Source organism: Amblyomma americanum, chromosome 9 (assembly GCF_052857255.1).
Source record: "Amblyomma americanum isolate KBUSLIRL-KWMA chromosome 9, ASM5285725v1, whole genome shotgun sequence".
Lineage (NCBI taxonomy): Eukaryota > Metazoa > Arthropoda > Arachnida > Ixodida > Ixodidae > Amblyomma > Amblyomma americanum.
Genome location: NC_135505.1, coordinates 142,334,098 through 142,476,772, shown reverse-complemented (window position 1 = coordinate 142,476,772; position 142,675 = coordinate 142,334,098). Strand labels below are relative to the sequence as shown.

General features: G+C 47.1%; 4 protein-coding genes, 1 long non-coding RNA gene and 1 other non-coding gene across 7 annotated transcripts; 2 read left to right on the top strand and 4 right to left on the bottom strand.

Annotated features, from left to right (window-relative positions):
* Window positions 1-5,754: 5,754 nt before the first annotated feature.
* Window positions 5,755-14,062, bottom strand: LOC144104674 (uncharacterized). The gene is made up of 2 exons (XM_077637814.1): window positions 13,648-14,062; window positions 5,755-6,955 (listed from the first exon to the last, which is right to left on the bottom strand). The coding sequence occupies exons 1-2, from the start codon at window positions 13,933-13,935 to the stop codon at window positions 5,888-5,890; spliced, it is 1,356 nt and encodes a 451-aa protein (XP_077493940.1). The 5' UTR covers window positions 13,936-14,062; the 3' UTR covers window positions 5,755-5,887.
* Window positions 14,063-14,566: 504 nt separating this feature from the next.
* LOC144104673 (uncharacterized) lies at window positions 14,567-21,610 on the top strand. Its single transcript, XR_013308608.1, has 3 exons — window positions 14,567-14,851; window positions 15,444-15,723; window positions 18,687-21,610. It is a non-coding gene; the product is annotated as an uncharacterized LOC144104673 (long non-coding RNA).
* Window positions 21,611-25,785: 4,175 nt separating this feature from the next.
* On the bottom strand, window positions 25,786-37,045 carry LOC144104672 (serine/arginine-rich splicing factor 6-like). The gene is made up of 8 exons (XM_077637813.1): window positions 36,908-37,045; window positions 35,941-36,074; window positions 35,170-35,240; window positions 33,276-33,389; window positions 32,146-32,218; window positions 28,435-28,508; window positions 27,768-27,890; window positions 25,786-27,061 (listed from the first exon to the last, which is right to left on the bottom strand). The coding sequence occupies exons 2-8, from the start codon at window positions 36,061-36,063 to the stop codon at window positions 26,800-26,802; spliced, it is 840 nt and encodes a 279-aa protein (XP_077493939.1). The 5' UTR covers window positions 36,064-36,074; window positions 36,908-37,045; the 3' UTR covers window positions 25,786-26,799.
* A 3,127-nt stretch (window positions 37,046-40,172) lies between these two features.
* LOC144104671 (serine/arginine-rich splicing factor 5-like) lies at window positions 40,173-46,075 on the bottom strand. Its single transcript, XM_077637811.1, has 9 exons — window positions 45,858-46,075; window positions 45,101-45,225; window positions 44,574-44,644; window positions 44,308-44,394; window positions 43,436-43,505; window positions 41,486-41,559; window positions 41,284-41,397; window positions 41,018-41,197; window positions 40,173-40,691 (listed from the first exon to the last, which is right to left on the bottom strand). The coding sequence occupies exons 2-9, from the start codon at window positions 45,221-45,223 to the stop codon at window positions 40,376-40,378; spliced, it is 1,035 nt and encodes a 344-aa protein (XP_077493937.1). The 5' UTR covers window positions 45,224-45,225; window positions 45,858-46,075; the 3' UTR covers window positions 40,173-40,375.
* Window positions 46,076-46,591: 516 nt separating this feature from the next.
* Ino80 (chromatin-remodeling ATPase INO80) lies at window positions 46,592-122,388 on the top strand. Of its 2 annotated transcripts, none has more exons than XM_077637810.1 (34): window positions 46,592-46,766; window positions 52,404-52,894; window positions 53,819-53,945; window positions 57,499-57,554; window positions 58,133-58,351; window positions 59,620-59,673; window positions 60,343-60,591; window positions 62,902-63,046; window positions 66,335-66,402; window positions 67,687-67,756; window positions 67,938-68,038; window positions 68,543-68,656; window positions 68,738-68,833; window positions 68,962-69,164; window positions 70,770-70,854; window positions 71,560-71,763; window positions 72,974-73,141; window positions 76,123-76,222; window positions 76,896-76,982; window positions 77,087-77,183; window positions 78,194-78,292; window positions 79,509-79,902; window positions 81,263-81,391; window positions 82,862-83,081; window positions 83,406-83,533; window positions 87,692-87,786; window positions 88,983-89,055; window positions 90,505-90,663; window positions 91,829-91,931; window positions 92,284-92,372; window positions 93,152-93,313; window positions 95,243-95,354; window positions 95,705-95,923; window positions 120,427-122,388. In XM_077637810.1, the coding sequence occupies exons 2-34, from the start codon at window positions 52,412-52,414 to the stop codon at window positions 120,633-120,635; spliced, it is 4,917 nt and encodes a 1,638-aa protein (XP_077493936.1). In that variant the 5' UTR covers window positions 46,592-46,766; window positions 52,404-52,411; the 3' UTR covers window positions 120,636-122,388. The 2 variants fall into 2 exon arrangements, with proteins under 2 accessions (XP_077493936.1, XP_077493935.1); XM_077637809.1 differs by having other exon boundaries at window positions 81,260-81,391.
* A 3,888-nt stretch (window positions 122,389-126,276) lies between these two features.
* TRNAR-CCU (transfer RNA arginine (anticodon CCU)) lies at window positions 126,277-126,349 on the bottom strand. Its single transcript has one exon. It is a non-coding gene; the product is annotated as a tRNA-Arg (tRNA).
* Between the last annotated feature and the right edge of the window lie 16,326 nt (window positions 126,350-142,675).

Sequence of the window (142,675 nt, the reverse complement as noted above, 5' to 3'; positions counted from 1 at the left end):
TTTAAATAGACGCGAGCGCCATCTCTATGGTTTTGACAGTACCACGTTAGCTTTCTTAGTTTTCTCTTCGCCACCGCTGGCGCCACAGCAGCCGGAAAGGCGCGCGGATGTTTCGTTTTCCGACGAGCCCTTCCCGCAAAAAGCGGTGGCTGGCCCAGGTCAAGCGAGCTGAATGGTTGCCCGGTGCGTCGTCCTGCGTGTGCAGTGTGAGCATACCTCGGCAAAATCACATGTGCTCACTCACAAAACTTTGGTCAACCAACGAGCTCATTCAAACTCATACAGAGGCCTGGGCTCACTCGAACTCATGAACTCAAACTCATTTATGATCAAAACTCACTTGGGCTCACTCAGACTCATCACTCATCCGGGGTCAACTGCTCATAGCGACTCACGTCTCACTCAGACTCATGATTCATCTAGGCTCACTCACTCATTTCAACTCACAACTCTTTTGGGCTCACTCACTCATTTCGACTCACCTGGACTCACGACTCATCTGAGCTTACTCATTTCGACTCACGATCGACTCATCTGGGCTCACTCATTTCGACTCAGGACTTTTGTGGACTCACTCATTTCGACTCACGATCGACTCATCTGGGCTCATTCATTTCGTCTCACAACTCATCTTGATTCACGACTCATCGCGATGACTCATTCGGGTTCACTCGCCCATTTCAACTCGACTCAGCCAGTCTTTTCTTGACTTACGACTCCTATAAGCTCACTCATCGGACAGAGGAATCTGCCTTACGCCGAACGGCCCATGTTACGCGCCTTAAAGAACATTTACATGTGGCAACTATTGCACCTGTACTTTTTTATGGTTTTGTGCTCTAGAATTCACTGACGATTTTGGGCAACCTTTAGAACATAGATAAACACTGCTTTTGGTGTTTCAATATTTTTGCCTTTATTGTCTTTTTGTTTCTATGCTGTGCTACCCTTTCTCCAGAATTGAACCCATTATCAGGTCTTTGTGTCGCCGGACAAGTGAACAAAGACCCGAAGTGCTCTTCGTACCGCTAACCGCCGTATATTCGATCACCGGCCAGCGTGCCATCATCATTCACCGCTCGCGAGGAGCAACCGACTAGCCCAATCCGGCCATCCCTTCGGAAGGAGGGCAAGAAGTTTAACTATCGCTCTAACAAATGCCGCAGGCAAGGATGCCATTGATACTGAAGGTGCCGAGATATTTAACCGTGCGTTTGTATGTTTTCACAGACAAAGCTGCCTCACCATTGCCCACTCCGCCTACTGTAACACTGCCAGCAATGTCGCCCATCAAAATCACAACGCAGGGTGTCGCAAACTTTATCGACAGAATTAAACTTTCGTCAGCCGCTGGAGTGGACGAAATCAATTCAAAAGTACTGAAAAACACAAAACACATTTCTGCAATTTATCTCTCATTACTGTTTTTGCAATCGCTGTCAACAGGAACCTTACTGAACTGGAAGGTGGGGAAGGTCATCCCGGCCCAAAAATCAGGTAAAAACGACTCTCCACTAAATTATCGTTCCATCTCCTTAACCAGCATGCCTTGCAAAATCATGGAATGTGTGATCTATTCCCATATCATAAACTTACTAGATTCAAACAACTTCCTTAATCCGGCTCAACACAGATTTCGTAGGGGGCTCTCCTGCGAAACCCATCTGGCAATCTTCACTCACGTGCATGCTAACCTTGACCGTAACCTGCAGACCGATGAGTTTTTAGATTTCGCGAAGGCATTTGACAAGGTACCTCACCAGTGCCTAATACTAAAACTTTCCCTTTTAAATTTACACTCTAATATCCTGCAATGGATTAAAGAATTTCTAGCTAACCGTTCTCAGTTCGTTTCTATTAACAACCACCACTCAAGCGCTCTCCCTGTTCAATCTCCTATCCCTCAGGGATCTGTGTTCGGCCCACTCTTGTTTCCAATATATATTAAAGGGGCCATGAGAGCCTATTTTCACGCATACCCTGCTTATCGCATTTAATTCTCAACACGTTAAATTAAAATTCCCCCAAGTTTCAGTTGATTCTGTGTGGTAAATATTTCAAAAATGAGTGTTTTCCATTTCTTCTGCAAACTGCTTGCTGGTTTGGCAACCTCTGATCGCTGACGTCACAGGGGCATACCCGCCCTGCGTCGTCAGCTGCGCGCTGTTGAGGTGTTTGCATGCACACCGTAGACAGCGGTCACTCGAAAAGTCTTCTTTTTTAGCTTATCGAAATAAAATCCATTTTCCGTGTTTTCTTTTCGGAAGCCTTCAGCTTACTACGAGAGCTGAGTGATCCCTGGGAAAGCTGACTTGCTCGTGGCTCCCGTTTTGTGATTATTGAGGAAACAGAAATCGATGGACTCCTGCTTTATTATTTACGCTCAGAAACATGTTAGTTTTGTGTTATGAGTGTGGTCTCTTTTGCGCAGTCAAGTGCTCCCGTATGTGAAAAGCGGCACGTGCCGTGCATGCCTTCGCCGATGTGCACCGTGAAACCCGCGCCGTTCTGTAGCTGGCTACCAATTTCTTGTCCGCTATTCATCGGCTCAATAATTAAACTCAAATTATCACAAGGTGGCACTAGGGTAATCTTTAAGCACGAAAGGAGGAGGGATAAGTGCAGAATAAGACGACTTCCCCGCTGCATGTGTGCATTTGTAAGTCGAACATACATTCCCTTTGGCTCGTAGAACCCTTTTGCAGGAACCAAGCCGCTTGCGAAACCCTACGCGAGTCGGATGCTTTCACTGCCCGCACCGATGAATAGTCGCCATCATTGAAATGAGTGCTTGAAAATAATAGTACATCATTTAGCGTTTACTGTGCGTGCGCATTGTGGCCCTGGAATGCGACGATTACAACAACTGCAGCCCCGCGCTGGGGTTGTGTACATAGCTGTGCGCAAACAGTATACTGCTCGCTTGCGTGGTACAAAATGCAAGTGGGCTCTCTTTATCTTAAATATTACATAGTATTGCTCACAAATTGTAGTTTTACTATTTTACACACTATGATAACACTAATAATTAAGCGCCGCTGATGCTATATCGCCTGCATGAGAAACGCTTCGCGTAGGAGCGGCGCTTCCCGCTTAATTGTATCTGCTTCCTCTTATGTAACAATATTTGATTTTAAATCGGTTTAGTTAAAAATACGTTCGGACATTACTTGAGTTAATTAAAACAACCAGATTTGTTGCCCACAGCCGATGCCGCCAGCTGCCTTCAGCACATTCTGTGAAGACCGAGTCACATATCGATATATCGATGCTTCCCCATTATTGTACTTGCGCCCTGCAATGTAGGCAGTCGTCGTTTTGGGGGCACTGTAACCAAAACTACGCTCGACAGCCATTTTCAGCCGCTAAAACTTGCGAATTCGCTCTCCGCAATCGTCGAAATCGCACACACGAATCCTGCATAATCGCTAGGCCTTGTCACGAAAAGGGCCGGAGGTCCACCGTCGACCAAAATTCAAGAATCTGGAAAGAGTCCCCCCTGATTAGTAAGAAAGTGTGAAGATATGAAATGCACCTGCTCGTTTCGCTTTTTTCGAAACGGATAAGGTACACAAGTGCAGTTTTTCTGGCCGTCTATTCACCGGCCGTGAAGCTTTCGCTTGGCCGCACAAGCACAGGAGATGGCGATGAGTGGCACTGTCGTGCGGCGTTTTCTGCCCGTGTCGCCGACAGGCCCTATGCGCAGGAACCGAATGAAAGCACATCTTCACTGGTGCACGCACATCGCGCATGTCGCCGTGGCTAGCATGATCAGGTTCAATAAGTTTTAAAGCTCTTAAGTTTATGGAATGTCATACCAACAAGTCCCCCACCACACTCTGCCAGTTCCCACTAAATTCACTCTTTACACTACTGCGATACGGGGTCGTTGGTTGTGCTGGTGTCTTCGTCGGTCTAGCGCGACAGACCGGTGCGTCAGCAACGGCCTTTGCATAACAACCAGCCAACCGACCGCCAATCGCCGTCGCATCGGCCTCGTCGCATCGGTGACCAGGACCTACCTATACCGAAGAATAACTGCGCTACTGTTATTAATGCTTTTGCGGCACCAGTCACTCACATATGGGGGATGACTGCTACTTCAATCGCCCGCGAAAGTACAGGGGGGAATGGGACTTCGCTGTGCACATTGCAGCAACGAGAGCAGACGACGTTGCTCTGTGTAGGCCCTAGAGACGTCACGGGAGCATTCAATATGGCGGTCGCTGCCGGCGGGAGGAGTTCGCCGTTCTCAATTTTGATCGCATTTTTTTTAATATACAGCACGTTCAGAGCAGCCAAATTCCAGAAACTGAATCATAAGCCCTTGTATTAGTTACTGAAGCACAAAACTGCAATATGAAGAACGACCATGTCATGGCCCCTTTAACGATCTAGCTTCCCATGTGGCATGCAAAATTCGTATCTTCGCCGAAGACTGCGTAATCTATCGCACTGTCACTAACATCTCTGATCAAATGGCCTTTCAAAACGACCTTAACGACAACCATAAATAGTGCGGCCTCTGGGCAATGACGCTAGATGCTGACAAATGCAAACTCGTTTCCTTTCATCGTCAACACAACCCCCTTATTTTTTCCTATGCAGTTGCTAACTCATTTATAGAAAGCGCCCAATCGTTTAGGTATCTTGGTATCACCCTCTGCAGCGATCTTCTCACAATCATATCATCTGCTAATATGTCCCTAGGATTCATGAAACGTAATATTCGTCATGCGCCACCCCCCCCCCCCCTCCCCCCACACGTGAAGCTTATATTTATTTATACACAGTACCTACAGCGCCCTCATTGGGGCATTATTGTCGCATATGAAACCCTCATCAGGCCCAAACTTGAGTACGCCGGCCCCATCTGGAGCCCATTCGAATCAGTTCAAAACCACGCCATTCGTTTCGTTCACTCTGCATATTCATATACCACCAGCATTTCAGCTCTGCAGAAGAATTCCGGTCTGAAAGCCTCGCAGCTCACCGCTGCATCGCCAGCCTCTGTTTGCTCCACAAGTTTTTCCATAGCTCTCTGAATCAGCCACCCTAGATTACTCATCCCAACCACATATCTCATCACACTGCCCATCCGTTTCAGATTGCCTGTCTTGTGTCCCGTACTGCAACTTTTTCAGGCTCATCTTTTCCCCCGAACTGTTGTGGACTGGAACGTCCTCCCCACCGACGTTGCTGCCATCGCGCACCAATCTGTATTTTCGGATGCTGTAAGCAATTATATTTCAAGAAAATGACTTGTACTTGTTGATGAATATGTTAATCCACCCATGTAATACCCCGTGAAGGGGGTCTTTAAGGTGAATGAAGTGAAGTGAAGATGCTGGGTACGCTCAGCCCACTTCTGTTCACGCTTTGCAAATGGATAAATTTAAACACTTCTTGTGCCTAAAGTCTGTCTGGCATGCATCTCACCGAGTAGGCACTCTAACGACACCTTGGCTACGGCTTTCCAAACCCCAAAGAACCAGCCCAAGTCGCCTTGCACCACTTCATTAGGGACACCAGCATGGGAATTTCTTTGTAAACCTGTGCACCTAGGTGACCTAGGCTCGGCACTTGTCTCACTGCAGGAGTCATGGTTGCTGCATAAACATTGTGCATGTGCAGCGAGCGAGAGGTGGGACTCATTTTTACTGGACAGGGAAAATAGTTTTTTTCAAAACCTTTATTTATGGTTTCTCAGTCGGGGTTTCAAAACACAGTTACATAATCAAAAATGTACTCCATCATGAAATAATGCAAATGACAATGGCAGCCCAGTTTGCGCGAGTCACAACTCACAAGCCTAGCGACCAATGGCAATGGACAAGTTCTGCCACAGACACACAAATATTGGCCCCCATCTTCATTCACCTTCATCTCACAGCAGTTGGAACCTCACTCTAAGCTGATTGTCTTGCACGTAGCCTGCACTGATGAGATTTTCTAGTTGAAGCGATTTACAAAGAAGCCAGTAGTTTGAGCTTTTTGATTCTGCGGGCCTTTGGCAAGATTTAAAAGAGCGAGATGTTTTGCCTTTAATCGCACGTTTCACACTTTGTTCAGGGTGAATTACACTCAGCTTGATCGTGTGCTCGAATGGCCAAGGAACGTCGTCATCCATGTCACCCTTCAGCAGGCGGAACCTTGCGTGCAGTTTCGTTGTTTCACCATCCCATCGGAGTTCCACTCCAGGTGACAAGCAATAGCCCCTTATGTATACAGGCTTACTGCTATAGACAGCCCATCCTTTCTCAGTGGCAGTGTCCTGAAGCAATGTCACATTTTTTACAAAAAAGACACAGGATCTTACACCAAGTTTAGCATGCTGCAGAACTCTTTTGATAAGATCTAGTCCTTCTAGACTCTCTTCATTTGCTTCAGCATTTGCAGCTTCCATGGAAGCTGCAATCTTTGACAGACTGGCACGGGTCTCCTTCATCACACTCACCACTTCATCCTTAAACATACATTCCAATCTGTTTAAACCCCTGGAAAGAACCTGAAATGAGTCATCAAGCGTGCTTTTTTTCAACATGTCAAGATTTTCTGTTCTTTCATCTGCTAGCTTTTGCAACAAAGTTTGTTGAGAAGCATTCATGTAATGAGACATTTCGTTTAGCTTGTCAGCTTGCGTGGCAATGCCAGAAGCCATATGTCCCAAGAATGCCTCAATCTTACGGGCTTGCTCTTCAAATGCATCTCTGAAAGAGGTCACCAAAGCTGCTTCATCCTTGCAGCTGGAATGACTACCACATTTTGATTCTGGAGATGTTTCAGAGGTGTGGCAACTCCATCTGAGGTGTGAACACACGTCACTGCAGGAAACAGTGGTCGAGCAGTTGGGACAGCATACTGAGTGGTGTGCACATTCAAACCTGAAGTGCTGGGCGATTCTCGAAGCAGGTGTCACAGCCTTGCAGCCACTTTCTGCATTCCAGCATCTGACCTGTGCGAAAAAAAAAAAAAAAAATACGGGTAGCATCACCAACTGTGGCACCGCTCAGAAAGACATACTAAGGCTGACCCAACCGCTTACTGAACTCAAATTTTGTGGGGTGTTGGCTGGCTTGCTCGTTGCTGGTTTTAAAAATACACTGAGGACAACTCCATCCAATTTTATTTTGCAGTGCAAATGGACTGTTGGGATTTTTGCAACTCTCTCAGACTTTTGTTTGGCAGTAAATTTCTTTCCCATCACTCCCACCAATTCAAACAACTACGAACGATGAAGGGACTCCTCGATGACTGGTACAAGGAAGATGGTGATGTGTAGCATCAGAGATCTGCATTCAAGAAACGCACTGTCATCACTGCAGTTTACTAGTAAAACTGGCCAATGGTAGCGATATCTGTCATTTTTTTCTACACTTTCTTGCTTATAAAACTTTTTTTTTTTTCTGCAGGTAGCTTCGCTGTCACTAAAAAGCAGCAATCTGTCGATCCAGGCCTATTTCAATTTGTCCCATCTCCTTAAGCATGCCACTTCATTGTTTAAGTCTGGACTGATCAGATGTGTGGATTGTGTGCAGCGGAGCCAGTGCAAAAGAAGGCTTTCACTATGACTGATGCTACCATGCCATGTTTTGCTCATAGGGCAAAACTTCTTGCTCTTTGTGCAGCAACTCCTATGATGGGTTGTTCATCCCCGTATCAATAGATTGGGTGGTCCTAAAGATGGTGCAAAAAGGTGAAAGATTTGAACAATCTTTTTGAACAACTGGAAACAAGCAGAGAAAAAAAATTTATTTCAGTAAGCCAGCAGGATTCAATGAAATTTCAATCAGACTGATCAATGTGCTTGGGCCTTTGAAGTAAGGAAGTGTTGTTAAATACACTTGGAAAACTCATGATAGACAAAGAATTCCAGACAGCTGGCCACAAAATGGTCGGTTTATGGGCTTTAATGCCTCAAAGTGACTCAGGCTATGAAGGACGCTGTAGTGGAGGGCTCCGGATAATTTCGACCACCTGGGGTTCTGTAACGTGAGCTGACATCGCATATTACATGGGCCTCTAGCATTTCACCTCCATCTGAATGCGACTGCCGCAGCTGGGATTGAACTCTCATATTTCAGGTCAGCAGCCAAGCACCAAAACCACGGAGCCCCCACGGAGGCTGAAATATGTCGAGAGAAGTAACAAATCATGCCTGAGAACACTTGGCGGTGAACACTTCATAAGCACTGTCAGTGTGAAGAGACGATTGCACACCAACTCTGTCACTGCCCCCTCACTGCTCCCTCGATGCGGACCAAGTGATTCTCACGAAGAAACTCTAGGGAAAAATAGAACGTTCATTTGGGCGAGTTGGTATAGATGCATCTTTAGTAAAATGTGCTGAGCATGTCGAAAAGGGCACGGCACTCGCCTGTGGGACAGCATGGCTAAACGCCTTCTGCTGGTTTTGCAGGTCGTGTCGTGGTTTTCGGATGCGACAACGAACACTTCACATGGGCTACCATTGAACCTGCCGGATCATCTAGAAAGCAGCGTGACACAAGATGCAACTGCCTGCGTACTACCCGTGCACGCATTCCCGCTTGCTCATCTGGAAAACGTGACGGTGGAACTACGTTTTGCCGAGAAGAAACACCACCGGACAATTACGTCATCTACAGCGGATCTACAAAAGCGGCAGTCCTGCGCGGGCCTCTTCAGAGGGCACGGCACTCGCCTGTGGGACAGCATGGCTAAACGCCTTCTGCTGGTTTTGCAGGTTAGTTCCTGGCATAATGTTCATTCTAACAGAAATGACAATAGATTTGTAGTAGTCCTGCCGTGCCCTCGCAGGTGTCGCGCAATTTTGAGTGATTTCTGGACAGTGTTGTTGTTGCTGTTGACGTTGGGCGATATTGAGGAGAATCCGGGGCCTACAACAGAGGAATACTTGCAGATGATTGTAAAGAATCAGGCAGACACGGATCGCAAATTGAAAGCTATTCAAGACGAAATCGGTGAGCTGAATGCAAGGACGGAAGGGTTATCGGACTTTCTAGCGGCATTCAAGGAAATGAGCACAAGAATTGATAACCTTGAGTCTATCATCAAAGAGCAAGCTAAAAAGTTAGTGGAATTTGAAAGCCGCGGCCGGCGTAACAATCTTTTAGTTTTTGGGCTCCCTGAACAAGCCACTGAGTCAGAGTTAGATCTGAGAAAAGCGGTTGTAGACAATATTTTCCACAAGGATCTTGGTGTTCAGGTTACTTCAGTCGAAAGAATTCATCGTCTAGGAAGAAAGAAAACAGGAGCTACTAGACCAGTAATTATGAAATTCTATGATTCCAGGGAAAAAGACAGCGTTCTTAAAAACTGCCACAAACTTAAAGGCACCTCTGTTAGCGTCAGCAATGACTACGCAAAAGATATTGTACAAGTTCGGAAGAATTTGTGGCAGTCTGCTGCTGTCGAACGATCTAACGGACAAAAGGTATCGCTGGTTCACGATAAACTGAAGATAGATGACCGTCTGTACTCTTGGGACGACACTCGAAACGAGCGTTTGCTCTGCCGGACCCAACGTAAGGGTGCTCGAAACACCCACAACGAATCGGAGACAACAGATAACAGCCATAATGGATCACCTTCCAGAAGTGAAAGTAATTCATAGCTCAGGATAGTTCTGCTGAATGCTCGCAGCATTCTTAACAAGGTCACAGAATTGGAATTTTTATTGCTCTCAGAGGACCCGCATGTCGTTTGCATAACGGAAACATGGCTCAACAGTGATGTTTCTTCTGATTGCATTGTTCCTCCTGGCTACACAATGCTCAGATGGGATCGAGATTCCCGTGGGGGTGGTGTGGCCATTATTGTGAAGTCATCGCTCTCAGTTTCCACGATTACGAGCGAAATGCCGGAGTCCGTGTGGTGTGAAATTATGTTTTCTGGTGCTGCGTACGTCATAGGAGCAATTTACAGGCCACCGAATACTTCATTCGATTTTCTAGATAAGTTAAATGAGTTTCTTTTCAGTCATGTAACTAGGAGCACCCGCCTGGTAATGACTGGAGATTTCAACTTGCCACATATTGATTGGGGATTGACTACGCCTGGGCATACAGAAATTTCTAGCGCTGAAAAATTGCTGGATATTGCTTTCTTTTACAATTTGAGACAAGTAGTTGGACAACCTACACGGATATCGCCTCAGTCACAGTCATTACTAGACTTGGTGTTCCTCTCAAATAATGTAGGAGATATTGAAACAAATGTCACCGATGGAATATCTGATCACAAAATTATTTTCGTGACAGTGCTTACTTCTGCAAACGTTCCTGCGGAACCTATGGTTCGAGTAGAAATCAAAGAGTACGGGAAGGCCGATGATACATCTATCCTGGATTACCTGGAAACTTGTTTTGATGAATTTGAAAGTGCCTCTGAAAATGCATCAGTTGAATGTTTATGGCAGCGTCTTAAAGTTATCATCAGTACTTGTGTCGACCGGTACGTTCCAACTAGAGTTAAGAAAACAAAGCAGCGCAACCCATGGGTCACCAGGGATATCATTCACGCGAAACGGAAGTTGAAAAGATTGCGTAGAAAGAAGGCCGACTTCAACGACATACAGGTTTTACGTCAAAAAATAAAAATGTTGCTATCGGCTGCAAAAGAAAGATTGTTCAATCACACTCTTAGTGGTTTTCTGCGAAATTCTCCAGAGAAATTTTGGCGCTATCTTGATAAAAGAAAGGAAAGAGTAAAGCAGGTGACAGTGGGAGCCGAACTTATTGCAGATAAAACGAATATGGCCGACCACTTCAATAAATATTTCCAATCTGTATTCGCAAGAAACACGAGCCAAAGCGACGCACATGACGAAGCACATTCTCGTGAAACGTCTATCGATGCTATCAGCTTTACTCAGAGCGGCGTGTTTCAGCAGCTGATACAATTGGACGAAAAAAAAGCTATCGGCCCGGATGGAATACCTACATGCTTCTTGAGACGGTATGCTGAATGGATGTCCTTCTACTTGGTAATTATATTCCGAAAATCACTCGTAACTCATTATCTGCCACAAGACTGGCGCACTGCCATTGTTATACCCGTATTTAAAAGTGGCAATCGCACACTTATGAACAACTATCGGCCTGTGTCACTTACTTCAATCTGCTGTAAGGTAATGGAACATGTTATTGCGAAACATATTATCATTTTTTTGGAAACAAACGGACTACTTTCTGAATGTCAGCATGGCTTCCGTCGAGGGTTTTCAACGGTGACACAGTTAATTGAGACAATACATGACCTTTCTAAAGCTATAGATGACCGGGGACAGATTGATGTTATTTGTGTAGATTTTGAAAAAGCCTTTGATAAGGTTCCTCATGACAAATTACTCCTGAAAGTGCGAAGGGCTGGCATTAATGGAGACATCCTTAGATGGATAGAAGCGTACTTGGCGAAACGCAAACAGGTGGTACGTGTTGACAATTGTGAGTCTCGCTTTTTGGATGTGTATTCTGGTGTACCACAGGGTTCTGTGCTGGGGCCATTGCTATTTCTAGTTTATATCAATGACGTAGTATGTGCTGTTGGAAATTCTGTTAAACTGAAACTATTTGCGGATGATTGCCTCATTTATGCACCTGTCACATGTGAAGGAGATCAGATTAACATTAACCAAAACCTGCAGGCTTTTGCACTTTGGTGTGAGAAATGGGAAATGAAAATCAACTTCAATAAGACCACATTTACCCATATAACTAACAAACGAAATATAATTTCTTTTCAGTACAGTATTGCAGGTCATGATTTGGTTAATGTTAGTACATTCAAGTATCTGGGGGTGTCAATTTCTCACAACCTAAGTTGGCACAATCATGTCGAAAATGTTTGTGCGGTGGCACACAAAAAACTGTGTTTTCTAAGAGGAAAGTTGGGGAGAGCAACGAAAGATGTCAAACTTTTAGCATACAAATCTCTCATACGGCCTTCCCTTGAATATGCATCTGTAGTATGGTCTCCTCGGCAGAAGATTCTTTCAATGGAAATAGAAAAGATTCAAAGACGTGCAGCGAGATTCATTTGTTCAAAATACAGGACAACAGATTCGGTAACGGAGATGTTAGACTCATGTAGTCTAGAAACATTAGAAAAAAGACGTAAAAAGCAGAGATTAAAAATACTTTACCAAATAATTCACGGAGAAATTAACATCAACAAAGAAAAATATCTGCAGCCTCCAGGTAGACTAAGCTCCCGCCTTAACCACCACAAAGCGATTCGGCCATACTTGACACGAACTAACGTCTTTCGCTGCTCATTCTTTCCGGATGCTATTGAGCACTGGAATAAACTGCCCGCTCACGTTGCTGAGTCTACAGGTGTAGCGGCATTCTTGAATGCACTTGGGGATTCCGTCTAGGCATGGGATTCTTGTAGATGGGTGCGTAACTGATTGTCCAATATTACTTTTTGTATAGCAAGTGGTTCTACAGTGGTGTGAACTGTGTTGCGTTTCAATGCTCTCTTGTATTGTATGCTCAAAGAAGCTTGTTCATTCATGGTTATATATGCATTTTTTTTTTCTGTTCACTTTCCCTCCCTGTAATGACCCTCAAATGAGGGTTGACAGTATTCATAAATAAATAAAAAAAATAAAAAAAAGTTCTGTTGATAGCAACACTCCACCACTTCGACTCGCGTCCCCCCCATGAAGGACAAAATTCTGGGACTTTGCCCACAACCTTCATCTGCGTGGAAAGCTATTGGGCACTATTCAAATATTTAAGAAACACAAGATTGAACATCAGACTGTAGGCTCACTTTGGGCATCCTGTGTTGCTGCAGACTAATCGATCACATCAACACACGTAGACCCATGCTGTGAACTGCCCTGAACATTCCTCTTTCGCTCCCCCACTAAAAATTGCCAGCTTAACCTTTCCCTTTTTTCTGTCTCTCCTAACATTTGAACAAATTTATTTTGCTGCCCTCGTTTTTTTTTTTAATGAATAGAACACGTTTTCCATTTCTTCGATCACTGTACCTGCATGTCGGCACTTTGTTCGGCGATTCGCTCTCTCCTGTCCTCATTGCGCTGTTGAATATTAGGAAGTGAAGGCTGTACAGTACTGGATTATGTGCAGTAATGCAATTGGCTGTCATAGCATTGTGGTTGCCCCTTTGCTTTGCAGGCACCTTTTCCGCAACAAAGAACGCTGCCGGAAAGCATATCCAGAAGCGCTGCGCCTCACCTCCACGCAAGCGTGGAACCGGTTCTTCTAGTACACTCCTCGGGTGCTGGCTTGTTTGTTTTCATCCGGCACACTGACCTTACGCAAGGCGAATAAAGCTATCTTTAGCAGAACTTCTTGCAAAAAAATGCAAACAAAACTAGCGAAATACAAATACAAAGCCATTCTGAAGCACTAACATATTCCAGGCCACCAGCGCCAAGTATCAAGTGCGTGAACTGTCGTAGGGAGCGGACGTCCGAGGTATGTGACGACAGCTGAGAAGAGCTTCATGTTTAGGCGAGACGCGTCGGACGCAACCACTGCAGCTTTGCCACCGAGAAAGCAACCGTTATTGCTTGGCGGTCAAGGGCAATGACTGAAAAAAGCAAGCACTTTCATTTTGTACAGACGGAAAAAAAAAAGACGAATATGCTGCTCTTTCTCTGTAGCCTACCTCTCTTTTCAGCAGTTCGTCCGCAGGGAAGTCCTTCCAGTCGACGTCCTCATTCTGGCACTGGACGCCGTCCAGGGGGCAGACGAGCGAGCCGTCCTGCGCGCTCTGCTTGTAGCAGGAGTCGCACAGCACGTGCAGACACGGCAGCAATGCGGTATTTCTGCGCACGAGGCCGCAGGCGCCGCATATCTTGTTCTTTGGAATGGACTTCACGAAACGCAGTGGCTTCCAGTCAAGTTCAGCGGAGAAGCCGACCAATGTGTAGTTCTGCAGGCTTTGCAGTGGCATCGTTTGTAGCGTCCGGTTCACCGTTCAGCTTTGTCTGCTGGCAGTGAGCGCACTCGGAGCAGTGCAGACCAGTGACAACGCGCGCGCGGCGGGCAGACGAAATGGCGCGAAATCGCCATATCGCGCGCTTTTTCTGGCGGATGTGACGTCAAATAGTTGACCTTTTTTTGTTGCTTGTTCTGTTATGCGCTGCTCAGCGTGCTAACTCAGCATTTAAATTTCGCTGATGGACACTGAAAAACACTCCTGTCCGTCTGCATTTTAGTTTTTAAACGGGTATAAACAACTAAGCGAAGGTTAGTTGATTGGTGCCTAAAATCAAAACAAGAGTGAAATTTTACGTGGTATGGCTAGGTGGCGTGAGCCGCCACCCAATTTGAAGGATTCAGCGGTTCAGCCTTATCTATCATCCCCTCACTCATTCGTGCATCGTCTGCTATTTGTTGCTATGTCGGGGTGTTCCTGTGCAGTGCAGTGCCAATGCCCTTTATTTTAAACACTGTTAAAGAGCACATTATACAGAACATTACAATGTTTAACTTGCACAAGTTCCTACTACTATCTCTTTGGCACACTGGCAAGACTATCGCCACCCTCTTGTTGGGTTGCGTCCCTAGCAGAGCGATGAGTGAACATAGCCATACTGGAGCAGTGCTGAATGCACAGGTTGTGGTATCAAGGGAGAAGCCAGAGAAAACCACACGAAAAGACACGGAAAATACTTGCAGATGCATACTGTCCGAAGTGAGGCTCGCTGCTTTTGAAACGCGTTGCGGCTTTTTCGCCGAGCATGGGTCGAAAAAAAAAAAAAACAGCACTAGGTCGAAACACAGCGGCCCAGCTTCGGTGTCAGCTGAGGCGAAGGGGCGCGTCAATTTTCGGTGATGCACATCTAGCAAAGCGGGAAGCCAAAATGGTGAGAACGTTGCGCAGTGGCTGAAATGCCGTTTCTTCTGCCTTTACAACCGCGAACGCAGACTGTTAAGTCACTTGCGCGCAACCTGTGTGCTCATTGTTCATGCGGTCTATGTGTGAGGCAGGTTGCGGTTTATGTGAGTGACCGAAATGTGCGGCACTGGTGTCGGTGCTTGTCCGAGAGACTCCGCAGGTCTTGAAGAAGTGAGTTAGTATATCTACTGGGCCATGTCTCAGCCTACTGTATTGAGACATCGTGAGGCTCGGTCAACCAACGCTAACGTGTATCTTTGCATTCCAGCTAGCGTTTGTTGAAACTCGTTCAATATCTGTTTTCATTTAAGAGAGTTCATTATTTCTAGACTGTGCCCACGTCTTGTTATGCCAGCTTATAACTAGAAGCATTCCGTTAGCATAATTAAAACGCGCTACTGAAGCTTAATTATACAAATAGCATACAGTATTATGTCAGCCTAGTAGTTCCTTAACTTTCACTTGCCACTTCTTTTGTGTAAACGTGAATGTGTCAATTCACGAGTGTATCATTTAGAAGTGGTGGTGAGGGCCGTCCTCTGTTCTTGTTATGTGTCCAGGTGAAGCGGAAGCATCGATCTGCCTGCAAATGCATGAATATCATTCCACCTGACTCTTCTACTAAGTTGGTACAAACAGATACGGCTGCTCTTTGTAACACTACCATAGACGTGGCGGTTGGTCCCTCGAGTATTGCCGACACGGTCAGCCATTGGTCAGCCCATCATCAGTCTACGTCAACCCAGAATCTGACGGCAGTGCTGCATAGAGGGACCCAGACCTGTAATCCTACAGGTTTCGAGGATGATGAACCTCACTTACATCAGGAAAGGTTAAGAGGTGAACAACCGTGTTTTTCACTTACTTTAAATATGCGTTCCTGCAAGCCTAGGTCTCAATGCCGGTGGTGTCCTTAGGGCTTTATGCCTCTTTTGAAACTTGCTGCAAGAACTGCACAAGAGCCTTTCTTGTAGGGTGCTCGAATTGAACATTTATGAACTTTCCTAGCCGACGTGTCTACCACAAGTCGTCCAAACTTATATTTCCGTTTTGTTCCAACAGTAGTGCAGGTCCTTTAGATACACCTCTTGTGCGAGTTAGCAGACGTGTCAGCTGCTTTTTGATTGGAAAACTCTGGTTTGAAAAACCTGCACGTTCTAGTGAATTGAGCAGACAAGTGGTTTTTCATGGCAGGTGACAAAGGCCTATTCTCGCCAGAAAACATATCAAATTGTTTGGCCGAATGAAATTCTGGGAGGAAGTACAGTTACATGAGCATATGTATAACTTACACCGGTACAAAAACTGCTACAGGCTCAAGAATGCCTGAGAAATGGTAAGGCTAAAAAGAACGTCACAAAAAAAAGCTGAATTGTACAACAAAGTCATGCTGAAAGTAATGTTACAAGGGTAATTATTATGAGAAATGTACAGGATTGGTATGGTGAAACTGCAGCCCAGGTTTGGTGAGCCAGTTGCTCTCAATGCTTAGCCTCACACAAGGGGTGACACCAGTCTGGCGCAAGATTGCAGAAGGAGAATGCTGCTCCAAATTGTTCCAAGTTGCAGAGGTGGTAGTGTGTATTTCTTTAGGAATGTTAATGGCAGTTGAGTACTGTGAAGCATACTGAGTAGCACTTCTGCAGAAGCTGCAGGTGGGAAACATTTCATACTTTTGACCTATGCCCAGTGGCAAGGCAGACGGGCAGTTTACCGCCAGGTATGTTTCTGCTGAGTCAACCTGAAGGTATGTCCCTTAAGGGGTATATACTGAAAAGCACTGTTTAAGAACATGATGTCAGTATATTTCAAATCACATGAGAAACGTTTGTGCTAAAAATCTTATAGATTACGAAGCTGCTGTGACCATCAATGCCTTGCCCAAGAGATGTTCCACCTTGCCTGCCATGTACTTGCACTGCTTTGCAGAAATCATGGTACACATCTGTAGATTTGCCTGCCTCTGTGCTACGATATTAAGCTTTTGGCAATCACAAGACAAATGAAGTGTTTCTAGCTGTATACAACTCAAAAACTAAATGCGGAGGTGTAGATGCCACAAAGAAAAGGCTCTTTCAATATTGTCATCCTTGTTCATCATGTCATATGTTCAACAACTTTGCATATGCTAGTGTGACATGACATTAAATCAACGCCTCTGAGTAGAGGCCCTCCTTTGATGGGCTTTTGCCACATCATTCTTGAGTTGTCTTGTACTATAGCTGCACTGTTTCCATTTTCAGGTTTGTCCAGGCAGTGTTCTTTTTCAGCATATTCACTGCACCACAGTTCATGAGATTGCTGTTCAAAAATACGGATGCCATAAGTTGTTGCTGCTTTCCATGGAAGAGGGCCATCCATCTTGGGGATGCACAAAAATACAGATGTCATTAATTGTGGTTGCCGTCCATCAAGGAACAGGAAACTAGCTCTCTGTACAAATTTTTATTTTAACCTCACTGTTCTTTCTGAGAGGAGTTCCACTTTTCAGTGCATTAAGAGTAGCGCGTACATAAGGATAATGAAATGAGGTCTGGGGTTATTTTACATCTTTAGCTCTCGTACGATACTTTTTACTATGACCAGGCACGTAGTGGGGGGGGGGGGGGGGGGGTTGTTGAGCGCTGTTTGGGGTGGTCCTTGGGTACCTCCCTGACTATGACACATTCGAAAAAGAGGGCATGGAATTCGCTTGCAAAAGTAGCACTTTTCACATTCATTCTGCTGTTTCAGCCAAACGGTAGCCAGTCAAACATTAATTTCACACTTTCCTCATTGCTGGATATTAGTCGGTTCCACTTTTAAGGGCACGAAGACTAGTGCCAGCATGAGTGTCCTCAGATGAACTCCGGGGTTATTTTTCATATCTAAAGCTCATATGAGACTGTTTAGTATGGCATGAGTGAAAAGAAGGAGGCCGACGAATTTGCTCCCCAAAGTCACATTTTTCACATTTCTTCCGGAGTTTTTTCCAGACAAGAAGTTCACATACCCTCTTCATTAACTAGTATTCTTTCTTTAATTTTTAGTTCTATTTTTTCCACCACACTAAAAAAACAAACAAAATTTTCACATTGCTGGGTGTAGGTCTGCTCAGTCTTCAACTACTATCTCTTGTTAAGCTTAATTTCAATTACTGCCATCCTGTCGTTGATGGTGTAGAATATCACTATTGATAAAGAGTCCTACATCTTGTTCTCGCCTGTCTGGTCAGCAGCCAACGGGCTGCAAATTATCAGCTGAAGATGGCGTCAGCGGTAGGTGACGCTTGAGTGAGACAGACACGGCATCACCCACCTATCAAAACTAAAATTGTGTATACAGGTGCTCACCCAACTATACTTGTGACTTCAATGCATGAGAGCTTTATTTTTGAGTTTGTGACATTGGGTTATGTCGCTAAATTTGAAACTGTAAATTGATAGGTTCCGTATCTAAGTGGATTTTGGCATATAATCACCCTGGACAAAATTTTTTGTTCTTGTAGGCTTTTGCTATGAAACACGAAACGTCCGGCGGAAATTTTAAAACAGCTACAGACGTTTTGTTTCTTGTTCAGACGTTTCATAGACATTAGCAGCAGTCCTTTACGCCTGTTCTTGTGCTGTTTGAATCGATTATGTCGCTTGCCCAAGCTTCAATCAGCAATGTGTGCGTGTGTGCATCCATCCATTGTTTGCATTTGTTCTCACGTGCTTTGAATTCACTGTGTGTCTCACCAGCTCGTCCAAGCGTTATTCAGTGCTGCGTGTGTGTTCTTGAGTCGTTTGCACTGTTTAAATGGACTAATTCTTAAATTCTAGGCCCAAGGCAGCACAGCCAAGAAGAAGCCTTCGAGCTTTTCTTCAGCCTACCTGACCACCCGGTGTCAAGTGAGGAGGACAGAGATTCTTCATCGAGTGAAGAGGAGCCCTGTCTGGTGCCGAATGATGAAGATGAGGAAGGTATACGAGTACCTTCTGCGAGCAAGAAACCGCGTACCACATATGAAAACACAGATGCTGAGAATGAAGACGAAGTTCAAGATGGCCATTCATCCTGGAGCACTAGGCAACCCTACAGTGTTGTGTCAGCACCAACGACGTGGGATCCGTGCTACTCAACGAAAACTCTTGTCAAGGCAATTGATGCTTTCAGGCTTTACTTTGATTCTTACGTCATTAATCTCATTCTTGCCGAAACAAACCGCCATGCACAGCAGAAGAACTGGCGTGAGTGGCAAGATATAGAAAGAACTGAACTTGAGGCATTCCTTGGCATGCTGCTCCTAATGAGCCTGAACCCAATCCAACATTTTTATTTGTATTGGAGCAGTGACAGCTTTTTCCATAATCGTGAAATATCCAGGGTTATGACACATAAACGGTTCCAAGATATCTTGAACAGTCTGCACCTCAGTGATATCACAAAACAGAAGAAGCGGGGTGAAGATGGCTACAGCAAGCTTTGGAGAGTGAGGCCTTTGATCGATGCTCTGAACCAGCGTTTTTCCGCTGAGTATAACCCATCGGCACATCAATCAATTGGTGAGAGCACGTTTTTTTTTAAAGAACACTTATCGCTCAAGCATTGTGAAAGAAGCTACAAGGTATGGTGCCGAGCAGATTCAGAAACGGGTTACCTGGTTCAATTCCAAGTCTATGAGGGTAAAGACTTCTCATGCTCACCTGATGTTACTCTCGGTGAGCACATCGTTCTTTCCCTATCGAAAGACATCTCTCCAGGAAGTCAGTTGTACTTCGACAGTTTTTTCACCACTGCAAGGCTCATGGAAAAGCTTGCTCAACGCAATATCCTAGCAGCAGCAACAGTTCGGCCAAACCGGAAGAATCTTCCTGAGGAAGTAAAGCGCAATGCTAAGCTTCAAATGGGCGAATATGTTTGGCGCTCAAATGGGGTCGTAACGGCCTTTCGATGGCAGGACGATAAAAGCGTCCATGTCCTTTCTAACTTTCATGACCCCGAGGAAACCACAGAAGTGTCCCGAAAGCTGGCCAATGGGTCTGTGGGAGGCATGACGTGCCCAAAATCAGTATTTGACTACAATAGATGGATAGGTGGCGTGGACCAATTTGATCAGCGACGGAACAGTTACCAGTCCAGTCGTCATTCAAAAAGGGGCTGGCTTCGGCTGTTTTATTTCATGCTGGATGCTGCTGCAGTGAATGCATTTCACCAGTACCAGTCTGCTGCGCATAGCACGTGTTCCTACATGTGGTTTCGGCTGTCTTTGGCACGCCAGCTTATCAACGGCAAATCCTTCACACGGTGCAGAGATGTTTCCATATTCCGAAACAACAAGAGAGGAAAACGGGACGGTCAACAAATGATGGGCGTCCCAAATGAAGTACGATACCTAGGCAGTGAGCACCACCCACTGCAATGCAAGTCAAGACGAAGATGCCGATGGTGCTCTACAAAGACGAAGGAAGCGCGCACAAAATATGAGTGCCAAACCTGTCGTGTTCCCCTGTGTGTTGGGTGTTTTTCTGCTTTTCACAAGGAAACATAATGCATACAAGGTTTTCACTGTTGGATAGTTCAGAGATGTCCATAGCAGTCCTTAGTGAAAAAGAATACTTTTTTGACGAAGAAGAAGGAGCGCCGACCAAAGTAAACAAAAAACAAATACAGACGTTTCGGCTCCCGTACGGGAGCCTTGTTCACATTGAAAAAAAAAAAAATACTCAGAATACTTTTTGTGTTCCTCTGGAAATGGTCATGGGTCATTACCATCCCACATTTAGAAAATGGCCACAGCATTGATGGGATGTGTATGACCCACATTTTTGGGGCTTGGTAATTTGCATATAAAGTTCCCTTTTGAGGTATAGTTATTCTTAGTCATTTCTCGATGCATTAAGAGGCTGTTCATTCAAATTGAAAATGTCTCCCTACAAAGACATTCAAAGACACGTGCCATTTAATTTATAGGAGAGGATAAAACGGGGCTCCACGGCTGATGCAATATATCGCATGAATGCCTCAATGGTTTTGTGCAATGATGTGCATTGAATATGATACAAGAAGCACAACACCCACTGCGATATGAAAATTAAGCGGCCTCGTTAAGTTGCAGTATCAAGGCTTTACCGGTGTGTCTGAGCTTGATGTATTCAAAGTTAAGTTCTAATTTCGGCCAGTCATTGTAATACACACTCCCATGTCCGACATGGGTCTATGGACATGCAGGGCTGCATGCTTTTGACTGCAGCCATAAGTGACTGTTCAGTGAGATGCCAATTGTGCAGCCATTAGCAGCCTTGTTAGGGTAGACCATTGGGCTGCTTGTTCACTGAAGCTTCTTCACATAATATCAGTGCTTAAAAAATTACAGGACAGTCTAAGGAACCCACACACAGGATAAGCACTGGCCAGGATTTGCACACGTATACACAGTTCCCGTTTACCATTCATTTCAGTATTCGGTTTTTTTACTTCACTGTGTCACTTCATGATTCTTTCCGTGTTTTTGATGCGATGACTTAAACATGTATTGCAGCATCGCAGTGTGGATGTCTGTTGACAATCAAAATGTTATTTTTCTTTCAAACGAATCGTATTGTGTTTTCGTTGTACTTGCCTGATCCATCGAACTGCAGTGCACACATTTTCCACTTGTCTATCTCATACGAGATGTACTATTCTTTGTATAAGTGTCTCATTTGGTGGCCCACTCCTGCAACAGACTTACAGTGTGCTTAAACAAATAAAAAAGCCCAAACTACCAATTGTGATTGGCTTTGGCTGTTGTCAACTTTCCATGCAGCCAGTAATAAAGTGTAATTGGCTGCTGTTGGTGTATATTAAATTTAAATCATTTTCAAGTGACGTAAATAAACATTTCATATTACTCCGTTCCTGGGTAACACGATCAATCCTAGCCAATCCGGGAATGCATTTCGCATTGTAACAATTGTAGTAGCATCCATGCAACAACATAACTGCGTCTGTTCAGCCTGTGCCCATTTTTTGCCACTCTGCTCTCTATTCCTGCACTGGTGTTCTTTTAGTTTGAGCATGGTGCAAGTAATGCATCTGCATCATTATGTGCCATGTTTTCTTCTGTGTAGAGGCACAAGCTGTCTGTGGTGGTACCTGTGGTATCTCATTTCATAGAGTTAGTAAACAGTCATACTCTTAAACGGACACTGAGGAGAACGCTATCATTTTTTTTTTGTTAGCAAAATCTGATAGTTCGGCATTTCATGGCTTTGTTGCCACTTGTCCGGGCGTGAAAGATGCATTTATTTCAAAGAAATTTGGATTCGAAGATGAAAAAGTTTTTCCCACCGCTCTGATTCAAGCTCGGGGAACTCTTATGACGTCTCAGAACGGAGTGACGTGATACGTGACGTAAACGCAGACTCCGTGATTTCTGTTGGCTAGCGGTGCGGTGCGCAACCTTCCTTTGCCAGCCTCAGAGATTCGTGGCTTCCATGAAGTAAAGAAAATTTCTTCAAGGTGGCGCCTCTTGTCCTAGGAAGTCATCACGTTTGTACTTGCGAGATTGGCCTGTGGCGGCGACACCTGTATTTTGGTTCTTGCTATTTTCTACATTATGAGAGCTTTGTTTTCAGTAAGAGTGGCGTTTTTGTGATCAGGAGCTGCTATTCTATCGATACAAGCCAACTTCAATTTCTCCTCAGTGTCCCTTTAAGACGCTTTAGGTTCATTTCCATATTTGCTGTGTATATAAGTGCAACACGTTCTTTGAAAGTCCCGCAATGGGAATTTACCAAACTACATTTTATTCTCAATTGCTCCTGTTGTGTGCATAGCTGAAGGTGCAAGTCTCATTCTCTGTCTGTTCAATAGCTGTCCTGGAGGGCCGAGTTCTTTTTGTTTGAGTCAGGCTGGAAGGTTTGTGAACTTCTAACAGAAGGGAAATGAAAAGCCATTGATGCACTTTCATGAACTCATAACGAAAGTAGACTTGACGCCCCTTTCCAGCAATTAGTTTGTGAAATCAATGCAGGAAGAACTGATGGAGAAGAGCAGAGGCCTTCTCCAGTGTAGAAGTGGTACAGCTAAGAGGCCCGATGAGAGTCCTGTTTTGGTAACTGAATTTGGCGTGAGCTCCCCAGGAGTCCATTCTGATATAAATGGGACCAGTCGATATACCACCGTTATTGTACGTAGTCATTGCTCATGAGGAACCAGAAACGGCAAATTCACTATAGCTTTGTTAATGTTGAGTGGCAATGCAGGAACCGAAAATGAGAGCCAAGCTTCCGTTCATGAATAACCAGGACGTTCAGGGGTTTTGCTAGTGCCTTTTGGTAGCAAGAGCAGTGAGAATGAGACAACACCATTTTTCTGAGCAGCACACCAGTTCTTAGAACTGATGGTCTCTTGAGAAATTAGTCATGCAAGCAAAATGTCACACAAGCAGTCCTGTCTGATCGTATGAAAATCTTTATGGCCACACATTTCGCAAGCTTGCTGTTAGATGCCTAGACGTTGCTGCGAACACTCCTTTTGGCTGACATTGATACTTCTGGAAAAGGCAGTTGTGCCTGCTTTGGTACCATAGAAAGCCTAGACAGTGAGAAGTATAAATTTGCCCATATCGATTGGCGCTTGGAGCCCTACCCTTCGGCCCTTCCCCTACCTACGACGACTGCGGCGCGCGCGAAGTGGCCGCGGCTGAGTTAGTGCGTGACGTCTGAAAAAATTTGGCGCGGTGAACCAATGATCAGCCGCGACTGCTAACGTCACTTGCACGGCGTGACGTCGTATGCCAGGTTTTGCGCGAAAGCACGGCATCGCGCATCGCCGCGAGGTACGAAAGGGGGAATTTTTTAAAATTACGAATTTCCCGCTCGCTTTTGAGGTCTCGTACACAACGTGGACGCTCGGTGGTCTGTACTGTACATAGGGCATTTTAAAGCCAAGCTCGAACACTCTTTTCTGTGGTCCTTTAAGGGTTTGACACGACAGCATACGTAATGGGTTAATTTGCAATTCTCTACTTGATATCGCAGATCCTTGGGACGCCTCTTACCACTCCTGGCGCAGCAGTACAGCGGTTAGCCCATTAGGAACCAGCGTTCTTTTAAAACTAGTTAAATTTTGGAAGATTTCAAAGCCAAAAATTTAATGTTTCTTCTCAAGTGGGTCATGCTTTTGTCACCAGGGGGTTGGCCGAAACCCCTTAACTATAACAAGGAACGTTTCCTCTTTTCCTCCTTTCACGTTTTCGTGGAGACAGTTCAGGATGGGGTTCCCTGGCCGGTAGTCACTTGCTTTTAATTTTCTTGCGGCCGCGTTTATGTTCACGTTGCGCTGGTTTCAAGTATTCAGCAGCACAAAAGACAAAAGTAAACAGTGAATGCTTTGAATGTCCCGCACTTTTCATACATCTTGCGCTATGTAGTAGTATACAATTTCGCATTTTTTATAATATGCTGTGTCTTCCTGTGTGCACAATGGTGCCCATCTATTCCAGCTAGGTCATAAATATGGTTAATTTCAATTTTTTCTAAAAAAAAAACCTTGTCTGCTCATCGAAGCATTAGAAGCTACTGTACTTGTCGCTAGCGATGCTGAATATGGAGATGTGGTTTTAATTGGCTATAAAATTTGGTTACAAGAACTGGATGCTGTGGAGGGCAGACGGTTACTATTATGCATTTGGCACCTACTGTGGAAATTCCTCGAGTTCGGAAAAGCAATTTTTGGAAGAGCGTTATGTTGTGTCGTTGCCCGAGGTGATTTCAACACTGTGACCATTTTGTCTTTTTGCCAATTGTTTTGCAAGCCAAGACATTCTTCGGGATAGAGGAATCGTTCGCCAAAACCGGCTTGGAAAGTGTGCACTCAGCCCAAAGAAAGTTATGGAATAGAAGTAGCAAGGAGAATTTCGTCCACGCTTCCGCATAGGCACGTTTTCATTGAGGTCTAAGAACAACAGTTTAGTCACTTATGACCTGCAACTATGACAGCATTGATCTTGTACTGTTTTGTAAAGTGCTGGCCTATGGTGCACAAAAAAAAAAAAAACGGAGTTTTGCAACCCAGAACTCTTTTCGTTTCACAACGCCGGTATTGCAAGTGTCGATCTTTCAGATCAAGTTGTCAACAAAAAGTGTGGGTGGCTTTTGACACGAAAGCTCAACTTTTCAATTGTGAGCACCTGGACAAAGTACCAAATTGCTAGACGAGTCTGATGGCCATTTTTCTTTTCGTAATTTGTGTTACTAGTCGTTACCCACAGCAACCAGCCATTCGCAGGCACTGGCTCAATCGTGTCTGATGCTTCTTTGAAAAGGAGAAAGCTTCCCGTGCAAATTAGAGAAACAACTGCGGTGCCAGTATAGCCATCAAGATTCACGAGGCCCTGCAAAAAGCGGTATATCAGCCACTGCAAAAAGTCACGGATATTTCAACAAAATTGACGCCGCCAAGTAGAGCGAAGCCACTTGTGCTATGGGAAGGACCCACAATACTATAAAAAGAGCACCTGTGTAAATTCAAAACTAATTGGTAATGACAAAAACTCAGGAATTTTTTTTTTGGCTACAAGACAGCATTTTGTGCTGAATATGAAGAAAGTCCCACCAGATATTTTTCTTAGTCCGTAATGGGTTAAGTGATGCACCCTCGTTCTGCGATGGCAGGTGCTGCCACCGGTGGGCCTTATGCTACATAGGTTGCTCTTCCCGAGTGACCAGTCATTAACTGCCACCTGCTGCGGTGGGCTGGTTGCGATAACACCACAGTCCCGTGACCTATGCGGCCCACCTGCCTCCTAGCTTGCTTCCCCGCTCATGGTAAACAACACTGGATTTTTTGTTACACGAAGTCTATCGCTACTGCGTTAAAATTCGATCAGAGCTCAATAGTCAAGTTTGACTGTAGCTTGCAGTACATTATCGGGTCAGCCAATACACAACACAGTTTGCTGTGCAAGTTTTATTTTTCTGCACAAAAAACTTACAATGGTGAGGAAGCTCCGCGAGAAAAGAACCCATTCCAATATTACAACCAAAGTGCCTTTACATGAGATACAAGATGTTGCCATAAATGCTTTTGCTACAGGCACACCTCTGGCATTGACAGAAAAGCTTCATTATTCACCACGCAAACGTATGAACACAATCTTCCACTCAAGACAAAGCAATACTAACATGCAAATATAAACAAGTGCACAGCGGCTGCTGTTGCTTTATTTTTCCAGCCACGATTGAATAGAGTAGGCAAAATGAAATGGGCTTTACTCTATTTGTTCGGAAGAAATGTGCAGCTCGCCTCTGCTTCCCCATATTAAAGACTGGCACAAGCCCAGCCTCCTTTCGGGTACACGGAAAGTGACAGTATTCATCAGAAGTTTGCAGCCCACCGTGGCCCAAGCCTGAGCTCAGCTCTGCAGAGACAATTCAATCAGCGACACTTGCCGGCAGCGAGAGTGTCCCAGGTGAAAAGGCATGACACTGTTGTTGCTCACAAAGATCTCCCCTGTGAGAGTGCGACAGGTTTGCCTCCTCTCCCACCGAAACTTTGGTGCCGATATTTGCAGCTGCTCAGGCTACAGCGATCAAGGTCTGCAAACTTTCGACAAAGACTGAACCGCAAAACCATTCAAAATGCTGGACAAGGAAGGGCGCACAGCACACTGACTGAGCTGTACCACACCGGATACCATCGCTCCACAATTAAGCTCTGATATTTGATGGCAAGATAAGACTGCACGAGGATAAAAATCATACAAAAATGAAGTTCACACAATGTGTACATGACAATGCTGCACCTCCCTTGCCACAAAGACAAATCGGCACCACTTTTCACAAGTGTATGTGGTGACATCATGATTGTGATGAAATTTGCACAGAAAATGAAAATACACAATCAAACAAGGTGCTGGCAGAGACTGCCCCGCATTTTTGCAACGGGAAGACCACGTGCAAGAGCCCCTCAGTTATCATCAGGACTCTGCTGCCGCTTGTTGGGAGGCGGCGAGTTGGAAACTGAGCGACGCTGCTGGGGCGAGTTGCTCCTGCTCCTGGAACGAGAGCGGTTGCGAGGGCTGTCAGATCGGCTCTTCCTGCGAATCGGTGTCTTGGACGCTGATCGGGAGCGAGAGCGGGACCTTGAGCGAGAGCGGGAACGGGAATCCGAAGATGAGCGACGGGACCGAGAACGGGAACGCGAGCGGGACCGAGACCTTGACCGGGACCTGAAAGCAAACGGAAGGGCGGCGCTTACACGAAGTTGGGCATTGCAATTCCTTGGAAAACGTGCCAGCAGGAAAAGGCACATTCACACTCTTGTTGCTGCCCTTGCCCCAGGCGCCTCCTGCCGAGATGCCCTCCATCACGTCCCTTTTCCCTTCCCTAGCCCGGTCTGGTGAGCAAACGCAAGTGACCACAAAAATTAACTTATGAAAAGATTCAGTCATTTGTTACATTGGCCTTTTCAACAATCGCGCAGTAAACAGCAGCTGATCAACATTGCACAGCAGAAGTCAATAAACCAACTTGGCTGGCTACTTGCGACATTTATCGTTTAACTAGACAAGCCACCACTCAAGAACAGTAGCTAATGCCCTACAAAGGAGCCCTCCAAACAGTGGAACAGACCTATAGTCATGCATTGCCGTGAACCACCTTGCAGCAGCTGACTGACATGGCAAGTCACCTAATTTTGGCAGAAGGGCAGCCTCCGAGGAGCATTAACTGCTTTGCTCTCAATTTTGCTGCGTTCCATGAGAAGTGCCCTGAAAACGCAGCTGACTATTACACAGTTCAACTTCAGTTGGAAGGCTAAACAGCCAACCGCTTGCACCACAATTAAAGCTGCCAAAGCAACAGGAGGTATCAGCATGGTTCCACACTACAGAGCAACAAAGACACTCAAGAAGAACCTTGAGCTTGTAGACCCACCGGTTATTTGAAGGTCGATTCTTCTTGGCTTCGTGCAGCCTAATCCGGCGGCCACTCAGGTCTGTGTTGTCCAGCTTGTTGAGGGCGTTTCTCATGTCCGCATAGTTGGAGAACTCAACAATCCTGCACATGCAAGAAGAAGGGTACGAACTCGTATTTACAGATTCATCACTTCCAATCACTCAGACTGAATGAAGAAGCCTGCAAATGTCCAACAACCTATCACTGCAGACTTCTTAACCTCGCCTTCCCAGTTGGCACTCTGCCACCAGCAGCTACATTTACCTCCTCTTGCAATCCAGTTATCCGAGGGGTAAATCTGTAATCTGTTCGTGGCATTACATGCTCTGCTAATGTCAATTTCCAATCTTGTTATTCCTGCCAGCATGCCCCGAACTCGAATTTTTACACCTATCCCCACACTGCTTTCACCTCTGGTTTACTAAGGTTAAACGCCTCAAAGCGACTCGGGCTATGAGGGACGCCGTAGTGAAGGGCTCCGGAAATTACCGCCTGGGGTTCTTTCTCAACATGCACAGACAACGTACAGTACACGGGTCTCTAACATTTCGCAATTTCACTACACCTCGCTCCTCGGGGAAGCAACGAAAAGGACAAAACAACTGAAATTCCCATTGAACACAAACAGCAGCTGCCCAAGACGTACCCTTGATTGGGCCGGTTGCTGTGCGCATCCGTGAAGGTCACCTCACCCGCCTGGCGCATGTAGTCTTTCAAGTCCTACGAGAGAGAGGAGGAGGCCACCATGGAAGGAAAAGGCAGAAGGAGGGAGGGAGGGCAGACAGGGCAAGAGACTCACTTCAGTACAGGACCACCAAATTAGGACTGCATGCTTCTACGCCAAGACTGAGAGGTTAAAACTAAAATGCACCGAGGCATGTCTCCGGACATTCTCTGCTAACCAGTCATGTCCGGACATTTCAGCATGCAGCAATGCAATTTATACTGCTACGGTGTGAACAGCAACATTCTGCAGCCTGGATGCAATAATCCCTGCTGCATGCACACCTTTTGACACCCACCAAATCGGCTACAGCCTAACTGCAAAAAAGTATGCAAGCATGCCTCCTTGTTGACAGCTGGCCGACAACAATAAAGAGCGCATAAACCAATTCAGAGAAGAAACATTTGCTCCGAGGCTACAACAAAACTAGTAACATGAACGTCAAGAGAGTGCATCAGATGACAATGTCATCTATGCACTTCTAAGAATTTATTAGCATGGCATGTAGAAGGGCCAGTGTACAACAGTACAGCATGAAACTCTTGGTGCCAAAGAAACAGTTTCTCGTTTCTCAGAGGTAGTACCATGAAGCTTATTCTTCAGCAGCAGTGGTGCTAAATAGTACAGAGGAAGCAATCTCTGTACTAAATCCAGGGAACTACATCTGAAGCAGTAAGCATTAACTACGCGTTGCAGACAGTAATCTACACTGCACGTCTTTCAAAATTAATGCTCAGATAATTAACTGAGCGTAACTAGCACAGACGGTAGATAAGGCCCAAAGAAAAACAGACCATGTACTGCCAGGGGTAAATTAAAAAAAAAAGCAACTTGCTCTTTTTTCAGTGGGTCAATTCGTCTAACGACTTCTTAATTCTCTCCACGTTACCTTTAAAAGAGGAATCTCTCTTGGCCAGAGAGTAACTCGGGGGCTGCACTGTACTAGCTTTTGCTGGAACTCTCACTACAGCTGTTCTATTTTCAAAACTAGGCTATTAAGCACTTATTTTAAAAACATTCATGCAATATTACCAAGTCGGAAATCAAAGGCTACAATTAAAACTGCTTTTCCCATCACGACATCCACGAACCAACGTCACCTTAGTCGCATGTATTCTTTCCTAGGCTTTGTAGAGCCTAATGCCTAGCTTTGCACGCAAAGCATTCAAGGCATACACCTGAAGCACTGGCATACTGAGTCATAGTGGAACGAATTTCCCTGAACAAAAGAAATAATATATATTGGGATTTCACTTCCTCCTAATCCAAACAAATGAACTCCAAGCCTGGAAACCGGTTCATCAAGCTGTCATAGCAGAGCTTTGTCAAGGACGGCACATCTATGTGCCTATATGCTTTCTCATACCGATCCCTAATGGTCCAAAAATCTAGCAGTGATTCAAGGCATGCATTGCTACGCTACAATACAGAAAACCGTGCAAGAAGGAAACAAAGAAAAGAAGAGAAAGAAAAGTGAACAACAGTGTTCGATTTTCACTCCTTCCTCAGTTGAGCTCCTGCACCGTTTCCCACATTGACGTGCGTACCAAGTGGCATGCCTGATGGCGCCTTAACTAAGCCGCTTTTGCCTGGCCTGCAAAAGCCACAGCACAGTGCAGCCCCACGCACAAAGAGAGCACAGCCCTCGCCGCCGCAGACCGTGGCGGTCGCCGGCGAGGAGGGAAGCGCAGCGTCCAGTGGGCGATTTACCTTTTGGGGGGGGAGAGGGGGCGCCAGGGGTGGTCCCGATCCTCAGACCACCCCCACACCGACCAGACCAAGAGAGCACACCCATTGAGAGAGAGACCACCCTTGCGCACAGAGACCACCCAAGACAGACACCGCCAGCGAGAGGACGAGACAGCGCCGCCGCCAGCAAGACGGCGTGTGTGTGCTACGGCCGGTTGTCAAGCCACAGAGAGAGGGGGGGAGGCGCTTCCTTCCTTCCTTCCTTTGCACATCCATCCATCCATTGAGTGCATCCGTGAAGACTCCCGACGCCCTTTTCCTGACCCCTAGACCAAGACGGGGAGGGAGGCACAGCTGGGCAAGCCACCACCTGGTGCTTGCCACGCCTAAGCGCTGCTTGAGAAAACGAAGTAGCCGCCTTATCCCTGGGCCGAGTAGCCATTCGGGGGCTTGCGGTGGGTAGCCGCATCCACAAACCACCTCGCTGGTGCGTGTGCTAGACACAACCTCCTCGTCTCAGTCAGACGGCGACCTTCTTTATGGTGGGCGAGGGGTGTTGGGGGAGAGAGTGATGCAGCAGAGAGAGAGAGAAACAAGGTTGTCACTCAAGAGGGCAAAGAGAGCTGGAACACGGTGCAGTGTCGTCGTGGCCAATAATAATCCACCGCAGTTATGCTACAATAAGTTGCAATGCACCTCTCGGTAAACAACACATCAAGAGTTGCGGCTGATTTCAGGCCCTGTCATGTCATTACAAGAGAGTCTCTAAAAACTGAACATCTGTGTTCATGTCACACCTGAGTGGGCTGTCACCTTAGGCCTCACCAGAGGGACTGCGTCGTGTTCCAGTTCACCACAGCAAATAATGAGAAGCTCCCGCCATCTCCATCAGCTGAAAGCTCCCAACGATTTTGTGACCAATTGCGGAGGTGCAGCCGCAGTTTTAAAAAGACAAAGATACATGCGCAGAAGTGGTAGTCCTGTCTCCAGCAAACCATGTGTGGCTGTAAAGTTGTCGCTTTAATAACGCCCCCTTGGTAAAGCCGTTATTTAAAACTCCTCTTGTAACTCACTAGCAGACCACGATCTGCCACGAACAATAAAAAAAAAGTGTTTAAAAATACAGCCTTCCTAACACTGCCCCTGCCCCCACCCACCTTTTTTTTCTGCTACAGAATAGCACATTTCAAAAACTTTCGTCTAGATTGGAGGCTGTTTTTACCCAGGCAGAGAGAGAACTTTGGAGGCGGGAACTAGAGGTGCAACAACTTTGATTACACTGGCTAATGGCTGAGAAGGATCCAGTTATTCTGCATGCCTTTCCACGTAAAGCAACAAACGCGGCATCTGCAAGAAATCTGGCCACAATGCTAAAACAGGCCCCTTACAGATCAGAATGAGGTATACATTACCCAAACAGTCACTTTTTTTTTAGACCTAGTTCCATGCCCACAAGAAAACTCAGAACTGAAGCAGAGCATGAAATATCTCCTCAATAACCAGCAGCGTATGGCTCACGCATGCCAAACTTTACACTACCACAAAGAGTTCTGCAATTACCAACAGTACCCCACTTTGCCTAAGACCTCTTCAAAGTGGCGAGAAAATGCATTTTCCCATCACCTTCCAAACGGACTATGCTTTTCAATGGGATAAGATAATAGCCTCATACCAAGCCTCTAAGCCCATGTGCTCACCTGACAAACACCACAGCCACACACCATGTTTGCCGCAAACCTCAGTAGGCATTCAAAGTTGGACAGCTGCAAACGTTTCCCCATTCCTTGCTTACTGCGGCACCCAAAGTTTTTGACAGCTTAAAATGCGTTGGGATGCATGCAGTAACGAGAGAATGATGAACATGCATGATTCATGATGGCGTGAAGCGCGAGTGTCGCGTGACACCGCGAGTGTTGCGACAGTGCGTGGCTCCAACTATTTTACCTGCCAGCTGACGTGGCTGCTCAGGTTCTCGACGATCAGCTGGTAGTTTGTTCTCACAGGAGGCCCAAACCTACTGTTGGCATAAAAAAAGGAAAAAAGAAAAGGCATAGCTGTAAGCATCTTCCAATGTTACAAAAGTGCCAGACAAACTTGCTTCACCCAGACCACTTTTTTAAAAAGCTACAGATACACCCAAGTTTTGTTGTGTGTTCATAGGAGCAATGCAGAACAGATTAGTAGACAGGATTCACCATGAATAATTAGCCAGTGCGCAGTAAATAACTTAAAATTGAATTTGTTCTGCCATGTCGTCTCAGTTTCAGCAACCAAATGGTGGATGTGACAGCACAAGTGGATTTAAGGTCATGACAGGCATACGGACTACAATAAATGTACAACTTTATCAGTTTAGTTCACTCTTACAAGTGAACAAGCGGTAGTTATTCTCAGTTTGTGAATGCCTCAAAGGATCTCACGCCTACTTGTGACGTCACAGCCACCGTTCGACAGCTGAAACCAGAACTGAAGCTACATGAAAGCAGAGATGAAAATCTGAATTGTAAAGAGCCTACTGCACCAGACAAGCCCATTTCAAGAGAGCTTCCCCCCAACAAAAGATCATAAGATGGACCATACTCCATTTCATACACTGCGAAAGCTAGACACCCACACCCGAAAAGCAGTTTGTGATGCATAATATAAGCATCTTTCATAGTGACAACGCTCAAGTACCACTAATGGCAACATCAAGCACTTGAGTTTTCCCTCAGAATAGTGACATGCAGCGCAGAGATGCGGGGCTGGCACACCTATTCACTCACTCTAATGGCACCCAAAAAATGATGTTCATCTTCGACACTTATAACCGCAGGGTTCAGCAACTGAACAACCCAGCTGCCTTGCCTACGATTTGTATCCCAAGCACATCATTTTACACCGCTCCATGTTTTCATCAAAACCTTTACCGAGGGTTCAAGAAGTACACCTGATATGCAATGCAGTGCTTTTCTTTTGCAGGCAGACTAGTAGCTTCCACAAGGTTGCATGCCAAGTGTGAAACGGAGTATAATATGGTCTAAAGGCTGCCATGGCGGCAGCCACTAGGTATCGCAGCTCTACATGACACTAACCTCTCTCTAGGAGCGTTGAAACGTCCAGGTGGCGACCTCCAGTCTCGTGAGCCTGGTGCAACAATCCTGCCCCCAGGGCCACGTCGACTTCCGTGTGCCAGTTCCACAGAAACCCTGCATAAAACGACAGCACATGAGACACAGAGGCTGCAAATCATGTGGGATTAAGTCAGTCCCACCATTCTAAACGTAAAGACAGCAGCAGTTATAGCCAGTGTTAATTACAACACAACAGTGCAAAAAAATATGTACCTGCCCAGTGGTTTAGCGGATATGATGCTCCAAGGACGTGGGACAGAATTCTGTATTTTGATGGGGTCAAAACACAAACAAGCCCTTCACTATGGCACCCTCTCATGGTTCATGTGCAACTGTGGGCATTAAACTGAACTATCACTCTAAAAAAAAAAAAATATCCAGTTGTTCACTAAAGTGCGCTTAGGTGCAGTAATGTGAAAGCATTTCTCTTACTGTTGCCGATTATGTCGCTGCGTGTTTGTTTCTTTATGCCTCTGCAGTTCCTAAGTCTCATTTTCACTCTAACTTACGTTCTATCACATCTGAAAACGTGGGCCCCATTCCTGAAGCGTCTAGTAAGCACACAAACATAATCAGTAACTAAAAATGGTTAATTAACCAATTCAGTAATTTATCAATTTGACTTAATTACTGATTAATGTGTGAATTCACTGACTGAATTAGTAATTTATCAAATTAAGAATTTTGGCAACTTCAGTATGGTTGTAATTGTCTAAACAACCAATTCTGATTAATTCGTGAAATGATGAATTCAATTGCAGATTTGCTAGTTACATAATTATTTAATAAACTATTCTATTAATTACCTCTCTTATGGATGATTGATTGAGTAAGTGCGGACACGCTCTGCCGACAAGTCCTGTACACGCTGCTCATGAGACAAATGTTTTCGCATTAACAAGTGTGTGGTGTACTCTTTGAAATCAGAATTGTTACAAATATTGCCAAGATTTCCACACTAACATACAACTACACACAGTTTTCTTTATTTTTTTGCTGACTTTGATATGAGTAGTTCAGACACTGTTGATTTGGTTTGGTTTTATGGGGTTTAACGTCGAAAAGTGACTCTGGCTATGAGGGACGCCGTAGTGGAGGGCTATGGACAAGTTCGACCACCTGGGGGTTCTTTAACCTACACTAAATGGCACAGCACATGGGCCTCTAGCATTTCACCTCCTTCGAAATGCAACTGCCACGACCGGGATTGAACCTGTGTTTTTTCAGGTCAGCAGCAGAGCACCATAACCAATGAGCCAATGCGGCGGCTCGGACATTCACGAGTAATGTTCAGTGACAATGCAATGCCAAGCACGTCCTGTTGCAGGCCTCTATCACTTCTGGCCATTCGCAGCGTGCTTTTACTGTTACAAAGATGAATAAAATGTGAAATCTTTCCGTGCTAATAAGTTAGCCCGAACTCTGAAAAGCATCCACTATGGCTGCCTTTCCCTCTCTTCTCAGCAGTGCTAGTGATCTTTTGAGACATATCCAGGCCACAGCATATGCTAGCATTCAACCTAGTGCAGCAAGAAGCTATCGACTCTTAGATAACGCTTCATTGTCGTGGTCCCCCTTTCATACCTTGAGAAGCCGACAAACATGTCCGATTTGCCTCACATACATTGAACGCAGCCAATGACTGCATTTTATTTTCAATGTCAATGAGTGCCGCTTTAGTGCAACTGAAATCATGGCCTCGACAGCGTCCCAAGAATTCACCAGCCAGAATGTGGCAGCAAACTTGACATCAGTATTCGCTGAACTCCACAGAAATTATTCACTACACAGACAGAGATGTCCCATCACCCCCCCAACCCCAAGGAATGAAGAGAGTGCTTGCTTCTTGGCATACCTTTCTCCAAGCAGCTCCTTTCCGTTAAGGTCTTTGATTGCATCATCTGCATCCCTATGGTCTTCGAACTCCTGCAAACAATGCCAAATGACAGATCACTCAGCAGAGGCCATGGGCTTGGTGAATATTGCATTAGCAATGCGCAGTCTCCAAAGTTCATGTCTACCACACTAAAAGACGTTACACCAAACTGGCAAACCGATATGTGGTCATTGTACACACTCGAAAAATTTTCACTTATGGCACTGCACTATCCCCCATGTGGCTAAGGGAAGCAAGGTGGGAGGGTGTCTGTTATAGTGGCCTCATGCACAAATGTCCACAGAGAGTCAAGTCCGCCCCATGCGTCAAAATGAAATGCTCGAAACAATTATTACATTTTGACTTAATCATTATTATTTAATCCCTCTCTTCATTATTATTCTTATAATTTTGAAATCAAAACTCTCATCCCTTTTCTGTTCATGAGGAAGAATTCACCGGTGTTGCGATCCCGCGTGCTTTTCCTTTTTATTAACTGCGTTCAGGTGAATAGCCACCCCATTCTTGGCCGATCCCCCAGTGTGGGTATGTGCCATCTTTTGATGGGCTAACAACAACAACAATTAAACCGACGATGCGGATGGATTACAGCGGACTGGCAGTCAAAGCGCATGCGCGAAGCCGCATTCGATATATTTGCGCATGCGCAATGGCGCCGAGCCTTAAGAATTCCCGATAAAATGCAACTCGCAGTAAACCGATAACCCCGGAAAAAGCGGTGCTTCTTACCACAAAGCCGAAGCCATTCTTGAGATGTATGTCCCCGACGCGTCCGTAACCTTTGAAGAAACGGTCCACGTCCCTCTCTCGTACTTGATAGCTGAGATGCCCGATAAACACCCGGGTCGTCATGGCTTCCTGATCTTGAAATCGTAAGAGGAAAAAAAGAGGCGCAGTGGCGCCTAATCAGCCGTAGGGGAAGTAAAAAACGCGATGTGGCATAGCTAAACAGCCAGCCAAGTCGCTGAGGGTTCACCCGAACCACAGGCGGAGTCAAGTGACTCGAGCGCTTTTGCGCGGTTAGGCCACCTATTTCAGGAACGCGCGCAAACAACAGCTGTAGCCTTCGCTTTGAGTGCTTGGTGCTCCGCAAGTCCATTTACCTCAAGCGAACGGGGCTCGCAATGAAAACAGGACGAGATTTTCCTTTTCCCGTTTTTTTTTCTTTTGTTCCAGCTATGTCGCAGCTGCTGCGCCGTTTTATTTGGAGCGCCCACCCAGTCTAGAAAAAGTGCTAGCATCCCAACGCAAAGTAAAAATGTACAGCACAGAGAACAATCGCCATACTACAAACGATCGTCGTGAACTAAATCCAGTCCACTCTGAAACACAACACACGCACACATTAGCGCCATTAAAGGCCCGCGTCAGCGCGACATGCACACATATGCTCGCTGGAGACCAAAAACAAAACGAAAAGACGGGCACTCTGCTTGAAGCATGCAGTCTTATTAAATGTGAATTTCACAGCGCAAACAAGGAGCTAATCTGATGCTTTGTGAGCGCGAAGGCATCTAATGTACGGGCGAACCCGGCTTCAATAAAAATCTGTCCCGCGATAAGAGCGGCGTCCCTACTAGGCCTTTCACATTTGCGCGTTCCGCTCTCCACAAGGCCGCTATACTCGTAAAAGCAGACTAGCCACAAAACGAGCCGATGGACAGTTAGCGTTGGTATAAACGTTGGTTCCACTTACCAGATGTGAGCAGAAGGAAATAGTTAAGTTGCGGTCAGTTTGTCATAAGCCCTCCTAGGCACAACCTACCGCAGCAGCTCCTTCCCCGAAACTGGCCAGACACAAACAAGGGTAGAGTGACGTCACCCAACAGAATTGTCCCCGCTGTTGCCAGCTGCTGCGCTGTGGTACAGGGTATGCCTAATGTGTCTGCGACGTATGCAGCGAAACAACATTTACATGACTGCATGCCGGTCAAGGCTGAAACAATGAACGCGTATGATTCTAGGCACGGTGCCTGCGTGCACCACCGATTTATTTCGGGCTTAATAAATGTTGATTCATCATAGACACGGAGTTTCCATCATTTATTTGTCAGAGCAACGTAAGTACTTTTCTCTTCGGACCAAGCCTAGAACCGTTAGGCTAGGGCTGTAAAACATAAAAAATACAACGTTTAGGGGTTTGACCATTTAACCATTAATCATACAGGAAGTACCTCCTGTTTGGTTTAACGATTTAACCACCACCACTACCGCAGTGAAATTAACTATTTTCAGTTCAATAAATAAGCAGTCATTTTCTCCGCTGACGCGTTACAGCTAGGCCCCAATTTTTCATTAAGAATGTATTTTTACCTGCATGTGGCAAATATGGTACAGAAGCTTCAGCTCAACTGCACGTGCCGCATGTAAAAATTCATACAAATTTTATCATTAGCACAGAGTCAGACATGACAAATGCAGCACCAAATGGTGTCGACTAGAGTTCTTATACAAATTTAGAGCACAAGGGAGCATAACTACAAGGCTCTTATCATTTGGCGCCACCACATTTGGGTTCAGCCACAGATCTGTTTGTACCACTGTTCTAAATTTCCTGATAGAATCATCACCGACTGCCTTGCTAAGTGTTCCAACCTTTTCTTTTCTATCAATTATTACATTTTGACTAAATCATTAATATTTAATCCCTCTCTTTATTATTATTCTTAAAATTTTAAAATCAAAACACTCATCCCTTTTCTGTTCATGACAAAAAATTCATCGGTGTTGCGCTCCCACGTGCTTTTCCTTTTTGTTAATTGCGTTCAGGTGAATAGCCACCCGATTCTTGGCCGAACCCCCAGTGTGGGTATGTGCCATCTTTTGATAGGCTAACAACAACAACAACAAAACCCGCCCGCTCTTGCTATCATTTGGCGCCACCACATTTGGGTTTTTATTTAATTTAATTGGTTTTTGGGGAAAGGAAATGGCGCAGTATCTGTCTCATATATCTTTGGACACCTGAACTGCGCCGTAAGGGAAGGGATAAAGGAGGGAGTGAAAGAAGAAAGGAAGAATAGGTGCCGTAGTGGAGGGCTCCGGAATAATTTCGACCACCTGGGGATCTTTAACGTGCACTGACATCGCACAGCACACGGGCGCCTTAGCGTTTTTCCTCCACAAAAACGCAGCCGCCGCGGTCGGGTTCGAACCCGGGAACTCCGGATCAGTAGTCGAGCGCCCTAACCACTGAACCACCGCGGCGGCGGGAGCCACAGATCTGTTTGTACCGCTGTTCTAAATTTCCTGATAGAATCTCACCGACTGCCTTGCTAAGTGTTCCAAACTTTTCTATCAATTATTACATTTTGAATTATTCATTATTATTTAATCCCTCTCTTTATTATTATTCTTATAATTTTGAAATCAAAACTCTCATCCCTTTTCTGTTCATGATGAAGAATTATTAGGGCGCTCGACTACTGCTCCGGAGTTCCCGGGTTCGAACCCGACCGCGGCGGCTGCGTTTTTATGGAGGAAAAATGCTAAGGCGCTCGTGTGCTGTGCGATGTCAGTGCACGTTGAAGACCCCCAGGTGGTCGAAATTATTCCGGAGCCCTCCACTACGGCACCTCTCTCTTCTTTCACTCCCTCCCTTATCCCTTCCCTTACGGCGCGGTTCAGGTGTCCAACGATACATGAGACAGATACTGCGCCAATTCCTTTCCCCAAAAAACCAATTATTAATTCACCGGTGTTGCGCTCCCACGTGCTTTTCCTTTTTATTAACTGCGTTCAGGTGAATAGCCACCCGATTCTTGGCCGATCCTCCACTACGGCACCTCTCTCTCTCTTCTTTCACTCTCTCCCTTATCCCTTCCCTTACGGCGCGGTTCAGGTGTCCAACGATATATGAGACAGATACTGCGCCAATTCCTTTCCCCAAAAAACCAATTGTTAATTCACCGGTGTTGCGCTCCCACGTGCTTTTCCTTTTTATTAACTGCGTTCAGGTGAATAGCCACCCGATTCTTGGCCGATCCCCCAGTGTGGGTATGTGCCATCTTTTGATAGGCTAACAACAACAACAACAACCAGCACATTACCCACCCCGTACATTCCGGTTTCCCAGGTACAGACATGTGCCCACTCAGAGACCGCTGTAACGCTGTCTTGGACGACGGAGACCTTGCTCAAGTCGTGCCTCGTTTATGTGAACCCAGAGGAGTGCACAGGTTTCTCCATAAAGGGTAGCGCCAGTTCATGTTTTCTCAGTCGAAGGGAACAACATGGTAACAAAAAGTGACCCCCCCCCCCCCCCCCCCTTTCCCAGCGTCGGCATGTGGACCCTTTGTTACCCGGGGTAATGGCAAAACTGTCCATAAAGCGAGTCGTCAGAGGTAACGTATCGTGAAGATACAAAAAGGACGCCAAAAAAATCTTGTGAATTATGATTAAGGTCCGCTTCTGTACATACATCGTAAGCAGCAAAGTTGAAAACGATAAAACCGTGCGAGCTAGAACTGCATTAACCCGACGTCGTTCAGTTTGATGTACCTAGGTCCACGAGACACACGATGCCTCCACAATCACCAATTCCACTCTCACCCCTAGCACCGATACTACGTAGGTATGCTTGACTGCTGCTGTACATTTTCCTCAAATCCAAGATCCGTTTGCTTTATAAAGCACAAGCCAAGCCAGAAAAAAAAAAAAAAGTCAATTTGGCATTTAAGCTGTCTCACTGCCTGGTGGTGCTATGAAGGGGGACAATGGTCCCGACGTATGTTAGCCCTTTGGGTAGAAATGCCTTCCGCTGCTGTCCAGCACTCGATACGGTTGAAGCAGCAAAGGTCTTGTTCCCATTGCTACCAATATTATCGCGGCAAAGCTCCAATCGCTGTGCTTTTGTGCTGTCCATAGTCTGGACTGCGAATATCCGTATTAACTAGGCACGACTAATTGCCATGCCACAATTGCATACTCACCAGCATGAGAAATCAGACAAAACACAAATAAATCCACATGGGGCATTTTTGAGCGATATTGAGGATGGATTTTATTACAGGAAGATAATGAAATATACAGCCACAAGGTTACTATATACAGAATTGAGGACTTCTTGTGCATGTCCCGACATGAATGGGTGAGACAATGGCAAGGGGCAGCATAATTGATTGCGTGCTGCACTGTTAGCTGTGCAGAGAATAACCAAGCTACTTCAGCTATCGTTAGAGTTGTCGTCGTTGTTCTTGACTGGAGACTTGGACCGCGAACGAGAACGCGACCTAGATCGGGAGCGCGATGCTGAATGGTGGCGGTTGTTGGTCTCTGGAGACTTGCTGCGGCTCCTCGACTTGCTCTTAGACTTGGATTTTGACTTTGAACGAGATCTGGACCGCGAGCGACTAGCAGACCGGCTTGAGGCACGGCGCTTAGGAGGTGGGCTTCTAGAGCGAGAACGCGAGCGCGACTGCGATCGTGAACGTCTCTTCACAGGTGTGCGAGAGTGGCTTCGTCGCTTGGGACTCCTGGACCTGCGTAGGAAGAGAAGAGCAAATTCCAGACTGATGACACACGCTTACAAAAATGGCATTAATAATAATCTACTGCTAACACTGTGGAGAGAATTCCTTCAGTACGTTGGCACCAATATCCGCAGCATGTAGTTGGACCCGAAAGATAATGTCATCATTGAATTCTGCATACCACAGTTGAGACAGGCACAAGCATTTGCCACTGCAGACTTGCAGCGTAATGCTAATCTTAAATGATTACATCTTTAAATGCCCACAGGGCATGCATAAGCCAGTCTGAGGAAGTGACGAAGCACCTTTCGAGCTGGTCAGCATTAAATGCACACCTGGAGCGACTACGTCCTCGGCGAGTGCCACTCCGAGATCTGGAACGTGATCGTGATCTGCGCTTGGCGGGGCTACGAGATCGGCTGCGACGGCGGCTCCGGGAACGCGAGCGAGATGCACTTCGACGGCGACGCGCAGAACGAGAGCGGGAACGTGACCGAGAACGAGACCTGCTGCGCCTGAAAGCCAAAAAACAAGAACGTGTACATTTCGCGAGAAATAGCAGCTAGGCCGAAAAGGAAAATTTGTGAAGAGCAACACTCACGATTTGCGCAGCCTCTTCTCTTCGATGAGGCGGATGCGTCGTCCACTCAAGTCTGTGTTGTCTAGCTTCTCCAAAGCATTCTTCATGTCGGAATAAGTCGCAAACTCCACCACCCTGAAGGAGGCAGACAAGTGTCCACACTGAGTTCAAACCCGAGCAGCACTGCCAACACAATTATTTGTGTGGCAGAAGAAATACCTACCCTTCGTTGCGACGCAGGCGATGTGCATCAGCATAGGTCACCTCACCAGCCTGCCGCATGTAATCTTTCAAGTCCTTTGTGACGAGAGAGAGAGAGAGAAAAAAAGGGGAAAACTATGTCAGACACTGCCGAACAAGAGATCTACACCAACACCACGCAAAAACTACATCAAAGCCCTTCTCTGGGTGCACCAGGCGGCTAGAAAACTTGCAGAACATACTTTTTAAAGAACGCAACCACTGTAACCTGGCAGCCATTGGCTGCATGCACAACCAAGTGCTGTGACTGCTCTGAAATGCACTGAAAGCAGCTTCAAGCCCAAGGTTATGAGCCTACACTGTGCAATGCCCAAGTCTCGCCAGAGTAATGGGACAGCACCGAGAGTTGTGAATGCAGCCTACGGCAGCAGGAAAACTAGATGCACACTGGAGGCTGCAAGTAAGTTTGCTGCTCTGTGCAATCTGGAACGTCACCCAGGTCCAAGCCAGGGAGAGCTGCAAGAGACGATGACGAAGCTGCCACTGGCCCCTCGACGACGGCCACGTAGAAAGGGAGGAGGCTGTTCGCGGCACAAAGTGGAAGACGTTGCGTAAAGTGATGCGTCGTGCGTGATTTACCTGGCTCCGCCCCAAGACCCAGGCCCAGACAACCAAGGTGGGGTGGGGGCGCAGCCAAGAACCGAGCCAAGCCCTTCACGAGGGGAAACGCCACCAGGGCCGCAGCAGGCCTTGCCCCTAAAGGCTCCATCATCCACGGTGGGGAGGTGGTCCATGGGCCGGGCCCCCGCGCAGTCGCCCAATCACGAGAAAGCCCCTCATGGCAGAAGAGAAGGCCGTTGCGAGCGCTGCCTTCATCGTCATCTCTCTAGGTAGGTTGGTAGGCAGGCAGTGCCCTCTCATCTCTCTTAGGGAGGAGGCGAGCATCTCTCTCGCAGGCCTTAGTGGGGGAAGCCTCGGGTCCCTCCAAGCGGTTGGTCCACCGCAAACCTTAGGGTTGCCAAGCCACGCCCTCTACTGGGTCCTCCACACCAGGGGGGGCACAAGGAGAAGCCATCATCGCAAGGGGGGATGTAAAGGAAGGAAGCCTGCCGCACCAATCCGCGGGTAGGCGGCGCGCAAAGGCTCGCTCCCCCTCTGAGCAATGCGAGAACAGAACACACACACGGCCCGTTATTTTTTGGCGCAGCGCCGACAACTTGAGAGCTAGCCACACAGACCCAGCCTTCCATTACTGCCTGTCTGGAACCAGAAGTAACCCATGAAGACAAGACATTAAATAGCATGCATGATTTAGTTGGAAGCTTGAAAAAAACTCGACCTAAGCACCAGCCTTTTGTCTCCCCTCGCACGAAGTTGTACTGTCAGCTTTAAAACGGAAGCTCAGAAGCCTTAAAAGGCAAAGCATCGCCATTACCTATCCTGCTCTAGCAGCGAAATTCTGACATTACCTCACATCTGTCATTCAGCTTATGGGCACTTGAACTGCACTGGACCAAATTACTAAAATAACGAAAATCGTGCGATACCATGAGAAGCCCCTAGACTGGACAAAGGGAGCGCATGTCATCTTAAGCGCTGTTACACCCTCTGCCAATATGTACAAACCAGCCTGCACCATTCCTCTTCCGACACCGCACATTCAGTGTGCGCACGTTCTCAGTTTGGTAGCATTGCAATACTTTGCTCACAGCAGCAGGGATTCCAGCTAGCCGAGTGAATCTGGTATGCACCAGACGCTAAGCTGTTTCTGCAGGATGGGCACAAAAAAGTTGATCGATATATTCGTCCAAGGTAATGTTCCCAGCGCAAAAGCTGCCAGTTCAGAGCCTACCAGTGGTAGCCTAACAGCCTGTGCCGAAGGATTAAAGCAGGCAAGGGCAGAAGACAGGGTGCGGTACTGAGCCTCTTGTGAAGACAACCGTATAAAATTGCCAAAGCTAACAGAACTCACCTGCCAACTCACACGGCTGCTCAGGTTCTCGACAGTCAGCTGGTACTCTGTTCTTGTCGGTGGGCCATACCTGGATAAATGGCAGAACAAACGAGAATTGCGGAGAAAGCAAAAAATACAAATGCTTTGCCAGGTTACAGCAAGGAGTTCTGAGATGGCTGGTGCGCTCTCAACATCAAGGCAGTCTCAAAGCCTTGCTCCTATTGATCAGCCCCGACCACATCCAAACGGATCAGGGCCGATGAACAGTTTGTAAACGTCACAGCAAGAGTCATCTAGCAGTTTTCCCAATCTGCTCAATGCCTACCGGTTACTTTTGTGGCAGTGTAACAGAGGCTAGGCAGGAAAAAGGAGACTCCTTTGTCCGTGCACCATGGGGTTGCAAGCGGTGAACAGGCACATGGACAGCAGTTTCCCGATGGTGCCCGTGACGCGATGTTAAAACTACCTACAGGAGCCAGGCCTTGAGACTACAGACTGAGAGCATTCCGTAATTCAGCCCCTGCACACACTGGAGACCAGTGGTTAAATTTACGCTGCTCCATCTTTCTTCCCAGCATAATAGTTATGGGGGACAATACCAATGACACTGGTCCAAAACGAATGCAACCAAACGGAGCCCCCAAAGCACAGCGAAAACGAGTGCATTTTGCACATGACGCAACAGGTGCCACAATGGACCACCATGACAGCTTCTGCAGTGCAGGCGGCAATGACTGGGTTACAGAAATGCGCAGGTTCACCAAGCTGGTCACTGCAGTGATGTTGGTGGAAGCCATTTACAAGAGAGGGACGCCAAGACAGTAACAAACTACACAAAGATGGGCAGAGGCTGCAAGCAGGGGCACCAAGAACACGGAAAATACACAAACCGGCGCCTTGGGGGAGACCGCGATGCAGCACGCGACCGATAGTAGTCGGCTCCACGTCGGATTCCTCGAGCCAGCTCCACAGAGACCCTGCACAGCAGAAGTCAACACCATCACTGCAAGCCAGTGCCACCAGACAAACACAGCCCGAACTACAGTTATTTGTTTTCCAACAGAACTGCAGTCAACCAAATGTGACAGAACTCAACAGCGAGGTTGAATATGTGACTACAAACGCAATGCATTACAGCCGAAGATGCTTCACTTACCGATCGCCAAGCAGCTCCTTTCCATTCAACTCGTAGACTGCATCGTCTGCATCTCTGTGGTCATCAAATTCCTGGAAAAGAAAAATGTAAAGCTGCTGTGTAAGCAACAAGGTCTTCACGTGCTGCACCTGAACGTTCAGAGGCCACAGAACCAAAGTACCCAATGCACATTAGAGTTGTACAATTGCCAAATGCATTCCGGCAGCAACAAATGGCTGAACCAGACAAGGCTTTAGAACGGCTCCGTCATTGACATTAGTTTAGTAATTTATGGCTTATTGAATGTGCAGCCTATGCCATAGTGCGGGCACATTACAGCTGGTGAGGTAGTCGGCGTGGTGGATGCGAGCTGGCGCTACAGTATTACCCCATTTGAGAGAGATTCAAGGGAGGAGGGCCCGGCTGGCCACGTGCTCATTAGTCACACGAGCATGTTCACACTAAGGCGTCGACAACAAGGCTCAGGCAGTTCCGCCAAGTCTGGTCTGCTGTTGCTACTGCGAACGCCGCAAAAACCCAATACTCACCACAAAGCCGAAGCCATTCTTGATGCTGATCTCGCGGATGCGACCGAAGCCCTTGAAGAAGCGCTCCAAGTCGCGCTCTCGCACCTCGTAGTTGAGACGCCCGACGTAGACGCGTGACGTCATCGCTGCCCGCGCATGAGAAGAGGGGAGGGGAAAAGGTATTCGGTCACTTTTAGAAACGCAAGGCCGCAGCAAACGCTCTTCGTGTAAAGTATTGAGAATTCATCAGTAGAACGTTATCCGCAGCAAGCAGTTGGTCCCGAAAGATGGACATCACGGAATTCTCAATCGCACGACGCTGGTCGGCGCAGGAAAGCACCGGAACACGTTGTACGGAAGCCGATCACACAACGCCCATGCAGACTTAACACTAAGAGCGCGAATTCTTATTAACCTACTATCCTTCCAATTCGCCATGATCGGAAGCTTATTTTACCTGCATTCGTAGCCCCCTAGCTCAAAAGATCTCGCCCGAACGTCAAATCGCTCCAAACAGGGCACGCACATGGCGCCTACAGGCAGACAAAGGCCTCGCCTCATTTCTTGGTTACCGGCGTTTCAAATCTAAAATTGAAAAAGATCTTTGCTGCTTACAACTACCATTAACCTACTTCAAAGGTTAAATCTGAGCCGCTGCAAAGCGGGCACCAAAATGAACTTGGAAGAATACTTCCCAAAAACAGTAGGCCTAAACACGCGACGTTAGTGCCTGTTGCGCGGGTCGTCAGCGTGGTGATTGCGATGGCGTCGTACTCACCCTAAACGTAGTCCCTGTATGCCTGAATGCGAGACGTGCAGCCTTCTCGATGAAGTATTTTTTTGCCTACCAACGAACCGTGCTTGAAGCACGATTCCACGAAAGGTCACCTTCTCCAAGGACAGCACGCTTCGCTATGCCTCGCCAAAACAACGGCAACTACGGGGTCGCAACGTCTGCCTCCACGAGATATGCATTTTTGTTGCAAATATACTCTCGACACCGGTCTTCATTTATGTGCGGTGCTCGCAAGTTTTAAATTAAACTTACAATTTAACAACCTAAAATAACTAAAAATAAATTAGAGTTTTGTTAAATGTTTTGTTTGTATTGATTATTGTTTTAAAACAAAATGAGTAATTTTGTAGAGTGCAGCACTGTATACAACAATTCTTGAACAGTTCCATCTAACGAATTATATCAACCGTGATGCTAAACTATTCACTAGATAAAAATTTTTTAGAGAAAATGTAAAAGTTTTGCATTTTCAATGTCAAGCTTCAAAAGTTGGGCATAATTTTTAAAATTTGTATTATGCGTTCGAGGCTACAACAAAGATTGCTGCGAAGCGCTACCTGTTGAAAGCGCGTCTGCTCAAAAGAAAAATTTAAATGACAATACAAAGCTTTTGTGAAGCAATAATAATAGTTCCTGCTTGAATATGTAAATGTTTGTTTTAAAGCCAAGTAGGTACACGGCCGTTTTTTAATTTTTGTGGGGTTCGAGGCTAGAATGGATATGGCGTGTGCTCGGTCCGCTGCTGCGAAGGCGAGGGGAGTCATGGGACCCTTTTTGCCCCGCATCTGCGAATCAGCCGCAGCATTCGAAGATCGCCATTTTGTGCGCAACACCAGTCGTCGGTCGCGATTCCATGGCTCCTTGGGCGGCATCCCGGCTTCGAGGCAGCAAGTAAGGCCTCGCTCGGCGCTCGGACCCCGACCCCTGGGCGCCGAAACTAAACCGCGATTTTCGGCGCACTCAAAACCGGGCACCCCCCTACTACCTTGGCGCTTCGATTTCGGAGCCGGGCTCTCCGAAACGTTAACAACGGTGCGCGCGGCCTGGGCCGCTTTTTGCTGCCCGTCGATTGCCCCAGAGCTCTCGGTCGGCGCGTGTTTGGCGTCGAAAGGGGCTCGCTTCGGCCGCGCCGTAGGCTTAGACGACGCGAATCTAACGCGTTTGGCTGGCGTACTGCAGCCTCAAGTCGAGTTTCTCTTGTTCCGAACGTGGTGAGGGGGAACTGAACATGTGCTCTCTCGAGAATGCTGTGCGATGTGGTTGCGGGGGCCGAACGAGCGAGTAAGCAAGCCAGTCCAACCCCTCCTTAACGTCTCGCCTTGCTTTCTATTTTCCGGCGCCGCGCCGTTTTGCCTGCCGTGTTTAGCAAAGCCGGTTGTGCGGTGTTGTACTATTCTGAGGGTCACCTTTGGAGAGTCGGCGAGACATATCTGCGACGCGGATCGTTGCTGTGGCCAGGTCTTGCTCTACCCGGACGTGTTTTCATCTTCTTACTCGCTCGCATCACGCTGTGTGTGCTGAATAGTCTTTCTTTTACGGAGCTCGAGCGTAAGGGCACCCACGTTGCTGGTTCAGGTCTGACGGGGGACTTCCCCGAAGTTTCCTGCGGTCGATCGGCGGAAAATGCAGTCTTGTGGGTGCTGTTGTTGCGAGGCCGTTATAAAGCCAGCCAGATGGTAAACCGGCAATCAATGACATGACGCGGCGGCCGGCGTAATGTTCTCTGTTAGCTCGGCCTTACAGGCGTGTTTAGAGGATACGTCGAAAATTTCTGAGCTGGCGCGTTGTCGGCTCGGACTTGCCAGCGTGCGTCTTGCTAAATACAACAGCTAGCATGTCTGTCTGAATGAATGAAAACTTGATACACAGGCTGGAGTTGATGATGGTTTAGTTATGCCTTCGTGTTCTGAAAGAGTGATCTCACTGTTACATTAGATTGTCTGGCTCAGACGTTTACTAAATTTTCTTGTAATCACATGGTGTTTACGGGGGATGAAAGCCATGTCGTCAGTGACACTTGGTGAAGAGTTCGTAGTTGCACATCGAACCACATGCTGTTATCTTGAAGAGCAAGTGGCATAGGTGTTTTCTTTTAAGCTGATCGCACGTAGCAGGCACGTCTAAAATAGTGTTGATCTGTTGTTGACGTTGCCAGCAGAGCCTCAACCACAAAATGCATCTAAAATATGAGTGCCCTGTGGGGTTACTGAGACATGCTGCTGTTGGTGCTGGCCACAGTTGTTGTGGAATTTTTACTTGTGGTATACACTGTTTATTTTCTGATGTGACTACTAAAAGCTCAAAACATTTTGTGTTGCTTTAGCGTAAAGGCTGGTTCGCATGCCTTTAAACAAATCGAGCGATCGGGCAGCAAATATTCTCCAAATCGTTGAAACCTCGTTGCTAGAGCCGCTGTGTCGTTTTGAAACTGGTTCTTGCGCCGCCGCGGCAGGAGTCTACAGTGTTTTCGCATGCAAGTGAAACGGGCTTAATACTTGTGTAGCACTGTTGCTGTCAATGTAGTCTAAACCATTTCGCTATCTGCTACACTAAAATTTTAATAGGTTATAGTTATTTGTCAATGTGATTATTAAAGTGCGTTTATAGCGCCTCTGTCAGATAGCAAAGATAGGTGTAATGCTGGCAAGAAAAGGCACAAGCTAGGCGCTCCAAGTAAAAAATACTGTAGAATTAGCGAGTTGTAGGCACAACATAGTGGAGCACTTTGTAGTGATTTGAATACTTTGTGTTGCACTGGAAACTTGGCACACAGACCTTTTTGCAATTTATCTCCACTGAAATAACGAACGTGTTGCAGATCCATGTTCAACAACTGATGTCTGTTGCCATGGTTTTGAGGGAGCGATTCTTATTAGCATCCACCCAAATGCAGCCAAACACATTGGACTAGCCACTTTTTTGACACTGAAGAGAACAGGGAAAACAGAATGGCATTGTCTAAAGAGTTCAAGGCTGTCTTAGCAGGCTAACTTTCCATGAGGCATCCTTCTTTATAAGTATTGATTAGATCGGAAAGTTGGCCGAGTTGGTTGAAATGCATGGTAGGTAATAGAGCAAGAAAACACAAAGGACAAGACACTTGCCCGTATGGTGCCTTGTGCTTTGTCTCTTGTGCTATTGCCTACCATGCTTCGTAAGTGTAATGACGGTGCCCACAGTGACAGGTATCCAACGGAAGTACAGTGCAGAGAAAATGTGGCACATTTCGAGAGTAAAATTCGGATAGAAATGTACAACATACGATTACAGCAAGACATTATTTGCATGATTAATGCATTCACTGTGCAAAATTTTGATTTGCTAGGAGCAAGCACTGAAGTGCCTGCCCTCAATGTAGCTACTACTTGTTTACTATGCAAGGAAAACTGCCATGCTCTGAAAGATTGCACATAGCGAAGTACACAGAGTCATGGTCATAGCTAGAGGCCACCTGTGTAGATAAACAGAAATGCTGAGGTCTGATAACAGGCTCCGCTTTTCCTGGTCTTTCTGCACTGTATTCAGGCAAGCGTGAAAAACTGAGAGCATAGTTTGAAAGCATAAATTTATTAGAGTGCTGAGCTGCCAGGTAACATAAGAGCACCTGTCATTCTGCCGCAACTAAAAATAAAGGAAGCTAACTTGTGCCTCTGTGCAATTAGATTTCGTTTTTTTTTGTAAATTGAACTATGACTGAACTACTGTGAGGCCTCCCTCCCCCTTCTTAGTAATCAAAAAGGAACCCTTGGTGTATTATAATTATTCATGGTGATTAGGAATTTTAGAGTTTAGAATAATAACAATAATTTTGGCCTTTATTGGTTGTATGAGATTGAGACATATGTTGCTTTTACTTGTTACTGTTGCTTATCCTGATGACTGATGCACAAACTCTTTGGGGGGTCGTATAGCCAGTAATTAACTGGCAGTTTTCCATGAACAACTAAGACTCTAGGCATGTCATTTTAGCTTGAGTAACTCATCCTCAGGGAGAACTTAGTTGGAGGCCCTTATGGTACCTTTCAAAAGAACCCAAAGCAGCTTACGAAACAGTAGTAGTAGAATAATACCCCTGTCACGCGGGCACTTGTAAGGCCTTAGAAATTAAGGTTCTTTGCCCCAAAGGTGCGTGACGCGCATCTACACGGCAAAGCGTCGAGACCTTTGCGATAAAGGTCCGTAGCAATAAAGGGCGGCCGTCAGCGGCCTTAAAGTTGCTTAAAGGAGCAACCCAGATGGCAGCGCCAGCTAGCGAGCTCAAAGAATAAAAAATTGACGCAATTTTTAGTTTTGAAACCGTAAAAAAATATCTAATTTATCTTATTTAATGGTTAATTTTGCGTTACAGTGCACTTAATCGTAGAGGAGGCTATGACTAAAGACATCCACACTGCTAAGAAAGGACTTGAACGCTTTTCAGCAGCCGCATCGACAGACACGTGCTTGCGCATCTCGCTTTGCTGTTTTTTCTTCATTTGCTCTTTGTTGAGTGCGTGTTTTGAGTTTGCTTGTGTGCACAAAGACACAAGCAACAAAGCACGCTTCTCGAACACGACAAGGAGCCGAACGGAAAAGTGCGCCTACCGTGGTCGGACCGAGAACGATGAAAAAAAAAAAGAAACTTTGTTTCTAAATATCCGTTTCTCGCCGTCAGATCGCTCGTTTATTATCGTGATAGCTACTTTTTCCAACATAAACGAAAGCACTCTTAGCTGAAGTGCTACCGTCTGCTTTAATTTCATAATGTTACTAGCGCCGCTGCACACACAGCGGTGACTTTTGGCATTCACGGAGGCCGCGTTCTAGCTCCTTTGGATTTGCCGTGTAGCAGTGTCGCTGCTCCTTTTCGGTTTTCCTCCTTTAGTGCAATAAGACAACTTTACGGCAAAGGCCGAGAAGAAGTCCCGTGTGACAGGGGTATAACACTTGGAAATATTTTTATCCTATGATTTACATGTAGCTCACGAATTCATCGCCATCTTTCCTTGTGATCCCTTGGCTTTGAAAAGCTGCGCTTGAGAAATACAACGCATTGTGGGTGCAGTCGTAACCATCCGAAGTGTGCTACATGTAGTGCCGCCACCTTCTGCCTTTGAGCATCTGTTCACTCTACACTGTGTCTTGTTTTGTGTGCCTTTTACCTTTCAAAGATAGGAGGAGGTTCGAGCGGTTTGTTGGAATAGAGGGTTCATAACCTGCCTATGTAGAGGGGGTTCTAAAGCTCTTGAAGAAGCCTTTGCTTTTCTGTAGACTGGAACCCGGCTGATGATGGTGACAGTCTCTCAGATAAAGCACTGCACTACTCGACCACCAGTATGCTTTATCACCTGCTTACTCTGGGGTCTTACTTGAGATCACTGCATAAAAGATAAGTTTTGTCAGCATCCGGAATCTGCTTCCTGGTCTCCCGACAAAGGATGAGAAAGCACCAAGGAGGTGGAGAACATTTGGAGAGAGACGAAAGGCTAGAATTGAGTACGGTTGTTAGCTCTATCTTATCTTAGTTTTTTTTTTGTGCTGATTTGCCTTTTGTTGAGACTATGAATGAGCCATTTAATCCTTTAATAAATGTCAAATAAAAGTTGTGAACTCTCATCTATTTGTCATCACTTTACATAGATGTGAAAAAAAAAAAAAAGCTTTTTGGTTTATTAAGAAGGATACTATTACAGCAAACTTAAAATGAGCTAATTGTGATTATTTCTGTCCAACTAAAAATAATAAAATTGTGCACACATACTCAAGTGCATAGAGTAAATCAATATCAGAATTCAAAAGTGTCCTGTCACCTGGCAGCCAAGTAGTAATCCACAGAAATCATAAGTTGTTCCACTACTAGGGTTAGCTTATGTAGCGAGTTATCTTCCAACAGGCGTTCTGTTTCTCTGGAAGCTGAAACTTTGATCTTTATTTTCTGAATATGTAGGAAAAGACCATATCTGCAGTAATGGGAGAAATCAATTTAGTTCTGCAAGGATAAGTGAAAAAATTGACCGGATGTTTACTCTTGTAATGTGAATTGAAGCGACAGCTTTGATGATTCTGTGTGAAATGCTGATGCCAGTCTGCAACTCTTAGTATGGGGCGTGGCATGTCTTACGTTTGTGTCACATAACGCACATGAGTTCCATTGGTAGTCTCTGGTGCAGGCAGTGAGCTAGGCAGTGCAGCTTTAAATAACCACTCTTCTTGTAGTTTTTGTTTACTGAATGCTTTTACCATACTTTCATATCGAACGCACTTCCTACGTTGGCTTTCAAAAAGCCAAATTTTTCCTGTTATCCCACATAAAATATTTTGCAAAAAAAGGACACTCATTGTGCTTATTCACATGTTTACTTATATGGTAATCGTTATTATGCTGTCTCATTTTATGCTATAAGCACAGGTCGGGCTAAGTGTTGCATAACTCTGGGATCTTCCCTGCGTTGTTGTTCAGTATTTTATGAACATTTTGTAAAATAAAAAATAAAGGATATAAAGTTTGAATTCACTGCATATTTATTTCATGTTTATGTATATGTGCAGGCTGAGCCATGGCCACTAGTCGAGGTACAGTGGTGGGCAGCAGCAGCAGTGGCGGCGGGGACGAGCCGTCAACTTCGGAAGAGCGGCCCACTAAGCTGGCCAAGCCGCTACACCTGCAGCGGATTGAGCGGGCTGTCCGACTTGACAGTTTCATCAACTTCATCCACAACTATTTCTCGACTCCACTCAACGACGGCGAGGAGGAGGATGACACGGAGGCTGAGAGCCTGTCGGACATCGACGAGGATGGCGACGTTCTCAACGGCGGCAGTGCTGCTCCGTCGGATGCCGTTGACCGGCGCGCTGAGAAGATGAAGCTGTACAACTTCGACAACGTGCGCAAGAGCCGGCGTTGGCTCAAGAACGTGCTGCTGAGCGATACATCTTCCTCCGAGGAGGACAACTCGCCCACTGAGGACGACCTCCAGGACTGGCTGCGTTTTCACAAGCTGCGGCAGATGGCACGCGCTGAGCTCAACACGGACCCAGAGGTGAGAAGCTTGCGTCTTCATCTCTCTATTTACTTGTGCTACCATGCGTTTATCATTTTTGCTGCGTTCATGCACTTTTCTATTGAGGGACCCGTGAACAGTCCGTTTAATAATGCTGGTTCTTTGGCATAACCCATCACTATCGTCATCATCAGCTAATGCCTGCTACTAGCCAAGAGGTCTCTACTAACGCACTGCATTTTTTCTTGTCCGTGCCAATCATGGCCACACTCTCCGAGCTTTTAAAACCTCTTAGTGTCGCTCAACTGCCTGTAGCCCGCACCAAACTTTGCTTCCTTTAGTATCTACTCTATTACTTCAAGAGACGATCAGTTTTCTGTCATCTGTTGTGCATGCACCGTCAAAGTCCTTTTTTTTTTCCTCTTGGATTTCCACTACAGTGTCACTAACTCATTCCATGGTAAATCTTGTGCAGCTGATGTTTCAAGTGTTAATGTAAGGGGCATTGAAGTTGGAAAGAAATAACAAAACAAAACTGTTAATAATTGGTTTTTAGGGAAAGGAAATGGTGCAGTATCTGTCTCATATATCTTGGACACCTGAACCGTGCGGTAAGGGAAGGGATAAAGGAGGGAGTGAAAGAAGAAAGGTAGAGAGAGGTGCCGTAGTGGAGGGCTCCGGAATAATTTCGACCACCTGGGGATCTTTAACCAGCACACGGGCGCCTTAGCGTTTTTCCTCCATAAAAACACAGCCGCCGCGGTCGGGTTCGAACTCGGGAACTCCGGATCAGTAGTCGAGCGCCCTAACCACTGAGCCACCGCGGCGGGGCGACTGTTCTCTGTCGGTTTTCTGCTTAGCCCTGTTTCTGAGCTGGTTTTTTGCTCGAGACGGTATCTGGCTGGTAGCTGCCTTGATCGAGCCTTTTTCTCTGGTTGTTTTTTGTTTTGTTTTCTCTCACAGCTGCGCCAGTATCAGTACTACGGCGTTGGCATGCTCTCCCAGCATGACCCATTCCCCGAACACCAGAAAGGGCTGCTCGGCAGCAAGAAGAAGGCGAAGGAGAAGCGAGCCTTGGAGCGCAAGAAAGGTGGGGGCTGGGAGCAGAGTCGCCGCTGCCACAGCTTGTTTCACTAGCTGCTTCCTTGAACCTTTGGCCGTCTTATTTTAGTATTAGGCCATCTTGACAGGTGCCGAACACATTGAAAGGGGTGAACAGACGTTTACATGCAAAAAGAAAAACACATTCATCACTGTCAACCATTAGTTGCCAGTGAACGTTGTTGTATGTGTGCATGTGTTGCAGCATTCAAATTGTTTTATGTTCAGAAAGCAATAGCTTGCAAACAGGGACAGGGTTAGGTGGGAGAAAGACAAAAAAAAAATTCTCTGCCAACACTGCCTCAGTGTTCGACCTAAAAGCATTAGCTTTGAGAGCTTCGAGTGTTTATATCTGTGTGCTCAGCAAATGTGGAGAAGACCAAATCCAAACATCTGCAGATATTTCCGTTCCGGAAATATCCCTTCCAAGACTCAAGCAGCGCAATCTACCGACGTCCGTGGTGTCTACTTTCTTTGTCCGTGTGTTTCTTGCGCTGGAATGATGTCTCATAATTATGCTCAGAACCAACTAGCCCAGCTCACTACACTTAGCGATCTATCTACCTTATGGATTTTGCACTACTGTTGCGATTTACAGCCACCTTCACCACTATATCTGGTATATTTGCTTGTTATATCAGTCAATAAATTTTATAAACATGTGCATCACAACACGACGCATCATTTGTCGTCATCCGAAACCCCCTGCGACAAACGGTTTGGCCGTAATGGCCGTCTGAAGCTCCACGGAACGCACAGTTTGTGGGCTGAAGTGTCATCGGTGCGAATCCCACACATATTTTGGGCTTCATCTCAATTAATATTTTTATCGTCAGGAACGGGCCATGTCATTTGACACCACTTTGAGCATTCTGCTTCAAATGGATGGCCCCCAAATTTTACTCCAATAGTGGCACAGGCGGTGTCCCACTTTGATGGCCGCTATACTGGCACGTATAAAACAAATCGAAAGTAGAGGTATCAACTGAGGCGCTATGCGTTCACTGTTGCTTTGTGATCTAGCGTGGTGACGTGGAAACTGTTTTGGTCAATTTGACCTTCATTGCAGACAGATGCGCCCTTGACAAACGTAAGTAGTAAGAGCTCACGCTCTTAAAACACATTCATCACCGTCAGCATTGTTGTATGGGCTCATGTGGTGCAGCATTCAAATTGTTTGCGTTCAAAAAGTAATAGCTTGCAAACGGGGATAGGGTTAGGTGGGAGCAAGACAAAAACACTCTGCACGGAGCAGTCCGTGGACGAATTGTGCTTGCGTGTTTGTCCCACCTGTTCGTGTCCTCGCTTGCAAGCAAGCGCTTTCCGAACAGAAGATAAAATACCAGCTAGCCCTAGCCCTAGCTCGTTTGATCCAAGTTCTATAATTTTTGTTACTGTTGCGTGCGTTCAGAAAAGACCTTTTTCGTGCTGCTGGCTCAGAAACCATGGATTCTTTGTAGCCGCCGTGTTTCTTTGCTGATCAGGCTTAAGAAGTCAGAGCTGGATTTTGACTGTGGCCTGCTTATGTTGGCACTTGTTGTTTGTCTTTGTGCAGCACTCATCGTTCGGTTCTGGTAGCCTACCACGAGCTGCCTAACTCTAGTACAGTCAGCTGCGAGTGTTTTTAGTAGTGCACGTCCTGCAAAAAGGCCGAGTTCTTTCTGGAAAATGCTTCTGCCAAAGTGTGAATGCATAGTGTTGTCCTCAAGAATCACTGAGAGAGCAGCGTGGGTTAGGGAACAAACAAGAGTGAGCGATATCCTCCGCTGAAATCGGTGAGAGCTACTGCACATGGTTAAGGCATAATAACTGGGACACTGGGGACCAGTTGAAGTTGGCTTGTATGGATAGATTACCGCGTTGTTATGACTTTCACTGATTCTATGACCTTAAAAAGGTGAAAAATGAAATGCAGGTGTCGCCACCACTAGCCGATTTTGCTAGCTAACTGCACTCGGTCGACACAGCTTTTTTATTTTTGTCGTGGATCCCTGAGGGTAGGCTTCATTGCCATTACTTCAAAATGTTGATTGTGGAGTTGTTTCTGGTATAGATGTCATGAATGTGAGTTGCGTGGCGGGGAAGTCCTTACATGAAATTTTCTGAGCAATGAGTCTTTTGCATTTGGACAAACATTGGCATAACGAATGAGCCGTAGAATCTGTTATTACTGAATGGGGCTCTCCTCTGTGGGTTTTTTAGGTAGTCCTGTGTGTTCAGCGAAAAGCAAAGCATAACTGTGTGCAGCAGGGAGTTGGTTATGTAAACGAGACAAAGAAATCTGTGGTCACAGGCTGGCTGCAGCTGCAGGCATGCGCGAATAGTGGTTTCTTGGTTCAAAGCAAGTAGTAATTTTCTCCGAATGTTTGGAACCCTACTGGCACACAACAAAATGTTGAATGGCACAATAGGCATTTTCAAAGTCGTGTATTTTTCAATACTCACAAGGGCATTGCATGAAAAAAAAAAGAGCGTCGTTGTGTAACTGTTTCTTTCAAGCAGTGACTCCACAACATGTGATAGGCATATGTGCTGCACGCCCAGTGCCACTTCGTGTCAGACGTCAGAAAAGGGCACTCGTCTCTGTGTGTCTCATGCTAGCTTCCCGTCATGCTCGTACCGTTGCACATGTTTAGCGAATTTCGCATTGAGAAGAGTGGCTAAAGCAGCTGCAGGCAGCTCAGACTCATTTCGCGGAAGTCAAGGGAGCTGTGCTTCCTCTGATCAGAGATATTTAGCCTAGCGCGATGTGCTTCCATGGGGAGCCGCTGTGCATACTCAGATCACCCTGAGGAGGCTATAAAGCGCCAGGCGCCTGCCAGCTGTTTGCACGTTTGCCCCATTGGGACCACTCAGAGCGTGTTCACTGACTACGCGCGGAAGCGGATCGCGCTATGCTAAACCTCTATTGATACTTGGCGACTTGCCAGTTATGGTGCTTGCGCATCGCTGATAATGCAGCCGCACACACCTGGCGGGTGTAGATCTGGGTGCCGTGCTTCCGCCTGCTTGCATCTGTTGCTGCGAGCATGCCCAGACAGGGTCCGGCATACACACAGTAGTGTAGGCATGTGGCGAGAAGTTGGCCCTTTGGTTGCGGTGCCATCCCGGGGCAGGTACGCTGAACCGAAACCTTGCATAGCAAGAGTTCCAGAAGTGTTATTCGCTTGAGACGAAGGCTTCGAGATTTCGAATACCAAACATTCAGGTCAAACCGAATATCTGATACTTTACTATTCGGCCGAATATTTGCACATGCCTATGCAACTGGCACAGTACGAGGCGTCTAACTGGAGGTCAAAGGCCTTTGCCCATAGTTGTAGCAGCCAGGATGACAGTGACAACCTGGACCTTGCAACTGATGTAATATCAGTTCGGGGTATTGTTCCAGGGCTGTGAGAGAATTGGATTTTTTTTTTTTTCTGGAATTTTGTGTTTCATGGAATTCTCCAGCCAGCTTGGAAACAAGCTACTTTTTCTAGCAGGAAAAAAAAAAGAAAAAGTTTGCATTTAACTCAATTCTTTTCTTTTTTTTATTGCAGCCAAGCTGAAAAGGATTAAGATCGAGCCGGATTATGACGACGACTCGTTCAACCAAGTGAGTGTTTTTCCGTCGCACTTACTCAGTGTGGTGGTCCTGGTCGCTTGCTATGATGGGTCCTACCTTGGTAGCCAGTGAACAAAGCAGTGTGTAAGTAAGGTGCTTCTTGGCCTTTCTCCGAGTGTCTTCTCTCTTCTGCCTGCTGACCACAGGTGCAGTGTTATGATGGTGTCGCCCTCACATCATTACGAATTAAGTGCTTCAGCTGCAGCAAACCTGCTGCAATGGCTCGGTACACGGAATGTTCAAATGCTGAGTGTAAGGTCGTAGAACCGAATCTGGCCACAGGACCGAATCCGGCCACAGGGGCCGCATTTCGATGGAGGCAAAGCTCACAAAATGCCCATGTGTTACGTGGTGTCAGTGTACGGTAAAGAACCACGGATGGTCAAAATCAGTTCAGGTCCCTACACTGTGAATGGCGTCGTTCGGGTGCCTGGTGTCAGTGTGACAGCTACTATGCCTTTCCTTTGCACATAAAACATTCACATTTGCATTTTACGTTGTGGCGTTGTCTTGCACTCACGCAATGCCCACCAAGGGTTTGCTCTAATCCTTTTTTCTTGTCATGGCAGGACAACTCTGAGGGTGAAGGTGGCAGCCTGGACGACTCTCGGCGCAGCCCGGACAGCATGTGCGGGGACGGGCCGTCGGGACCGAACAGCGTGGCTGGTAGTGGGAGCTCACGCGCCCATGGTGGAGGCCGCAAGAAGAGCGCAGCTGCCCACGAGGCATCCATGAACCTCAAACGACGGCGGCTGTGGGTTGCGCTCGCCAAGAAGGAAATCGCCAGGGTGAGTTGGGGATCAGGCATTTTGGAATGCTAAAGGTAGACCGAAGAGGGTTGCACGCGTCGTTTATGTACATCCGGAAGCAATAGCTGGTAATTTGTGTTATGTCCACACTGTGAGCTCACACGTTGGCTCAAACCATATATTATCGAAGAATGAATTTTGTGAGCGCTTGACTCATGCTTTCAAATGAGAGCCTCCGAAGCCTTCACTCGTGGTCGGTCTCAGTTCCCAAAGTTCTAGAGACCGAGAAAAAAAAAATATAGAGATCACTGCGGCTACCCGCATTGGAGGAATGCGAAAGCGTTGACGCCTCCTCGACACTGGTCGCCTTTCAAATTTGGCACCATGGTTGCTTTCCCGTTCACTTAATTCTTAATTGCTCAACTTAATTCACTCAATTCTCACAGCAATTAATAAACTTAATTCACACCAAACGATTCCTGTGCAGTGAATAAATCTAAGCAGTCGATAAAAGCCGCCGCGGTGGCTCAGTCGTTACGGCGCTCGGCTGCTGACCCGAAAGATGTGGGTTCGATCCCGGCTGCGGTGGTTGAATTTCGGTGGAGGCGAAATTCTAGAGGCCCGTGTACTGTGCGATGTCAGTGCACGTCAAAGAATCCCAGGTGGTCGAAATTTCCGGAGCCCTGCACTACGGCGTCCCTCATAGCCTGAGTCGCTTTGGGACGTTAAAACCCTATAAACCTAAAAAAACCTAAGCAATCGATATCAAACATAGAAACAAGCAATTGATATCAAATGGAGCACTTACCAATGCAAGTACACTGACAAATGAACCGTTAAAAGAATTACCATTAAATGCGATCCCCGCTTCTTAATCTTCAGCACAATAGCCAAACGGGCGAGTTGGTGGTACATATTGGTGGTAAATATTGCTTTCCTTAAATAAATTTCAGTTGTGAGTCGGCGCTTGTCCTGTATTTTCTTCCACTCTGTTCGCGTCGTTGCGCTGTTTTCCACCAAATTCTTAATCTTCTTGAAAAAAAATCCAAATTCATTTTACGGTTGTAATGTTTTTTCTCCCAGTGAATCAGAATTTGCCTTGTCATGCTTTCTGTGCCAAATTGCATGCTCACGTGAGGAAAAAAGCTTCAGTTCTTGAGAAGCTGCCTCTCACAATGGATCTGCCATGTAGTTAAAGGTCTTTTTGTGCCCGCTCTTTTTGTCATGGCGCACAGGCATGAAAAAGCCAGTGCCAGTGCTGACTTGCTTAAACTTTAAACTGTTTTGTGTCTGTCTCTCTCTTCCAGGGCCAGAAGCAGAAGGTGAACGCCCACAAGGAGATGCTGACGAATGCAAAGAAGGTTAGTGTGCCTTTTGTCCCATGTGGGATGTCTAGTGGCCCGGGAAGCTGGGAATTGTTTAGAAGGGAATTAAGATGTCTTGGCAGGCTAGTTGGTTGTGAAGCATTGTGAAGTAAAAATCGCAATCTGAGATGTGCACACAATGAGATGAAGATTGATTTGATAGTGGTGTGTGTGTGAGTGTGCATGCATGCATGTGTGTGCGCTCGTGCAATGGAAAGCAACATGGCAGTACTCTTGTAAATGTTTGTTGCCAGCAGGATTGTGCTACAGGCACTGTAGGGAGGTTATTTCACTCACTCTCGATTTGCTTTCAGAAACTAGAGCTGGGTCATTTGAGCCGGTTGGCTGTTTCATGTGAATCTAGGCCCCTTGTTTTCCCTTGGAAACTTTTCGCAGAAAGGTCTTTGGCATTTGTTTATTAAATTATTCAGATAACTATGTCTCGCCTGGAGGGCATAGTTTGGTTATTGAAGCGGGCTAGAAAATATGTTATCTTAAAAGGTTGTATACAAGTAAGAAGAAAAAAGGAAATGTCACTAATGATAACAAAAATAATAAAACAGCAATGACAACAGCATGAATCGTAGAAATCCAAAAGTGCAAGGCAGTGCCCATGCTGATCAGTTCACCCGCGACGTCATAAAATGCGTCCTCGTCTGTTCACAGCTGGCGGTGGCGTGCCAGCGAGAGGTTCGTCGCTCAACGCTGGGCCAACAGAAGACTGGCCGGGATGTGGCGGGGGGCCGCGGCCGGCGGCTGGCCCGCGAGATGGCCCTGTATTGGAAGCGCTACGAGAAGGTCGAGAAGGAGCACCGGCGGAGGGCCGAGCGTGAGGCCCAGGAGCAGCTGCGCATGGACATCGAGCTGCGCGAGGCCAAGCGGCAGCAGCGCAAGCTCAACTTCCTCATCACACAGGTGGGCGAGCAGAATTGGCGGTAGAGCATTGGTAGGTGTCATATTTGAAGACTATAGACACCAAACTTTTGCAGCGAAAGCTACATTGGCCGCGAAAACTCGCAGTCTCGCCGTGCTCGCATTCCCACCGTGGTCACACCGCACCACAGGACCGGTCACGTGACCAACTGCGTGACAAAACTAGTCAGACAACCAGACTAACCCGGACTTGCAATCAAGATTAACCAAGGCTAACCAAGCTATGCCTTGGCTTTCACTACGTATATCCTGGCATAGCCGAGCTAAGCCACTGCCAATGTTTTGCTTTTGTGTTTTCTTCTTTCAAACAATGCGTTAGGGCCACAGCGGTGGCCTAGTGGTCTGAGCATCCGCCTTGCATGCGGGAGGTGCGGAGTTTGATCCCCAGTGCCGCCGGGTACCCAGCGGTGACACAATGGGTACAAGCTTTCACTTGGTCTGGTGCTCAGCCTATTTGGGGTGAAATGCTTGGAAAATGGGCCTTTGGTCCCACCTTGAGTAGAAGAAAAATACTTTGTGCCATGCACTGTTTGGCCACAGATGCCCTTGCACCATAAGAACCCATAATCATCATCATCGTCGTCAACCGAGTGATGTCTGTGACATGTAATTCAACTTTAGGTCATGTGAGGAGAAAAAAAAGTCGCAGTATAATATGTTGTTAATTGTAATTCTAGCTCTTGAAGCAGGCTGGTTTAGGTGCTGTAATGAATTAAAGCTGGGTATTAGTGCTTATATTATGGTTTTCCCATGCTTCACATGACCCGAAGTTCCACTGCATGTCACAGCCATCGTTCAGTTGAGGAAACTGAAACCAAAAGAGCATGAGAGAAGAAATTCAATTACAAATTATTTAGTTGTTGTAGGCGAATACCACGCCGCGATCCATGCATTCTAATGTCTAATGCATCATTTTAAGGAAGACAGGCAATAAAATTAGGTGTGTATAGTTATAGTCCAGGCGGGTAATCTGTGAGGATGTTAAGACTGAACCTGTCGAGGTAAGCTGACTGGCCGCAGCTGCTACAAGACGGGAGAGCGGTCTTCACTGTGCGCTGATTCGAGTGGTGGAATTTCAGAGGGGTCTAGAGGTTGTGAAAAGGCAGGAGTGAAGGCTTCATATGATGGTGACGAGAAGAATGGTTCTAGACGTAGTGATTGAAGGGAAGAGGGCGCGGGGACATCCAGAGAGGATAGATATTGTGCGGAAGAAGCTCTCTGTGATGACAGCCCAGGACGGGAAAAGGTGGTTGTGGCCCATTTGAAATAATGACCCCCACATGAACAAGCAGAATAAATTTAAGGGGAATGAGGAAGAAGAGACAGGAATGCACCTTTGTGGTATGTCCCTCCACCTCGGTGTGTCACGGTCGAGGCCGTCTTAGCCTCATTACTTCAGGTGTGGAAGCTTGGGCAAGTTTGGGGATTAAGCATGTGACTGAGACCACGAAGCATGCAGCCACAGGTTTGAACTTACGGCTACCATTTTTATTGCGTGAACAGGCTACTTAAGTACCAACAGAGCGCAAAAAAAAATTTTCAGACATAAGTGAGACTGAGACGAGAAGAGTGCATTTATAACATGCCATCCGACAAAGACACATGTTGGTGTCTCGCCCATACTTAAATTGGGCAAGGAAATACTCTATTTCTGTGTGGCTTTTTGCAGTGTCTGGATGTTTTAAGCAGCCTGTTGACACAGTAGAAGCCCTAGTTAGTAAAGAGTCCATCATTTGGTTGATCTGCGCTCGCTGTTTGATTTGCGATGAACAAACTGCTTTCAGAGGGCTGTGTGAATGATTTCAGGGGATGGTGACCATTGGAAGTAAGCCAAAATTGCAAAAATGTTAGTCATACGTGATGTTGTGGCCTCTCTGCACTACCAGCCCTGTGTAAACCTTTGATCTGTGCGCAGTTAGCGGCTTCAAATTGTTGCAGGCTAAATTTGAGGTGGAGACGTCTTGACTTCTCAGAGATGTCTTGATTTCCGAGATTGCACTGCAGTGACAGTGCAGTGCAGTTACTACATGAATAATACAATGTCTCCCGACACTACCTGGTACCTTTTCATGCTCTGGCATCGCAGAATGAAAAGAAGAGGAAAAATTGGGCGTTTTTCTCACCTGAACCAGGAAGGGGCATCGCCTGTAATCATGAAAAACAAGAATGCATCCGATTAACTGTTGACAGACTTGTGATTTTTGCTTTTCTTCTTGCCAGAATTTATTCCAGACTTCGCACCTAATGTGCATAATCTGCCATGTTGCTGCTTTTTTCCCTCCCATCCCTCAGACTGAGTTGTATGCGCACTTCATGAGCCGTAAGATGGCGGGTGGCGGTCCGGACCTCCGCCAAGATGAGATCCTGCAGAACCTGGATGAGTCAGCATCGTGCTCGCGCTCCAGCTCGCTCCTCGACGCTGAGGACGATGACTACGGTAAGTTTGGAGCCCTCTGTATGTGTGTCCTCACGGTGTGTGATGTTGATGAGAGTTAATTGGACTGCTTCGTTTTGGCTGTCCTGTGGCTTACCTGACCAGACTCTGTTACAACGATGTTTACGAAAAGTGCAAGGAACCTTGTTGTGACAGCAACTTTGTCATGCTCGGGAGCTCAAGTTTAGCCGTGTGTATGGTAGATTTCTTTTAAAGGGGGGGACACTGGTCTTTGGGACCAAAAAATGATCCAAAAATCAATTTTTTAAAAATGACATTTTTGGAGCCTATATCTATTATTCTACAACTCTACCAGTTTTCTCCTCCAGGAAATTTGTATTTTGATCATAAAATTAAATTTAGATCACTGTGTGGGCTCAATTTGTGCAGGAGCAGGCGATTTAACACCATGAAAATTTTGGACAACTGGCTGTCTTAGTACGTCGATATCTCAACGTCTAGGGCAGGTAGGCATGTCATACTGTTTGCTAAGGGAAGCTTAAGGCACAATGTATGCAATAATCGAAGCACAATTGTTCAATCATGCTTCAAGAATTTATAATTTTGCAAAGTTTATCGATGCATGATATTCACATTTTGAGTGCTGCTATTCTAAGTGCTGTGAAGTTACTTATGAGGGCAAAATGGGAAAACTGCTTTGATTATTGCACTCTTTACTTACCATACTATGTAGCCATGGGTTAAAAGTTATTTTTTATTGAGCCATTTTTTTGTACTGAGGTACTAATAAATGACTGATTAAAATTAATTATTTTAGGAACTAATGAATTAATTAGAAAGGCAATTCCATCTTTGAAATCAGTATAAAAAACCGAGCAAGGTGACAGTTTCTTTAGGATTGGACTAAAAATAAGGAAAATAGGTCTAAGACCAGTGTCCCCCCTTAAAACAAACTCTGATAAGGTGAGCAATGCGACCCCTTGCAATGACAGTCACGGGGTATCCGTGCAGAACTGCCATGGAAAGAAAAAAATATATATATAAAATGCTTCCGCACAAGAAAGTGAACCCCCACAAGATGGCTTCCATGCAGCTTCGTGCAAAACTGTTGGGAAGCTGTCTTGCGGTAGGATCCTTTTTTGGAAGGGAAAGCTTTCTTTCCGTTGCGGAAAAGCCAAGGCACCATCATGCCTGTGCTGCTGCAGTGGTTAGATCTCTGCATTGCGTGTGCGTCACGTGCTGCGCGTTGCCTCCCACTCACTAAAAGGTGCACGTGTGCACAGTACACCCAACTTAAAAACTGTGGGGCCGCATTTTCAGCTGGTGCGGTGTTGCAACACGTGTTGCTGCAGCGCAGAGATGGCCAGATATCGGCGCTGTGCAGCTTGCACATTGCCTTTGGTGGTTGGAAAGGTGCGTGGCGTACCTTCTCGTAGAGTTGGCAACAGATAATCTGGGATGAGACACAATTATTACGCTTTTTGTTTGCCTCACTATCTCTCCTATTAAGCAGACCTTTTTTTTAAAGCAGACATCTGGTGTAGGAGATATTCAGTAATAAAAGACAATTTTGTTTTAATTTGGTCAACAAGCTCGCATATAATGGATATTACAAGCGGACTTAGGGGGTTTTCTCCCACTACGCGGATGCAGCGTCGTTGCTCGGCAACCGCATTCGCGTCTGTGCTCATGGGAGCCACCAGTCACTCCTGTTGTGTTACAACTGCACGTAATGCACAGTGGCCGGGCTAGCTGAAAAACATGGCAGAGGGGGTCCTTAAATCTGAGTACTGCTAAAGAAGTGCTTCCACTCTGCCAGTGGGGCTTCGGCTGGTAGCATGCGAATGTTTTTCTGCACCGAGAATGGCGGGAGCACCAGGAAGGTGTGCGTGGCAGGATTTCCTGCTGCATTGTTCCCGCTGTCAAGAAATTAAAACCTCAAACCAACAAGTGCGCCTCAATGCACGACCCTCGCTGCCGTGCTGACAGCAAAATACGCCGCTTTCATTCCCGGCTTTGAAGTTTGGCCTAGTTGTGATGGAGACCTTGGAGAACTGTTAGCTGGATGTGAGCAGAGTCCGTTTCTCGTGGCAACGACGCCCAGGCAAATTTACGGAAGGTGTATGCGGGTGGAAGTGGGGCTCTAAGCTTGCCCACCCAGCCCTCCCCCAGATAGCGGTGGCCGTCTTATCAATGCGATTGCACGCCCAGAGCAGGTGCTTTTTATCACACGTGTTTCAAACTTGGCTCCTTTTATCTTAAGTGCCTGGTTTGTGTGAAGGATTTGCTCTGTGAAATAAAGATAGGCACAAGGCTTAAAGCTTTACAGGCCACAATCAGTACACTGAAAACTTTTGTATTCACTAAATTCGGAACTCCGTTTATCTCGAAATATTTCTGCGCTTTCGTGATTTCAAGTTCCCGAGGAGTAACTGCACGTTTTTGCAGCAAATTAATAGTGTGAAAAAAGATTTCCAACACATGCAGCTGCGATGCAGTGGAAGATGTGAACTGTTTTCGGGAACACCATGCGTTAAGCAGAGACGAAAGTCAACAGCTGCTTAAATAATAATAATAATAATAATAATGGTGCAGTATTATAATGGTGGAAATGGTGCAGTATCGGTCTTGCATATCGGTGGACACCTGAACTGCGCGCCGCCAAGGGAAAAGATAAGGAGGGAGTGAAAGAAGAAAGGGAGAAAGAGGTGCTGTAGTGGAGGGCTCGGGAATAATTTCACATGGGCGCCTTAGTGTTCTTCCTCCATAAAAACGCAGCAACAGCTCCTTTTGCTGGTGAACTTGTGTAAGAGGCTATAGCCTTCTTTTTTGAAACTCTTAGTCACTCGGTAGCATCGTCAAAATAAGGGTAGTGTAAATAATGAAAAGACGGAACCCTGCTTGTTAGAGACCTCTCATGTTAGACTAAAACTGCTCTCCAGTTTGATTCTCTTATAAAAGGGTTTGAACTCGAAAAGGGGCACTGCAGATTTGTTCAAATTAATGATATTTCACCGCCATTCAGATTACGGTGGAATATCAGTAATTCAAACTCATTTATTTTGAACAGGCGGTTTATTTGAATTGGCACTCTGTCCAAATCGCCATCAGGTGAATCGAAAAGCCTACCACTAATTTCTACGCATACCCTGCGGAACTTTTTTGTCTCAAAATTTTGAGTGCGAGTTGTCAAGAACCAGCTATGCTGGTCTTTCTTTTGCATTGCTATCTCCGTTACTGGTAGGGCTTCCAAATCTTCCGTACTCTATTGACACCAGCAGACTGAAGCAGCGATGGAATTTCCCTCCCTGCGTTTTTTGTGCTTTTCAGACAAAGAGGTTGTGAAGGCGCAGGCCCTGAGGAATGCTGAGGAAGCCTACAGGGCACACCAGGCCAAGGTGAGCTGCATGCGCCAATCCAACAGACAGAAATAACAGTGGAGTGGCATATAGTTGGGTCTGTGATCTTTTGAGTTAAACAGCATTGGGAAAGTGGTGAACTGTGTTTCTTTATCTTGATAAATGTAAATATTAACAAAGGGGACTGACGTTATTAAATGCGCTGAAGAGGAATCTGAACTCGTCTTTTTATTGCTGGAACTTTATCTACAAGTTCGAAGCATTCTTAGAAACTTAATTATTGTCCTGTGCGGACAATTTCCCTGATCGGATTAAGCGTCCCGGCTCCCGCCTTTTTAAAAATTTTTTTTTATCTCAACGCTGAAATTAGGAGAAGTCTTCCAATGCGAGAAGTGCCTTTCAGCGAATCCCATGGCGGCTTGCCGCTCTGCCATCGGATGAGTGATGCGTAAATCAAAGAATACACACGTATTTTTATTTCCATGGGCCTAATTTGTGGCTATGTGGTCTGTGACTGAAACTATTTATTCACCTAAGAAGGAAAATAAAAGCGAAAGTGAAGCTGCCACGGGACTGGCTGAAAGGCACTCCATGTGTTGGTTGACTTCTCCCACCTTCAGTGTTGAGTTCACTGAAAAGGTGGGAGCCAGGACGTTAAATCCGATTTAAATTAAGGAAATCTGCCGCACAGCACAATAATTTGAAGTTTCTAAGAATGCTCGGAACGTGTGCATCGAGTCCCCGCGGTAAGAAGAGTTCAGATTCCTCTTTACTGCACCTTTAAGATCTTGAGGCCGGCACAGTTTCTTTCACAGTCCATGGCTATCGCTGACTGTAGTTCTTCATGTGTATTGTTTTATGGGACAACATTTGTAAATGTAAGTTTACAAACCTTTTTAATTCAACATTGTTAAAGAACCCCAGGTGGTCGAAATTTCCGGAGCCCCTCACTGTCCCTCATAGCCAAGTCGCTTTGGGACATTAAACCCCTGTAAACCATAATTCAACATTTGTATGTTGTAACATCTGCAGGAGTGCAACTTTCACCTTTCTTCACTTTCTCCACCAAATCAACTGTAGTTTAGACTACTGCTGATTTGTGGAAGGTATACTACCTTGGACCCATGGCAGCATAGAATCAATTTGTGTTGTGGAGTGTTGCCAGGTTAACGGGAAATTATTGTTATAAGCAGCTTTGGCAAGTATTTTGGGAGCTGAAAGATGATTCGGTACTCCGTTAATCTTGGAAAGAAGACCTATCATCATGAAGTGTACAGCTAAACAGCTCTTGGTGAAAAATGCCTTACCTGTGCTGCATTGCAGACCGAGGGGTTTGATGCCGAGGTGAAGATTCTGAAGAGCTCGAAAAAGGGGGCGGCACCACAGAATGACCGTGAGTTCTCCTTGCCACTTCTCGTGGCTCTCGTTTTTAATCCAGCAGCCCAAATTTTTATTGAAAGCTGAATGAAGGAGTATACAGGTTTCTCTCTTGCTTACACCGTTTGCTATCCGCAAATAGATAAAGGGGCCATTGCGTTAACTTTCTGAGAAAGGCTGGCTTTTTTTCGTTTCAGTGAATGAGGACTTCAGGGTGACGGCTGACCCTAGCCTGGCCACAGAAGACCTCTCGCAGCCGCAGATGTTTGAGGGAAAGCTGAAGACGTACCAGCTCAAGGTATATATGTTTTGAAACACATCTAAACTTTGCAGCCTTCCAGAAAATTGATTTGGTCAGTACTGGCTAATCTATAAGCAGAGCAAAGGAGCTGCTACTGTTGAATTAATTTTTATTGAAAGGCTCATCTCTGTGTGCATCGCTAATGAAGATGCACTTGAGTAAAGCGCACATTTTTGTGGCAGGTCTTATATCTTCGAGTTACGTACGGTAGGCGCCTGTTCATTCGAACTGTTGCTTTATTCTTATCATTTTTAAGTGTTTTTAGAAAAGGCTCCCGTTAATTCAACTACTGCATAATTTGAGCTAGCTTTTAGTGTTTTTAAAAAATGCCATCTCACCTACTTAAAGAACATGATTGGTTAGGAATAAATGTTAGCTTAGATGTTAGCTCGGCACTTTCATTGTTAAAAAACTGCGATGAAAACCAGTTTAGTGAGCATACTACTTTTCCGAAACTTCATTGCTTTAGCCTGCTGATGTTGGTATTTCTGCTTGTTTCAGGGCATGAACTGGTTGTATAGCCTGTACGACAAGGGCATCAACGGGATCCTCGCCGATGAGATGGGCCTGGGCAAGACCGTCCAAACCATCGCCTTCCTAGCTGCGTTGGCTGAGGTACAAGTCATTCCTGAATCCTGCTGCAATATTTCTGCATATGGACGTCTGACTATGTTCTCCTCGACTGTGTGTGTGCAGGTGCAGAACATCTGGGGCCCCTTTCTGGTCATTGCCCCGGCATCCACGTTGCACAACTGGCAACAGGAGCTCACCAAGTTTGTCCCAAAGTTCAGGGTGTGTGAACGTGCCTGTCCGTATTTTGCAAGTTTCGTCATAGCATTGAAGTCGGCACAAATTTCGGTAGAGCAGAGAAATGATGACTGGCTCATTTGTTTTTGTTTTACGCCCACTCTCGTTGAAAGGTGGTTCCTTACTGGGGCAACACGAGCGACCGCAAGGTGCTGCGCCAGTTCTGGAACAGCCAGCACCTCGGAGCGGAGCGGGCCTCCTTCCACGTGGTGGTCACTTCGTACCAGCTGGTGGTGCAGGACGTCAAGTACTTCCAGCGCATCCACTGGCAGTACATGGTGCTCGACGAGGCACAGGCCATCAAGAGCACCTCCAGGTACCATGAAAAGCCTTCCATATGAGCTTGTGCGTCACGCAGACTAGGCTGGTTGTTTCTGAGCACTCTTTGGCCGTGTGGAAACTACAGTTGAACCTTGTAATGAACATGTCAAGGACTGTAAAGTAGTTCGATATAGCCTAAATTCATAGCATAAAATTTTATCACAAATACGCGCAAGGGAAACTCAGTGTATTCAGTGACCAAAGCGATGGCCTAGTAGTTTGGGCATCTGCCTTGTATACGGCATGTGTGGCATTCGACCCCATGTCCAGTGGTACGATGTGTGCAAGCTTTCCCCTGGCCTCATGCTTGGCTTCTCTGCGGTGAAGTGCTTGGTAATTAGGTCTCTTAGCCTTCTCATGTAGGCAAATATACTGGCATTCGATCCCCTGTCCAGTGGTACGATGTGTACAAGCCTTTCCCTGGCCTCATGCTTGGCTTCTCTGTGGTGAAGTGCTTGGCAATTAGGTCTCTGAGCCTTCTCATGTAGACAAATATACTACCATGGTGCTCTTTGGCCAAAGCTGTTGTTACGCCATAAACATGCATCATCGTCATCAGTTTGGTCAGTGAAGAAACGGCAACACAGGCTACTCTTACTAGAGACCAGAAAGTAACCTTTTCTGAAGTTCTAGCACCGTTTCGAAGGCCGCGAAAAGGCGAGCGCCAGTTAGGTTGGCTTTGCTGCACAACACTACCAGCAAATGCAACTGGTGGTGGCAGGTTGAACACCTGCTACGGTGGCTTCCCCACATCACAGCAATGTCGCGTGGAAAAGGTACTTCAGATGAAAAGCCAATTGCCCTTTTCATTGCCTCCGTGACGGCCGGCGTGGGCACAAGGTGGTTACTTTGGTAACTGCAAGCCTACAACTATCCACATCACTGCTTCTGGGGTGCTGTCGACAGGTGCAAGAGGCGTGAATGCGTGACTACCAACCCTCCATGCTGCTGTATCTTCTGTGGCACTGTTGACAAGTGCGAGAAAAAGGCGTGAACCATGACACAAATGCTTGCTACGCCACCTCTAGTCATTTGTATAGTGCAGCGAAGCCTACTGCCTGCCCGGCACCACTTGAAGGTGGGGAGTTCAATACATCCGTTTTGTAGCCAGCCAGGTTTGTATATGAAGTAAAAAATTGCCTGTGCTTATTAAAATATTTCTAAAGGGTGTGACATAGGAAATAATTTGATATATCTGTATTCAAAATATCAAGATTCAACTGTGTAACTGACTTTCCATTTCAGCCCATCCATTGCCTTGTCTTCTTGACACAGAGCAGGCGAAGCATTTCCTAACACCGCTTATTTGCCATCACAGATGTTGTGCAGATTGGCAAGCTCCTGCCACTGCTCGGCATTCGAGACCCAGCTAGGGAACGCGTTTGGTTAAAAACAAAAAAAGACTTTCACTAAATGGACGAAGCTTGAAAAAGATAACGGATGCATGAGGGGCTACATGCAAGCACAGTGCACGGGAGATGGGTCTTTGCGTTGCTGGTACTAATTTCCCCGAGCTGGGACGTTAAACCTTCAAACCAAACCAAACCAATGTCTGGTAGAAGCTGACGTATTTTCTTTCCTTCCTTGCACGTGTGTACAGCGTCCGGTGGAAGATCCTGCTGTCGTTTCACTGCCGCAACCGTCTCCTCCTGACGGGCACCCCCATCCAGAACACCATGGCTGAGGTAGGCAGCTGTGCATCATATGTGGGTCGCTGACCAAGTTCATTTCATGGCCACAATTGCATTGCACTCTTGTGGAAGCAGAATGCCAAGGTAAAAAACCCAAGGTTGTCAAAATTAAGCCACTGCCCTCCACTACAATATGCCATGTAGCCCATTGCATTGCTTTGGCATCTAGAAATTTGCCCATTGGTAATTAGCATTCTGTTTCATTGCCTATCCTTTTGTTGTCGTGATGCATATGCACTCAACTAATACAAAGGGAATCTCGTTAAGCCTGACCCACGTGGATAGTGTCCTACCGCAGTCCATACTTTCAAGGAGGTTAAACAAAATGCCAACAAAATACCACATGAGCATAGCTGGCTGCTTGATTTCTTTGTCCCTCGTTGCCACTTTTTTGTGGAGAGTGGGCTGTAGTAACACCAGGAAAAATTTTTTTGGTTAATTTCGATCAACCAGTTTGAAAAATGATTACTTTCATTGATGATCCATGAGAAAGTGGCCTCTTGACGCTTACTTTACACCGCTTCTCAGGGCTCTGCAGTTGGGCAAAAGGGTTCAACCAGTCATTGACTCGGTTGACAGATTCAGTCAGCGGCCAAAAACCGCCAACGTGGGGAGTGGTTTCCATCAGGCTGTGCTTATCAGTGTGGCCTATCAATACGCTTATCAGTGACGCGTGCTTTTGCAATGCTCGCATTGCAGCTGTGGGCCCTGCTGCACTTCATCATGCCGACGCTGTTCGACTCGCACGAGGAGTTCAATGAGTGGTTCTCGCGGGACATTGAGAGCCACGCCGAGAACAAGTCCACCATCGACGAGAAGCACCTGTCACGGCTGCACATGATTCTCAAGCCCTTCATGCTGCGCCGCATCAAGAAGGATGTCGAGAACGAGCTCTCCGACAAGGTAGTCCGACGGATGGCACTTTTACCGTGTCTCTCGGTTACGGTTAGTTCTAAAGTGGGAGGAACTGTTGCCACCAGTTATGCTCGGTGATAGCTTTTCTTGGCAATGAAGGGCAAGGTACAGGGGTGGAGCCTGTATAACTGTCACTCCACCAATAGTTCAGTAGCAAGATGGCCACCTCACTGGTTACTGGAGCAGCTAGCGCCATCTATGAAAGCATATTAAAACTGAACATGCCTAAACAGCCTGCTGCAGTCAAAAAAACTTTTTTTTCCATGACCGTCTAACAGTTAGAACAAGCATTTATATTAGAAACATGTCCTAAATAATGAATATTGAAAGTATACTTTGTTTTAAGAGAAAACTAATAACTTCTGCCGCGGACTATTCTCTTTGCTTAGGAAACGAGGGTGTGTTTTGGCTGTGTAACTTCAGATGCCAAGAAAAGTTGTTGTGGAGTATAGTGACAAGCTTGATCATGCCTACGCTTTATATTTGTTGAGTATCATGCCCTTTGATGGCAGAGAGTGATTTAAGGATAAAAAACCAACCAGTTTAGTTAAAGGGCACCAGAAAAGTGCTCTCAGTAAAGTTGTGGTATGTCTGGGGTGTAAAAAGACGCCGCTTCATAATTATCCTCCAGCAAGAATTATTTTAATGCGTTTTTGTGGAAGCTGAGTTATATGCAGACAAAATTTGAACTTCCACGTCTTCGTGCTTTTCCCTCTTTTGCACCTCCGCCGGCTGTGGCGCGCGCGGAGAGGCGCCGTGGCCGTGGTAGTGCATGACGTCCAAAAGAATTTGGCACTGTGAACCAATGATGCCCCCGGCTTCTCACGTTACTTGCACGACGGGATGCCGTATTCCAGGTTTCACGCAAAAGCCCAGCACCACGCGTCACCGCGAGGCACGAAAGCTGGAATTTTTAAAAATGCATTGTAGATTTCCCGCTCGCTTTTGAGGTCTCGTAGCGGCATGGATGCTCGATGGCCTGTACTCTACATAGTGCAAGCATTGTAAAGCCAAGCTCAAACGCCCCTTTCTGGGGCCCTTTAATGTGACATGTTGACTAACGCACTTGTGCAAAGTGCAAAGCAGGTCACAAGCATGAGACAGAAGAAAGTGTGACTGATTAGAGCTCTGAATTGAACTGCCTGAAAGCTAGCAGCACGAGACGGAGCGATAGCATTCCGTTTTCCGACCACTTCAGATCGAGGTCCAGGTATACTGCTGGCTGGCGCAACGACAGAAAGCCCTCTACCAGGGGCTTCGCAACAAGATCTCCATCGAGGACCTGATGCAGTCGTCAGGCGCCGCCTCCTCACAGGCACAGTCGGCTACCTCCAGCCTCATGAACCTCGTCATGCAGTTTCGAAAGGTCAGTCTATGCGCGCACACATTTGGGGAGTAATTTTAAGAGCGTGAGCTCTTACTCATCACGGTTGGAGATTTCGTGGGGTCTGCTACCACCCTTAGATAACAGCGCCATCTGTGGCAGCAACTGCTAATTACGTTTCGAGATTTCGTGCGGTTTCACTACCACTGTGAGATCACAGCGCCATCTGTGGCAGCAACTGGAACAGCACATCTCGCATTGAAACTTGTAGCGCCATCTGCAATGTATACATTTGTTCCGCTATATATGCTCCGACAACTAGGGGTACCCATCCTGGACAGCTGTGTACCGAATTTTGTAGGAAAATAAAGCCCTACGGGTTGTGGTATAGAAATAAAACCACAATTATATAATAGGTAAACACTGTATACATGCAATTGCTAATCCGCATTTTTCATGACGCGACTGCGCATGCGCCCATCCCCTGGCGGCGGTGTCGCGAAACATATTGGAAGGGTCACGCGCCACTCGAGACCGCCCGTGGAAGTGTAAACAAACCGGCTGCCTACGCGGGGTGCGTTGCTGCAGCCGTCGGGCGTTCGGTGCGACGCATTTGGCAATGCCTACGACATGTGTTGCATACGGCTGCATTGCCCAATATGTAAAGGGAAGCAAACTTGGATTTTTTCGCTCTCCGAACGCTTCCCGGGACCGCCTTCGACACGAAGCGTGGATAAAAGCCGTTCGCCGGCTCGACGATCGTGTCCGCCATTGGGCACTGTCAAGACTGTAATAATAATAATAATTAGTTTTGGGGGAAAGGAAATGGCGCAGTATCTGTCTCATATATCGTTGGACACCTGAACTGCTGTAAGGGAAGGGATAAAGGAGGGAGTGAAAGAAGAAAGGAAGAAGAGGTGCTGTACCACCTGGGGATCTTTAACGTGCACTGACATCGCACAGCACACGGGCGCCTTAGCGTTTTTCCTCCATAAAAACGCAGCCGCCGCGGTCGGCTTTGAACCCGGGAACTCCGGATCAGTAGTTGAGCGCCCTAACCACTGAGCCACTGCGGCGGGGCCGTCAAGACTGTACCGGAATCACTTTGTGACAGGTGCGGACGAGGTACTGTGGTTAAATGCGTGTGCAGTCCATCACGAAATGTTTTATTGATGGGCAGGAAGGCCTCGAATGTCACCGCGGCACCCAGACTTCGTTCCGACGCTTTTTGCTTTCTCAAGCAAGAAGGCCAAATGGGCAAGTGCTGTGAGCCGCTTTCAACCCGCGGTGGAGCGGACAACGAAAAAGAAGCTACGAGAGCATTCACGCATGGTGCTACAATTTTGTCGTAATCTCCTAAGGAAATTTCCTTGTTTATGCCACTACATCATGGCCAATACCCCCATGTGTGTATGTGCCATGTATTAAGAGGCAGAAGAAGCAGAAGGTGCGTTATGCGTGTGTTTGCATCATATCCATGATGAAAAGCGCTGCGTGGTATCGTCGGAATGGCTCAATGTGCGCCCCTCGCGCTCGTCTTTATGGACGCGCATGCTTGTTTAACCTATGCAGCGGTGTGCTGTGGGAAAATAAAGTAAAATGCTAGCAGAGCTGCCATGTTGCGAGTACACTTGTGCTTTTATCGCTCGTGTAGCTATTCTAAAGCGCTTGAGCACAACGATTGCTTGTGGAAACTGTTGTCCCGAGTCGTTTTCTGTACTACGGCGTGCACGATGTAGTATGCACCTTTTAATGGATGGCAGGCGTACACAGCGGAAAATGCCATTCTCACTGATCGGGGATATTTCATTGAACATTATGTTTTGAATGTAGCCTTCATCTCTGAAGCGGCGGCCCTTGCTCAGCTGGCGATCGCATCGCATGCCGCATGATCGGATATACTGAAGAATTTGCTCTTCGGTGGGCTCAGCAGCCTGCCTCGGACTTCGCACACAGCCACCAGGTGCTGCCCAGGACACGCCATCGTTGACAGATTCCTACAAAACGTGCTCCGCAGCGGCACTCACTCCGGCCGGGTTGGGCGCACAGTACCCTTCCAATGAGCTTCCAGCGCTGTACGCGAGGTGGCAGCACAGGAACATGAAAAAGGCGGATTGAAGCGTTGCCATATTGCACCACAAGCCGAATTCTAGGTCCACCCTGACCCCCCAAGCGAAGCAAATTCCGTTTGGGACGTATCCTGAGGGGGGGGGGGCGCAACCTAGCAGCGCAACTCGACAACGGGTAGACGTGCATCGTAACTTATCTGATATACGGCGCTAGGCGTCGATCGCTCCGCTAGGTGGAAAAGTTACGTTACTTTTCTGAACCGCTCAGGGTTTTCTTCACTGGCCCCGCTAGGTGCGGAAAGACTTTCGTTTTATGCACGGCCAATAAAGCTGACGCTTGTTACTTCAATGTCTCCCAAACGGTGGTGGCCTTTTTTGACTTGTGGGTTGCCACTGTGCAGTCTACTTCCGTGAGTTTGACATCTCTGTCACTCGAACTTGCTTAATTAATTGGTGTTTTATGGAGAGGAAAAGTTCGGCACATTGACCTTAAAAGTTTTGGATGTGGTGTGATTGGAACTAAATAGAGTTGCCTTCAGGTAGACTGTGCGAAAGCCTAAAAACAAGACTATGAGGGGGACTGGAAAATTAAGTACGGTGCTATATGCAGAAAGTCCACAGCAAAAGGTCAGTATGTTGGAAGCTTTTTCCTTGATTTTCTGTTTTTTATTTAGGGATCATTGTCATATGCAGGGGGAAGAGTGAAATGAACAGTGTGGAGTAATTGGCTTTACTATGCACATATTAACTTGTGAAGAACTCATTGTGCTGTTCTTGATTGCACTCAGAGTCCATGTCATCTTAAAGTGTGGTTGTCTTCGGTCTCTTGCCTGTCTGGCATTGGCCCAGTGGGACGATCGGATAGTCTTAGTTCAACTAGGCACTGATCTGTACAACGTTCAATGTTGGGCTCTGATGGCAGTAAAATGTTTTTCTCTCTCACTGTCCATCCAGGTCTGCAACCACCCGGATCTGTTTGAGAGGAGGGAAGTCCGTTCGCCGTTCCACATGAAGGGGTCCACATTAGAGCTGTCCCGCTTCCTCTTCGCACAGGGTCAGTCACTCCACCCTTTTTTAGTGACTACATCACTCGGCATTCAGGAGGCACATTTCTGGGAAAAGTTTAAGAGAACCACACTGGCTTGAGTAGAACTGTGTTCAACTCCATCGAGCTTTAGCCCACAACAGAACCACTGCCAGTAGTCTTTTATGGGGATGCAGAGGTCATGGAAGATGCAGGACAGGACTGTGTGGGGCCTTTGTCTGGCTTTGGGTGCAACTCAGGCTGGGTGTGATGATGAACCTGATTGAGTAAAATTGGTACGCATGGTTAGTGTACCTGCTTTTGATGACGCATTTTGTTTGACATTCAGCTGCTGGTAGTTGTGGAATCGGATCACATCCATGGCAGCCACGTTTTGATGGAGACGAATTGCTAAAGAAGCCCATGGGCTGTGTGATGTCGGTCTACATCAGAAGTCTGCAGGTAGCTGAAATTAATCCGGAGCCCTAAGGGGTCTCTCATTGTCTGTGTGCAGCTTTGAAGCAGTTGGCTCACACTATATGGTTAATGTTGTTAATTAAGGCTTATTGCTGGTTAGCCAGAATGGCAGTTGGTGTCACGACTGTCAGCTGCAGGAAGTTGTGCTCACTCACAAATGAAACCCAGAGCTGTCTTCGTGTGGTCGAACCTTGTGGTTGCTTGACTGTGCTGTGTTTCTACTCAGGTGTCCTGAGCGGGTGGAACGACCACCACAGCCGGTGGCCCAACATTTTCCACCCGAGCCACGTCCATCACTCCATCTTCAAGCAGGGTGAGTGCTGGAGTGAAATGTGCGGTCTTTTTGTAGCACGTCTAGACTACATCAGATTGGAAAGACTGCATGCTTTTCTGGTGTACATTATGGTGCTTTTCCAGTGGATGGTCGGCCCGCAAGCAGCTTCTCCTTCTGTCGATTCGTGGGTCTGTCGCCTGCAGAGCTTGCCAAGATCATGCTGTGTGGCCTACTGGAAAGGTGCGCCATATTTATGCATCTTTTTGTGGTGGAGTGGTTCTGGTTTACTTCTGGTATTGGTTTACTTTAATTGACACTTTGGGCTCGTCAGCATCAAGCGGATTGTTAAAAAGGTTCGCTTGATTCAGACTCCGCATAAATTGAACAAACTTTCTGCCCCCTTTGAATTCAAATTATCTAGAGTTGAGTGTACTTCTCTATCATTATTGCTATATATTTATGCACATATGTAGACGGCAAAGAAGACTTGCCGTAGTGAGCCTATCTACTACTTCTCCGATAAATGGGAAGAAATGTTACTTGAGAAGGCTTCGTAAGATGTCTTCAATAGTTGCAGGCTTTGCTGCCTAAAATAATGCCAGTTATATATCTGTATGCGGAAAGCTGTTATTCAAGAAGCTGAAATTTCCTGCGGAGGGCATAATTTTTTTCCTTAAATACAAAATGTCACTTTTTAAAAGCCATCTTGAACGCCATAAGAGTCGGAACTTTGTGTCATCTCTGCTGGTTCTAGCTACGAAATTGAGTGTTTCATGACAGCTGCATAACTTACCGCAGTGTGTATATTTCTGTAGCTTAATCACTGATTTAGACCTTTTGTTCCATCGTAACTGCTTTTGATGATGCAATGGCAGAAACTTGGTCGATACTTCAGTGCATAGCACTTTTAATCACTTTGGGTGCAGTTTTCGTGTGCGAATGTATAAAAGCACAGCCAATGGCAATGTAGCACCATCTCGCCATCACCAGTGCCAGTGCAGAATGGGCAGTACCACACAGTCCAATCTGGAAAATATCCTACTCGCTCTCCCATTGCAGGTCGGTTCAGAGTTTTACGGCACTGCATATCTGACCACTTTGCCCGCTGTCGGGCCTGTGTAATTGGATCGAAGAAGGCATGTGCATGCTGTAGTGCTGTTGCAAGTAAAACGAAGCTCGCTAAATGCGCAATGTGCATGGAGGTGTCCTTGATTTTGACCGTGCGTTCTGCTTTCCGCAATGACTGTCAGGTTCCTGGCCATTGTGAAGGAGCTCAAGGAGGCTCAGCGGAGGCACCACACCTACGTCTGGCACCGGGACGAGGAACACAAAGGCAGGGGCTACTCGAGGTGAGGGGGCATCTCCACCAATGATAGCTTTACAATGCAGATAACAGTAAAAAGCTGTGGTTAACATGTTCAGAAAACAGTATCAGCGAGGTGCGAAACTGTGCAGAAAAGAGGCACAATTCACCATAACCACCCTCTGCCTGTAGCGTTCAGCGCCTGTTAATTTTAGCGCATGCAGGTGGCGTGACAGTTTGCAGACTTCCAAACTGATCGATGCCCGAGCAGTAGATAAGGTAACAAGCAGAAGCTGAGGTTAACCCTGTTTGGAAAACAATATCAATGAGGTGCGAAACTGTGCTGAAAATAGGCATAATTCACCATGTTCACCTGCTGCCTGTAGCGTTCAGCACCTGAACGCAGCTGTTTTAGCACATGTAGATAGCATGATAGCCTGCAAACTTCCAAACAAATTAATGCCGAAGTTTCGAAATGAAGGGACTGTGCAGAGTCTTTAAGCTTGCATATTTGAGAGCCCTTTTTGTCCAGCCATTGGTGAGGGACCAAGACTGGTTGCACAAACTCTTCTACTTCAAAGCTGGAAAATGCAGATGCCGACCAAGAAGTAAAGAAGAAAAGAAGAACCAAGTTTAAAAACATCTTGTTTTTATTTCTTGGTTGGCATCTGTATTTTCACATTTTAGTATTCAGTAGAACATTGTTAATTCAAAGCTTGTCGGACCACGTAAAGTATTCTAATTAAACAGGTTTTCGGATTATCCGTATCGAAGCAGAACATTGACACCGAAACTGTGCACCTGTCAAGTGCCCTTCATAAGTTGTGTGATGAAGCCTCCTCACAAGCGATGCAGCCGCTTGTGGGAAGTACCACCACTTCTGCATTGCGCCGTGAAGGATGCCAGGGAGGTCTTTACTATTTTGGAGCAGTTCTGCTTTGAAACTTCCAATAGTGTGCACGCAATAAAGCATTGATGGAAATGTGAAAAATAGTCGCTGTCTCACTGTTCTCATTCCAAAAGCAGGTGACCATGGAGCAGTTTTCCACCAGATAAATTTTCTGAGATGTAGGCTGTTCTTATCAGTTTTTTTGGGGGGGGTCATTCGATAATTCAAAAATTTTCCCTGTTTCCTTAAAGTGGCAGTTAATGAACTTTTTGCTGTGCCTTCAATTTGGCCTCACTGTACTTTGGACATCTGATCCTTTGACTTTCGTTCTTCTTTTAGTTATTTTTAAAAATTTTATATTTTGTAAAAACAGGAGTATGCAGCAGAGGCTGTCGTCGCCCCAAGACCTGCTTGTGTGCCGGCACGCGGCGACGAGCGCCGCATCCTTGGCACAAGGCGGTCCGCTGAGCCGACTAGTCTTTGCCGCCGACCGGCGCTGCTACGGATTTGCCGACCACCGCATATACGCCATGGCAGAGACGACGGCCCACCGTGAGATGCGGCGCCGCAAGCTCCGCAATCCGCGCCACTCTCACCACCACCATCATCACCATCACCACCACCATCATCATCACCAACCAGCCACCTCACTTGGTGACGGGGCACCACCTGCTGGTGGAAGTTTGGCAGAGGCTCCAGCTACTCCAGGCTCACCTCTGCTGCAGCCTCATGCTGGGCCTGTGGCGAGTGCAGATGCCCAGGCCAAGGTGTGTGTAGGTGCTGGGCATCGTTTGCATGGAGCTGTCACTTTTGCACTGATAGCTGAACCCCCTGGTATCCGTAGTCATGCTTTTTAGATTGCCTTAACTTTCCTTTATGCTTTATTTTGATAATCATATTGTAACTGGTTATAGCAGCCTGTTCTGCCAAACAGCTAGTGACTGTTAATGGAATATTTTCTTTAGGCTCTTTTTTTACATACATACATGTTAGGCAGGCAGGGACTGAAAACAAGACACGCAGTGCTTCTCGTTGCCTTTTGGAAGCTGTTGGGGTTCCCTGAGATTGAAAAGATGGAGAAGCACTGGCGCAGACCAAGTTTCTCAAACTGAATTTCCTGGAACCCTTGGGTTCTTCAGTTCCCTCAGCAACTTTTGAAAGCTGGTGCAGTTTCCAGAGGCCGTAAAAATTGCGAACTCCTGTCAGAGACATCTACACTGTGGAACGATGCAAGAGGGCGCAATTTAATAGCTCTCACTGTGTTTTCAGTGAGTTCTCACATTGCACAGCATTGCATAAATACTTGTCAGCTTTTTTTTCTTTGTTGCCAAATTAACTTTTGTGAGATTTTTGTCCACCTCTTTTGTATAATCTAAAATTTCATTTTGCGTGCCACTCGAGATGTAGTAAATGCAGTAGACGGCTGTTAAGACGAATTCGTGGATAAGACGAACAGTGCGTGACCATTTGGTTGGTTTCCCATTGCATAGAATGCAAAAAAAAATCCACTTGGGACACATAGTACTGTTCATCCTTTCCAGCGGTTCCTTGCTCACTGGTGCACAATTTTGCCTGCTGATGAAATAGCAGGGTGAAGTCTTTCGAATGAAACTTTAACGCTGTAAGCTCTGTATGCGCTGTAAGCTCTGTATACTTCCGACTCCGCATACGCGCAAAAAAAAAGGCAAATATGAGCGAAAACTTTTAATGAGAAGCAGAGAGTGTGAACTATTACAATTGTCGGCTAGCCTTCTAGAGGTGAGCCAGGCCCCGCCACTCTGGTTGAGAAAGTCTGTGATAATTGGGGAACTGAAGGGCAGTAGGAAGGGATAAAAAGGAGTATTTGCTTGAAGTGCATAAATAATTGTGGGCCTGCATTTTGGTGCTTGAGAAAGGAACAGAATGAAGTAGGATTGGCTGTAAGCCAACCAACTGTCTCTTCCTGTTTTGCTCTTAACTGCACTGGCAAACCCTTAACAGGAACGTGTGCTAGCTTCCAACAATGTTGTTGTCTGTATTCTTTTTGAACAAGGGCTAAACATTGCTCTCACTTGACTGTGCTACGCTGTGCTGAAGAAGCTCTTTTCAGCAGCAGTGCAACCCATTTTGTCTCTGTCGTTTCAGAAGCCGTCGCACCCACCACCGGCGAGTCCCCCGCCGCTGCCAGAGTTCCCACACCGGCAGCGGCCAGTACAGGTCCGAGAGTGCATCCCAGCAGACATGCCCCGGTTTCTGGTATCCTGCTTGGCGCCACGGGTAAGTTAGCGCGGTCATCGGATGAGCTTTACCGTTGCTGCTGCATTTCAAGAATATGTGAGTGGGATTCATTAAAGAGTATGTTCACGGGGGAGGGGGGTGCATATGTGATGATTTATATTTGGAATCAACTTTTTTAACAACTGAGGGGCACAAGTTGCGGGGTCGGCTTATAAGCGGCCACATACCGTATACATTGTGTTTACGACCCTTGTAGAGTCTTTTAGGGTGTGTTCGCAAAATTTCCACATAATTTGTGCACCTCCTATTTGAAGCCCTTATTTTAGGGGAAAAAAAATGCGCAAACTACACGAGTAAATGCAGTATTTCAAATTATCTGAATTTTTGAATTAACGGGGGTTGATTTAATGTGATTTTCGTGTAGTGAGCTGTGGCCGCGCGGTTGTAAATAAATCCCATCTGCCGTAAACAGATCTGCGTGAGGAGTGCATTTCCCGTGCTTCTGCATGCGACTGTTTGTTTTTGGTGATACGAAATTTCATATGATTTTTTTCGCGACCCTGTGAGATTCATACCACAGAGATTCTGCTGTACTATAAGCAGTGAATGAAACACTAACAGGACAACTGAGGTGGCAACAAAAAAACACCAGTATATCGGCTCGTGGAGAGGAAATGCAAGTGAGGTTAATTAACACTTCTGGAGGGCTGTCTACGTGCCTTCCAAGTTAAAATAATCCGAGCTAGTATTGAGCTTCCCCTAGCTAAGAGCCTCATAATTTGCTGTCTACGTCTGCATTGTCTTGTTCGCGTTTCGTTTCTTGCCGATAGTACATAACTTCGTTGAGGGGTGCCATCTAGCTGGGGCCAGCTTTGGTTTTTCATTTCATTTGTTTGAAAAAGGCACAGTGCATTTGACTGTAAGGTAGGTAGTCATGCTCTGACCAGTCAGGTCACATGCTGCAAATGTGTTTTCGGTGCTGAACTTAATGTGGCTGGTTCTGTCAGGTTTTTCATGGTATTTTGTACCAGCTTAAAAGTACTCATTGAATTGTAACGCTAACAAACGAAATTTTGCCATTAGTTTTGATTATTATAACTACCTTGACATGCCGGAGTAATGCCCAGGCTATAAAGCGAGCTCTAAGAAAAGGCTCCAGATGAATTTCACCCCTGTGAGGTTCTTGATGTGCTCTGAAATCTTGATACTGTCGTCCCTCGATGGTTCGAACTCAAAAGAGACCAGACGTCTGTTGTGAAATACGTATGGAGCTTGAAATAAACAGTTTTTTTATTGAAAATGATGGGGAGAGTTAAATTCTGCACGTTTGCTATGGTTCCCTTATTGAAATACGGTTGCCACCACGAAGGAAACGCCTACTTATGTGCTCAGTATCCGAAAGCCTCGGTTAGGACAGGACCTTTTTATTTCCATTGTGATTCTGCAGTGCATTCTGATCCGCTGTTGCTCGGTAAACTCTGCTCTTGTTGCCATACCTTGGCCACACAGGTAACTGCAGAGCCCTGGCGCCTGGAGATCCTGACAAACCGTGCCCTTTGGTGGTGGCGAGGCGTGCAGGCCTGCGGCAGCGCCGAAGCCCAGCGATGGTGGCGCACGGGGTCAACGAGCCTGGAGCCTCCGTTGCCAGGGTTCGAACCCCGGGATCCACCGGAAGGGGGCATCGGATCGGCCAGGCCTCTCCATGGGTGGTCGCATATATCCATACCAGGTGAGAGTCTGGTTGCTATTACTGATCACATCTTGTGCAGTTAATGCAAAGATTGTAGAGTAATTAGTGAAGAGAGCTGCACTCTGCTGGCTAGAGCAGGGGTTGAACATTTTTATTTATTTATTCAAATACTTCACATGCCCTTTTTGGAGTGTTGTGTGCGGGGCACGTACACGAACCTCCCAGAAACGAGCAAAAACAAAGGTAAAATCGAAGGATTATACGTTTGTTGACAGTAGTTAAGGGGCAGGTCGTCAAGCACTAGAAATCAGGGGAACCTTTATGCAATAATTGATCCCCCTCTCTGATTATTTGCATGTGCAGACAAGGAGACCCTGGTGACTGACTCGGGCAAGCTGCAGGTGTTGGACCAGCTGCTGAGGAAGCTCAAGGCCGAGGGCCATCGTGTGCTCATCTACTCGCAGATGACGCGCATGATCGACCTGCTCGAGGCAAGTCTCCTTCCTGCACATCATGCCACCTTTTTTGTGTGGACTTGCTTGTTGTTCAGTCTGTGTGCTTCCTGAAGGTTGCATGTCAAGGAGACAGTGCGGTTCACACGTCGACTCCTTTATTGCAGGAGTTCCCAAACTGCATTCTGCGGAATGCTTTCCTTCCATGGACTACTTTCGCAGTTCCTTGAGCACCTGGAGTCATGCATGCCTCAACCCTCACTTTATTTTAGGACTAATCCTACTCTGATTGCTTATAGCTGATTGTATATAACCAGTCATTATATTTTGAACTGGGGCATCTTTTGTGGGACCGTGTGTCTGCGAACCCAAGCCACACTGGGCTCTCCAGCATCTTTTTGAAAGCTGCTGGAGTTCTAGGGATAAACTGATTGAAAACTTCTTTGTTGTTCATTTTTCTGTCCCTAGTCGGAGGAAGTTTTTTTTTTTTTTGTCCTGTAGTGACAGTTTTCTGTGCGGTGGGAATTTTGAGGCATAGAGACCTCTGAAGTGAGGTTAGCAGGTATGTCTCTTAAACATGCTTGGTAAGAGAATACAGTTGAATCCCGCCACAACGAATACCGCTACAATGAAATTTCCGAGACAACGAATAATTCTTAATTCCTTAATTCCCCGTCAGTATCCCATAGAAATTAATGCCCTAAGTTTCTCTGCACAACGAGCCATTTTTGCAGAGTGTTTTTGCTTCAACGAAATTTTCGCGGTCAAAATCGAAATCAGAAGAGAAGTCCAAGTCAAATCCAAAGCCATGGTACGCACGAAATCACGTGACTTTTTGGCTTTTTTTCGTGGTCACTCCACTCGCAGCGTGTCTCTTCGACAACAACGAGCTTTCATCCGTGCGTGGGACAAGATGTCAACGCAAGTGACGAAACGCAAAATGCTTTCCCTCGAGCAGAAAGCCGAAATCATCGCCCAAGCGGAGAGCGGAAGGAAAAAAGCGGCAGTCGCTGAAGACTTTGGAATTCCAGCAGCTTCGCTGTCTATGATTCTAGGAAATAAAGACAGCGTAAAAAAGGCACTTGCTTCAGGCACATCTTCCAAGCACAAAAAGGTGACGCGGCCCTTCCATGAAGAGTTGTACAATGCAGTGCATGCGTGGTTTGTTGAAGCACGAGCCAAGAACGTCCCCCTCACCGGAAGCATCGTCCAGCAAAAAATCCTTGAGCTATGTGCGCCTATTCGGCATTGACGATTCTGAAGCCAGCGTTGGCTGGGTGAACCGTTTCAAGGCCCGCTATAACATCATTGGAAAAGTGTTGTGCGGCGAATCGATGTCCGCAGACGTTGACGGAGCAACTGCTTGGAAGGTGAGCAACGTGGCCGGCATTTTAAGCAACTTTGCGCCGGCAGACATCTACAGCACCGATGAGACCGGGCTACTCTGCAAGATGTTGCCGGCCAGGACGCTTGACTTAAAGGAGCAGCGTTGTCGCAGTGGCAAACACTGCAAAAAACATGTGACAGTGCTGCTTTGCACTAACATGGATGGCTGTGACAAGCGTCTGCCGTTAGTCATTGGAAAAAGTGCCATGCCGCACTGTTTCAAGGGATCCCGTAGCCTACCTGTGCAGTACAAGGCAAACAACATGTCATGGATGACCCGCGCTATTTTCACCGAGTGGATGGTGGCATTCGACTGTGACATGAAGCGGCAGGGCCGTAATGTTTGCTTTCTTCTGGACAATTGTTCAGCCCATCACTCCGAAGAAGTCAAGCTCACTAACACAGAGCTGGGGTTTTTCCCTCCGAATTGCACAGCCGAATTGTCCTACAGCCTCTCGACCAGGGTGTGATTCTGAGCCTGAAGTGCGCTTACCGCGGGAGGTTAATTCAGGAGCTGCTCTTGAACAGTGAAACCGGCCGAGACACGAAGGTGGACATGTACGTGGTGCTGCAAATTATGTCTGCTGCATGGAACATACGGGGTCGCTCAATAATTGCAAACTGTTTCAGGCATGCCGGATTTGCCGAAGATATACCTGTAGACTCTGCTGGCGTAACACCAGACATTACAGACGACGACGAAGAGGCGTCACCGACAGCGGGGGTCGCGGCCGCTGAAAAACGCCGGAAAAAATGGAAAACGTGCGCCTAATCTCGAGCTTGATGAATACATCAGCGCTGACGATTGTGTTATATAGTTCACGAAGAGGTGAGTGATGAGCAGATCAAAGCTGCCCGGAATGATGAGGACTCTTCCGGTGTCGAAGATGACGTACAAGACGTGCCCGCTGCAACAAGTGCCTCACAGGTGATGGACGCTTTCGATGTAATCAGGAATTTCGTTGCTGTCCGTGATGATGATGTCGCAATGGGTCTGTTGACTGAATACGAAAATTGCGTGATGGCGTTGCTCGCCGTGAAGTGCAGGCAAGCCAACCTTACCGATTTTTGGCATTAAAAGTTACTGCTGCTGCTTGGGCAATTTTTTCTGTGTTTCACATCAAATTTTTGCAATAACTAAGTTCCGCGGAAACAATTTTTTTTTTTCGGGCACCGTGAATTTCGTTGTAGCGGGATTCAACTGTAACCAGTTTTAAGTTTCCCCATTCACGGTAGCTCGGTGGTTAGGGCGCTTAACTGCTGAGCCCTTGCAGAATTAAAAGAAAATATCCGAGACCGGCAAACCCGACACAAAGAAAAATATCTTGTTTCAGTGCCTCGCACGTATTCATATACTCAATCATTATGCTACACTGTACCAAAACTACTGAATAAGTTGCATGCAACTGGATTCGGTCCAGTATATGAGTCTAATCGCCGAATTTGTCTTTTTTGCCGTGAAAAACTGTTGTGAACCTAGTGTTGCTTTGTATCTAGAATGTTATCTTGATGTATTCTAATTTTAAGACTGTGTTTTTAGGATGCGTCTAATTTTCTGTTTTTGTGCTTTACTGTGTGTCTTATTTTCATACGGACAAAAGTAATAATATGAAACTCTTCGATGTATAAAATAATGCAAACTGATCTTTCTCCTAGCTGTTGCTCTGCCAATTATTGTAGGGGGCCAGGGCCTTGTCAAGCTGTCTTTCACAGCTTTTAGTCCTGGCCCCTTTTCTTTTCGACGAAAAGAAAAAATAAACTTGACTTGACTTGAGCCCGAGGGCGTAGATTCCATCCTTACTGCAGCGGCCGCGTTTCAATGGAGGCGAAACGCAAGACACCTGTTTACTGTGTGATAATGTCAGTGGATGTTATAGAACCCTAGGTGGTCGAAATTAATCTGGAACCCTCCACTACGGCGTCCCTCCTAGCCCATGTTGCTTCAGGATCAAGCCCCATATATACCATATATATCCTATGTGTTCTAAGTTGACGAAGGCTTTACTGATAGAGCAGGCTAAACATGCAGTGACTTAACAAACTTTCACGGTTGAGTTGCACATGAAAAGTGCACTTTTTCTTTAAACAGAGTTTGAAAGGAATGCGATCATGAAGCACACCACGAGTACACTAAATTGCATCCACTCCATACAATTCGTACAAATGGCCTCAACACACGTACCGTGCCATGTGAAAAATAGCCACAGTGCTTTGGGAATGGCTGAACCATAATATTTGGGGAATTTCAGCGAACGTTACCGTCAAAGAAACAGTGAGTCTAACATCTAACATCTGCATTCTCTTCTCTCTTAGTACTCTGAATTCTCATTAATTTGAACTTGCTTAAACAGTCACTTCATTCAAATGTAATTCAAACAAGTTCCAGCTGTCCTTCAGGTTTGAATTATTGAGAGGCAATTGTGGATTCTCTCTTTGTGCATCTCAGCATTGTTCGGTGTCTATACCATGGGCATGATGACCTCTCTGTGCTCAGTCAAACTGATGCCACAGCACCACCTTTCGTGTTGAAGTCAAAGTTGTTTCTTTGCAGTGAAGGCAATTGTCGGGATAAAATCTCTAACTGTATGATCTCTGACTGCATTGAGATGCCGTTTGGACTTTTTCAGGGCCTCTGAAGTTTTTGTCATTTGTTGTGAATGCGGAACGGAAAGTGGGCTCAGCATTGTGTTTGCAGATTTTTTGCATGCATACTGTTTGTTCAAAGTCATGGGTTCTAGTACCAATGGAGGAGTGATGAAGGCGTGCACAGAAAAACAACACACTCGTATGTGGCCATCTCTGTGTGTGCAGGAGTACATGTGGCACCGGAAGCACACGTACATGAGGCTGGACGGTTCCTCTAAGATCTCGGACCGAAGGGACATGGTGGCCGACTTCCAGAACAGGTGACGTATTTTAAGAAATTTTTTTTTGCCAGCAGTAGATAACTCATCGGCTTGTGCAGTTATGCAGACTTTGCGGTCATAGTTCGCATGAAATCACATTATAGTAAAAGCTTGTTAATCCGAACCCTGTTAATTCTGAAATCCGGGTAATTCAAACTGTTGGCGCAGTCCCGGCCAACGCCCATGTAAGTCTGTGGCATTGCACGTTCGCTGATTTGGACGTTGCAGGTCTCGTACCGGTTCATTTGAATGGGCTCCCGAAGGGAGGCCGTGTCCAGGTACTGGCACAGCAAGGGAGTGTCCGAATAGCCCTGCCCAAACCTGAAATCTATGCTGCAGAGTCGCTCGCACATCTCTACACACGCACCATGGCAGGCATGACGATAAACGGATGGCGCTCTCTCCAAGATGTTACATTGTGTAGTTTCGATGTTGCTTTTCTGAGCTTTGCGCCAGCTCACATCAGCCACTGATTGGCGCGGATCGCTAGGCTTTTCTATTCCCTTTCTTTTCTCGATGCTTCGGCACTGCTGAGCGTTACCGTCTACGTGGTTATCCTGTTCTTCCAATATGCTGAAACTACGCACTCGTCACGTGCAGTTTTCAGCTTGTGTGGTGAACCCTTCTCACACGTGACACCGCCACTTGTTAGGTGTGCGACGTGCAGTGGAGTCGTGGTGGAGCTCCAGCGCCAAAGATAGTCAGTGCCACGCCATTCTCATCTCAAGAAGCAAGCAACCATTACCCAGCCTTTCATCGAATATATTTAACATGGTGCAAGTGGTTGGTTCTTCAAGTCATTTCGGGGCCATTCGATAATTCGGAGTTTCAGACAATTTGGAAAATTTTTCGCCAGTTCCTTAAAAGTTAGAAGAGTTTGTACTGTAATACATAGGAAATTGCACGACCCATTTCTTACAGTAATCGGTTGCATAATTCCCCCCCTCCTTACACAACGTGACTTCCTTCACAGTTTCAGTTTTTTTTACTCCTTTCTTTTTTTCTTGCAAGGAAGGTTGCTTCCTTTCTAAAATGGGTGGCCAATTCCCCACCTCCTCCCATTTCTTCCTTGTGTACTTGATATGATGCTAGCACATGCAGCCTAACTAGAAGGAAGCCAAAATGTTGAAACTTCTCTCTGGCATCATGCGACACATGCCTGACATTGATGACCCCCTCCCTTTCTCATCTTGCAGGTCGGACATCTTCGTGTTCCTTCTGAGCACCCGTGCTGGTGGTTTGGGCATCAACCTCACTGCAGCAGACACTGTGAGTGGTGCCTTTATGCCCTCGTGCGTCAGAAACATAACGCTGTGCTCATTCCCCATTCCGTTTTTTTAGTGTTTTGTTGAATTATGACTGTTTTAATCGCTTAACACTGCTTGCAATCAGCAACAGGACAGGCGACCATGTTCTGCACTTGGCTTTGATCTTTGCGGTCAAGCTGGTGTCCTTCATTGATGCATAAGGTACTTGACAACCGCTGGTAGCTTGTTGCGGTGATTCATCGCTGTGTGTCTTATGCTTTTCTGTCTGTGTGCCCGAAAACCAGTGATAGGCATTGTCCGCCTTCTCCAAGGCTGTCATTCTTGGTCTGCCGCTGTAATAATTGCAGTGTGAAGTCACTCGGAAAGCAGGGTTCCATCCTGGACTGGGTGGTGATCCATTTAAAGAGAAATGTTTTGGCATGGCAACACGAACGAGACAGACAAAAACATGTAAGGCGCTCTGTATTAACCGTGTTGTCTGGACGAAGCACCTTTCTTCATGTGAAAATGTATAGTAGTTTGTTGTGCTGTAATGAGCAGCTTCAAGCATGTGGAAACATTGACAGAAGTCCTCTCTGTTTCGTTTTGTCACCTTTCTCTATCATTTGTGAGCACAGCTGGGCATTTAGTACTACCGTGTTTGTTGACCTACGAGTATATTTGCACGTTGGAGGTCATTTCAAGTGTGAGGTTAATACAGTAAAAGCTTGGTATTTCGGAAATTTGGATCATGATTTGAACTGCTGGCTGGAACCTGGTCAACGCTCATGTAAATCTATGCGTCGCATGCTTGCTAATTCGGACACCACAGTCTCACACCAGATATTTGTACGGACTCCGAAGGGAAGCCGCGTTTCAGGTATGATCGGCCAGCATCAACCAACCTAACCGAGCAGAGCACCGTTTTGGATGCTAACTGGCGCGATATGCGTACACGATAATGCACAACATGCTAAAGGTGTCTAATCATGGCTGTGACACGGTGACGGTGGAGCTCCATCACGTCGCACTGTGAAGGATGCGGGAGGCCCTTATGATTTTGGAGCAGTTCTGCTTTGATGCTTCCGACAGTAAGCACACGATAAAAGGTTCACGGAAACATGAAAAGCATTCATTGGTGCACAGTTCTCATCTTAAAATCGGGCAGTTATTGCTGAGTCTTCCACCGTGCTGCCAGCAATTCCTGACAGTTTTTTTTTTTTTTTTCGGGGAAATTCTATAATTCGAACTTTCAGATAATTTGAACATTAATTCAAACATTTTTTCCGGTCCCTTGAAGTTTTGAATTGATGAGCTCTTACTGTACCCCTGGATCACCTATGCATCTAAAAATGGACTTCTCCCAAGTCACACAAATGTCTAAATTCAGTGCAGTCCATGGGTGGTGTGCATGCGGATGGAGTTTGCGTGGTTCACACTGTTCCTTTCTAAGAGGTGCTTGTGTGTGCAGGTGATCTTCTACGACAGCGACTGGAACCCGACTGTGGACCAGCAGGCCATGGACCGGGCCCACCGGCTGGGACAGACCAAGCAGGTCACTGTCTACCGGCTGCTCTGCAAGGGTTCCATCGAGGAGCGCATCCTACAGAGGGCACGTGAGAAGAGCGAGGTATGACGGCAAACTGGCGCCATCTTACTTGAAAGGATGGGGGTTCATGGTGCCAATCATTTTGTGCAGCCATTTGCAGAGAGGCGAATCTTGTTCAGGGTTGGCGTGCGACAACATCAAGACATGATATCTTGTGGTGCTGTCTTAGCAGTTATTGTCTGGATTGAGACCTGGTTTGCTGCAGCATACATAGATTTTCTGTTTGGAATGCAGTTAATTTAAATTTCTTGAGATCTCGTCAACCTCAAGTGTATTCATAAGCTTCCGTTAGTTCATACTCTGTTTAAATGAGGCCAAAAAGAACCACGACGACAATAACGACAGTCTGTGGAGGTAGCCTCAAATTTAAGGGGGGAAGAGGATCTTAGAAAAAAATTTTTATTAATGAAGTCACAATTATGAAATCTTCAGGGAACATGTATTTTTTGCGTGCCGATTCCAAATATGGGATTTAATGTACAACAATTTCTTGAGCACTTATGCAATATGTTATGTAACTTTTTGTGGAGAGCTTTCAAGAAATCCTGCTGGAGGGAACTTGCTAGAATGCATGCCATTGGTTTCTCTTGACATTAAGCTATGCAATAAAGCTAAAATTATCATCCTGCCTGTCATAGAAGTTGAGTTATAGAATTTTGAAGTCACTTCAGAAACAGGGACAAATTTTTCTTCCTGTTAGTGAAGTACGAAGTTCAAAATCATGTAACTCAACTTCTGTGATAGGCGGGATAATAATTTTACCCTTATTGCATAGCTTGCTGTCAAGACAAGCGGACGACATAAATTCTAGCAAGTTCTCTGCAGCAGGATTTCTTGAAAGCTCTCCACAAAATGTTACATAACATATTGCATCAAGTCCACAAGGACTTGTTGTACATTAAATTAAATCCCATATTTGGAATCAGCACTCAAAAATACATGTTCCCTGATGATTTCATAATTGTGACTTCATTAATAAAATTTTTTTTTAAGACCAGCTTCCCTCCTTAACCTTGGCTTTTCTCCGAGAGTGCAGTGATTTTGATGGTGACAGTGACACGCACCACCAGCGAATGCAGCTTGGAGCAATTGTCAAATTGTTTGCATATTAAAAACCTATGTTGACCATTCTTGACATGCAAGTAAACTAAATATTTTTTTTCCTTGCTTCACGTCATGTGCGCAGATCCAGCGCATGGTGATCAGTGGGGGCAACTTCAAGCCCGACACGCTCAAGCCCAAGGAGGTGGTCTCACTGCTCCTGGACGATGCCGAGCTGGAGCGCAAATGTGAGTGCAGTATAGTGTGAATCTGCAGGATATGACAGTCATAGTGTGCAAAGTTGCTCACACAGGTTTCTGTTTGCATAGTCATTATATTTGCTTGATTTGACCAGTACCACATCATTTTATTATTCATCATAATGCAGCCCCCCTTTCCCTTGTAATGCCCTCCCTATGAGGGACTTTAGGTTAGCAGGAATAAACATGCATGTCAGCGGTATTTAGCAGGTCATGTAGTTGTGAATGAACATGTGGCTGGGTCAGTAAGGTATGGCACATCCCACTGCAATTGCGCTGGCACCTCACTGCGAATGCTGACTGCTTTGTCGGTCTTGTTTGGTGCGCATGAATGGTCCAGTCCGGCAGCGTCAGGAAGAGAGGAAGCAGCTGGAGGACACCCTGGAGAAGCCCAAGGAGCGCAAGAGGCGCAGCGACAAGGGCGAGAAGGTTGGTGTTACATGGCCACGCATTACTATAACCGCCCGATCACCTGTGTAGCCTGGGCCGCCGTGGTGGCTGAGTGGTTATGGTGCTCGGCTGCTGGCCCGAAAGACGCGGGTTCGATCCCAGCCGCTGCGGTCGAATTTCGATGGAGGCGAAATTCTAGAGGCCCGTGTGCTGTGCGATGTCAGTGCACGTTAAAGAACCCCAGGTGGTCGAAATTTCCGGAGCCTTTCACTACGGCGTCCCTCGTAGCCTGAGTCGCTTTGGGACGTTAAGCCTCTATAAAACCAAAAAAAAAAAAATCTGTGTAGCCTGATTGTCTTTTCAGTTTGGTATTTTTGCTCTGTGATAAAATTCATGTGAGTCATCTGACTTCTCTCAGTTTGATGAGAAGGCTGCAGTTTTTTAGCCTTGGGGAACACCAGTGGCTTTGAACAGGTCTTTGCGCCTGACATGCATGCGGATTCATGGCCCTTCAACAAATGCCCCAATCCAGTTAATAATCATTCCCCATTGTGAATCAGTTTTCTGTGCGAAATTATGATGATGATTAGTCCCGAAATAAAATGTGTAAAGAAAAGGCGGGGTTGAGGTGTGCATGGATTTAGTGGCATTGTCCCAGCAAGGTTCTCAGCCTCACTGCTTCATTTGATCCTCAGCAGCCCTTGACTGTGCCCTTGCTACCCACTCTGTCGTTATGGTGTCACATTGTGCAGAACTGGCTGGGTGTTGCTTTATTTTGCGATGCTTGACTAAGCTGGCCTCGTGCTTCCCTCTGCCAGCGCGGGCCCCGCAAGAAGAAGCTGGTGGAGCACAACGTGACGACGAGCGCCCCACCGCCAGTGGTGACGGCGCCGACACCACCCCCGCTGCTGCCATCCTCCCAGCAGGACTCTGAGTCGGTCGTCAGCCTCGACTCGATCCCGCCAAGCCCCTACAGTGAGGTGGGTGTTCCAGGTGGAATGCACCGCAAAGGGTGTACCACAGACAGACAGGCTGTACAAGGAAGGGCGCATCGAGATAAGTGTGCTGGAAACGGTGCACCAGGGAGGCTGTGCCAGACAAAAAGGGTTATCAGGCAGTGTTGCTCCAGAGGTTGTGATTCATGGGTGTACTGGTTGATCCCTTGGGAATTTGTGAGGATAAGGGAGCAATTATTGGCATCCACCCGAACACAGCCATATGGCCACAATAGAAAACATTTGTGAGGATGTCTGAGGAGCCCATTGAAGAGTGCTCTTTTCACAATACTTCAGTGAAAAAGCATTCAGCAAATATGGTACCTGTTCATTCTGTTGGTCCAGCTATGTGTGATGCTGCTGTGCGACAATGCCTAGCCTTCAAGAAAGTGCCACTGAAGTGTACAGAACGCTTAATGAGCATGAATTAATTATGAGTAAGTGCATCTCTCTCCGTCAAGCCAAGAAATGTAAAGTGCTTTGTGAAAGAGTGAAAAATGTTGTAAAGTTAGATATGTCCTCAAAGCCATATCTTCAAAGACAGTTGTTTGGTGCAGAAAGCTATCTCTTTTTGTTACTGCTGCCTAGTTCATTTTCTGTGCGGCAGGTTTGGTTTCAGCGGGTTATTTTTCTCCTAAACTGTTAATCAAAGTATACGTTGTGGTGATTTGAGCTCCTTAGGTGTAGCCATTGGAAGCTGTAATGGCTTGACAGTGTTTCACCGTGTCTGGCACTCAGCAAAATATTGAAACCCAGGGAATTATTAGTGGCCCACTTGAAAAAATTTTACTGGAGTGTCGTACCACAACTGTCTAGTTCCTAACCCAACCACCCTATACCTGAACTACCATAAAAACCGGACTATAGGTCGGAGCGGAATATAGGTCGACCCCCCAAGTAACCAATTCTGAACATGAAAAAAATCTTTTTCAATGGAAAAAGTACAGAAAGTCACCCTTACCTTGAAACAAATGCGGCTCAACAGGTTGCATAATGGTGACAGCATTCATTTTCATTTAAATGCTGCTGATATGTACACCTGGCCAATTTTTTAACAGTATCGCGCGCTCATCGACCCGTGTGTTTCTCTGCACCTTATCATCACGGTACGGAGCGAGCGCCGAAAACAAACGAGGTACAACATGCGTGTACTCTCGCTTGTTTCACCACTCCATGTCGTGATCTCTGCCGCTTTCACGCGGATGCATTCGGCAGTCACAGGCAGCAACCTTGCATGCAGCTCCCAGACAAACTCCGCAACCTTTCCTTCGAATTCTGGATACGCTACGGTCTTCCCACGGAATGATGTTTTCTTGTGTTTGCTGCAAGTTGTAATACGCAGCTTCTGCCTCCACCAGTACCGAATGCTCTTTTCAGATATACTCCAAGTTTGCGCTGTGCCGCCAGGTTGCCATGAGCTTCCGCGTACCAAGTCACGTTTTTCTTGACGGCGACGGTGAATTGCCGTCGGGTTCCGCTCATTTTGAAACAAAATGTGAAAAAGCAGCCTTTAACCAAAATAGCTTTGCAACGACAGAAATGCAAAATGGAGGTACCACGCCGCGCTGCTGCTGATGGCGATGGTGATGGAGGCTGTTGACTTCAGCCACCCATTGTTGCAAGACTTCCGTAGTTTTTCTGCCAATGACCGGTATATAAGGTGGGCATCTACTTTTCGCCATGGTGTCTTTAAAAAAAGTTCGACCTATATTCCAGTTTTTACGGTAGTTGTGTAAAATAATTTGCAAAGGCACTGCAGTTTCTAACAACGTCATCTGTGCAGGATTGATCCAGTAATTCCATTTTTTCACAGTTCATCCTCTTGAATACATTCATTCGTTCTTTTCACTACTTATTAGAGGTAACTTTGTGGCAGTACTGTTCAAAACTTTGTTCTCTGTACCACTTGTGCAGCGGTCCCTGAGCAGTGTGGCCGTGGCACAGGACGACGACAGCAGCGACGGTCCTCTCATCGTCGACGATGGCAGCCCGTCAAGCACTCCGGTGCCACCACTGAACACGGCTGGTGAGGCTCTTGCTACACTGTGCACCCTGTTAGTGCGAAAATCGCTCGCCAGTCATCTTCAAAAAACACACCTGAGAGACGTCAGAAACCAATTTTGAATTAATCAGGTTCCAATTAATTCTGAGGAAGTTCTTAAAGGTTCAAATTCATCTTTATATTTTTTCTTGGCTTCTACAGTGCTTCCCTGCACATCCATTTGCTTTTTAAATCTCCGTAGTAAGCGCTGTTTACTGCGTAAACGTTGTACAAACGTCATACAGTCACTAACTACTCTACGAGTGCAAGAGTATATTCAATGTCATACTGACTTCTTTGCTTTCTTCTTCTTTTTTTCCCCCTCTTATGTTCAGTGGACAGTCCCGGAGCGCCATCTCCAGGCAGCAAGAAGAGTAGGGGAACGGGTCGGAGTAGGGGTCGACCGCGGGGGTCAACACGGAGGGGTGGGGCAGCACTCCGTGGCCGGGGGTCCATGCTGGCAGCCGCCGAGCGAGCGGGAGCCCAAGCTGGGGCCCAAGCTGGCTTTGCGGCCTACGGCTATAGCGTCCCCTGGAACGGAGCCTCATCAACTGGTGAGTTCCGAAAGATTGCATTGTAGTTCATTTTCAGTGCTGACCCGCATAGTGGCTCAGCTGCAGCCAAGAAATTTCATCTATTATACCCGCTTGATTTCATCATACAATTTCTTCAAACTGCCACTTTGATTTCTTGGTCGTCAGGTGTATCACCATCGTCAGGTGTGCTAAAAAATGCTGCCTGTAATTCAAACTCCACACAATTCATGCAAAGTCTTCGTCTCTTTCGAGTTGGAATTATCATGAGTTGATTGCATAAAGCTTGGCTGCGTAGAACAAGGTCGCGGGTTTAAACCCAGCCACAGTGGTTGCACTTTCAGATAGCGGCAAAAAAATTTTTTTTAAATCCGCGCAATACAGTAGCCCACGGGTACTTCGGACTTGTACGATATTTCGGACCTCGATGAGGCACCGTCAGTCACCCCATAGAAGTGCATACATATTTGCGACGGATATTTCGGACTTCAAAAATTCGATTTTTCGGACTAATTTCAGTCGCCTGTGGGCCAAAATCGACCATCTTATCGGCTTTTCGCCAGCCCAAAAGGCACCATGTTGGATTGAGGTGGATTTAACGCTGCAGTTGGATTGGCTTGACATACTTTCGGTACCTCATTGTTGCCAGTAAAGGTCCCTGCGATCTCTTACACTTCGAGGTGGCAGCCGGATTGTCATCGCCGTCAACTTGCTTTTGTCGCTGACGTTGTCACGGGCAGTTATCGCTTGTCTCATACGTTGAAAATTGGTTGTTTGGGGAAGGGAATTGTGCAGGAGCTATCTCACATCTCGGCGTCTCATACGTTGAAAATTGGTTGTTTGGGGAAGGGAATTGTGCAGGAGCTATCTCACATCTCGGCGGGAAGGAATAAAGGAGGGACTGAGAGAAGAAAGGAAGAAAGGGGTGCTGTAGTGGAGGGCTCCGGAATAATTTCAACCACCTGAGGATCTTTAATGTCCACTGACATCACACAGCACATGGGCGCCTTTGCGTTTCGCCTCCATCGAATCGCAGCCACCGCGGTCGGGTTCCAACCCGGGTACTCCGGATCAGTAGCTGAGCAGCCTAACCACTGAGCCACCGCGGCAGGTCTCATACTTTCGCCATTCGCCGTTTCGTCACTTGGGTTTCTCTGACCGTTTTGACCGAGTGGCGCTCAGTCTTCACGAAGTTACATCTGTTCGCCGTTTTGTGATTGCGTCCGGCAGTTCTGCCACTTTGAAAGAAAAGTGCCTTATCTTTGAGTGTGTTTGACGGGCGGTGTGGTGCACACTTGGGTTGTGGACAACATGGCCCCGCCGGGTCCGTCAAAGAAGCGTGGGAAGTATTCCAACTAAATGCGGTGATCTTGTTGCCTAGCTTGAACAATGAAAGCACATTTTTGGCGCAAATACAGGCGCAAATTGTCGCCAGCAAGAGAAATTTGCTGCAAGGTAAAATCAGTGACATTTTTAAGCCGATTTCATCTGAATAAAGTGATTTTTTTGCACTTCACGCGTTTTTTGGACTGTTCGATTACTCGACCATTTTTTGGGTCTCTTCGAGTCCGAAAAATTGGTCGGCGACTGTACTTGCTCACAGAAGAATGAGCTCTCAAGCAGTTTACATTTCTTGTCGTATTGTTGACATCGGCCTGAGCGTTGGCATAGTTTGAGGTGGGGCAACGGCTGGTCTGGGGCATGCCAGTTGCTGTCGTTTCTTCATACCTGGGGAACGAGAAGTCCGGGATATTTTTAAATCTCGCCAAAGTTAATACGTTAGCTTGATTTTGAACCACTTAATTCTTTTGTTTCCTCTCTATTCATGCCTGTAGCCATGGCTTTTTCAACCACTACACCATTTTGTGAAGCTAAACTATTAGGCAGAGCAGTGGGGTGATGTCATGGATGCGGCGGTTTCAGTTATCATTGTTGCTGTTTTGCTAAGTGAACCGGTGAAAGCTCGAAGAGTTCCAATTCTTATTTTTGTGCTGTTGCATGATCGTGTTAAAAAAAAATGTAGTCAGGCACGAAAGCCAATGCCTAAGATGTGTAACAATGACAGCTGTGAACCAATGCAATACAGCACTATGCGATGTGCCAGGCTTGGAGGCCATGGCTTGCGCCAGTGAAGCGCTGAGAACTGCACTGACACCCAGTTGACCCTCATCCAGCTGCTGAAAGTGCAATGTGCACTAATCATTTCTCAACTTTTATTTTCGGCAATCTTAGGTGGACATCGTTCAGATTAGACAGCGAAAGTGATGCCAAAACTAACCCCAAGTTTGCATTAGAAATATATTCCATGCGCAGTAAGGTGACCAATTTGCAGTCTGTCTAGCAGTCGAAGCAAGCTTAAGCATGAAATGAAATTGAAGGGAAGCTGTGGCACACTCTAGGGCAACTCGTAGATGGTGGTAGCCGCACTTGGGCTCAGTCCTTTGGATGCTGGACTTGCCGCTGCTCTGCCCTCGCCCGCTTCTATTCTCTAAGCTGAACAGCGCTTATAGTCTCTTTGCTGCATTTGTGACTTGAGCAGCTGCTGCTGTTGGTCGCACGTCTTCCAGCAGGACAGCGCATTTGGCATCCCTCGCTTTTTAGTGCTTCACATGCTGTATGGCTTGCCCACTCTTGGGCATTCAGCTGCTTTGACCACCTTGTCACCTTGGTATGCAGCTACATAAAGCTCGCATTGACAACATAGTCAAGCCCTTCTGTCTGTCAACTCATCCAGCACCACCGCACGACAAGGCTGCACCACGAACTACTACTACCAAGTATTTCAAGGTGCAAAATGAATGGATGAAAGGTGATGGTAGATTACAAGAAGTGCCATAGCTGAGTGGAGAAAGGCATCAGGACACAAAACTACTCTAATGGCACTAGCGTTAGATAAGGATCAAAATCTTGTTCCCTATTGGTTACCATTGAGACTGAAAAATTGGAAATGTTTCGGAATCTCCTGCTCCAGCTTAGGCTCCAGTCACCACTGCTTCGGGGCGATGCTCGCCAGAGTTTGCCGGGCAATGAAGCTAAAAGTATGTCATAGTTAATACATATTCACCGCTCTGAGCTAAGGTAAGAGCAGATGCCGGCACAGAGCTAGCAGTTCCATCTCCCGAGCCCTTTTCCACTCGGCCATCGCCGCAGCGATAGGCGCAGCATTAGAAACGGGTGTATGTACCATAAACTGCATCACTAACAAGAGAATAGATGTGCGCACTGATAACAGATGGCACCACTTGGAAGAGCTGCGTGAAGGCATAGATGTCACTAGTGGCTGCGCTGCGTAACTGATGTTTTTGTGACGGACGCACGCCGGGATTGGTTGTTCAGAGTGGCACCAGCATCTCTCTCCATTCTGTGAACAATGTTACCGTAATGGCTTTCAGGAAGGTTAGGAAGAATGCAGAGAAGGCAGGCATGGGATCCGCTTTTTTCACAAGGCCGGCATGCGCATGCGCGCCTCTTTTCCTTCAGCTCCACTGGTTGAAAATGAAGCCGCCTGCCCCTACTGCGCATGCGCAGTTCATGTTAGTGATAGGCGCATGCTACAGATGGCGGCAGCTGTCATGCACGCGTGCGCGGGCACACACACAACACGCACACACTTGCCACTCAGCAGGAGCAGCTGGCTCCTCGTGGGTTTGTCTTCAGTCAGTAGCAGATGACTTTTCTCAACTCCCCAGGGGGCGTTACATCCTGTGAAGAAGGTGGATTTTGGCTGCCGTTTTCGATCCAGGGCCAGTGCATTAACTTGAAGGTCTTAATTGTTTTGCGCCGAAAGCCGTAGTCCACCGAGATTGTTTTGGTCGATACTGGGTGGCCGGTGCGAAGTCCCCCACGAGAGGCCCGGCGTTCGTCATTGACTTGTTTCCACTCATGCAAGGGCGTACTAAGTAAACACTCTGTCCAGAGGCATAGTACCGGCAATGTTTGCCATCCGCCGTTCATTGTGACGCACCTCGAAAAGTATTGCCTAAGCAATACTCTTTGAGATGCGTCATAATGAACGGTGGATGGCAAACGTTGCGGGTTTTTTAAAAGTGCTTCGTATTGGAAGAGGGTGTTGGGACTCCGCTGAAAACCTAACCCACCTTTTACCTTGAAGGAAAGTGTGAGGCCACGGGGCCGGTGCCGGACAGCTGGCAAGGAACAAACTGAGCACTTGCAGCAGAATAATTACTACTCGCTAGGCGGCTTCATTTGTCCTCGTCAACTTGCGGTCCTCGTTTACCCACCCTGCTCCGGCATTCACGCATTCTTCATTTATTCGTTGTCCCTCAGTCGAGGGAGAGGAGGTGGGCCGTCTGCACCGAGTGCTTGTCTACCTTCCAACGCGCCCATTTTCTCTGGAGGTTTGAAGTGGAAAGCTTCACTACCCTAGGTAAAGCAGTCGTCGGGTAGGTCGGAGAATGACCTTGAATCACCTTCAGCCCAACCACGACCATATGTGGTACAGTTATGGTGTCGAACCCTTGACCCCTGACCATGACCTTTGACAATGGGTGACCTTTGGGTTGACCTTAAGAACATTCGATGGGGCGATGTGAATCCAAGTGATGACATCCGATGACATGGTCGCAAGACTATGTGGTACACGTCATAGCTACGTGATCGTGTGGGTATACATACATAGAATGGTTGTCGCGAGCGTGTAGCGGAGCTGGCATCGACGAGCCTCAGACGCTTAGCAAGCGTCCTTGCTTTTCGCTGAATTCCAGGGTTAGCCAAGTTAAGCCACTGCCAATTTTTAGTTGTTGGCGGCATTATGAAGTGGACACGGCTCCTTCGTCCGCTCTTTAATTGGACTCTGAGGGACGACTCAATTCAGTAATGGTTCTCCGTAATAATAATAATTGGTTTTGGGGGAAAGGAAATGGCGCAGGATCTGTCTCATATATCGTTGGACACCTGAACCGCGCCTTAAGGGAAGGGATAAAGGAGGGAGTGAAAGAAGTGCCGTAGTGGAGGGCTCCGGAATAATTAAGACCAGCCGGGGATCTTTAACGTGCACTGACATCGCACAGCACACGGGCGCCTTTGCGTTTTTCCTCCATAAAAACGCAGCCGCCGCGGTCGGGTTCGAACACGGGAACTCCGGATCAGTAGCCGATCCCACTGAGCCACCGCGGCGGGCTAATGGTTCTCCGTAAAAATTGACACTCTGGCTCTTTCTGTGTATATTGACATTTGTCCGGCAGCAAAAGAGGTATTGATTGCCGATAAAATTGTGTTTAAATATATCTTCCCGCCAGACCTTTCAGCCTTGTGACGGTCGGCCACCGCTTTGAAGTGAATGGCGATGTAGCGTAGCACCTGTGATCCGCGCCCAAAATTGGTGTCGACGTAGAGACATTTTACTTGCGTAATCAGCAGGTGATGGCAACACCTGTGTTTCGCTTTTTTTTTTTTGGAGAGGGGAATCGAGGGGTATTCTAGATTATAAAAGCCTCGTTTGCGATGATAGTGGTCTCTTTGGGAATAGAAATCGGTGCGCTATCCATACAGGCCAACTTGTATTTCTCATCAGCCGCAGCAGTGGCTCAGTGGTTATGGCGTTCGGCTGCTGACCCGAATGACGCTGGTTCGATCCCGGCCGCGGCGGTCGAATTATCGGTGGAGGCGAAATTCTAGAGTCCCGCGTACTGTGCGATGTCAGTGCACGTTAAAGAACCCAAGGTGGTCGAAATTTCCGGAGCCCTCAACTGCGGCGTCCCTCATAAAAATTGAAAACTGGTTTTGGGGGAAAGGAACTGGCGCAGTATCTGTCTCACATATTGGTGGACACCTGAACCGCGCGGTAAGGAAATGATAAAGGAGGGAGTGAAAGAAGAGGTGCCGTAGTGGAGGGCGCCGGAATAATTTCGACCACCTGGGGATCTTCCGAAGTTCCCGGGTACGAACCCGACCGCGGCGGCTTCGTTTTTATGGAGGCAAAACGCTAAGGCGCCCGTGTGCTGTGCGATGTCAGTGCACCTTAAAGATCCCCAGGTGGTCGAAATTATTCCGGAGCCCTCCACTACGGCACATCTCTCTTCCTTTCTTCTTTCACTCCTTCCTTTATCTCTTCCCTTACGGTGCGGTTCAGGTGTCCAACGATATGAGACAGATACTGCGCCATTTGCTTTCCCCAAAAACCAATTATTATCTTTAACGTGCACTGACATCGCACAGCACACGGGCGCCTTAGCGTTTCGCCTCCATCGAAGCCCGGCCGCCGCGGTCGGGTTCCAACCTGGGAACTCCGGATCAGTAGCCGAGCGCTATATAACCACTGAGCCACCAAGCGGGTGCATAGCCTGAGTCGCTTTGGGACCTTAAACCAACATAAACATCTATTTCGCATCAGTGTCCCTTTAAAAATGCACCGACTCTTGCGTCGCTCATAAATACCTGTAAATTCTTCTCTCAACTAAAGTGCTATCTTATTTGCTCTGAAATTTCGCACAGAGGTGGTATTTGGTGGGGCTGTTTTTGTTTCGCGTTGAGCTTGCGAAGAGTGGATGCCTGATTCGGTGAGAATTAACCAGTAGTCCGCGTCGTATGCGCCAATGCCGGACGGACCAACGAAGACATTCGCGCAAACTACACTAGCAGCGCCATATCTCGCCCGTGAGGGGCTAGGAAGCACACGCTTGCGCGTGACCCGTCGTCTGCTTTCTTCATTCTGCCACCGAAGGGAGAGGGCGCCACTGGTACAACTGTTGCGGAAGTGTCTGTTTCAGTCCGGCTTCGCACATACTGTGACGACTTTTGGTTATTTCTCACCGAGCCGGGCAAGTGCTCGACTCATACTTATTATCAAGCAAAACTCACCGCCAGATGTCACCTGAGTTTGCCAGAGACGAAGGAGAAAGAGCATTAAACGACAGGTTAAAAACCTCGAAGGTAAAAATTGGATAGAGTCAATGAAAAAGAAGCATAGTGTAGAACTATATCGATGCTGGAAAAGGCAGATCAGGAAGGAAACGTTTTATGATAACTCAAGAGGCAGTGCCTTCCTCTTTGAAGCTAGGTCAGGGTGTCTTAGAACGCGCAGCTACAAAAAGAATTTTAACGAAGAAGAAACATGGGCTGTGTGTGGTAAATCGGTAGAAACAATAGAACACCTCATTCTAAAATGTGATGGTATCCATCCCGATGTCGATGCAGTCACAGTCACTTTTCTTGAGGCCTTAGGGTTTAGAGATAACAATAGTCATGTAAATAAATCTGCGGTGAAAATTAGCAAAAGCGATTGAAGGATTGGTGGATCAAAAGCAGAGAGGTGACATAAGTTTTAAAGTGTAGGAAGACGTATTTTAAAGAAAATGGCAAACTTTATTAACAACTTACAGAAGGGTTAAACAAAAATAAAGGAAAAAACGACATGGTGGCAACTACCACTGCCCCGTTTCAAAGGGGACACTCCTACCTTCCGTCCATCCACCCATGAGCGTGCACATTCTTCGGGTCCCTCTCACAGCGACGCAACAGTAATAATAATATTTGGTTTTTTGGGGAAAGGAAATGGCGCAGTATCTGTCTCGTATATCGTTGGACACCTGAACCGCGCCGTAGGGGAAGGGATAAAGGAGGGAGTGAAAGAAGAAAGGAAGAATAGGTGCCGTAGTGGAGGGCTCCGGAATAATATTCAACGTGCACTGACATCGCACAGCACACGGGCGCCTTAGCGTTTTGCCTCAAAAACGCAGCCGGCGCGGCAGGGTTCGAACCCGGAAACTCCGGATCAGTAGCCGAGCGCCCTAACCACTGAGCCACCGCGGCGGGTCACCCCAACAGTCGGTACAACGAAAAGCGTAGGAGCAGGCGGAATAATAATAATAATAATAATAATTGGTTTTTGGGGAAAGGAAATGGCGCAGTATCTGTCTCATATATCGTGGGACACCTGAACCGCGTCGTAAGGGAAGGGATAAACGAGGGAGGGAATAAAGACAGGAAGAAAGAGGTGCCGTAGTGGAGGGCTCCGGAATAACTTCGACCACCTGGGGATCTTTAGCGTGCACTGACAGCGCTTTGCCTCCATAAAAACGCAGCCGCCGCGGTCGGGTTCGAACCCGGGAACTCCGGATCAGTAGCCGAGCGCCTAACCACTGAGCCACCGCGGCGGGTCAGGCGGAAACCTCGCTGTGAAATTCTTACCCGTGGCGAGGAAAGGAGCGTGACTGAGAGCAAACGGTTTCCGCCATCCCCTCTCTCTGTATCGTCGCTTACTCGCCTAATTGGCCGCACGCTTACGTGAGGTTGTACGTAACGCCTCCTTTCTCGCCTGTCTCCCTTTCCTGTTTCGTCGTTTTGATTGCTCACACAGTCCTCTCGTACTGTACGGGGGTGTTCTGTCTCTTGTTTCTATGTAGCCTTCTACGACTGCGGTCGTGCATTCATAATGGCCGGGCGTTAAACGGTGCACTTTTGCGCTAACAAGCCGTCTTTGGAACGAGTTGTCCAACGCCCGGTGACGCAGGACGATGTCATTATGTCGTACGCAAATACTCACGTGCGTAACGTCGCGATTTTTTCAGGGGCGGGGGGGGGGGGGGGTTAGTTGGCTTCCCCCGTCCCCTTCTTGGCGTGGCTTGTGTCGTAAACAGAATTTTCAGAATGGCCGGTCGTGCGTCCCTTAGTTTGTAACGACGTCATAGCGGCCGCCATGTTTGGGACCAGAAAACACGGCGAAAACTGGGTCTCTCTTTTTTTTCTTTCTGGTCTGCTTATTGCCACCTTCACCTTACGTCGACATTGAAGCTCCGACCACGTTCAGGGCCGCCGCACAGATTTCCTCCACGATAAAACAAATAGTCCGTTGTTAAAACTTTTGTTGTTGCTTAAAAAAGAAGGTAATTAAATTATAAGGTCTAGAATTCTGACACCTGGCTTGTTTAGTCAAGTAGAAAAAAAAAGCTGATTTTGTGTACTGTTGTGATCGGCTAGCGGAGTAATACAGGACGCCGTGGACTGTGGCCCCAGTGTTAACTGTTATTTTCTTAACGCAGCCGCCGCGGCCGGGTTCGAACTCGGGAAACCCGGATCAGGGCGCTCGGCTAGTGATCCGGAATCCCCGGGTTCGAACCCGACCGCGGCGGCTGCGTTTTTATGGAGGCAAAACGCTAAGGCGCCCGTATGCTGTGCGATGACAGTGCACGTTAAAGATACCCAGGTGGTCGAAATCATTCCGGAGCCCTCCACTAGGGGCACCTCTTTGTTCTTTCACTCCCTCATTTATCCCTTCCCTTACGACGCGCTTCAGGCGTCCAACGATATATGAGACAGATACTGCGTCATTTCCTTTCCCCATAAAAACCAATTGTTCCTACTATAGCCTCTGTGCTCAAAGATGGGGCTCCTGTGACGTTGCGTGCATACTACGTATTGTGTGTTCGGCTCCGCCGTCGGCTGATAATACATACTTTTCACGCCGATAATACGTTTCGCATTTTTTCCTTATTAGTCAGGTCAAGTCACGCTCTACTCATTACGTATTAATGCGACAACGTTAAGGAGCTCGTGTCGCAGAAAAGCCGGTGGTGTCGGTCGTGAGCGAAAAATTCCTCCTCCTCCTCCTCGCAATGTACGCCACTGCCCCAACAGATAGCGCGCGACGGCAGCGCCTCCCGCTCGTCTCGTTCGGGCGCAGTGGGGCCGTGCGGCCACGCAGGAATCACGCGGTGAGCGGCGAACAACGCAGCGCACATCCAAAGCGCGTTCTCCACGAAGCTTGCTGCCCGTTCGTTCGGCGCAGAGGCCATGCTGGCGTTCGTGGCATTGGGCTTGTCGAGAACGATGTGCAGACGAACTACGACTGCAGCCTTTTACGTGGTTTGCCGTTCCGCGCGTCGTTTCACCCTACGTAGCCGAGCAATTTGTCTAACGGGGAAGGCGTCGCGCCGAACGGGCGATGGCGTTCCGTGGGCTCCCTGGCAGTGCTGCGACACGCTGTCGCGTTCCGCTTTTAAAGGCGAATCTTAAGCGTCCTCCAATTTTTTAATTGCGGGCATAACGGAACCAAGGGCGGCGCCTACATGTTAAAGTTCAAACCTCTGTTACTGTTACTGCCCATACAAGGTCGTGATATTTTTGTTTCGTGGGATAGTCTGACGAAGGCCCCACAAAGGCGTGTAGCATTGAGAGAGCGTCGCGATTGAGTAAACATATTCACCAGTCACTGTGAGGAAGTAAGGTTTTACGTACAAGCGAAAGACTTATGAAGCAGTTTCCGTAATGCGGTCCCGAGAGGACGTGCTCACATATGTGTGAATATCGCGGGTAGCTGTTTATGCTAATGTTATTGAAGCGAAAAGCTTCACTACGCTAATCAACACCGCGCTTCGCGCGAGCCGGCGTATGTCGGAGCACGAGTGACGTCACGCACGGCGCAAGTGGCCGCCGCCGACTCCGTCGCCCGACCTTTCACCACTGCCGCACGTGTTCTCTCGCTCGCTCCCTAGTCGCTACTGCGCATGCGCCACTAGTAGCACCGAGCCACAGGTGTTCTGCCGCTGCGCAGCGCCCCGCCTTTCCTCAAAATCCAACTTTCAATTTTCAGTTTTCTCTTTCTTCTCTCCCTCTCCCTCCCTCCTCTATCCCTTCCTTTACGGCGCGGTTCGGGTGTCCACCGAGATATGTGAGACGTTTACTGTGCCATTTGCTTTCCTCAAACACCAAGCAAAACAAGTGAGCTGACGGCGTTCATACAGTTCATTGGCGTTGACAACTTTGCAAAGGCCGTTCATTTTCACGAAAGGAAAGGCGCATAACCGGCTCCGTGGGCCAGTGGAGACCGTTGCCACATGTATCAAAACACGAATGAGGCGTCCGCATATTCAGGGAGCCAGTCATGCGCCATTCCTTTGCTCAAAGCCATCGCCGTCTAGAACATTGTCAGCGCCAACGAACACAGTGAACGCCGACATCTTTCGCTTTGTATATCCTGGATTAGTTGAACTAATCCACATTAATTTTTTTAATATACATATTCAGAGTTATTGGGCGTCGTATGAAGATTGTGCCCTGATTACAGAAATGTTTACTGGAGGATCAATGTACATAAACGGCTGGTGGTCGTAACTACCTGTCTGCATAGATTATTTCAAGGCGCCCATTTCTGGTTGTGTGTTCTGCTTTTCATTAGTGCGTAAGACGTTAGTATCATTAATCACCATGTGGGATTTGCCCGCGCTTGCTAAGTAATCTGTAATCCAATTTATTCTTTAATGTTGCTTCTGTATCGACAGCGGAAATGCGGCTAAAAATTAGTTCAGATTACGTCATTCACAAGGGTAGAAACTTGGGCGAGTCGGTAACGGTGATCCATGGAAAGTGAGAGTAGCGCAAAACGGGACAAAGGGACAGAGAAAGACAGACACAACACAGGCGCTAACTTCCGACTGAAAGAAACCAGGGCGGCCAAGACGAACGTAATCCGTGAGGGGAAACAGGCGCATGCGCCCAGAAAGATAATGAAAAACAGGTGAATGAGGATCTACGGATGTGCACGATTCAGCGTTTCTTTAAGAAGGCCAGCTCTCTTTTGGACAGGGAGATAGACGGCTTGCTTACACATTTATCGTCCAAGGCAGCGATACGAGCTGCTTCAATAATCTCTCGCGTTAACTGATCCCGGTGTCTGGCAACGATCGAGCACTTGTCCAGAAATGGCACACAACCACACTCCTTGCAGTGTAAAGCCAGATTACTGCCAGTAAAAGTTCTCAAGTTATTTTTGTGTTCGCGAAGTCTCTCATTCAAGCACCGACCTGACTGACCAACATACCGCTTACCGCAAGAGAGAGGGATGTCATAAACAATGCCTTCAGTACATTTCACGAATTTCTTTCTGTGGTTAATGGTGCACTGCAGCTTTTGGGGACGTTTATCAGCGGGCAAAGTTTTTTTGGAAAGCGCACTTAGTTTTTCAGGGGCAGAAAAAACGACACGAACATTAGCTTTTGTCCCAATTTTCTTGAGATTGTGGGACAGGCAATGAATGTAAGGAATAACGGCAATTTTGTCTTTTTTTTCTTTCTGAAGGCACGGACGGCAGTTGACCTTCCTGGCGCTTCTTCTTTAGTATGCCTTCGGCGACAGAAACACAAATATCAGCTGGGTAGCCTGCTTGATGGAACCTTGCGAGTTGAGCGTGAAAGCTCTCGCTGATGAGGTGGGGGCATGACTTTTCCAGAGCATTCTTCAAGCACGCTCAACTCGCAAGGTTCCATCAAGCAGGCTACCCAGCTGATATTTGTGTTTCTGTCGCCGAAGGCATACTAAAGAAGAAGCGCCAGGAAGGTCAACTGCCGTCCGTGCCTTCAGAAAGAAAAAAAGACAAAATTGCCGTTATTCCTTACATTCATTGCCTGTCCCACAATCTCAAGAAAATTGGGACAAAAGCTAATGTTCGTGTCGTTTTTTCTGCCCCTGAAAAACTAAGTGCGCTTTCCAAAAAAACTTTGCCCGCTGATAAACGTCCCCAAAAGCTGCAGTGCACCATTAACCACAGAAAGAAATTCGTGAAATGTACTGAAGGCATTGTTTATGACATCCCTCTCTCTTGCGGTAAGCGGTATGTTGGTCAGTCAGGTCGGTGCTTGAATGAGAGACTTCGCGAACACAAAAATAACTTGAGAACTTTTACTGGCAGTAATCTGGCTTTACACTGCAAGGAGTGTGGTTGTGTGCCATTTCTGGACAAGTGCTCGATCGTTGCCAGACACCGGGATCAGTTAACGCGAGAGATTATTGAAGCAGCTCGTATCGCTGCCTTGGACGATAAATGTGTAAGCAAGCCGTCTATCTCCCTGTCCAAAAGAGAGCTGGCCTTCTTAAAGAAACGCTGAATCGTGCACATCCGTAGATCCTCATTCACCTGTTTTTCATTATCTTTCTGGGCGCATGCGCCTGTTTCCCCTCACGGATTACGTTCGTCTTGGCCGCCCTGGTTTCTTTCAGTCGGAAGTTAGCGCCTGTGTTGTGTCTGTCTTTCTCTGTCCCTTTGTCCCGTTTTGCGCTACTCTCACTTTCCATGGATCAGATTACGTAAGGCGTTTAAAAACCATTTGCTTAATCGCTGCTTTATCGCTTTAGTGTACTCTGGCTCTTACACCAACCTGCCCCAAGAGCCAGGATGACAACCAGCAGATGTAAACTGCTGTTTTCGTTTGACTCGATCGCGCAGCTTGAATCAACCTTTAACGTCATTTTATGTCCGCCATCCTGGTGTTAAAACCGAAACAATGTAACGGTAGGAATTCAGTTATAAATTTACTAGTTGTGGTTGAGCTCCACATGTTGATTTGCCGATCTCTTGGGGGGGGGGGTCATTACTAAGAAAGAATACAGAACCAGAATTTGATGTTCGTACTCCTTTAATTATCGAATAAAATTTTGTTTAGGAAAGGAAATGGCGCAGTATCTGTGTCGCAACTCGGCGTACACCTGAACCTTGCCGTAAGGGAGAGCATATAGGAGAGGGTGAAAGAAGAAAGGAAGGAAGAAAAGTGCCGTACTGGAGGGCACCGGAATAATTTCGACCACCTGGGAGTCTTTAACGCTAAGGCGGCCGTGTGCTGCGCGATGTCAGTGCATGTTAAAGATCCCCAGGTGGTCGAAATTATTCCGGAGCCCTCCACTACAGCACCTTTCTCTCCCCCTTTCTTCTCTCACTCCTTCATTTATCCCTTCCCTTACGGCGCGGTTTTGGTGTCCGCTGAGACATGAGACAGGTATACTGCGCCATTTCCTTTTCCCCCAAACCAATTATTGTTTATTTGTAATCTTTAACGCTCACTGACATCGCACAGCACACGTGTGCCTTTGCGCTTCGCCTCCATCGAAACGCTGCCGCCGAGGTCGGGTTCGAACCCGGGTACTCTGGTATACGAGCGCCTTAACCACTGAGCCACCGCGGCGGGTAATTAAGCCGAGTCGGAATTTGGACTTTGTTCATCGGTGATCTGTAGTAATTTAAGGGGCTATGTGCAGTGGTCCTGTCACGATTGCACTGCATTCCCACATCGAACTTATTTTGGGGCTGCTGTCAGCCACATTATTTTGTCCCTTTTTACGTGATCGCATGACGCTGCCAGCGTCACTTAGCAACTGCGCGTTGTAGCCTTTCTGTTCGTGTCGACTTCACGGGCGTGGTATGAAGCCGCGTTTTAAAGCGAGACCGCTTGCCTCGAAGAGTCGCAGTTTTGGTTAACTCTTTGGAAAAGCGCATATTTATTAGTGCCGGTCATGAAAAAGTGCAAGCTCCGTGTTGATCAGTAATGGTAAACGCTTGCGAGCTTTTTCACTTGTGACAAGCCTGGAGCGTAGTAGCTTTGCAGATCGATCCGGCAAACACTCGGTGTGCACATTTTTGCCGCTTTTGCTCGACCAAACGCGAGATGCACTGCTTCCGTCCGTAACGTGTCGTGTTTTCCAAAATTGGTAAAGCGCCGCGACCCGTAACGACGCGTCCTTCAGGAGCGACCTTTGACCTGTCTGCTCCTCGGATAAGGACTTGAGGAGGAAAAAGTAGAGAAACCTAAGCGAATCCCTCCGCGGCAACTTCTTGCTCATTTAGGGCACCGAGCGTTGCGGGGGTGGCGGCGTCGTCTCGGGTTTCATCATCTCTGCTGCGTTGCGTACACATTCCCGATCCCGTGTCCGGATTTGGCTTGGCTCGGCTCTTGGCTAGTGTTGTTCCTCGTGGTCGTCTGCATGCCGTCCGGGGCCATAGCAGGCGACGCCAGTATACGTCGGTGTCGAAGCGAGCGGCGGGAAGTCGCTCACCAACGTCGCCCGGTGTGCGCGCGCCCCTCCGCGGGGAAAAGGAAAAAAAAATCTTTTTTTTTCTCTTTTCCTCATCCCCACCGGTTGGGAACGAACCCGGCCGTGAGAAAAACGGAAGTTGCGACGGCGGAGTCGAAACCGGGCTGCTTTCGCCTTCTGCCCTGTTCCGGATCTTCTTCTATTCCCTTTTTTCGGCGGCACGCAGGAGGAGAGGTGCGTGCTGCAGATGTCGTCGTCTGCTAAGTTGGTGTTGTCGTCTGCCAAGTCGCGCGCGCGCGCTGCGCCACCGTGCGGGCGAAGGGGCAGACGAGACGCGCGCTCTTTGGCGCATGCGCGTTGCGCGGCGGAGCAGGAAGCAGACGACGATCTTCGTGCTTGATTGCAGACGATTCGTCGCGTGGTTCCTTCCGCTGCGGTCCGAGATATCTCGACCCCCGAAAAGAATTCGCCAAAGAGAAAAAAAATAGGACGCGGTTGAATGGACGAGCTGTTGAAATGTTGCCTCTGTGTGTGGTGGCTGGCGCGATTTTAAAAGCATGAGATGGTGCCTCCGGTTTTTCTTGGGCGGATTTCCGTCCGTCCCTCCGTCCGTGTTTTTTTTTTTTTTGTCGCCGCGGAGTTTCCCACGACGGCATTTAATCAACCGATGTGCTAGTGTAGGGTATACCCCGCCACGTGTCCGACTTGTGTGACCGACAGTTTTGGCAGGTTACTCAGGTGACACTTTTGGGCCGCGCAGTTTCCGAGGGAACCGTCTGCATTTCCGCTAGCAAATCCGTCTGAACTTCTTTCTGGTCGAGTTGGTGTCTACTGCGAGGCGCAATTTTCGCAGATTGGGGTGAACAGGTATTAAACGAGAAAAAAAAAATCACTACGCTAACTCTGTGCGCTGTATAGTTTTGAAACTCGGCCAGAGCTAGCGAAAACTTTTTTTTTTGTTAATGTCTGCCCCTTTCATCCTGTTCTTAACCATTTCCATGACGGTACGGTCCAGGTTTCCTCCTGCTGTGAAGCATCTACGCGTCTTTCCTTTCCATTTGCTTGTAGCCCCTATGCGAATTTCCACAGAATGTCCGAGAGGCGTTTCGAAGCGTTTTTGCTGGGTCTCATGCTTCGGCTGCTTATTTTTTTCCGGTAGGCCACTGCGTAGTTTTGATACCGAGCTGCTACATAGTTACGGACTGGACACATGATCCTTTTAGTGTCTTTTTCAAGTTCAACACACAAAAAGAAAGTTTTATTTTTTACTAGTGTCTCCTTAATTATCGTTTAGCCTTGGGCTCCGGTTCAAAGCTGCGGTCAGCACAGGAGTGTTTCGCGTACGGTCATAAACCAGTATACCGACTATCTGTAATGCCGTTCGACCAATGATTCAGATAGGTTCGTTTAAGTTCGCATTTGAGGCATATATATTTGCAGGTCACATTCGCGCCGCCTCCAAGAACGCGACACTTCTCCCCACTTGCTGCTGGCAGGCTACGTCCGGTGGTGGAATTAACTTCGATCCCTGCACTACCGCGCGCGTCGTGGAACAGTGCTAGTTTTGCTCGTAATCATTCGCTAATAGACACTTTTAGTTGGGCGTACACGACACTGCGGGTAACAAATGCGCATGCGCAGAACGCAACGTATCTAGCCGCCCATTGCGGACTAGCGTACGCAAAGTGGGACTATAGAGCTATATAGTGGGGCGCTACGTGCTGCGTTGACAAGATGGCGGCGCCCAGCTCGTCCGCTTCGGAATAAATACATGTCGCCGCTTGATTCTCTTACACAATAGCTCGCTCAAATGGTAGCGGTTCGCTTTTATTTTGCCTACTCTTGCCCACACGTACCGGCATAAGCGGTAACTAGCCCCTGTTTTTCAGATAATTTGGCGATTTTCAAGCTCCTAGGCCTAACTAAATGCGGTGTGTTTTCCTCGTAGCAAGGACACCTGGCGAGGCAGTTTTCTAGCTTTTAATCAGTTCTTACATTTTCTTTGGTTTGCATAGTCTTGCTTCTTGGAACAAAAAAAAAAGACTCGCAGCGCACTCACCCTAGTTATCAGTAATCACGGATGAAAATTGCTTCAACCGAGCGTTGATGTGCTTTGACATCTTGTCACTAGATGGCGCTACTGTTTACGCGCGCGCGCGCGCGCCAATGACGCTACGGCATGGCAAACTAAAAGTGTCGTGTTTACACTATTCACAGCGTACGCAACGCAGTAAGAGATGCGTACGCAAGCTTACTGCGTACGCCCCAACTAAAAGTGTCTATTGCCAACCGATCGCACCCACGTTCCTGGTGCTCTTGATGTAGCGCGAAACTAACCCAGACGTTCGCCTCCAATTTCCACAGTGTGAATGGAAGCGGTCCCGGCTGCTTGATTAAGATCGACTCGCTTTGCTTTCTTTTTTGCTTTTTTTCTTGAAGTTCACGTGCCCCGTGTTTTCTAATGACTTTGTAATCCCTCTCTGCATGAGGTGTAGAAGGTGGGCGGGACCGCGGGGAGGGGGGATTATCGGCAGCCGGTCATTAAACGGTTGCAGCGGCGTCGTGAGCTCAGGGATTAACGGAAACGGATTAGCGAAGAAGGGAGTCGCACGCGAGGCAAGGAGCTGTAAAGAGTGTACAGCGTCTTGAGAAACCAGCTGCGCCTCCTCCTTCCACGACCACCTCTGGTAGCGGGGGGGGTGGGGGGGGGGGGGGCTGTGAATGGATTTTTGCCGGCTGCTTTCCGCCTATAGGTCGAACTGAACTCTTCTTATGACTTATCTTTTTTTTTTGTTCTTTGCTTCTTTTACCGCCGGGATGGTGCGTAGAGTCGAATGCCCCCCCCCGTTCCCCCATATTCGTTGAAGGCAGCGCCCCGTTCTTGAAAAGGGTTCGACTACGACACCAACCCTCTGTAGTACGTGAAATCCCTCTGCCGAATTGGCTTATGTGGCTCGGTTGATTCATCTTTTCACACGCTTGGATCGCGACCTTGCCCACGTGCGTTTGTGTCCTGGCCGGCATGGCGTGAATCATTGTGGGTTGGGGTTTCGCGTGGCGGATTTTTTGCGCAGTGCTTGATTTCGTCTACTCGGCCTTGCAATGCAGCGAGCCGGAACAGTGGGAGAAAAAAGAAACAGCTCGCGATGTTAATTGAGTCGTGCGCTGAAAGCTGTCGTGTTCCTCTCGACTTCGGGCTGCAGGCTGTGCGAAGTCCGTGTGCAACCTTGGAGGCTAAATCGCGCATTAATTACGTATGCGTTGGCGATTTATTTATTTTTCCCGATTCCATTCCTCGTCTTGCTCAGATGCACAGAGGGCATGACCTGATCTCACTCGTGTCGTGGTTGGGCGTTCCGTATACATAAGAAGGGTCCTTCTCGAAATGTAGATTAGTGTTCGTTTGCTGTACTTTTGCGATGTTCATTTCCCCCAGGCGAAAAATATCTGGTTTCACTCCGTGATGTATTGGAATTTTCAAAGGCAGTTATATTTTGTAACAGCTGTAACACTGTGACCTTGGTTCTAATGTTTGACTGATCTCACCTAGACACATATTTATTGACGGCAGTTTATCGTATTTTCGATGGTTTCGACAAACGGTGGGAAATTTACTGCAGAATTTATTTCCTAAGCGTTCGCAGAGTTAGAAGTGAAGCAAGTCATTACTTGTTGACACGCCTAGTTTTGGTGCTGTTAGCAAAAGTTGAAATTTCGTCACCACCATATATATGGTAGTTGTCATCCTGCTCACTCTGAAGGTCAGTAATAGTTTGTGGCTGGTCCGTGAAGGCGGTTGTGAGGTGACCCCATCATTATCGTACGTTATACTTACAGTAGTACCCTAGGAACTGACGGCGCCATCTCTGTCGCTTCAGATTGTTGTTACACCGCTGATGGTGCAGAGAACGCCATTGTTAATCCGATTTACTTATTTCAGCTCGCTGCGGGCATGTCCCTGGCGGGAGGGGGTCTTCAGCATCGTAACTCGCGAACCAAGACATCACCGCCTTCAACACAACGAAAGTAATTAATGCGATAAAAATATGCTACAGCAGAGTGAGTACAATAATACATGCAGCAGGTAGGAGTTAGATGAGTTGATGGTAGTGGCGGTTCTGGAGGGTAGGTGCTTTACACTGACGACAGCGACATTTCCGCCACGTGCCACTGGTTACTGCTGTCAGCGAACAGAAAATAATAGTTGCGTCCGTGTCTCTTATCACGGAAACAGGCCCTTCCCAGCGGTGCGTCAAACGTGCGCAAACGTTGTTGCCTCAGCCGCCCTTACATGCGTACCGTTGTTCCAAGGATGGACGATATGTCTTCATCCGCTCTTAAGCTCTAATGGGCCTTGGCCCCGACCTTCTCCGAGAGTAGCAGCACAATGGAGAGACGCGAGCCTCCTCCTCTGCGGGAAGGTTTTCTTGAAAGCGGAAAAGCTAGAAAGCGATCCCGGAGGGCAAGGTCAGGCCGCGGAGGCTTCTGTACTCCCCGCGCTTGTCTTTGAAGGCCTCCCTCTTTTTGTTTTTCTAGCTTCTCGCGGCGGCCCTGACGAGACTGGGTCTCTCGGGTGCGGCTACTTTCGTTGCCGGTGCTTTCCTGGCGTCGCGTGCTTGCAGTCTCTAACGATGCGAAGGTCTATCGATTCCGTGCTATAACACGGCCAGACTGGTGGAGATCAGACCGGGTGTGGCGATCGCTTCATTTTTCCGCATAATACGCAGTGCAGTGTGGAGGAATTCAAAGGCGGCTACGTGGAACTAAGGATATACGTAGGTTCTTGCAGATGTCCTCTTTTGGACTGTTCCACCTGCGTCCTGTACGAGCTTTTTTCACGACACCGCAACCAGAATCTATGAAACACCAAATAGCCGACTTTGAAAGCATTACCGCACCGCAGCGTACCGTACCATACCATATACCATACCATACCAAGCTTCAAACTGCGTCTTTTCTGCGGACCATATTTTGTTCCTGACGGTATGCACAGCGTCGCAGCTGCTTTTGTGCCAAAAAAAAAAAGACTTGTAGCGTTCACAGCAGATTTTCGATTATGCCATATGCAACACTCTATACATGGGGCTCACGCTTCGAAATCTGGCATTGTGATTTGTCCGAAGTTCGGAAGTCAGCCGAGTTCTGCGACACTTGCGGCATTTAGGGGAACTTGCTCAGCGCATCGAAAAGGCGGGGAAAAGTTGTCGGGCTCCATAAGTAGTTCGTGCCCTGCTCATAGGCGGTACCTCCAGAAATTGGCCGCGGATCATGCCCGTTTTGAAGCGAAAAGCTTCACTACACTAGTCAACACCGCGCTTCGCGCGAGCCGGCGTATGTCGGAGCACGAGTGACGTCACGCACGGCGCAGTTTCTCTCTCTCGCTCGCTCCCTAGTCACTACTGCGCATGCGCCTCTAGTAGCACCGAGCCACAGGTGTTCCGCCGCTGCGCAGCGCCGCGCCTTTCCTCAAAATCCAACTTTCAATTTTCAGTTTTCTCTTTCTTCTTTCCCTCCCTCCTTTATCCCTTCCTTTACGGCGCGGTTCGGGTGTCCACCGAGATATGTGAGACGGTTACTGTGCCATTTCCTTTCCTCAAAACAAGTGAGCTGACGGCGTTCATAGAGTTCATTAGCGTTGACAAATTTGCAAAGACCGTTCATTTTCAGGAAAGGAAAGGCGTACAACCGGCTCCGTGGGCCACTGGAGACCTCAATCTCGCTTTCGCTTGGTATATCCTGGATTAGCTGGGCTAATCCGCATTAATTTTTTTTGTTACAAGTTTCGTATGGATATGTTTTAAAGAACGCTGGTGTTTGGTTAGATGCTATCATATGTCTTGACGAGGCGCGTCAGTTCTTCTGAAGCGATGACGCTTTTACCGAATAGATTTCGCTCTCGCACTTCGGTTTGACTGCTCTGCTCGTTAGCCGACGTTGCCTTGATTGAGAACAGTGCCAGTGACGCGGCCTTGCTCGACTTCCGTGGCGTCTGTCCTGCGTTTTGCCCGTCCGACGCGCTTGAAGTTCGAGCGCGCCACTGCGGTGTAGTATATACACTGTTCCACAGGCATGTTGGCGGGACGGCGGGATCACTTCAAAAGTGGGATGCCTCCAGAATAAAGTGGGACACCAAGCCACTTACGTAATGGCCAACCAGAAGCCGTATTGGCCGGGACGTGGCGAGACGCTCACTAATACTGACCAAGAATCTTGTCGCCGTACGATATTGCGCCGTTGCCTAGCAACCTTAGTTACTACCCGAGCAACTCGAGCAAGTTCGGAGCGAGCGTCGCAACAGCTGCGCTAGAGGTTGCTCGGGAAGAGCAACTTGGGTTGCACAGTCCGTATACGGGTGGCTGTGATAGAAACAGCCACCTATAGCCTGTTAAGTTGCGCTTGGCTTAACCGCTGCGCTGGTGGTGGTATGAGGACTCGCCGCCATCTACGGAGGTTAAGTAGAGAATGACCAATTCCGCGTATACGGACATTAACCCACTAAAGATATCGTGTCATACCCTTAAGGCGGAGAAATTAGCTCCCCCTCCAATTGAAGAATGAACACCTGCTTTTTCGCACGCCTACTCGGTTTAACTAACGCTAAACTTACTTCGCGGTTATTTCTTTGTTTTTAGAGGGCAGAGCGTGTACTTAAGAGCGAGGGTGGCTTGCTACACCTGGAATTCATTTGCAGCTCGTATAGGCCCCCAGCGCTTCTCAGCGCACGTGCTGTCGAGTTTGTACTTTTTTTGCACCGTGGATGCTAGCACGTACTACGAAACTTATTCGCAGCCCGTCTGCCCACCGTGCGTCACACCGGGAAGCAATCCGCCGCCAGTCTATCTTTTCTTTCTGTCTCTCTCTCTCTTTAATCTCCGCGGATTCGCGAAGCGAAACAATGGCGCACATACCGCGGGTTGACCGAAATGGCGTGACGGCGGGCTGGACAGAACTGGTCTTGTATACCTCTGCCGTTTCTCTTTCTTCCATTTTAGCGGTCGGATATGCTGTATGCCGAGGAGGCGAGAAAACGAGAAGCTTTGACGTCATCGCGTGTCCGCCTTGGCTTGGCTCCGCTTGGCCGACGCGTGCGAGCGGTGTCGCGTAAATTGGGCGCCTATCGTAGTCCTGTTTGCTGCGCGAGGGGGGGAGCAGACGCCTCGGTAGAGAATTGCAAAATTGCCGGTCCGTGTAGAGACAGCGCGAGCACCACGTCGGCAACACTAAACCATACCCAGCAATTGTGGACGAGAGCATTTTTGAGCGCGAAACGATTTATGAACGTAATTTTTTCATATAATGTAAGATTTCACTATAACAATCAATATATCCGCAGATCACCCGACGGTTTTTTTAATTTTGTTTTTTTTTTGGGCTGGGGAAAGGAAATGGCGCAGTATCTGTCTCATACCCCTGTCACACGGCCAGTTTCAATGCCAATCGAGTCGAGGGTCTTCGAGATTCTCAATCACTATCGAACTCGAAGGAGTTGTGTCGCTGCTACACGGCAAATCTCAATGGTCATTGAAATGGTTCTCGTGTCTCACGCTACGCTTGTGTGGCGCCACAATCGCTACTTTAGATTTTACAAAAATAATATTTTATAAATCTATACGAAATGCTTAAATACACGCATACGCGCATGTAGTTTAAAACCCTTTTAATTGCGCGTACGCGACGGACGGATGCAGACACTGCTGTAGCCATTCTAATACAAGACGAGCCAAAACTAAGCCAGTCCAACTGCGTCGGAGCGCTGTTTCGTCAGGCTTAACACATGGGAAGTCGTCTTGATATCTTAAAAGCAAAAGCTATTTGTCTCTTGAAAGTTTATGCGAGGTTAAGAATGGGCAAATCGAAGGCGAATACAACAGCTTAGGACACGATATTGCTTTGAGGGATTAGCGACGATTAGCGATGAAGTTGTTATTGCTGCGAAGCGGGCGGGCAGGGTGCCGCCATGTTGTCAACGCAAAGTACGCAAACAACGCAAATACCGCAACGCCAAATTAATGGGCTTAATGCGCTTAAAACCAGTCTGATACAATTTTAGAATTATTGTACAGACTGCTTGCATTAAAGTCTAGGCGAATAATGTTTGTTCATGCTTTTGTACCATGAATGTGTCGTGTACGAAAGTGCGCTTGGCGCCGCTCGAAGCAACGCTAGCAACCTTGGGCAGCGCTCGAAGGCCCTCGAAATCTCGATGGAGTTCCGCGCTGCTCCGTTGACTCGATAGGCTATTGACTCGATCGCCATTGAAACTGCCCGTGTAGAAGCGCTCGATCGCCTTTGAGTCAATCGACTATCGGTTAGAGGGCCCTCGAAATGCCCGTGTGACAGGGGTATCATATATCGTTGGACACCTGGACCGCGCCGTAAGGGAAAGGATAAGAGAGAGAGTGAAAGAAGAAAGGAAGAAAGAGGTGCCGTAGTGGAGGGCTCCGGAATAATTTCGACCACCTGGGGATCTTTAACGTGCACTGACATCGCACAGCACACGGGCGCCTTAGCGTTTTTCCTCCATAAAAACGCAGCCGCCGCGGTCGGGTTCGAGCCCGGGAACTCCGGATCAGTAGCCGAGCGCCCTAACCACTAAGCCACCGCGGCGGGTAGATCACCCGACGGCAGTCATGAATTTTTGTTCTATTAACGTTTTTGCTATAGTCCAAAGTGTTCCCCATTGGTTTTCTATGGGAGTGTTAACTATTCGATGCGACCGATGGAAACACTAAAAAAAAAGGTTTTGCTACATGTGAGAGTAATAGACCATTACCTTCAATATTGCTGTAAATTCATCTTACAGTTTTCTAGTTTTAAATATTTTTTCCCCAGAATCGCTGGACATGACTTTCTGTGTGTAGGCGTCTGACCAAAACGTGCTGTGCTAGCAGAGCGGCTTCGTACCACCTCTTGCTAACGTTTCTGCCTGCATGCCTAATTTTAAAAAATGGCGACAACCCGCCCGAGGTTTTGCCACCGGCTCATTCGACGCTGACCAATAGCTTCCTTTGTGCACTCTTGCGCGAAGCCTCATCCGGCGAATTCTCTGCACACGGGCTATTTTTGTGGAGGCACTTCCTTAATTCTTAACGACTTTTTTTTCTTTTTACACGCAGCAGCGAATTTTGGTCATGTTTGTGTTGGAATCATAAACGCTGCTAGTCCTGCGTGGCGCATCGACACGGATAAAAAAATTATCAAGTTACTATCGCTTCTCCGCACCCCCTCCTCCCCCCATGGAAATTTAGACACCTTCCCCAATTTAAATTCCAGGGGAAGCACCTGGCCTCATCTCAACTCTCCACACACTAGTGATTTCTGCAGTTACTAAATGACTCGGCGTAATCGTTGCCTCACGTCACGTTCTCTCTGAAATGTGTGTCTGAGGTTAATTACGGAATGCTCGCGCGGGGCGAGTTGATAGTCCGTGTCGCTGGCACGAGGCACTGGACTCAAGACTAGAATAAGGGACATTACGACAGCGCGGCAAAAAGAAATAAACGGTCCGCATACACCGAGCGCGTTTTGCTGTTTGAATGTCCTGTCAACTGCGCTTTTTAACTTCAAACAGCGCGACCGCAGACGACCACCAGAAGGAGAAAAGACGCACGTCAACACTAGCCAGCTGTAGCCAGGTAGCCCAGCATCAAACTTTACTAAAATGCTGTCATCTAGTCATCAGTACAGAGCGTTTTGCAAGGGTACCGCAGTTGTTTCGTGCTTTACTCTGTAACGTGGATTAACCCCGTCGCGCTTATTTTTTACAGGCGGGGCACCGTCGGCGCCGGCGACACGAGGTGGCGCTGCGGGAAACCCGTTCCGTGGCGCCCTCCAGCAGCAGAGTGGGGCACCATCGAGGCACGGCTCCCCTCGCCAGGGGCTGGGTCAGGCGACGACGTCATCCGCGACGGCATCTGGCACTGCCGCCGGCTCGCAGGTGGCGCTGCAGCAGCAGCACTCTCAGAGACAACTATAGCCGCACCATTGTGAAGATAGGAAATTGTTAAACGGGGTATCACTTGGCGTGACGTGCGACATCCGCCAGTGAGACACTTTATGATTGAGACTCTTGTGGTGTCACTCCTCAGTCATCATGTTTGCGTAGGATGTGTGTGATGGCCTCCAGCACTTTCTGTGCATTGTCGAAAATATCAAGCCCAAGACACATGGTGCACAGTGTGAGGTCCTGCTGGGGAATTCTGTGACACCATTGCCTGTCTGTGAGTCACAAGGAGGTGACTGTGATCACCTGTGTGACTAAACATTTGTGAGCAAAATAACAAAAAAATTGTCACTTTCAGTTGTGATTGCACTCTGTGACAGGACATTTTGTCAAATCGAGCTTTTATTGGCCTTTTGCACATATTGCCTGCCCGGTTAACTCGTTACTGGGACGTCCAACTGTGGCACGAGATTGTACATCGTCATACAAATAGGTCATATTGGCCTTGGAAACAAAAATATTTCTTTATTTTTCCCGCCCACTTGATGCACGTGACTGACGTGTGATGGACTGCTGAAGTCCTCTCAGATTCGCCTAGTCACGGTGCTGTTTTGTGACAAGAATGTGGCCATTGTTTTGCTTGGCGCACCTCTGCTTGCCTGCTCATTGTAGAAATATGTACATAGCACTTACCAATAGAACATGAGAATGTGCTGCTTGCCAGTGTACCATTAACCCTTCCCGGCACAGGACTGACCATTAGCTAATGGCACTTTGAGCTTTAGCATAAATTGGGGACGTCATTTGATTTTTTGCATGTTTAAGGGTGGCCACGTGTGAAACCTCTGCCATGTCTGCTTGTATCATGTGCATTCATCAGAATGTCACCGACTTTTGAGGGCACTTTGATGGTTTTGATGACAGAACTTTGACTTTTGCTGAGCATCACACTGTCATTCAGGGACTCCTTAAATCTTGATACCAAGCGAAGTGATGCCCTGAAGAACTGTTTGCTTGGGAGCGTGCTCTGTAGGTGAGGGCATCAGAACCACATCTGACTTTGTGTAGAGGCGGTTCATCCCAGAAGTATGTGGCCACATGATCTGATCATGATATAAAGAGTGGTATTGTAGTGTGATCAGTAAGGGCCGGAGGTGGACTGTTGTCTTGCTGTCATCACTTCGTGACGTTGCCATCTTCAGTCTTTTGTAATAACAGAAGCACGAAGAACGCATTTCTTTTGTTCTGTGATCATCACGCTTGAAGAATGAACTTCTGCGGTGTTAATAAGTCATTGTTACGAGCCTTGTTGTCAGTGAATAAGCCTACGTGATTGTGTTTTTTGGAAGCGCCCAGACACTGCATGTTATCTACTTGTTGTGGACGCTGTGAGTGTATTATTTTCTTGCCATATTTACTGCACGTGTGAAGCTTAGGCTGTTAGTTTTGTTTGGCAGAAAGTGCGAACCAGGGCATTTGTCGCGGAAAGCAAGAGGTGCCACAGTGCAGAAGAAGGAACGAGGCGTGTCAGAATCTGTCCTGAGAGCTGAATACGTCTGTAAATCTTTCTGACCGGCCATGTGAGGAGTGTTTGTGATTAGGTCATTTTGGGTTACACAACATCTGCTTTTCAAATGCAACATTGATGGCGTGTAAGCAAAAGCAAAACTTGTTATTATGTAAGATTGGCTAGGCATGAACTCTGGTAAGAAATTCAAGATTGCATACAGTGGAGCACTTGCCATCTCAAGTACTGTAAATAATAAAGCTAATTTTTCTCTTCTGATCCTGTGTGGTATTAGTCTCCTTGTAGAAAGCACTGGTATCTCTTTGGAAGGAGGCACAGTGCGGCTGTCTTGTAAGCATCCTCTTTTAATACCTGTAGGTGCATCTGTTTAGTCTCTTGTACCAATGACTTATTTTGCTTCTAATAAGTCAGCTTTAATGCGGCAATCGGGAATAAATTTGTTGCCAGCATTCCTTACTTTGTTAATCCTGGGGGTGGAATTGGCAGTGGGAAGCCAGACTTACGACTCCTTCATGTCCTCATTCAGCAGAGCACATGATCTCCACACTACCACAAAGCTCCTGGTTGCCCTGTTGTTAATTACTATGTCATCTTTGCTGCAAAGCACCACCTCACAGCCATTGTTTACTCGTCCCCTCTATGACTGATCTTAGCTGCGCCAAGTTTGCTATGGGAGAAAGGCCTCTCAAAGTTGCGGGCGGTGGGGAGGTTGGGGGAGGGGGGGGGGTTGCGGTCCTATCTGGGGTTTGGCATGGTTTTCCTATGCAAAATTTTTAGCTTGGGGGAAGGTGACCGACCCCCTCCTATAAGTCCAACCCTACTCAACCCTCCGCTGAACAGAAGCATGGATTAGTGAGGAAACGCTGGTGTTAGTGTATCCTGGCGATAATGAGGAAATGTGCTTGAATTGGTTATGGGCCGTGCTGAACCTGTGAACGGAACCTCCATGAATGCAGAGGGGAGGGGGAACATTGTCGTGAATGGTGTAGGTTCATGTAGCGGCTTTCGTGAATTTCAGAGGGCGTCTCAATCGAACCAATATGTCAGCTGCACAGAGTACTCTGTGTGGATGAGGTGTCGGGAGCTTGCGTAGATTCTTGCCCGGTCTTGAACTGCATGATTGGCTCGAGCTGCCGCCACAGCGGTGGCTTAATCGTTTGAACTTCCGCTTCGCATGCGGGAGGTGCGGGGTTCGATCCCCAGTGCCTCCGGGTGCCCACTGGAGATACAATGGGTGCGCAAGCTTTTCCCTGGCCTTATATGCTGGGCTCCTTTGATGTGAATTATGCTTGCAAAATGGGTCCACCTTGTATAGACTAAAACTACCTTGTGTCATGGCGCTCTTTGGTCAAAAGCTGGCTCGAGCTGATTGGTCGATAGGGAACGCCCTCTGTCAGTCGGACACTTCGGTTTTGAATGCGTCGGCGAGTGAACTGGAGGCAAGAGAAACTTGTTCTACAAGTGGAGCAATGGACGCTTAGCTTAGCTTGGGTTTCAGAGGCAATTCGCAGCAATGCCGTCAGTGATTAATTGTAGAGCCTCCGAGCGAGAAAACTGCAAAGCCAGTTTTGCACGTTCAACTGCTCGAGGTAAGCGAGGCCTTCTTCATTTTCATTGCGTTTTCGTTGAAAACTAGACGGAACGTTTCAGCACTTCCAGATGACGCAATTGCAGTTCTCACGCTTGTTTCGTTTCACGTTTAGATGTGCCCGTCAACCTGAATAAGCAAGTTTGTTACCGAAGGTTATAACAAATATCAAGCGTATGTGGGTGAAAGTGTGCTAGCAGTTTCGTTTTTCCCACGCCCTGTTTATCGTAGCAGCTCGTTGCATGTCCGAAGTTGGCTTGCTTTTATCTTTTTGTAAGCAGCAAGGCGAAGGCATCGATTGGAGAGCCTGGATAATAGAGCAGATATATTACTCAACTGTGCTTCATATTTTTCCCCACACCGAGTGGCCGATCCCGGCCGGCTACGGCCGTAGTAACAGTGGCGTGTCTTTTAACTCTGGTTGTGATCAGGAGCCCAAAGAAATGAAATGTTAATACTATCCTGGCCGAAGATAACAACCCGCCGTTCCATCGTACGGGCACGTCGTAGGATAAATATGCTGATGTACTGAGGCAATCGTTAGTGCAGAGAACCAGGGACTGGGATGAAAGAAGCATGCAGGCAGAGTGCTGAAATAAGCAGCGGTAATTCGGCGCCTACATGTGATTGAGTGCCCTCCTTATAATCTGTGCTTATTCCGTCGTGCTTGTGCCTGACATGTTTAGTTAGTTTAAAACCAGTTCAGCCAAGCGTCCACTTTGGGACAGGCATATATGAAAATATCGCTAGCAGCGGTTAGTTCGCGTTTGAAATCTGCCCATTCGCTGTTCGGGACGGCTTCCGTAAGTCCGCAGAAATTACTTTTCTACATAGAGACTTGCTGCCTGTGGTTGTCTCTTGCGTCTTGCTTAAAAAAAACTGAAAATTGGTTGTTGGGGAAAGGAAATGGCGCAGTATCTGTCTCACGTATCGGCGGACACCCGAACCGCGCCGTAAGGGAAAGGATAAAGGGTGGACTGAGAGAAGAAAAAGATGCCGTAGTGGAGGGCTCCGGAATAATTTCTACCACTTGGTGATCTTCTTACTCAATAATAATTGGTTTTTGGGGAAACAAAATGGCACAGTATCTGTCTCACGTATCGGCGGACACCCGAACCGCGCCGTAAGGGAAATGATAAAGAGTGGACTGAGAGAAGAAAAAGATGCCGCAGTGGAGGGCTCCGGAATAATTTCTACCACTTGGTGATCTTAATAATAATTGGTTTTTGGGGAAAGGAAATGGCACAGTATGTATCTCATATATCGTTGGACACCTGAACCGCGCCGTAAGGGAAGGGTGAAGGAGGGAGTGAAAGAAGAAAGGTGCCGTAGTGGAGATAGGTGCCGTAGTGGAGGGCTCCGGAATAATTTCGACCACCTGGGGATCTTTAACGTGCACTGACATCGCACAGCACACGGGCGCCTTAGCGTTTTTCCTCCATAAAAACGCAGCCGCCGCGGTCGGGTTCGAACCCGGGAACTCCGGATCAGTAGTCGAGCGCCCTAACCACTGAGCCACCGCGGCGGGGTGATCTTACTTGATCTCTGCATTTGCACTACGTGTAAGCGGCGGCTTTGTTCTTTTCCCCGTGAAGTAATTTTAGCTCCAGTTCTCGGAAAGTTCGTCTGCGGGCATCGTACGGAAACTGCGGCGAATCAGGTCGAACGTGAAGCCGAATATGACCTCAGGTTCATGTTCACGAACCTGCCATCTCGCAGCCATTCTCCCTTACAAAAATTTCTTTGCACAGTCTATAGATTGTCCATAGACTTCTGTCTATAAAGTCTATAGACAAACCCTAGAAACAGTCTATAGGCATCTATAGCCAGTCTATAGATTTATGACCATACACTTTTAGTAGACTTTTGTCTATATAAACTATGAGTAGACAAAAAGAAATGTCTATAGGAAGGCAATGAAGTCTGTAAAAAGTCTATAGACTGTCTATATACAGACCATTTGTCTAAGGGCTGGATAGTTGAGTTGGGAGCGGTCACCCACCTCAGAAGTTCTGTCTATTCTGTCCTGTGTCCGCCTCGTACGCCTCGTTTCAACTGGTCGCGAAACAACTCTGCGGACCGCACTACACTCCAACTCCGTAGTGATGCCCTTCGTTCATTTACCGGAATAAAAAAAAAATGCCGCGCCTTTAAGCTCCCGCAAGCATCTCTAAAGCCGCTCAAGGCACGTAGAGTCACTGGAAAGACGCCAAGCAGACGGCATTCCAAAGGACTACTAAAATGGCGGCTCGGCTGCTCCCGGTAAGCGCGCGTATTCTCATAGGGCTTCTGCGAAATCGGTCAATTCAGGCACGTGGTTAAAGCATTCGGATCCGCTTGATTGAGTAAATAAGAGGGTGTCTGATCATGCGGACAAATAGCCGCGCTTCGTTCATTAAGCCAAGGCGTTCGCATTGGATGACAGCATCGGCAAATCTGTGTGTACTATACCAGGAGAAAAAGTCTATGACGGAGAGAGTTACACATCGAGCCGATTAAAGAAAGTCTGCGGGAAGTGGAAGACTCCGCGTGTGGAAAAAGAAAAAAAAAGAGCCTCATACCCTCGGCGGGATTCGAACCCGCAATCCCCGGTTTAGGAGACCGATGCCTTATCCATTAGGCCACGAGGGCGCATACTGTGCTCGACAGCGCAGACAGTTTTGCCAGTAGGAGTGCACAGAGAACGGTGGAAGAATGTGGTACAGAGTGAAGAAAGTGGGTAAGAAATTCATGGCTGCCACAAATCATACACAGGACTCGAGCCAGCACACCTTGGTTCCAAACAGAGGTGTTTTGTCCAGTGGGATACGAGGGCTGACATTCTTTTTCTTTTATTTTTTTTGCATAAGAAATTTCCACGTATAGGACCACGCGTTCCTGCATCAATTAGGTCAAAGTACATTAATCCTGTCATAAAATTCTCACTGTCCTTATCAAAACCGAGGAAAGCAAAAAATAGGCCGCGTCAACAGTGGGTCTCTCCACGTGGCAATCTACCGCGTGGTTTTAGAGCGAAAGCACCGCTTAACACGGTCCAAAGCAAGACTCTTGGGTGAATCTCGGAGTTGCTCGGGTAAGTTCGGATTACTTCGGAGGAGCGTCGCGCCAGCTGCAGCCATTGGGAGAAAGCCAGGGTAAGTTCGGAGGAGCGTCGCGCCAACTGCAGTTAATGGGCGAAAGCACGGGTAAGTTCGGAGGAGCGTCGCGCCAGCTGCAGCCAATGGCAGAAATCCCGGGTAAGTTCGGAGGAGAGTCGCGCCAGCTGCAGCCAATGGGAGAAAGCCCGGGTAAGTTCGGAGGAGAGTCGCGCCAGCTGCAGCCAATGGGAGAAAGCCCGGGTAAGTTCGGAGGAGCGTCGCGCCAGCTGCAGACAATGGGCGAAAGCCCGGGTAAGTTCGGAGGAGAGTCGCGCCAGCTGCAGCCAATGGGAGAGAGCCCGGGTAAGTTCGGAGGAGAGTCGCGCCAGCTGCAGCCAATGGGAGAAAGCCCGGGTAAGTTCGGAGGAGCGTCGCGCCAGCTGCAGACAATGGGCGAAAGCCCGGGTAAGTTCGGAGGAGCATCGTGCCAGCTGCAGCCAATGGCAGAAATCCCGGGTAAGTTCGGAGGAGAGTCGCGCCAGCTGCAGCCAATGGTAGAAAGCCCGGGTAAGTTAGGAGGAGCGTCGCGCCAGCTGCAGTCAATGGGCGAAAGCACGGGTAAGTTCGGAGGAGCGTCGCGCCAGCTGCAGACAATGGGCGAAAGCCCGGGTAAGTTCGGAGGAGCATCGCGCCAGCTGCAGCCAATGGCAGAAATCCCGGGTAAGTTCGGAGAGTCGCGCCAGCTGCAGCCAATGGGAGAAAGCCCGGGTAAGTTCGGAGGAGAGTCGCGCCAGCTGCAGCCAATGGCAGAAATCCCGGGTAAGTTCGGAGGAGAGTCGCGCCAGCTGCAGCCAATGGGAGAAAGCCCGGGTAAGTTCGGAGGAGCGTCGCGCCAGCTGCAGTCAATGGGCGAAAGCACGGGTAAGTTCGGAGGAGCGTCGCGCCAGCTGCAGACAATGGGCGAAAGCCCGGGTAAGTTCGGAGGAGCATCGCGCCAGCTGCAGCCAATGGCAGAAATCCCGGGTAAGTTCGGAGGAGAGTCGCGCCAGCTGCAGCCAATGGGAGAAAGCCCGGGTAAGTTCGTACGAGCGTCGCGCCAGCTGATGCCGAGTGGAGAGAAGGTGTGAGGATGAAGGGCGAGCGAAACGCGGTTGCGTGCACATGCAGGTTTCAGAAGGACGAGGCGAAGAATAAATTAACACATGCTTTCACACGTCTACTCGGTTTAACTGCGTTAAAGCACTGCCAGTTTTTTTCTTTTTTTCTAGCGCCTGAAAACTTTTTTCAGTCCTAACGGGTCACGCGGGTCAAGAAAGATCCCTCTAGCTGCTGGAACCGAATGTCAGACGGGTATATGTATCTGTTATTCTTTGGACGCCTGTAGGGAATGTCCCAGAACAGCAGCATCGCGACACAGAGTACATCAGTCATGAGTGAAAGTTTAAGGCTGAGCATACCTATGCACAAATGGCAGTCCACACAGGCTACGGGACCTATCTCTGAGAGCTTCAGAGGTCGGCGTGCAGCTTTCTGTGCCGTTGATCGACAAAGCCAAGTTCACAGTACCTCCGCTGCCACAGCACCAGATAAATATTCAGAACCCGCCATACCGAGACCCTGAGGTCGTCGTCGGCATGAAATAACATCATCAAATAGAAAAGTTGTACAACTCATTGTCACCGCTCACATGAATGTTCAGTCACGTGTGACATTTCAAGTCACAGGAAATTCATGGGGCACACATCGTCAACGGTCACACGAAAGATGTGCCTTGGGCATTGATTATGTGCCCCGTTAATTCAATGGCTAATGTCACCGATAAACCCCTTGCAGCTGATCACGACCGCCTCACAGGTACAGCTCACGATAAAACTCGGTTCACGTTATGCGAACGCCGATTCAACTTGTTTTCTTTAATTTTGGTCTGCACATTACTTGGGTGCACTCATTGCTATTCTACTAGGACCGTTAATAATTCGTAATTCAAATTATTTTTTATGCTGTTTCGACTTCATCAATTAAACGATGGCTGTGACGTGTTGTTGATGTTTATGTCACAAAATCGCTCATACGTAGTTTTAGTTCATTACAACACTTAAGCTCATCTGCTTCGAGAGCTGAAAGGACAATAAACGGCGTATAAACAGTTACATTGCAGTTGTTTGCGTGTGTCATGTGACCTAAACGTCAACTATACGTCACAGCCATCGTTCGATTCGTGAAACAGAAACAGCATGAGAGAAGATTTTCAATTATAAATTATTTAGCGCTCGTAGGCGAATACCGTGTATTTTAATGCCTAACGAATCGTTTGAAGGAAGAAAAAAAAAACGCAACTAACAGTTTGTGTCTCAAACATGCTGGCCTGCTGGGCTTTGTAAAACTACTGCTTACTGGCCCTAATAACGTCAGACCTTATTCCGGAAGTGACGTGCCCGTAGCATCTTTCTTTTCCATATACATGTTGTCATCCTTTTATCGCTGTTCACGGTTTAACACCGGCCGTTTGCTCGCAGTCACAAGGTAAGTCCCACAACATGTCTTTAGGCAGCATACCTTTGCGTAGTAATCAACTTTAGAACTGTCCCCGGCCGTAAGCCACCGATAAATTTACTCTACGTTCGTGGCGGAAGGCAGAAGAATTGATGTGATCGTACGCGGCATGATGTGTACGTTGCCACCTCCCCTTTCCTGCAACTGGCCTGAGGCGTGCGGACCACGTGATCAGGTGAGCTTGAGGCCCCTAGCTGGTTTAGAGAGTAAAGAATGAAAATTGGCCAGTTATAAGACGGGAGCTTGCACCGCTTGATGCTTGATATGCAAAGAAGTGTTCGTTTCTGGCCACATTTTGAAATGCTTTAACTGTCTCAAAAAAAAACTTCTGCAAGGCATAAAAGCGTGCAGCGCTGTTCGCGTGCGTTTCAGTTCTGTCATCAGTGTTTCGAGTATGCTGGTGGGAAGGCTGGCCTGAAAAGCGGCACAAGATTGGTAATAACGGCAGAAGGATTGCTTTCAGAGGGCAACTGAATATGACATGTGGCTTGAAGTGTTTGATTTCGGGAAAGTGTTGAGATATTTCTTTTGTCTGCAGTCAGTCTCACGATTATGCGAAATCTGTACAATTCGCTACGAAAATTTTAGGCCATGTCGAAGAGCCGCTCGTGAGCCCGACGGATGGACAAAGACCGGATAGGCCTAATACGCATAGGGAGCCCTTTGCCACCGTCTAGGTGAGAACACGATCGTAGCGATCGAACTGAAACATTCTACAATTTCTAAATAAACGTCCTTGATCATAATGTTTTTAGAAGATACACGATCAGCTCCCAGGCGGTAATCCGCCAGTATTTGTTGTCAATTCCTAACTAAACTTAACTTGGGGATATATTACTGATTTCAGTTACTCTTTTACTGATGTTACTTATACTATATTACCGTTTTAAATTCTAGTCTATCTCGTATGAAGTACCGTCTTCATCTTCATTATGCCCTCGAGTTCTGTAACGGCGTCGATTTTATTCCGTTAGCATTTCAAGTGTATTTTTCTTTGCGCTTGCATGGCTTGGACTAAGCACTTGTCAAAGTACGGGCAGGGAATGGGGTACGGACGAAGAGGGGAAGACGGGGACTGGCGCGCTTGCTTGAACCAGAAAAAGGCGAAAGGAAAAAAAAAACTGGCAGTGGCTTATCTTGGCTAACCCTGGAATTCAGCGAAAAGCTTCTTCTGCACACATGGCTACTCATCACGTGGCCTCACAACACCCCGTGGGATGTTCTTAAGGTCAACCCAAAGGTCACCCAATGTCAAAGGTCAACTAAAGGTCATGGGTCAAGGGCCAAGGGTTCGACACCGCCCTTATGAAAATGGTCTATAGACGTTTTATAGACTCTATAGCCATCCTACATACATTTACGTTTGTCTATAGACAGTCTATAGACTATCTATAGACTTAAATCTATAACGTTTTCAATTTCCTTTTGTCTATAGTCAATCTATAGACTACCTATAGACTAAAGTCTATAACAGCCCAATTTTCTTTTGTATATAGAATGTCTATAGACTATCTATAGACAAAACTTTAAAACGGCCCAATTTCCTTTTGTCTATAGACAGTCTATAGAATGTCTATAGATCTAAGTTTATTCCATCTTTAATTTCCTTCTTTCTATAGACAGTCTATAGACTATACATAGACCAAAGTCGGGCTAAAGGTGGTTCAAGGTCGTCGCGCTGCCTACCGGAAGACTGCTTTACCTAGCGTAAACGATAAACGTACTTATTAAATATTGACCTCAGGTCCTCGGTTGCGATCTCTCATATGAGTGAATCCTGGCGTCCAGGCCGTACACCGAGCATATAATGTTAGACAGTTTCTTTTTTTCACAATGGATAAGCCGTTGCGCCAGGTTGCACCTTCCGTATGGTCGACGCGCAACTGATGACTGTGATAAGTCGCTTGAGACATATAATCTTCGTGAAACACGTGCGTCATTGTGCGCACTTGGTTCAACTTCCGCTTGAGTTGCGTGCGCAGAGTGAGCGTTGCACCGGTAACGCGAAAAATCGGCGCCAGACACTTCCCCGTTCCCTTTCCTGGGCCTAACGCTGGCTTTTGACTTTCAAAATTCCAGGGAAGGCATGTATAGCTATAGCCTTCTCCCGTGTGCTCTGTCAGTTTAAAACAATGCAATGTTCCGAAAGGTGGCGCTCATCGTTTATTGTCGGATACAACTAGAGAACGAAGCGCCAGGTGCCCCTCATAGTCGACCCTCCAGCCAATGGCGTCGACATACTTTCATGACGCCGCGGTTAACCCGATTAAACCGTGGTTACTCCCCATTCGCCTGCCACCCCCTGCAATTTCACGCTAGCAGGTCAAAGGGGAGAGGGGGAAAACCGTTCAAGGGGAATAATCGGTTGACGCCATTGGCTGGAGTAGCCCCTTTAAGGGGCATCTGCCGCTTCCTTCTTGAGTTGTATCCGACTACAGCCACCGCTACAGCTAGACGCGCTCACTTTTGTCATCCTTTGCCCGCCATTCTCATGCGATGGGAAAAAAATTGGCAGTGGCTTAACTTTGATAACCCATGGAATTCATCAAAAAGCTTCTGCACGCCTGCTTACTCATCGCGTGACATCACATCGCCCCATGGGATGTTCTTAAGGTCAGAGGTCTACTCAAAGGTCAACTAGAGGTCATATGAGTCACGGTTTAGACACTATAACTGTACCACATATGGTAATACACGGCTATCCTTGGTTGGGCTGAAGGTCGTTCAAGAACGTTGTGCTGCCTACCCGAAGACTGCTTTACCTAGCGTAGAGAAGCTTTTCGCTTCAAAAGAAAGACAAAATTTAAGCCCGCTGCAATCTGGACAATCCCTGCCTGCGCCTACTTCCTTGTAGACAATTAATTAGGTTCGCGATCACGCGCAGCTTAAACAACGTACGACACATAATGCGAGGTAAAGAGCTAAACGCGGTTACGTTGCTTTTCGCATACAAGAAAGCACGCTGGTCTAACCATACTAACGTAACCACGCAAGTATAACACAATTTAGCGGACTTCTACACGAGCCATGACGTCTGTCGCATTAAGAAATAGTGCCGATGAAAACAGTAAATGCCGTGAATGCGGCCTTGTAAGTCTGCATAAGTTCCACACACCGGGTTAAAATATGCTATGCTACCAACAAAAGAAAGCATTCCTTTGTCTCGAGTGCGTGAGCCGGTCGGCACCCCGTCTGCACAAAAATGACTGCAGGCGATAATTACGCGCGCAAGTAAAACCGTTTTTTTTAATTCGTTATTTTAAACAAGCTATGCTAATGTATCTGGGAAAGAGCGTAAGAGCTTCCCCGCTACGAAATCTCCGCCGCTTATAGCCAGTTACAGCATCGATAACCGTACTGCGCTTTTCTCATAATCATCATCATCATCATCATCATAATCATCAGCCTGACTACGCTCACTGCAGGGCAAAGGCCTCTCCCATGTCTCTCCAATTAACCCTGTCCTTTGCCAGCTGGGCCCACCGTATGCCTGCAACCTACTTAATCTCATCCGCCCACCCAACCTTCTGCCGCACCCTGCTACGCTTGCCTTCTCTTGGAATCCACTCCGTTACCCTCAAGGACCAACGGTTATCTTGCCTTCTCATTACATGCCTGGCCCTATAGCCCATTTTTTCCTCTTGGTTTCGACTAGGATGTCATTAACCCGTGTTTGTTCCCTCACCCACTCTGCCCGCTTCCGGTCTCTTAACGTTACACCTACCATTTTTCTTTCCATAGCCCGCTGCGTTGTCCTTAACTTAGGCTAAACACTTTTCGTTAGCCTCCAAGTTTCTGCCCGGTAGGGGAGTATACCGGTAAGATACAGCTGTTGTTGTTGGCGAATATACATGTCCAACACCTTATTAAGCGCAGTTCAGTTCAGTTCAATTTATTACATTAAAAGTCCCCCGGAGGGGCATTACATAAAGGGTGGGTTCTTATACATACACTAAGGATCATGGTAAATAATTATTGAAAAAAAAAAATGGTCACACAGAAGTTGCAAAAAGGAAGATAGGCAGTTAGTAGCAACGATTTCGTGGGGAAGCCCGTTCAAGTCAGTAGCGGTTCGGAAGAACAATGACGCAGTGAAGGTGGTGGTCTGGGCGCGTGGGCGCTCAATGTGAAGTGGATGGCTGGTTCGATAAGATATGCGTGCTGCTGCTGTGATGTATGGCGCTTGATTAAGGGACGAAAAAAAAAAGAGCTTGTGGTACACTGAAAGGCTGGAAATGTGACGTCGATATAAAAGCATTGACAAACCGGATTTTGTTTTTAGAGACGAAACGCTGATGTTATACGAGCACGATGCGTGAATAAATCTAACAGCGCGATTTTGAACTGATTCTTATGCGTTGGCGAGATATGCTTGGTGCGGGTTCCAGATGGGCGACGCGTATTTAAGTTTTGGCCTAACAAGTGATTTATAAGCTAGTAATTTTACATGTGCCGGAGCGTTTCGAAGATTGCGTTTCAGAAAGCCTAAGGTTTTGTTAGCTGCGGAGATAATGTTAGTGACATGTGTGCTCCAAGACAAATCATGAGATAGGGCTACTCCTAGGTGTTTGTAAGACTGCACCTATTTAATTATATTGAGTAATTATATTGAGCTGTCGTGCATTTTTATGTTCGGTAAAATATTCTAAGGTTTTCTGCGCTCGTTAACAGATACCAAACTACAAGCAGCCAGCCTCCCTTGAAATCCTATTGGTTGACGGCTGGGCCATTCGCCTACCTACAGGGCCGGCCCGTTGGTCTGAATAACACCTATTATTTACGTGATGTACGGAGAGATACTTCAGGAAAACTTTAAATATTCGGGAAGCTCTTCGGCTTGTTGTTATACCCTCACACAATAACAACAATAACAATGGGCATCCGTTATTTCATTTTTAATTGTTTCCTTTCTTGAGGGACACCGCGTACACCTGAACCGCGCCGTAATGAAAGGGATAAAGGAGGAAGTGAAATAAGAAAGGAAGAAAGAGGTGCCGTAGTCGAGGGCTCCGGAATAATTTCGACCACCTGGGGATCTTTAACGTGCACTGACATCGCACAGCACAGGGGCGCCTTAGCGTTTTGCCTCCATCGAAACGCAGTCGCCGCGCTCGGGTTCGAATCCGGATGCTCCGTATCAGTAGCCGAGCGCCCTAACCACTGAGCCACCGCGGCGGGGCACCATTTTTAACGCCAACGCCTTTTTCCTCACTTCTCCCAGTCTTCCAACTCTTCCCGGCTGTCTTCGCCAGCAGTGAATAATGAATAACTACAAATAGTTTCGTTGACGCTATCGACGTCTATAAAAACGCATATATGATAGTTCAATGAGTTCGCGTGACCACATTCTGAATAATGATAACTGATCTTTCTTCAGCAAATCTCATTACCCCTTCTGCTGGACATTAGCAATAGTTCTGGTCTGTGCGCAGCCATCCAGCATATGCGCCTTGCGTTGGTAAGTGCACAGTGGTGTGTGGGGTTTAACGTCCCGAAGTTACACATGGGGATGCCGTATAGATGGACACCGTATTAACTCAGACCACCTAGGGTTTTGGGTTTTGCTACAACGATAACATGGAACAGCACTACGGATTCTTTGCATTCCATCTCCAACGAGCACCCAAACCACAAAGCCACCGCGGTGGGTTGTGAAAGGTATGTGCATCGCTTCAACTACTCTCCGCGGTGAATATCGCCATCAGTCATGAGTCGAGCATCGCGAAATAAGTTTTTCTTTCTTTTGTACCGTGTTGAAAAGCGAAGTCGGAATTTTAGTTTCATCTCACGGTGTGGCGTCTTGCACCATCGTCTGCTTCCTTTGGTGACTGAGGGCTTTACAGCAGACGACGTCGCATGCTACGGTGGCGCCTGCACGAGAACGCTCAGCTGCTTTAATTTTTCCTTTTTCTTAGTTCTATTTCTTTCCACCAGTGCAGCAGTTTTGTATATAGTTGGTTTCGGCACATTCTGTAGGAAAAATGAACATAAAGACGCCTTTCTTTGACCAGCTAAGGCGACAATTGGAAGACACCTGCGCGGAATGTCAACGTTTTCTGAATTCATATACATCTTTTGTACTGGCACTGTATTGCCCACTCACTATAACTCCGCACTGAATGCAAGGAAATAAAAACGGCCAGTAATTATATTTTTAGAATAAGAAGGTATGATCACTCTAAAATTGCATACTCTTTCAGATATACCTTTATGCCGACACTTTTAACTTGTTTACTGCAGTTTGGTGAACAGCTTGCTGTCGACAATGCTTGATGGTCACGGAACAACGCTAGCAGCGGTTTGTATGATGCTTGTACGAAGTTTGTATGATGTACGTGGTGAATCACTAAAACACAACTGAACTGAACTGAAACATTTCCAGTCTAATTTGATCTTTTCATACGTTAGAGTAAAGAATTTAACGCACGTAATGAGAAATCTCTGCATGGCGACTGCGGTCTGGCGCCAGCTCCGGCTTCTGAAATCACGCTGCAAGGTTTCTTGGCTAGCCGGTAAGTGTGCGCGCGTCTCTGCACCTATCTACGCATGTGCCTGGAAAGCCTAGTTAGTTCTAAGTGGCCCCCGCAGTGACGCCGCGGGCGCCAGAGTTGTTTTTCAATTGTCTTTCTTTTCTTTTTTTTTTCATTGGGCAGCTTTACTCCTGCTGCTTACCTCAAGGCCAAGTGGCATTTATTTAAGAGGCGTGAAAAACAATACTGCCAGCCGCTTCCTCATCACGCGTTTCTACTCTGGGCTTTTCTTCCTCGGGCATTTCCTCCGTCCCCCCCCCTCTCTTTCTTTCTTTCTTTCTTTCTTTCTTTCTTTCTTTCTTTCTTTCTTTCTTTCTTTCTTCCTTTCTTTCTTTCTTTCTTTCTTTCTTTCTTTTAAGCTTTCTTGTTTCGCTGGACGGACTTCAGTTTTTCTTTAGGAATCCACGGCGCCGCAGTCCTTGGAGTGAAGCGCTTTAAAGACTTCACCGCGCACACAATGCCCCCGACCTCTTGTTATCCAAGATTGAGTTCAAGCGGTTTCTTCCTGAATGATTACTTTGGCGAACAAACTCGGACAAACTGCGGCTCCCAGAACAAAATCTACGTTACGATATCCTGCAGCAGAAATCAAGAAGAGGAAATGGGCATCCTCACGGCATGTAATGCGCAGGGAAGATAACCTATAGTCCCTTGCATACACCCAACAATTCTGGACAAGTGCATTTTTGAACGGGAAAGAGTTTATGAACGCAGTTTTTTTTTTCATATTTTGTAAGATTTCACTATAACAATCAATATATCCGCAGAGCTTCCTTCTACAGGCCTGATTTTTATAATTGGTTTTGGGGGAAAGGAAATGGCGCAGTATCTGTCTCATATATCGTTGGACACCTGAACCACGCCGTATACTGGAAGGGATAAACGAGGGACTGAGAGAAGAAAGGAAGAAGAGGTGCCGTAGTGGAGGTCTCCGGAATATTTTCGACCACCTGGGGATCTTTAACGTGCACTGACATCGCACAGCACACGGGCGCCTTAGCGTTTTTCCTCCATAAAAACGCAGCCGCCGCGGTTGGGTTCGAACCCGGGAACTCCGGATCAGTAGTCGATGATTTTTATTGCTGTTAACGTTTTTGCTATCGTCAAACGCGTTCCTCGTTGGTTTTATACGGCAGTCTTAACTACTCGATGCGAGCGATGAAAAAGCTTTAAAAGAATGATTTTGCTACGCATTGCAAAAATGGACCATGCTTTACCTTCAATATTTGTGCACCAGTACCTAACAATTTTTCAATATTAAAAATTTTTTCCCATGAATGTTGGACATGAGGTAAAGAAAGGGATTTCAAGCAAAGGCAATTAGCATAGCATGCGGCGAGTCAAATGAGAAGATAAGATGAGGTAGTTTTTGCTGCGGAGGCTGCAGCTGGAACAGGACACGATTAATTGGAAATCATCGAAAAAGTTATTTGCACTGTCGTATATCTGAGTGATACGTGTTTTGCACAAGTGTGTTTTTAGACTGCTTAAGATACTTTGTTGCAACACTCGATGCTGGATACAGCGGAACCTAACAGATTAAGAGTTACAGTGTCAGAGGGTTACAGCTATGCCCTTTAGAGAGGCAAGAGAGTTGTTTTGTGTTCAGTTTACTGGTATAAGCAACTGAGGCTCCTCATCCTCATAGTAATCATCATCATCATCGTCAGACCGACTACGTCCACTGCAGGACAAGGGCTTCTCCCATGGAACTGCTATTAACCCTGTCAAGGGCCAGCTGCCACCACCCTATGCCTGCGTAATTGCTAATCTATAACCCGCTCACCTGTCTCTCTCTTGCTCCTGTAATATATGGTGGCTTAGCTTTTTCCGCTAAACAAGTGTTAAAAACGGGAGTTTATTTAAATGTATTCGTCTTTTGAACTTGCAATCGAAGGAAGGGCTTACAAGTACCTTATTCCCAAGAACGAAGCTGAGATGAAAAGGTATGCTTTGCAATTTATAAGAGCGTAAAAAAAGTCTTACTCCTAGATGTTGCGTGAATGGCGTTTTCTGCATGAAAATGAATTGCAGTTTACTTCGACGAGGCTTCCACAATTATCACAAATGTGCTCTTCTGTTTGTAGGACTACATAATGTGTGTCTTCTCACCTAATCAACTCGCCCAACTGAATACTGCGTGCTTGAACTTTAAGCCGCTTCGTACATCGCACTGAATCGACAAACAACAATGGCGGACAGTGCTTCAGTGCCGTTCCAGCTTTCGCCATCTTTTTCCGGTACGAACCGTGGGAAACACACCAGGGCAGATCTTTGCAACAAAAGCTCGCACTGCGTTTGACACACATGCAGGTGTCCGCGAGACATGTGGTCTCGATAGAAGACGGTATGCGCTGACAGATCTGCATGTTTACATCTACTCCGCGCCCGGAAGCTCTGATTGATCGCTGAGCTTCAAGAAGTCATCCCAGCCTATAGTGTCCCACTCGAAGAAGTCAACTTTAAGCGTGACCGTCTTTAAAAGATAGCTTGCGTCTCTAAAATCGTCAAGCGTGACGATACGAAACCGAATCGTCACGGTTGGCCGGGAGTTTCGTGGAGCCGTGCTGCTTGCATACAACTTGGTGTACGGAGTAGAGGACACGTCCCACCCTGAAGCCTTCACACAAGTGCATCCATCTTTCAACGGTGTCAGCTCTCCTCAAAGAAGTGGGTTTAGGGCGAGGGGACGGGGCGTCCCGCTAGCTGCATCTAAACACGAGCGCTTCGGCATTCCTTTTCTGGACCACCGCTGCGTAAAACGTGCGGAACTTGCGTGCGAAACTTTCGCGCGGTCTGCCGCCACCGGCCCGCTGTACCTTTGAGGTGACGCGCCGTCCCTACCAAGTTCCACAGAAACGGACTCGCTCGCGCCTTCTTGACCCACTGGGGGCATTGAGAGGGAGATCGGCGCCGCGTCTTCTTGAAGAAAAGCGTGCGGAACTGGTCGACACAGTTTGTACTGCGACGCTCCACAAAGCTTTCAAGCGGCGATAAACGTCGTTTGGAGCGACGGGACGCCGACGCCGAAAGGACGGAAGAGAAGGAAATGAGGCGGGGACACGGCTCTCCCGCCACACTTTCTTCTTCTTTTTTGGCGGCGAATTCCTAAGGAAGCTGGCAACAGTGGGCGGAGGCGCGCGCTCGTTCGCTTTCGTCTGCTTCGAGCAGGTATCGCAGGAGCAGACGAAAAACCCGTTTTCGATGTCCTTTTAGGTTTTCTTTCACTGTTTTTTTTCTCCTTTCTGTCTTGGCTGAATGGGCGCTTCTTCCTACAATCTTTCTTTGCGGTTTCGTCGATTGTTGCGACGTGGGGGAGTCCCGTAGCGGTTCCGGCATGTTTTGTGAGGGTAGGGTGTGGGCGAACACAGGCAGGGCGGTGCTTTTTGAACGCACGTCAACGGGTGCAAACGGGCCATTAGAGGAATTAGCGCTAAATCCTCGTGCCAATACATCACGCCCAGTAAAAGGGCGAGGGTGTAAGAAGTGAAAGGGAAGGGGAGGGTCGCGAGTTTCGGCGCAGAAGCGCGCGCTCTTTGACGGTCGACGACAACGACTTTGATGGATGCGGTAGTGTGGCAACGATGCTTTCGGGTGGTCGTCGTCTGCTGCGCGTCTTTTGCATCTTCAAGGCGTGGACCTCTTTCTTATTTATTTCCTTCATTCCTTCTTTCTACTTTTGCTATAAGTCCCCATCGCCCTCTTGTCATATGGAGCTATGTTCACAGAGACGCGAGTTCTTGAAGGGCTGTGATATTCCTTTCTTTCTTAGCCTCTTTGGAACTTCCAAGTTTCAGGTGATAGCGCATTCCTTAGTGACCGACACTGCGTTTGTCCTGTTGAATTTGTTCCTCCGTTCGGCATTGTGTGAGACGGTTGCTATGTGATCAGTACTGCAGGCTCGGAGGTTGATGATCACTTCCTTGCTCTGATGCAGTACACGATGGGACCCTGATTTGACTACCGCCGTGGGAAACGACACCACTTGACTTCATGAGAGGTAGTGTTGAGAAACCGTCACTGACTGCCCACTGTGGACGACCTATACTTATGTCGGGTGTTTTGGCGCGATTCGTTCCCAGGTGGTCACTGCCATGTCAGAATAACGCGTGCTTGAATAGTCCCGAAGCTTACGCAACCGACGTAAGGCGGCGCCACTGTTCAATATTTCGCGGTGCAATACATAATGAATGAATGAAAAAAAAATGCACCAGCTTCAGACATTCCGATGTTGCACAAAACTTTGGTTGTGCTGCGCTCCTATTCATTCACTTAGCTCACAGAGAAAACAGCTAAATATTACAAGCAAAAGGAAGACTTTAAACAAAAGGGACACTTAAGCTCCCCCTTAAGGAACATATGCGGAATTGGTCATTCTCTATTTTGCATTCATAGATCCCTGGGAGTCCTCATGCCATGCACTCCCGGGGCAGTGATGCAGCGTTTAAGCGATGTGCCACTGCCCTCTGCGATAGCAGGTGCTGCCACCGGTGAGGCTTGTTCGATCCAGGTTGCTCTCCCCGAGCGACCTATCGCGACAAATCATTAATTTAGCCTCCACCTGCCACGGTACGCAGTTCGCTCTAAATCCGGTGAGCAGGTTGTGATGACGTCACAAGTTTTCGTGACTTAGGTGGCCCGCCTGACTCCCAGGCTGCTTCTCTGGGGATTTTTCACGGATTTTTCACTCACGGTCAATGGCACCTACGTTGACGCCGACGCTGGAGTTTCTGTAACAACAAGACTCAAGAGCAATAACGCGACGGTGTTGCTCAAACAATGCAAAATAAAGGCACCCAGTGCTTACCAACAACGCTGAAGGCCACTCTAATTGTCTTACGCGCAACGATGTCCAGAAAACAGCCATGGTGTTTTGCATATTATGGCGCCGAGCAACGTGTGAGCACTCGTGCCCGGCAAAACCCACTCCCCATGCAGTCGCAATCCCCCCACCGTGCTCTTCGCAAACAAAGCGCGTGTGTGGGCACTGCATGCTGTGCATATCTAAATATACGACCTGCTTCCCCGTTGACCGGCAAAGCGCGCATCTCGAGTCGGGGCTAATTTGTTTTTATGGAGGAAAAACGCTAAGGCGCCCGTGTGCTGTGCGATGTCAGTGCACGTTAAAGATTCCCAGGTGGTCGAAATTATTCCGGAGCCCTCCACTACGGCACCTCTTCTTCCTTTTTTCTTTCACTCCCTTCTTTATCCCTTCCCTTACGGTGCGGTTCAGGTGTCCAACGATATATGAGACATACTGCGCAATTTCCTTTCCCCCCAAAAAACCAATTGTTGTTATTATTATTATTATTATTATTATTATTATTATTATTATTATTATTATTATTATTATTATTATTATTATTATTAATTTGTTTGAGTGGCTATGTGACGTCACGTTCGCGGCGATAAGTCCTGATGGCCAACATCTCCATCAACCGTATATAGCTGGCACGAGCTAAAATGGAGTGGTGCACGGTAGAAATGAGATGATACAAGCGTATTGTGTTTTACACGGCCCAAAGGCCGTAGTGTCACAAGCAAAGCTTGTCGCTCCGCCCTTATAAAATTGGTCTATAGACAGTCTACAGACATCATATCCACTCTATTGCCTTTCTATAGATACTTCTCTTTCTCTTTTCATAGTCTATAAACTGTCTGTAGACAAAAGTCTACTAAAAGTGTATGGCCATAAATCATCTATAGATTCTCTACGGGATTTGTATTGCCTATAGATTATTCTCTAGGATTTGTCTATAGACAGTCTATGGACTTTATAGACAGAAGTCTAGGGACAGCCTATAGACTGTCTAAATAAATTTTTGTAAGGCCACCGCCAAAAAGATATGGCGTAAACGCCAACAAGATGAGCTATAGAAAGAAACAACCGAAAAAATGAAGCCGAGAAGGCCAGGCTCTTTTATGTCTAACGGTCCTTATACGCTGTTATCGACGGACGACACAATCCACGTGTCCCCGCTATTCATCCTTGTTACCGCGCGTTGATGATTTCGGTTATCGCTGGATAATCTCCTCTAGTCGTTAATCGAAAATGAGTTAGCAGGCTGCATTTAAGGGAAGGCCCAACAAGAACGGCCACACAGCTGGTGACCCTCTTAAAGAGCCGGGTCTTTCACTGTTCGCCTATAACGTGTAACAACGCCCTCAGCTGCAAAAATATATGACGCGATGAATGCGAACTGACAGAGCAAGCTGCTAACAAATTGGCTGGAACAAGCCTCGAAGCGCTGGCTGGCTTGCAAAAATACAAGCGACAGATACAGCGCAATTTGTCGGGCGGTGTTTCAACCCACTAGGCACGTAGCTAATGCTTCAGTGATTGCTTAGAATGCCAGGGTGCGAGAGTTTTGACGAAAGGCTGGCTTCGAGAAGCAACGTCGCTGCCTGCTATGGAGGTGCACGAGAACTTTTATATCTCCTCTAAAGTACTGATAAGGTATCAGGTGGTCGTTGACAAATGCGGCCGTCTGAGATACGGCACGATGGGATAATTTGTCATCGTGAAGGCGCATGCGTCTTTGATCCTGCCTCCAAGCGTTTACACGTGAAAGAAGTTGTCCATGACTTATCTTTACATCCATCTGGGATTTATCAGCTTCTTAATTAAACGGCATTGCGGACGAATCAATTAATTTTGAACTCGAAAGATGAAGGCAGCCACACGAAATGACAGGCGCGCGCTGCGGGACTGCTTTGCGATAGGGTTGTAACGAGGAAATAGAAGTGTCACTTCGGGCTTAAATGTGAACCAATTTCAACGTGTGACCTGGCTTTCC

Excerpts from the sequence above, each read along its gene's own strand:
- LOC144104672 (XM_077637813.1), bottom strand. The coding sequence starts at position 36,063 with ATGACGACCCGGGTGTTTATCGGGCATCTCAGCTATCAAGTACGAGAG. Across the intron at positions 32,219-33,275 it reads TTCAACGCTCCTAGAGAGAG|TAGGTTTGGGCCTCCTGTGA; the intron begins GTTAGTGTCATG and ends TTATGCCAACAG. Across the intron at positions 27,062-27,767 it reads AATCGACCTTCAAATAACCG|GTCCCGGTCAAGGTCTCGGT; the intron begins GTGGGTCTACAA and ends GTTTGCTTTCAG.
- LOC144104671 (XM_077637811.1), bottom strand. The coding sequence starts at position 45,223 with ATGACGTCACGCGTCTACGTCGGGCGTCTCAACTACGAGGTGCGAGAG. Across the intron at positions 41,560-43,435 it reads GCAGCCGTGTGAGTTGGCAG|GACTTGAAAGATTACATGCG; the intron begins GTGAGTTCTGTT and ends CTCGTCACAAAG. Across the intron at positions 40,692-41,017 it reads CGAGGACGTAGTCGCTCCAG|GTCCAGGAGTCCCAAGCGAC; the intron begins GTGTGCATTTAA and ends CTTCCTACGCAG.
- Ino80 (XM_077637809.1), top strand. The coding sequence starts at position 52,412 with ATGGCCACTAGTCGAGGTACAGTGGTGGGCAGCAGCAGCAGTGGCGGC. Across the intron at positions 73,142-76,122 it reads TCGTCATGCAGTTTCGAAAG|GTCTGCAACCACCCGGATCT; the intron begins GTCAGTCTATGC and ends CTGTCCATCCAG. Across the intron at positions 79,903-81,259 it reads GTGCAGATGCCCAGGCCAAG|AAGCCGTCGCACCCACCACC; the intron begins GTGTGTGTAGGT and ends CTGTCGTTTCAG.
- LOC144104674 (XM_077637814.1), bottom strand. The coding sequence starts at position 13,935 with ATGCCACTGCAAAGCCTGCAGAACTACACATTGGTCGGCTTCTCCGCT. Across the intron at positions 6,956-13,647 it reads ACGAACTGCTGAAAAGAGAG|GTCAGATGCTGGAATGCAGA; the intron begins GTAGGCTACAGA and ends TTTTTCGCACAG.